The sequence below is a fragment of the Anabas testudineus genome, chromosome 10 (genome assembly GCF_900324465.2).
Source record: "Anabas testudineus chromosome 10, fAnaTes1.2, whole genome shotgun sequence".
Lineage (NCBI taxonomy): Eukaryota > Metazoa > Chordata > Actinopteri > Anabantiformes > Anabantidae > Anabas > Anabas testudineus.
The window spans coordinates 23,153,495-23,295,741 of NC_046619.1; the positions used below are offsets into that span (position 1 = coordinate 23,153,495).

General features: G+C 43.0%; 10 protein-coding genes across 14 annotated transcripts in view; 5 read left to right on the forward strand and 5 right to left on the reverse strand.

Moving 5' to 3' along the window:
* ndufa2 (NADH:ubiquinone oxidoreductase subunit A2) overlaps positions 1-1,821 on the reverse strand; it is a 2,309-nt gene extending 488 nt beyond the window's left edge. Inside the window, exons 1-2 of the mRNA XM_026358537.1 lie at positions 1,673-1,821; positions 663-769 (exon numbers count right to left, since the gene is read on the reverse strand). Coding sequence (XP_026214322.1) covers positions 663-769; positions 1,673-1,776 — 211 coding nt within the window. The 5' untranslated portion in view covers positions 1,777-1,821. The remainder of the gene's footprint in view (positions 1-662; positions 770-1,672) is intronic.
* Positions 1,822-2,779: 958 nt separating this feature from the next.
* On the reverse strand, positions 2,780-4,113 carry LOC113161042 (complement C1q-like protein 4). Its single transcript, XM_026358536.1, has 3 exons — positions 3,905-4,113; positions 3,429-3,458; positions 2,780-3,278 (listed from the first exon to the last, which is right to left on the reverse strand). Exons 1-3 carry the CDS (start codon positions 4,104-4,106, stop codon positions 2,995-2,997), a joined length of 516 nt encoding a protein of 171 aa, XP_026214321.1. The 5' UTR covers positions 4,107-4,113; the 3' UTR covers positions 2,780-2,994.
* A 4,609-nt stretch (positions 4,114-8,722) lies between these two features.
* On the reverse strand, positions 8,723-36,494 carry LOC113161031 (A disintegrin and metalloproteinase with thrombospondin motifs 2-like). Its single transcript, XM_026358520.1, has 25 exons — positions 36,379-36,494; positions 28,591-29,000; positions 25,942-26,131; positions 23,884-23,996; positions 23,721-23,804; positions 22,258-22,341; positions 21,090-21,243; positions 19,931-20,036; positions 19,328-19,471; positions 19,039-19,171; positions 16,215-16,328; positions 14,907-15,052; positions 14,746-14,835; positions 14,108-14,190; positions 13,563-13,696; positions 13,230-13,353; positions 12,975-13,055; positions 12,643-12,806; positions 12,401-12,560; positions 12,183-12,315; positions 11,881-12,091; positions 11,404-11,533; positions 11,230-11,301; positions 10,922-11,093; positions 8,723-9,936 (listed from the first exon to the last, which is right to left on the reverse strand). The coding sequence occupies exons 1-25, from the start codon at positions 36,464-36,466 to the stop codon at positions 9,126-9,128; spliced, it is 4,131 nt and encodes a 1,376-aa protein (XP_026214305.1). The 5' UTR covers positions 36,467-36,494; the 3' UTR covers positions 8,723-9,125.
* Positions 36,495-39,997: 3,503 nt separating this feature from the next.
* On the reverse strand, positions 39,998-44,845 carry LOC113161044 (GTPase IMAP family member 6-like). The gene is given in 3 exon segments (XM_026358538.1): positions 39,998-40,939; positions 41,639-42,295; positions 44,776-44,845. Coding segments are annotated over 3 exon segments (1,425 nt in total). The 5' UTR covers positions 44,795-44,845; the 3' UTR covers positions 39,998-40,190.
* Positions 44,846-46,872: 2,027 nt separating this feature from the next.
* LOC113161040 lies at positions 46,873-58,563 on the forward strand. The gene is made up of 5 exons (XM_026358532.1): positions 46,873-46,972; positions 57,155-57,523; positions 57,867-58,082; positions 58,166-58,255; positions 58,330-58,563. The coding sequence occupies exons 1-5, from the start codon at positions 46,912-46,914 to the stop codon at positions 58,401-58,403; spliced, it is 810 nt and encodes a 269-aa protein (XP_026214317.1). The 5' UTR covers positions 46,873-46,911; the 3' UTR covers positions 58,404-58,563.
* A 429-nt stretch (positions 58,564-58,992) lies between these two features.
* LOC113161041 lies at positions 58,993-75,813 on the forward strand. 2 transcript variants are annotated; one of them, XM_026358534.2, is made up of 6 exons: positions 58,993-59,588; positions 60,417-60,526; positions 64,607-64,912; positions 75,353-75,469; positions 75,540-75,647; positions 75,714-75,813. In XM_026358534.2, exons 2-6 carry the CDS (start codon positions 60,430-60,432, stop codon positions 75,791-75,793), a joined length of 708 nt encoding a protein of 235 aa, XP_026214319.1. In that variant the 5' UTR covers positions 58,993-59,588; positions 60,417-60,429; the 3' UTR covers positions 75,794-75,813. The 2 variants fall into 2 exon arrangements, with proteins under 2 accessions (XP_026214319.1, XP_026214318.1); XM_026358533.2 differs by having other exon boundaries at positions 58,993-60,526.
* Positions 75,814-86,538: 10,725 nt separating this feature from the next.
* LOC113161032 (arf-GAP with Rho-GAP domain, ANK repeat and PH domain-containing protein 1) lies at positions 86,539-102,615 on the reverse strand. Of its 3 annotated transcripts, none has more exons than XM_026358524.1 (27): positions 102,302-102,615; positions 101,538-101,681; positions 101,378-101,463; positions 100,622-100,680; positions 98,692-99,129; positions 98,038-98,133; positions 97,756-97,945; positions 95,467-95,571; positions 95,064-95,168; positions 94,588-94,648; positions 94,360-94,480; positions 93,524-93,788; positions 93,167-93,366; positions 92,920-93,005; positions 92,640-92,822; positions 91,591-91,659; positions 91,368-91,467; positions 91,179-91,235; positions 90,885-91,011; positions 90,634-90,733; positions 90,302-90,503; positions 89,204-89,249; positions 88,578-88,792; positions 87,750-87,953; positions 87,309-87,414; positions 87,055-87,196; positions 86,539-86,893 (listed from the first exon to the last, which is right to left on the reverse strand). In XM_026358524.1, the coding sequence occupies exons 3-27, from the start codon at positions 101,461-101,463 to the stop codon at positions 86,840-86,842; spliced, it is 3,417 nt and encodes a 1,138-aa protein (XP_026214309.1). In that variant the 5' UTR covers positions 101,538-101,681; positions 102,302-102,615; the 3' UTR covers positions 86,539-86,839. The 3 variants fall into 3 exon arrangements, with proteins under 3 accessions (XP_026214309.1, XP_026214306.1, XP_026214307.1); XM_026358521.1 differs by having other exon boundaries at positions 102,224-102,615; XM_026358522.1 differs by having other exon boundaries at positions 102,179-102,615.
* Positions 102,616-104,664: 2,049 nt separating this feature from the next.
* Positions 104,665-111,140, forward strand: LOC113161038 (GTPase IMAP family member 9-like). Of its 2 annotated transcripts, XM_026358531.2 has the most exons (4): positions 104,665-104,844; positions 109,539-109,625; positions 109,970-110,767; positions 110,799-111,140. In XM_026358531.2, the coding sequence occupies exons 1-3, from the start codon at positions 104,820-104,822 to the stop codon at positions 110,737-110,739; spliced, it is 882 nt and encodes a 293-aa protein (XP_026214316.1). In that variant the 5' UTR covers positions 104,665-104,819; the 3' UTR covers positions 110,740-110,767; positions 110,799-111,140. The 2 variants fall into 2 exon arrangements, with proteins under 2 accessions (XP_026214316.1, XP_026214315.1); XM_026358530.2 differs by having other exon boundaries at positions 109,970-111,140.
* A 5,518-nt stretch (positions 111,141-116,658) lies between these two features.
* On the forward strand, positions 116,659-137,297 carry LOC113161033 (platelet-derived growth factor receptor beta-like). Its single transcript, XM_026358525.1, is given in 27 exon segments — positions 116,659-116,763; positions 124,504-124,569; positions 124,640-124,734; positions 124,841-125,036; positions 125,120-125,380; positions 125,491-125,621; positions 125,725-125,806; positions 125,933-126,007; positions 126,107-126,290; positions 126,366-126,481; positions 126,560-126,671; positions 126,796-126,898; positions 126,981-127,089; positions 127,886-127,980; positions 128,173-128,305; positions 128,671-128,775; positions 128,970-129,074; positions 129,151-129,253; positions 129,337-129,458; positions 129,911-130,026; positions 130,109-130,231; positions 130,901-131,012; positions 131,292-131,391; positions 132,597-132,702; positions 132,929-133,034; positions 133,277-133,403; positions 136,827-137,297. Coding segments are annotated over 26 exon segments (3,120 nt in total). The 5' UTR covers positions 116,659-116,763; positions 124,504-124,514; the 3' UTR covers positions 136,975-137,297.
* Positions 137,298-141,939: 4,642 nt separating this feature from the next.
* csf1rb (colony stimulating factor 1 receptor, b) overlaps positions 141,940-142,247 on the forward strand; it is a 20,248-nt gene continuing 19,940 nt past the window's right edge. The window contains exon 1 of the mRNA XM_026358527.1: positions 141,940-141,996. Coding sequence (XP_026214312.1) covers positions 141,942-141,996 — 55 coding nt within the window. The 5' untranslated portion in view covers positions 141,940-141,941. The remainder of the gene's footprint in view (positions 141,997-142,247) is intronic.

The following is a 142,247-nucleotide window of genomic DNA, read 5'->3' on the forward strand; positions in this document are numbered from 1 at the left end:
ATGTTTTCAATTAGAACCATAAAAAACTTGATGACATGAGACAAAACCTGCGGTGAAATGAAATCAACGTATGTAAATGATACGATTTTATATCTACGAGACGAAGCTGCAGAATAGAAATAATTTCTGAATATTAAAAGTAATGAAGTGCAGAGTATTTTTGCTTTTGTCAGAGGCACAAAAGAGAAGAGAATAATTTTAAATTACAAATCCATACATATATATCTCTATATAGAATCCTATGGCAACGAGCAGTGTTCAGACTGCTAACTCGGTTGTGCACCATCTGTTACTGTGGTGTTCTAAATAGGTTGAAGAGTGAACCAGCTTTACGCCCCCACAGTTAATGTCAGAATAAAAAACAAAAGTAGTGATGTTGGTTTGTGTTTAGGCAGCAAGCAGCTCTGACTTTGACCACCTCTAGTTGTCCTCCCTGCTGCCAGGTTGACTTTGTAAGGACTGAGCTGTAACTTCAGTATCAGGCTCAGACTATTTTCTCCTCCCTGAGCTGAAAACCTTTCATAATAAACTTTACCACACTTTAACACTACTCTCACTTGTTCCTGTATCACCTTTGCTAAAAGAAGAATTTCCACAATCAAATCTAATTGGATAACCCACTGAGGTGTCTTCCAGGTAAAACCAGTTAGAGTCAGACTCACCATATCGGGCCCAGAGCCGGGCCTGGACTCCAGAACACTCTCTGATGAGGATGGGGAAGTCTGGATTGGACTTCTTTAGAGTGACGTAGTGCTGCTCCACAAAGTCTCTGTAACATCAAGTGTGACAGGCAGTAGAGGTCAGAGTTCACATCATCAGGGTGATTGAAGGTTTACAGTTAAAACACTGATTAAATACATCACATGTATTAAATACAGCTTGTCACAGATCATATGTAACTTACCCTGTCAGTGTTTTACAGTATGTTTAAATTTCATCTATAAAAACTACAAATTCATATGGTTTTTAACATCTGATTATCTGAAACTGCTTTATCACACAGTGATCACATTAAATGTGATAGTTATTAATTAAGATAAGATAAACCTTTTTAACCTATGAAGGGAAACTAAGGATTAAGAACATTCTCTGTAAAACTGCTTAAATATTAAGACTGAAATAATAAGTTATATAATAACTAGAAAGTTATTTGCACCTGTTCCCAGGTAGAAAGACAGCACCTCGTCTCTTCAAACTCAGTGTCCAGGTTTTAATGCTTTTAGCTAACACTTAGCTTAATCGTCTCACAGTTGTAGATAACGTTGCTCTCCCCTAATAAGTGTTCGGTTCGTCCGAGAACCGCATGTGTTGAAGAAACGTTTAAGCAACCAGCCGCTAACACTCCGGTCAGTCTGAAGCTAAGCTAACCAGCCGCTAACACTCCGGTCAGTCTGAAGCTAAGCTAACCAGCCGCTAACACTCCGGTCAGTCTGAAGCTAAGCTAACACTCCGGTCAGTCTGAAGCTAAGCTAACCAGCCGCTAACACTCCGGTCAGTCTGAAGCTAAGCTAACCAGCCGCTAACACTCCGGTCAGTCTGAAGCTAAGCTAACCAGCCGCTAACACTCCGGTCAGTCTGAAGCTAGTTAGCAGTGGTGATGCTCAACTAATTTTAATAATTAACAATTCTTCTGGACATACAGAGCCAACCATTCTCGACTCTTAGCGCTCACCTGGCCCCCTTGCTGGACGCGGAGGTCTGGCAGAGGTGTACGCGGATCTCACGGAGGTTTTTGCCCAAGCTAGAGCCGAGACTCCTCACTACGGCGGCCGCCATCTTAGCTGCTTGTTGCCCGTCAAGGACGAGACGTGGGCCAGTGACGCCCGCAGTTTATCCCGACAGGCTAACCTGTGTTATATTTGGCCCTGAGTGTGTCCTCATAGGTAGTGACCATTCTAGTTGGTAGATGTAGGAGCACTAAGCCCTAAATCACTTTTCTCTGTACTGCTGCACAGATTTGTTGCTATATGATATCCATACAGGGGATTTTCATATTATGCATAAAAAACACTTTTTGTTCAAATTTATTAGTTTGTGCTTTTAATGTACTCACCACAACAGTTTGGTATTTGCACAATGATTTTATCATTTTGTCTTGAATATGTATATGTATATAGTATATAGTATGAACACAATGGATTTGAAAATAAAACAATGAATGAACTGTTGATACCACTGAGCCCCATAAAATGGAGGAACTCTGCTAAAAATGGCTGTAGGTCTTAAATGGTAAATGGCCGTATTTTTGTGAGAGATGAGAGTCTAAACTTTCACATTACACCTTGATTTCTTTTAATCCACTGTAGTAAAAGTTCTGAAACTTCTGGACGTAACTGTACATGTGAATGTAGGCCTGTTATGTGTGTGTGGTGACGTGAACAGTCACCAGGGAAGCTAACAGCACATTTTTGGCAGTAATTTGATCTGAAATTACTTTTTCAGATTATTAAAAATATCCAGCAGCAGTTTCCCACTGTTCCCCTTCCTGTCTGTGCTTTTTATTTCTTACTACTATGTCTAAGATTTTAATCACAGCGCTACAACCATGATTCTTTAACTCAAACGACAGAATCATAAAAAATAATTACTTTAACTTCTGTAAAACAAAGAATGTAATTGTTAATTATTATGTTTATGAATATTTGTCATGCAGGATCTGATTTCTATATGTTGCAACAGATTTTTCAAGATTCAAGGTTCAAAAACTTTATTAATCCCAGAGGGAAATTGTTTTGCCTTTATACAGTTGCTCTTAATTCAGACAGAAAGAAAAGGAACCACAACCAGAAATAAAATGCATCAACACAAATACAGGACAACATCAATACAGAAAACTCAGTGTATACACAGAAAATGGATGAAAATTGATCAATGATAATAGTCCAGGGTGGAGTGATAACACGAATATGCCATAAATATTGGGAGAAATTGTAAAGATTGATGGCCACAGGTAGAAAGGACCTCTTGTATTTTTAAGATTATGAAAACATCTTATCACATGGGGAAAAGCAGGTGGCCACTGAAGGTGGTGTGGTGACTCTGATTGTCAAACAGTGTTGTGCTTTTCCACAGACGCAAGTACACAGACTCCCCGACCTCTAGAAACAGGTTGACCCCATTAGAAGAACTCCCAAAACCAAATGTATTTTGCTCATAGGCCATAAAAACACGGTCTGAGCTCTTCATCAGATCAACTCCTGTAGCATGTAAAGCGTTTGCGTACTGAGCTATGTGCCAGTCGAAGTGGTAAACTCCTCTGACCGGTGCAGTGAAAACACCTGTGGAACATTAGTTGATTAGTTACATCTGTCTTGCTAAAATGTCCCTGACAGTACCTGTGTTTGAGTTGTAGGCGTTTCCAATGTTTGTGACGACATGTTTGTAGACCAAAGGGGTGTCTGTGAGAAAGGGTCCAGTGGTTCCCTCACCTTCAGCCAACAGAGAAGCTGAGAAAGCCACTTGTTGGACAAAGAGAGACACAGCAGGGTAGTTACTTAAAACACAGTCAAAACTTCATGCTTCATCATAACTTCATGTTTACAGACACATCAGAACATTTTTGTGCAGAGTTGGGTTGTTGCTTTAACCTCTTAAGACCCAAGCTGTAATTTGATATGCATGTGTTATTTCTCTTTGCTATTTGGGCTTATTGGAACCTGATAAGTATAAAAACTAAGCATCATCTTTCCACAAACAGTTTCATCATATGCCTACAACAACAAATTATAAAACATTCAAAACCTTTTGCATTAAAAACTAGCAATGCTATTTGTGAAAGGCTGTGTAACAGTTGTGATCAGCTAGAACGCACAAGAACCTAAAATGTGATGTACACAGGTCCTAAGAGGTTAATTAAAAATCAAAGTGTCCCGCTGTTACTTCTCTCCCTGACTCGATACTTTACCTTGATTCTGTTTCGGTAAGGATGCTATCGCCACTTTCTGCTGAGCCAACAAGACGGTCAGCTCTCTCAGCACAGCATGGATGTCTTGCAGACTGGACTGTGCAGCAGGTTCCTTTCCTGTGTCTGTGGTAGTGGGACCCGTGGAGACAGAGCAGACCAGCAGCAGCAACAATGGGGGCATCACAGTGATCTTCATTCTCATTGTGGGACTTTACTGTTGATCAGTGTCCTCTGCAAATCTGCGCGGTCTTTATATACCACTGCAAAAAGAGGCGTGAAGATCATGGCTGTGGGTGTGTCTGACATGTGCAAATATTTTCAGTGGTAATAACTTATGCAATCCTCTCTCCATATACTGAAAATCAGTTTCTCTGATATCCTTCATGCTCTTCTGAGTAGGTGTATGAAATTTCATTTGTGTCAGTAACTGAACAGTGAATAAGCTGAAAGTGATTCAAATCCTCACAGAGGTAAAACTACTAGCTAACTGATAACTGCTCTACTATGTGACAGCTGTGATTCACACACACCAACACACACTGTGTGGTCTGGATCTGGACAGTTCACCTTCATGTGGAGGAAAAGAATTCCAAGTTTCTCCAGCAGGATAATGTCAGACTGCTGTCTGCAAGCTGAAGCTGAGAAGAAGCTGGTTGATCAAAGTAAATCTAGTACAGAATGAGTTCAGAGTCAGTGATCCCAATCATATCTCAAAGTCCTTGAAGGACTGGTTGCAGAAGAAGTACTAGAAGATTGTAGATCGGCCATCACAGTCAACTGAGTTGAACTCTGAACGCTGGAGTCTATCGTCCCTGAGGAATCTCGGCCCATTCCTCAGGGCCAGAGGCTGATGTCTGGTTAACAGGTCAGAGCAGCAGAAGGGTTCTCTACAAAGTACTGAAGAGGCTTGTCATGAAGGGTTGGATGGTTTAGAGACCGCAGTAGTCATTAAAAGTTGCATTTTGTGCAGTATTTGGGGAAACCACTTTAACATTGGTTGTGTTTAACTATTTATATTGTTCTTGTTTGTTTTGCGATGGGGGCTGAATAACGTGACTCCATAAGAAGTAAATTGGTTACAGTTAAAGTTATAATCACAAGAAGTTGGCCACAAGTTGTAGATGTGAAGACGACAATGTACTTGGTCTTTAGAACAAGTTTCTAATCGGGAAGTGTGCTTAATTTTTTGCTCTTACTTTTAGTTTCTTTTTTCAGCTGAAACTTGAGTTTCTCTTTATTCTTCTAAGTGTGTAACAAACAAGCATCAAAGTTTGGTTGAACACTGCAGACTGGTTCTTTATTGTTCTGTGAAGAAAGCTGGAAACGTGTGTGTCTGCACACAAACTGTTTTTAAAGTAGTCAGCTGTTTCCAGTGATCCGACAAAACCTGCACACATTCAAACATGACTCATCCGATCTGAATTCAGTTTGATGTTGAACAGACGAGCAGCTGGTTCCCATCACACTGACAGAGACTGAAACCACAAATATGACTGAGTCACAGTTTTTTTGCTGAAAAATAAAGTTGAAATAAATCCGAGGTCAGACCAAGTTTTATTGCCATGTTTCGAAAATACAACTGATACAGTTCATTCTGAATGTTTTGAATTGAAATAGTCTAATGCTTCGTCAAGACACAGTGTGACAGCCACACAACCACCTTTACTTCAGGTCATACGAAGCATCGGGTCTCCAAATACCTGGATGACAATAGGTGGTTGAAAAGATCACAGGTGCAGCATTTTACTTTTTTTCAGTGTTCAGTGTAAATAACAAAAACTGCTTACATGGGTATTATCTTGTCTAAATGATTTATTCAATTCAATTTTATTTATATTGCGCTAAATCACAACAGAAGTCCTCTTAAGGCACTTTACAGTGTTTAAGGTTTAAGACCTTATAGAATATAACTAGGGTGGAAAAAGTCGTGCCTGGTTCCAGTGAATAAGACGCCACGTCCCAGAGTCCTCAATGACTTCAGACTAGTGGCTCTGACATCACACATCATGAAGGCTTTTGAGAGGCTGATCCTGGAGTCCCTCCGACCTCTGGTTAAACCCTCACTTGACCCCCTCCAGTTTGCTTACCAACCCCATATTGGAGTGGATGATGCCATCATACACCTTCTCCATCGCACCTACACCCACCTGGACCTGCCTGGAGGCTTAGTGAGGATCATGTTTTTTGATTTCTCCAGTGCATTCAACACCATCCATCCTGCACTGCTGGGAGAGAAATTAAAAAACATGCAAGTCAACACTCCCCTGATTTCCTGGATCATGGACTACCTCACTAACCGCCCACAGTACATCTGCCTGCAGAACTGTGTGTCTGACACTGTGATCTGTAGCACAGGTGCTCCACAGGGGACAGTTCTGTCTCCATTCCTCTTCACCCTGTACACCTCAGACTTCAGGTACAACTCAGAGTCCTGTCATCTTCAGAAGTTCTCTGATGACTCTGCAGTTGTAGGATGTATTAAGGGTGGAGATGTCACGGAGTACTGTGGAGTGGTGGACAGTTTTGTTGACTGGTGTGGACTCAACCATCTGCAACTGAACATCAACAAAACAAAGGAGCTGGTGATGGACTTCAGGAAATCTGGGAGTCCTGTCATCCCACTCTCTATACAGGGGGAGGAGGTGGAGGTCGTGTCCGAGTACAAATACCTGGGAGTGTACTTGGACAACAAACTGGACTGGACCAAAAACTCATCAGCACTGTACAGAAAGGCTCAGAGCCGGATGTACTTCCTGAGGAGACTCAGGTCCTTCAACGTCTGCAGCACCATGCTGCGGATGTTCTATGAGTCTGTGGTGGCCAGTGTCATCTTTTATGCTGTGGTCTGCTGGGGCGGCAACATGAAGGTGGCAGACACTAACAGACTAAATAAGCTAATTAGGAGGGCTGGCTCTGTTCTGGGGGTGGAGCTGGACCCTCTACACGTTGTAGCTGAGAGGAGGATGCTGTCCAAACTCCTCTCAATCTTGGACAACCCCTCCCACCCACTGCATAGTGTGTTTGTTGGACAGAGGAGCACGTTCAGCCAAAGATTTATTAACATTAAATGTTCCACAGAGCGCCACAGGAGATCCTTTCTACCTGTGGCCATCAATCTGTACAATTCCTCCCCCATCTGTAAGGGGTGGGGGAAGTGATACTGTCATAAACTTGCTGTGAATATACTGACCCAACTTCATTTATCTATTTACGTATTCTGTATATATATATTGAGTTTTTCCGGTATTGATGTTATTGTGTATTTATGTTTGTGTATTTATGTTGGTGTTGGATCTTTCCTGGTTGTGGTTCCTTTCTTTCTGTCTGTTTTGAGAACAATGGTAATGAGGCAAAACAATTTCCCTCTGGGATCAATAAAGTTTTTTGAATCCTGAATCTTGAATCTTGAATCAATTCAATTTTATTTATATTGCGCTAAATCACAACAGAAGTCCTCTTAAGGCACTTTACAGTGTTTAAGGTTTAAGACCTTATAGAATATAACTGTATATAGAATTATATAGAAAACCCAACAACCCCACTGAGCAACACCAGGAGAAGAGGAAGAAACCTCCAGCAGAACCAGGCTCAGGGTGGGTGGACATCTGCCTCGGTTGGGGTGAGTGGAAAGAGAAGAGAGAAAAGAACAGCAGGCGACAAAAAACAACAACAAGAAGCAAAAACACTGGACAGGTTGGTAGGACCAGTAACTGGACTCTGGAGATCTAAAGCTCCAAGGAGGAGGATACCTGCAGAGGAGAACAGAGAGAGGGAGACAGAGAGGAGGAAACACAACTACAGGAGAGAGAAGACACAAAGTTAATGACATGCAATGGTAGAATTTGAATGGATAGAGGAGAAAGGAGAGAGGAGAGGAGCTCAGTGTATCAGTAGAGTTCCCCCAGTAGACTAACCTATAGCAGCAGAACTAAGAGATGGTTCAGAGTCACCTGATCCATCTCTAACTATAAGCTTTATAAAAAAGGAAAGTTTTAAGTCTAGTCTTAAATGTGGAGAGGGTATCTGCCTCCAGAACCTGAACTGTGAGCTGGTTCCATAGGAGAGGGGCTTGATAGCTAAAGGTTCTGCCTCCCATTCTACATTTGGAAACTCTAGGAACCACAAGTAAACTTGCAGTATGAGAACGTAGAGTTGTGCTGGAAAATTATGGAACTATGAGTTCTTTAAGATAAGATGGAGCCTGATTATTAAGGGATTTATAAGTGAGGAGAACAATTTTGAATTCAATTCTGGATTTTACAGGGAGCCAGTGGAGAGAAGCTAACGTAGGAGAAATATGATCTCTCTTACTAATTCCAGTCAGAACTCTGGCTGCAGCATTTTGGATTAACTGGAGGCTTTTTAAGGAGTTATTAGGACAAACTATTAATAATGAATTACAATAGTAAGTAACAAAAAATATTTCTCAGTGTTACTTGAGGCCAATACTAAGTCATCTAAGGCAAATTATAAAATTTATGATAATGTGATAATAATTCTGATCACGCATTAAGATTAATGTGAACATGTTTGTTAGATGATCAAATACTCTCAAAGATAACTGGTTGGACTCAGGTAAGCATCATAACCCACAATGCACAGAGCTGTGGTTCGAAAAGCAGCTGCACATCCTAGCGTACTATTGGGAGAAACACATGAACCCTGAAAGCACCTTTATAGAAACATCTGAGGCGCCAACACATTAATGTTCTGGAAACAAACAACTTGTGTATTTGAGTTAGTTTCATGAATCTGACCCAGTTTCAGGAGCTCTCACTGAAAAATAGCAAAGATTTAGAACAACATGAAATTCACAGCAGAAAACTGAGAAAGGACCTGGACATTCAGCTGAATAGAGTGGTTGAATTAGAGGGTGTAATACGTTTCCTGGACTCTAAAGAACCAAGGTTTGTGTTTAAGGGGTATCAAATCACAGCTGGATGAGACTTTGCTTTATTTAGAATCAGGGTTATTTGTTACAACTTTCATGAATATTAATCAGACATCTCCAAGAAGGCAGAAAGCTAACTTCATGATACCTTATTTTTTACTTTACATCTTGACTGTAAACATTCGGAAGCATGAAACATGAAATCTTCAGCAGCTGTTTCTGTAGTCGGTCGAGTCTGCAGTCTGTTTCTCATTAAGAGTTCTTAAACATTAGCAGAAAGTGAGCAAGCTGTACATGCAAAGCTGTGATGAAACTCAATGTTAAGAGTTTTTATAATCTGCTTTGTTTCCGGTCAGTCCTGTCCTTTCTGCTCCTGCTGGATCTTCTAAGAAGATCCTGTCGTCGCTTCTCGTTCAGCAGCTCTTGGATACGTTTGTTTTGTGTTCGCTCTCGCATTGGCGGCATTCGGGGTACAAAGTAGTTCTGCTGTCCTCTGGTGGTATCGGCGTCCAGTCCCACAATCCCGTACAGGACCTCGTCCACGGAGTTGTTCTCCTTCTTCGGGAGCGGGATGAAGGAGGGTGAAGGTGTGGGTAGAGGATCATTTTCTGTCAAACTGATTTTGGTTTGAAGGCTCCACCCTCTTGATGATGTGGTAGTGATGATGTCATTAGGATCAGCTGATGCTGTTGTAGGGGATTCTGGGATGGCAGATGTCCAGACTGGAGTTTCAATGTCAACAGATACCAAAGGTACTGTTGCAGGAGGCTTTGTGGTAGTGGTAGTTTTCTTCTTAAATAAATGTGGTGGTGCAGTTTTTCTTGGACGCCTTGTAGGAGTAGTAATAGTAGTAGTAATAGTAGTAGTAATAGTAGTAGTGATAGTGGTTGTGGTAGATGGAGCAATATCATGAGTCTCAGAGGAAGCTGAAGGATCCTCGTAGGATGAGTAGTCATCGTAATCTGTGTACTCCACATAGACAAACTCTTGGCTGCTCCTGCTTGTTGGGGGCGGAGTCACTGTGAAGCTGGGAGGCGGTGAGCTGATGATGTCATTGACGATGTCACTGATAACATAGCTGCTGTCCAACCAGGTGGAGGTAGATGCTAACGTAAATGGCTCCATAGTCAAACTCCAGGAACTAAGACAAGAATAAACAAGAAAGATCAGTATCAGCAGATCAGAACAGTTCAAGACTCTAAAAGGTAGAAAAATATAAAACAATGTTAATAACTGAATGAACTGTGAGACAAAAACTATGAACTGACGCTGATATGTCTTGTTGGACAGTCAATGAAGATACCACACATAGACACAAATAGAGATAGACGTGGTTGTTTGTTGTTTATTTGTGTCTTTCAGTCTGGTAGTATTAACACTAGTTCACGGTTTCTGTCTTCAAGCATACATGCAAGACATCAATTTTAACAGCTGCTCAACTCTGCAACTTTGTGTGTACCATCCACTTGCAGCCCAGAAACACAATGACATCCATGCACCACACAAGTGAGCTAGATCCTTGTTCTAAGCTCTGTAGTTTCTAGGTCGCCATGATGCATAATAATGACAAAAACTTTATTGATTCCGTTGTTATTGGACAGCTGCCAGACGATACGTGCCAGCGCCACTGCAGGGTTTCAGGGTATCATCGGCGTGCCATATGTATAGAATGAGTCTGTGTACACAGACCTAGTTAAATGAATAAAAGGCAAACAGAAGTATAACTCAGCCTTAAATGATGAAGTCAGTGCTGAAGTGCCGCACAGTAACATTTAAAAAAAAAACACTAGTCTAATGTTTCAGTTAGCCTAGCTTAGCCCAAAGAATAGAACGAGGGGACACTGCTAGCCTAGCTTCAGCAACAAAATAATCCACCCTCCAAAAACACACAATGTGATGTTGATGTGCATGTGAAATGGAGCTGCATTTCCTCTAATTTCCACTAGATGTAATAATTTTTTTCTCCCCTCATAAATGTGCTAAAAGATGTTTTGCTTTCCTCAGCTACAAAAGGAAAAACAGCTGCTTATGTGTGAATCCTAAAATGAAACTCGGGAGATTCACCTGAAGTAGTGCTACAAATGCAGAATTCACTCAGGGTAGGATTTTATTCAATCGGCTCTGACCTGCTACTGTTGGTTGGTGACATCGTGCTGCTGAAGTTGCTCAAGTTGGAGTTGCTAAAGTTTCCTTTGCTGCAGGACTTGCAGCACATCTGCCTGTATCCGGCGATGGAGCAGTACCGACTCAACACCTCCATCCGACAAAACACAGATCGATCACCACGGCAACGCTGCCCTGGAGACAAAGCAGGAGCAGCAATGAACTATCAGTCAGCATTGCAACTGTCAACAGTGGGGGAACAAAACCAACAGTGGGGAATTGAAGAGGAGAAAGAAAAGTAAAGAAAAAAGAGGAGACAGCTGTGTTTTACTGGAGGAGTTCTTTATAGCTGGAAGGTCTGGGTTGGACCTGGACAGCCACTGGACGATGTTCTTCTGGTCACCTGCAGGGTAGACACAGTCAGCTACACACAAATCACAACTGCCAGCAATGCTTATTCCCTGCCAGTAAATAAATGCTGAGCAGGTTATTGGCTGATGCCTACTGCCACAGGGTGGGGCCTGGCAGGTGCGGGTTGTCAAGGGTCGAAGCTCGCTGCAGTTTCCAGATAAAAGTCCAGGGCTTGAACATGCAACCTGACGCTCCTGAGTCCCGTTTCCACATGAGACTGAACACTGTCAACAAAAAGATATCAATCACACTTATCAGTAAATTATTTACCAAGGCTGTGGTCAAGTCCATCTTTTTTTGAGTAAAGACAGGTCCAAGCCCAAGCTAGCTGAGTCTGAGTCAAATACCAGACAGTCTAAGACAGTCCTGATATTGACAAAACCTGATGCTTTGTTATTCTATTAGTAGGTCCTAACTAGCTAAGACATAGGGTTTGAGGATCCTAACAAAGCATACACGTACATACGTTTAACTGTTTCCTGTTAATAGAAACTCATCAGTGTAATGTCTATTGCCAAGCCACTGAAACACTTCCCCATGAAGAAAAAAGGTCAGATTTAAGTTTTTGTACCGGAGTCCAGGGTCCAGCCCGCCAGGCAGCAGGACAGGGCACACGGTTGCAGGGCCGCTTCCCCTCTGGTCGGTCATCGCCACAGAGCTTGCTGTGCACCGAGCGCTGCTGCTGTTGCCTGCTGGACTCCTGGTGGCAGCTCACCCAGCGACGCTGCCACCCAGTCTGACCACAGGTGGTGGTGCAGTCCCCCCAGTCCCCGGTCACCCAGCTGAACAGAGAGAAACAGGACGTGACGTGATTGGACACAAGGTGCTCCATGTTACCGCGTTTGTCAGCAGTATGTTACCGTGCTGACTGACCGTGGCGAGGTGCAGGCATCGCTGTTGCAGTTGCGGCTGATGGGTCTTGGTTTTTTGATGTTGGAGCAGAACATCCTGTGAACTATTTTTCCATCAGCCTTCCTCCTGCAGCCAAATCTGGTGTACTGTTTCCCTGGCAACCAGAGATCACTGTTAATACTTGTTACCCAGGTAACCAGAAAAACAGACAACAGTCAACCAGCTGCAGAGGAGTTTACCTCCTCCACATGCTTTGGAGCAGTGTGACCACTTCTTCAACGCCCACTCATAGAAGAGGGCCTCCTCCTGCACCATGTTGGACTCCAGCAAGGACCTGAGACGGTCCTGGATGATGTACTTATATGACACTGTTACCTTGGAGTCACCATGAGGACGTACCTGATGGACAGAAACACAAGAAAAAGGTGGCTTTGGTTCAGCTTCAAACCAGATGTGAAACATGTGAACTCGCTGGACTTACCATGAGCAGGACGCTGTACTTCAGTGGTCCTGTGGTCTGGATAAACTCCTGCTCCTCATTGTTGCTGTACTCCCACAACACGCCTTTCTCTATGAGCACTCTGGATTCTGGGAGTTCAACTTCATCATTGAGGAAGATCTGACCTGTGTCCTGGTTCTTCATCGCTGTAGCAGGAAAGAAAATAAGGTCCTCTACAAAATGTTGACCTGGAGTCCTTCTTGGAACTTCACCTCCATTTTAATAATACTTATTATATTTTCCCGGCACAAGAATTCCAACATGCCTGGACTGTGTGTACATAAATAGCAAAGAAAAATCTTGAATCTTCTTACCCAGGACGTGAGGAGTCCCTTTCAACTCTTGGATCAGCAGGTGTCTGGCTCCTTTGGGAATCTCCAGGATCTTCAGGTAACCTAAGCCAGAGCAACAATTATCAATCAGTAACAGCAGCGTTAAAAAAATGCATCACCATCACTTTCTTTCTCCACATGAGCTTCTCTCTGTTCTTAAAGTCTGAAAGAGGAGATGGGAACATGTTTCAGCTGGACTATAGACACAAGGAAACAGAAGTTCTGTTTTATCCTGACCATGTTTCTTGGTGCTTCTGGTGAAGTTTCCTTTGATGATCTTACAGCTGGAGTTGTCTCCCCCACAGACTCCACATCGATCATCCTCCTGGTCTGAAGCAATCTGTCCATCACAGCCTACATGCTGCACGGGGAGAAAAACGTACTGAGGACTTCTTGCTTATGTATTTGTTCCATGTCTGTGTGTCGGTAAGTTTTAAATAATTCTGTTGTTGCATCAGGTTCGAAGCTCTGACTCTCACCCACAGAGTGGTCCGCTCAACTATTCCAAAAAAAGGAAAATTAACAAGACATTTGTAGAAAACACATGAGAAAGTGAAACTAAATAAAGACCTCACACTCTCCCCGGACGCAGATGCTAAAGGGGTCGCTGTATGAACATGGTGTCCCATCATTCACTATTCTGTTCATGGAGACCACTGCCCCCGTCTCTTTGGACCGACAGAACAGACGACAGCGCTCATCGGCTGCAGACACACAGACAACATGAGACAGTCTTGAGTTTTGAAAATAACTATGGACATTTTCAGGTGAGTCTTTACATTTTATTGTGAACTTTTCCTTTAAAATTTAGGGAGGAGCAGTACGAGTTTAAAGCGACAGACGCCCAAATACTTTCAGAGTTCAAAAGGTTAAAGGGAGTCAAGTTTTCTTGCTAAACCAGATTCCTGACTGATGAGTTTAACTCGTGTAGCAGTGAAACACAACAGAGAGGAGACTTTGATCTGATGTGTAGGTTCAGCAGCCAGAAGTGTGCTTGAAACGTTTGTGTGTGTAATGAATGTTTATGTATATCATATGCATAATATGTATTTATGTGTATGTGTAATGTATATTTATGGTCAGGGTGTTAGTGTGTGTGCAGAGTGTGTATTTACGGTCGGGGTGTTGGTAGGGCAGCCAGTGATGTTTCAGTCCTTCATGTTCAAAAATTGGATTCCAAACTTTACACTGATCCTCCCTGAAACAGAAATAATAGAAACTGTGTTATGTAACACACAGCCCAACATAGAAGAATAGAGCTGAGTAGGGGACAGTAGAGTCAAGTCGTTTTATCGCTCAGCAGTGCAGCTGCCAAAGCTGTTTTCAGTCTCTGCTTATATGCAGGGAATAAAAGAAGAGACAGATTCATAAGAGCTGGGTGGAGTGAAGCACAACAGAGTCCAGACAATTCGAATAAAGTGTACGTAAGTAGTCCGAGTACGAGGAGTAGAGAAACACTAATGAACACTAATGTCTATATCTGGAAGTTGAGTCATGGCAACGATTCAACTTCCAGATAACTTCTCGTGGACGACTGAGAATCTTCACCAACTAATGTCTATATGCAGTGGGCCACTGTGGTCCAGGATCCAGCTCCTGTAATACACCCATGATTCAAATAAAATGAGTCAAGTCCAGTTCAGTGGAGAATGTTAGTCAAGCCAAAGACAAAGACAGTCTGGTGGAATCCAGTAGAGTAAATTAAAACAAAAGAGAAAGAGATGAGGGAAAAAGACCCAGTAGATCTCCTGACCTGAAGTCGGTCAGTGGTGGGCACTCCTCTTGGCTACACAGCTGGAACTCGTAGCTGTTTCCAAAGCAGGTACGCCCCCCGTTGGCTGGACTGAGAACAACAACCGGTTAGTTTCTCTGATTGGTGCACATGAGCTATAACAGCTTTAACAGCTCACTTACGGTGGGTTGTCGCAGTGTCTTGTCCGAAACCTGACGCCTCCTCCGCAGGTCCTGGAGCAGCTGCCATACAAACTCCATGTTCCCCAACTGCCATCTTGTCTCAGGAGGTCAGGGGTCAACTTCATGCAGTAACCTTTAAAACAGTGCTGTGATGAGAAACAATTAGTTTAATAATGGGCTAAGGACATGGTTAGACTATTTTAGCATAAAGATCTGAAAACCTGCTAATTCAAGTCCGAAGGCCATTAATAAAGCTACAAGAGCCAGTTCCGCCCACAGAGTCAAGACCTTAACCCCACGGAGACCTGTGAGATGTGCTGGAGAAGACTTTATGCAGCTGTCTGATCCCATCATCAATATCTTGGGGAGAAATGAATAGTAATGATAAATACTTTATTGATCCCCTTGGGGAAATTGTGATTGAACAGCTGCCATGACAGTACATGTCGGCGCTACTATGGGGTTTCAGTGTCTTATTCAAGAGCACCTCAGCAGGTAGCTGGGAGGAACCGGGAATCGTACCACTCACCCTTGAGGTGCCGCCCCTAAATTAATCCTCTGGACAGAAAAAAATGTTGTGATGTTAAGTTTATGAAAGCTTGCCTCAGTGAATGATGCTAAAATAAACAAAAAGTCATCCAAGAGATAGTTTGTGACCTTTGTTTGGCTGACAGTGTAATTCCAGCCACTTCTTCAATAAGAAAATACTCTGAACACTGAACAGCCCTGACTGTTCCTCAGCAACAAAATACTGTAGACATAGACGTGCTGGTAGGTGGATTTTTTAAAACTTTAAGTAGGTAGATGTTTTTCTGTTTCCATAATGTTTTAGTTAAGAAACCAAAGAAGTGTGTCAAAAAACATTGACAGTCAAATGAATAGTTGATGTCATGAAAACAACATAAAATATGGTCATTGTGACACTGTTTCAGACACAACAAGCCCAAGTTTGACGTTAAAACTGTTGCTAATGTGTAGGTCTATGCGTTATTAAGATTAAGTTGACCTACAGAAGTGTGTGACAGCTCCCAAAATAGTAGTAATAGTAGAATCAAATAGTAATATGCAACATAACTAACTTAGTAACACTGCCTTGGAAAAACTGCCTTGAATTGTTTACTTCCTGTGGCTAACTCAGTATAGTTGTGACAAACTCAGTGATTTTTACTGTGGATGTAGTTAGTTATTGCTCTTTACAGATTAAAATCTCATTTTTAAACTAACCATGACCACAATAAACAATCTAACTTTCTTACATCTGTGGATGACTGAACACATTAACCAACGATGAGATAACTGTGCCCTCACCTTCCCTGGGCCACACTTTGTCCCATCGAGCGGTGGGCCTTTCTTGGTCTTACAGAAGAACGGGTTTTCATAGCTGCTGCACCACAGCTGTTTACAGGGCTCATGGGTTGTATACTGATGACAAACATACAAAGACATCAGAATGAAAGCAGGCAGGAGAAACACTAATGCTCATATATCAGAATTCAACATTTCACCAAAGACCAGTGTGGGAAAACATGTTTTAATAAAGCCTTGAGGTTTTAAATCTGAGCCAAAGGGAAGATAATCAGAACAAAAGTGAAAGTAGCTGCAAACATTCAACAAGACAACAGAGGCTATCAGAGGAAACCAGCTTAATCATGTAGAAATGTTGAAAACATGTAGCTGCTGCATCAGGTTCAAAGTCCTGACTCTTACCTACACAGTGGTCAACTCAACAGCACCAGTACCTGAACTCCCTCATCCAGGTCTCTTCTATCTCTCATCCAGGTCTACAATCCCTCATCCTGGTCTACAATCTCTCTCTCTCACTGCACTTTGCCAGTGAGAGAGAGTGAGCTTTTGATCCCCTCACCCCTCAGCAGCCTCAGTTTCAACTTTAAAAAACTGCTCAAAACAGAACTCTTATAAAACTTTCTCTGCACTTATATCCTTAAAAAATCTTGCACTAATATCCTATGAATCAATACTAGATAGTGTCGCTCCTCTGAAAAAGAAGCTAGTGAATCAGAGGAAGCTAGACCCATGGTACAATTCACAAATCTGTAGCTTAAAGCAGAAATCACGTAAGCTGGACAGTAGGTGGTGGTCCACCAATTTAAATGAAAATTGCCACAATATCCAATCTGCCCTTTATCTCTAAAATTCTTGAAAAGGTAGTTTCTAAACAATTATATGACCACCTGCGCAGTAATAACTTGTATGAAGATTTCCAGTCAGGATTTAGAGTACATCATAGCACAGAAACAGCACTGGTAAAGGTTACTAATGATCTTCTACTAGCATCAGACAATGGACTACTCTCTATACTCGTCATGTTAGATCTTAGTGCTGCATTCAACACTATAAATCACAACATTTTATTACACAGACTGGAACATGTCATTGGGATCAAAGGAACAGCACTAGAGTGGTTTAAATCATATCTATCAGATAGATTCCAGTTTGTACATGTTAATGATGAGTCTTCCATGCACAGCAAAGTTAGCTATGGAGTTCCACAGGGTTCTGTGCTTGGACCAATTCTTTTCACTTTATATATGTCCCCTTTAGGCAATATTATTAGGAAACACTCTATAAACTTCCACTGTTATGCAGATGATACCCAGCTATACTTATCTATGAAACCAGGAGAAACTAATCTAAATCAAACTTCAAGCTGCTTAAAAGACATAAAGGCCTGGATGTCCTCCAATTTCCTTTTCCTAAATCCAGACAAGACAGAGGTTATTTTATTTGGACCTAAAAATCTCAGACACTATGTCTAATCATGTTCTCACCCTTGATGACTTAGTATTGGCCTCAACTAACACCCTGTCCCAAAGTGATGCTGAAAAACTAGTCCATGCATTTGTTACTTCCAGACTGGACTATTGTAATTCATTATTAATAGGATGTCCCAATAACTAATTAAAAAGCCTCCATTTAATCCAAAATGCTGCAGCCAGAGTTCTGACTGGAATTAGCAAGAGAGATCATATTTCTCCTATGTTAGCTTCTCTCCATTGGCTCCCTGTAAAATCCAGAATTGAATTTAAAATTATTCTCCTCACTTATAAATCACTTAATAATCAGGCTCCATCTTATCTTAAAGACCTCATAGACCTCCTAGAGTTTCCAAATGTAGAATGGGAGGCAGAGCCTTTAGCTATCAAGCCCCTCTCCTGTGGAACCAGCTCCCAGTTCAGGTTCGGGAGGCAGACACCGTCTCTACATTTAGGACTACACTTAAAACTTTCCTTTTTTATAAAGCTTATAGTTAGAGATGGATCAGGTTACTCTGAGCCATCTCTTAGTTCTGCTGCTGTAGGTTAGTCTGCTGGGGGACCTCTACTGATACACTGAGCTCCTCTCCTCTCTCCTTTCTCCTGTATCAATGCAAATGCCACCATTGCATATCATTAACTTTGTGTCTTCTCTCTCCTGTAGTTGTGTTTCCTCCTCTCTCTCTCCCTCTCTCTCTGTACTTTTCTGCAGGTATCCTCTGCCTGGAGCTGTACATCTCCAGAATCCAGTTGAGCTGCCCAATGTTCTTGCTGCTTGTTGTTGTCTTATTGTCTGCTGTTCTTTTCTCTCTTCTCTTTCCACTCACCCCAACCGGTCGAGGCAGATGGCCGCCCACTATAAGCCTGGTTCTGCTGGAGGTTTCTTCCTCCAAAGGGAGTTTTTCCTCTCCACTGCTGCCTAGAGCTTGATCAAATGGGATTGTTGGGTTTTCTGTATCATTTTTTTTTTTTGTATAATTATTCTCTGTAAGATCTTAAACCTTTCACTGTAAAGTGCCTTGAGATAACTTCTGTTGTGAATTGTCGCTATACAAATAAAACTGAATGGAACTGAACTGAAACTGAAACAGCTCTTTCTAGAGCACTTTACTTTAAAGTTCTTTCTTGGCTTAGATATGTGCTGTTTAATTAGTGTCTGCCAAATTACCAAATGGAAATGGAAGCCCCCCTAAGCAGAGAGAGAAAGCTGCTGATAAATTTTAGCTCATGTGTTTGTGTTATCAGTGTCCCAGAGACGATTTCTGTGAAATCGCTTTGGTAAATTAAGGGAAATTAGGTAAAGGACAGTTTCAGATTTTTTGCAGTGTCATTATCTGCAAAGCGACAAAAAGACATACTGCTGTACAGAGACTGTATCCTGCTCCAAAATCAAAGCGACACTGTTGGTCCATTGAGTACAGAAATCCCGGCAAAGGAGGCAGAGCTGGCCAGTTGTGGTTGAAAGGGTCATCACGAAGGCAGTCATAGGAACTGAAGAGACAGACAGAGATTTTGTTGACGTGTGTTGGGTTCAAGTTCAAGTAGTAGAGCATATATATATATTTTTTTTACTGCAGGGTTAACTGTCTACAGTGAGTTCTGTAAAGTACACTAGTAATATTAGAGTATACTGTATGTAGTACTCACTGCAGGTACTTGTGGAGCTCCCTCCAGCTGCACCGGGACCAGTGGTACCTATGGAAGGTGGCCTGAACTCGTGGAGACATAATGCTGCCCAGTGGCACATCATCTTCACAGTTATTTGCCTCACCATCATGCTCCATCCCTAACCTGAAGACAGAGAGAGACAGAGAAAAGACTCAGATGGAGACACAGACAGAGACAGACAGATTGACAAAGGACACGGACAGGATCATAAGGTTCTAACTCAGGAGTGCTGAATCTTTGAAAACCTCCATACTGTATATAACAGTGTGGGAGGACACCTGGGAGTCGTTACTGTTGGTACACAGACATCTGGAGCACAGTGATGCTAGTATGTCCACATCTGGGAGTTATTATGGGCTGTATGTGGACACCCAGGAGACACTACTATCTATTTATCATCTGTACGTATCTGCTGTTATAGTTTTTATGTGAACAAGAATATGTGGACGTGACCATAATGATGTTAATGTTAGCTTTTTTAAATATGCATCTTATAAAAACATGAACCTGTTTCTGATTACTGCACCATGTCTTTTTATCTGTTTTAGCATTTCTTTGAAATGTATGTATTTGTTGTCTCACACATGTCCTGTTTCATGTGCAGCTACGAAGGCAGAGGAAAACCCATCCTCAAAGACGAGGACACAACTCCGATGTAACTGGCACATCCCAGTAACTGGAGCATAACCTGCAGACACAGAGGTCGAAAGGTCAGTGGCCATCAGGGTCGAGGTGAGCAGCAGTAGCAGTGAAGCTAGTATTAGTGGAATTAGTAGAGCCAGTAGTAGTACCCTGCATGCTGAAGAATCCAACAGCTGTGTGGTGGTTCACAAGTTGTGGTACTTGTAGTGTTTGTTGGGGTTTTAGCATTAGTACTCAGTGTGGGCTGACCTCCTACCTAGGACAGTAGGTAGTGAAAGGAGTAGTAGTAGTAGTATACTACTCACATATAAATCACTTAATAATCAGGCTCCATCTTATTTTAAAAACCTATTAGTTCCATATTTTCCCAGCAGAACTCTACGTTCTCAGACTGCAGGTTTACTTGTGCCTAATTGTTTGTTGCCTGCTGTTCTTTTCTCTCTCCTCTTTTCACTCAGTCCAACCATCCTGAGCCTGGTTCTGCTGGAGTTTTTCTTCTCCACTGTCTCCTAGTGTTGCTTAGTGGGGTTGTTGGGTTTTCTGTATAATTCTGTATACAGGTATATTTGTGAGGTCTTAAACCTTAAACACTGTAAAGTGCCTTGAGATGACTTCTGTTGGGATTTAGATCCATATAAGTAAAGTGAAATTAACTGAACAATATTAGAAGCGTTGAAGTTAAACAGCAGGATCAGTTCCTAAGTAATAACTAAATGAAAACAATAAATAGGTGTAATAGATGAAAAGATTGCACTATTCCATTAGATATAGGTCTATATTGTCCTGAAAAACAGTCACCTTATTGCACAAGAGCAACATTCAGTTCTTGCTGGAGTTAAGTGCATTTATAGGCCTTGGAAAAAAGAAGTTTTTCAGTCTATTGGTCCATTCTTTGATTGCTCTGTAACACCTACCGGATAACAGTGGTTCAAACAGGTGGTTCTGTGCATGCTGTTAGGAACAAACTTCCAGTGGATGGCGTGGTGGTGGTAGTATTAGTAGTATTACAGGTAGCATTACCAGTGTACATCTGCCCAGCGTCTGGTCAGGTAGATGGTGTTAGTGGTAGTATTATTAATACCAGTACTAGCAGTAGTACCCTGCATGCCGTTGGAGCCGAACTCCTGCCTGGTCAGGTAGATGGTGTGGTCGTGCTGCTCAGCGTGACTCTGCTCCCTCTGTTGGAGATACGACCAGCCGCAAACATTCTCCAAACTCTTTTGGGGGTTCCACACAGAGATCATCTCCTGGGACTGATGGAGGGAAAATAATGGTATTTAACTGTTCTTGGCTTTCTTTAAATTACGTGCAGGATAATTGAGTGTGCATTTAAATTGGAATTTTTATTCTAAATATTCGATTGGGTGTTACTGCAGGGCTCATGCTCCGCTGCACATTTGCTTTGTATTTCTGGAAATATATGGAATGTTGGGACTTGTGTTTCATTAAGCATACAAGAGAACCATAGAGTCTCTATCAATCTGACAGTCTTTAAAACCTGACACAATAAATCCCAATCTTTTTAATAACACACAGAGAGGTAAGGAGGTATCAGTCCAAGTAGACTGGAAAACAGCAAAGATCATAGAGGTCATTACAATAATTCAATTTAATTCAGCTCAGCTTTATCTGTAAAGCGCAGAAATTATATTAAGGCACTTTACAGTGTTAAAGGTTTAAGACCTTACAAATATACCTGTATACAGAATTATACAGAAAATCCAACAACCCCACTGAGCAGCACCAGGAGACAGTGGAGAGGAAAAACTCCCTTTAACGGAAGAAACCTCCAGCAGAACCGGGCTCAGGGTGGGCGGCCATCTGCCTCGACCGGTTGGGGTGAGTGGAAAGAGGAGAGAGAAACAATACAGTAATACAATACAATACAATACAATACAATACAATACAATACAATACAATACAATACGATACAATAACAACAGTACCATCTTTTTTTAGTCTAGATTTAGACTAGCTCAGGTGGTAGAGCAGTCATCTACAAACCCTAGGGGGAGTGGTTCGATTCCTGGTTTCTCCTGGCTACCTGCTGAGGTGCCCTTGGACAAGACACTGAAACCCCGTAGTGTAGTGCTGACATACTGTCTAGCAGCTGTCCAACCACAATTTCCCCAAGGGGATCAATAAAGAATTCATTATTATTAAAATTAAACCTTCAGTGGCTGTGATTCCCAACCTGTCAGTCAAAACATTTTAGTTTTTTTGATGTACAGAACCTGTAGCTTTGAGTCAGAGTCACAGTTCAGTACCTTTGCAGGAGACAACATGACAATTCTGACCAGAACTATGTTGATGTTGGCACCCAGAGAAGGATCCTGATAGATCTCATTAACCTGGAACAGACAGAGACAGAGAGGGTTGAAAAACAAATCAGTTAATCAAATAACATTAAATCAGATTTTTTGGAAACTTAACAATCTCCGCTCAAGATTCTAGATTTCTTTTCTTAGAAATCTCAAATAAAATTCACAGTAGTTGAGGGGCTTCCTGTTCTGGAAGAGTCACCATGGCATGGTTAACCAGTTCCAGGTATTGAACAAGCCTAAAACTGTTCATTGGCTGATACAGAACAGAGAAAAACAACACCAACTGGGTCAGGGTCCGGCAGGAACCATGACAGATACAGCAGGGAAGCTCAAAGGTGAGTCCTGGCCTGGCTGATCCTAAAACAAAAACAGGGGCTCACGACAGATGGTCTTACCCTCGAGTAAAGACAGGATCAGGAGTGCACTGGGATTCCAGTTAAGCTGCAACTCAAGGTGGGAGATCAGGTGGAATGGACCTTGAACCCCACAGTATCTGACTCTCACATTAGCAGCCGTTATTGGGCTGCTGTGATCAGCAGTCCATAACAACCACTGTGTTTGAACATGAGATAGTTCATAAGCACACCTGCTGCTGAACCACCTGTTATCAGATCTGCGGCTGTAAGAGAGGATGGAGCTGCAAGCTGAGCAACAACTGCCGCTGAGTTCAGTTTGCCAGAATAGCTTCAAACAAACAAGGTCGTAGGCTGAACTCATTTTCCTGTTGGTGGCCAACAAAGCTGGACAAAGATCAACCAGTTGTTTAATCAGTCCCACATCCTCAAGCCATAAGTGAACCAAACAAAATGGCAGTGGTCTGTGAAAACAGAACAGCTTCAACCTCCACACTGCTCAGTAGAAATGTTAATGAATGATGTGTTTTCCTGCAACTTCAGAACTTTTAAATCAGTGACTCACATGGTGAAGTAAAATGATTTACTTTGGATTGTTGGACAAAATCTTAAGGTTGTCAAAAGCTGCAAGTGGTTGTAAAGACACAGAGAAGATAGAAACCAAAGCTGTTGCTGATGTTAATTGGGTCACGTCCTGTTCTGCTAATGTGGTCACCCCACAGAGTAATTTCTAGACTTCTTTTGCTCCCAGGCTATTAGTGTCCTCAGTACCAGAAAGCTATGAAACACTAAGAAATAATAAAAGGAGGCTGTCAGACCAGATTCCACACTGGTATTCTAATAATCAACCATCTTATTTCTCGAAGGAAAACTGGAGAGGTCATGGTAGTTGGATCATCTGGTCAATATGATCTCTGTTAGTTAGGAGGTGGTTAGTCTGCTCTGAGTTTACCTTTCAGCTGCACCAGCATCACTTAAAACCACATTGACCACTACTCGTTACTGACACGTCATCTATATTCATCATGAATGAAGAACTCTGTTTTCACCTACTATGTTCATCAGAGTCAGAAGATATTTCTGAATGTGGTCTCGTCCGTGGAAAAGAAGAACGGAATAATCCACCGCTAATAAAACCTGGAGGAGGAGAGAAGAGTTGACAAAGTTCTGTAGAGTTCAACAGTTCATCAACCACTACGATCAAAAGTTCACCCACCTCAATGTTAAACAGTTCAGCCTCCTCAATGTAACGCCTTCGCCGAGCTGAACCTAATCCTGATCCTGACCAGAACATATTCTGGTTCAAGTTCTGAGAACCTAGAAGAGGACCTGGTGACAAACAGAGCAGTCATGAGAGTAATTTCACAGACAATGTAAATGTCTGACATGAAGTTCCCACGTCACCGATGTTCCGATTAGTTTTTATTGTCAGTGAATGACCTTATCTGAACTGACCGGGAACTCCGGGACTGTCAGGAAACTCAGGTCAGCCTGATAACTCCTCTAAGGACACAGACAGGCAGAGGTTTGCTTCTGTATGTCTCTTAAATCATTTAGTGAACAGAAAACAGAGTGACTGTTGAGGTCAACGTTTTTTTTACATTGAACAGACCTGAGATCGTCTGCACAAGTAGATGTGCTGTGAGATGTCTTTGAATTAGTCGGTGAAGGAAACAACTCAGATATGACTTGTTGACGTCCCTTATTACTAACCCAAACCCTCAGCAGACACATTAACTGTAAAATTTTCTCCAAATGGAAATAAAATGAACGGAAGCTTCAGCTTTGATCTAAAACTTCTTCTGTTACCGTGTTTGATCAGAGTTGACCAAACCTCACTATGACCAAAGATTAATGTTGTGTGAGGTTCCTGTCGCACTGACCAGAGCAGGCAGACGCTGTTTAAACACGGAGGTCGGTGAACTCGTAAATCTCCTCGATTCAAACACGCTACCAAATAAAGCCCAAGTTCAGTTTCTCTTCTTCTCAGACTGATTTTCCTGACGTGGTCGTTTGGAACGTCCTATAACCTCTGTCTAACAATAGTCTGTTTCTGTTGCAGGGCTGTACTTCATTCATTTATATACTGTATAGTTTTCCTGATGTATCATGGACAGAACCCCAAACATGTTGTGGAAATAAATATCCACACTGTGCTGTGGAATTACTAAACCATTTCATTCCCACTCACGCTGTCGTAATGTTTATAGACAATCTGGGGAAGGAATGTGGAAAAAAGCCTGATGCTCTGCAGCAGAACTTAACTCCTACAGCTTTTCTGTATTTTCATCACACGGTCACAAGAGACCGAGACTCCGAGCAAAGTCTCTCTCAGTTGTCCAGAAAAAAATCCCAAGTTGAAGTTGATTGGCTGTAGCTGAATTTTTTACTGTCTCTACTCCCTGATGGGAGTCCCGACTCCTGGCAGTGCAAAGGTTAAATTCTTTATCTGCACATTACATCAGAGCTTTAACAGCTGACAAAAGTGAGTCAACAACATGTTCTCCACAGGAATTCAGCATTCGAGCCCCTTTTTCTTCAACAACTGACAGACGTGCATTATGTCATTATCACTAATTGTTCAGTATCCGACACATGACGCCCGGCTACTCCAGATGTTTCCAACCACATGTGTTTGTGTAGTTCTGGAAATGACAGTGATCAGAAACAGACTCTGAGCTCGCGCTGTGCGGCCGGAGGTTCAGGCTGAGTTGATCTGAGGTGAAATCTAATTCTCTGCTGATGTTTTGAGGAGTCAGAGCCTGAGAGGACGTACGAGTCAGGAGCTAAACTATCTGTCAACCCTCAGTCCAAACCTCCAAAACCTCCAAAAATCTGAGGCTCGGAAACCCGGACTGCCACGTCGCAGCTGGCTCGGTGTGTGTGCTGTAAAGCTCCCGGCAGCTCTGCCAAGTTTCCTGGAACAATTTCCCTGTTTTCACTTTGATTCTTTCCTTGTGCAGAAACGACACAGACGATCTTCTGCAGGACGTTTAACACAACACACTAAAGCAGAAGCGTTAACTCCTCTCAGTGTGTGACTGAGACACTGAACTACACATTTAGAACATACAGCTTCTTATTTCATGATGATTCTCAGCTTTTGACAACTCAGGATAACTCGGCTATGACACTGCAGTTACCTTTTTTGGCTGGGAACTAATTATGTCACAGTTTCCAAACTGCATCACTTCAGCTTCAGTCAGTACGTTTTCCTGAGAGTCACAAACCTGAGAACTGGACTTTTGCTCGTGTCTGTCTGTGTTTGTCTCACCTCGGAGGAAGTCGTCAGCAGTTTGATTGACAGCCTCAGTTTGATTTGCAGCCCGTTGTTTCTTAATGACGGCTGACGAGCGATAAACGATGTGCTGTCTTCCTCCTTCCTCCTCTTCCTCCCCTCCTGGCCTTCGTGGATCCAGAGGCTCGATGAAAATCTCGTCCTGACTGGTCCGGATCATCCCTGCCTGGGACACACAGATTTAGTAAATCTGCTGTTAAATCTCTGTTCGTGTCTACAGAGGCGAGGACTCAGAGAGCAGTAAGGGTTTGACAGTCGACCTTTAATGTGGCCTCACACACACCATGGTCACGGTTCACATGTAGACAACGTTCTGAACGCTTCACAAACTTTCAGCACCACTGTAGAAGTGACAGGTGACATGTTGATGTCACTCGTCTCGTGGAAGCAGTGAACACGTCACGTTTAGTGAATCCTGACGTCCAGGTGCACACACGTCTCCTCTCGTCTTTTCACTGCTTTCTGGAAGGACTGATCAGGGTCCCAGTGTAAGGGGGCAGAGAATCCACAGGTAGGAACATGAAAGAACATGAAGCATGAAGCCGTGCTGACTGTCAGTCAGTGTAGGGGAGACCGTTCGTCTGGCTGCTGACAGACGGATGTTGTCCTGAGGACAGAGACAGAGTGGATCGAACTGTGCTTCTCGTACGGTCGACACATCACATCTGTGTCTCTGTGCTGAGCTGACTCAGCAGCATTAAAGTGTGACTCAGGTGATTCTAGTGTCGTGTCCACCTTTCACTTTCTTCCTCCTCGTCTCATCTTTCCTGCACATCTGGATCACATCAACCGACTCTACGTTTTATAGAGTTTGGGTTCTGTCTCTGCAGGACTCAGGTCTTCACACAAGCTTCTGCTTGTTTCTGCTCAGGTTGCTGCTGCATTCAAGTGCACGCTCTGAGACCCTGTAATTCCAGCTGCTTTGCTAAAGTGCAGATTTTAGGATAATTATTGATTTTGCGATGATGGTTGTTGATCACACAGAGATCTGATCTGTTATTACCAGTTTTTTCTCTCTGCAGCACATGTGTGAAGTTACTGCATCTGTGTCCCTCAGCAGCTGCAGCTTCATCACAGACGATGATTATAATGTTTTCTGATGTATTTATATTTTGATCGATCAGAACCTTTGGTTTTTTCTTGCATCTTCCTCCAGCTGTTCTGTCGTTCACTCTTGGTTTTTGGCTTTTTAAATGATTGTCCCCGGTGGAACAAGCCTCAGCTGGATGTCAGTGCTACCTGGTTTTACTGGACAGAGCAAAGATTTATTGACGCTGAAGAGTAGAGTAAAGAACTGAATCAAGCATCCAGGTTCCTCCAGGTTCAGGGAAGAAGCAGCAGCACAAACAGGCACCTGGCTGCCTCTCACCATCCGAGACCCAACTGTCTGACGGATTACTATCCCAACAGTAAAACGTCGACCAACATACGTTACCTTAAAAACTCCCATATCTCATCCCATCTTCTAAAGACCAGTCCAACATCAGCAGCAGGTCTCTAAGGTCTCATCAGGTCTGTTGGTTTTTCCTACCAAACGACTCTAACTGCAGCTCTGAATGGATTCTGTATGTGCACGTAGCCCCCCGTCCCCACACTCCTGCTGCTTCTCGTCTTTGTTGGGTCTGTAATGATGTTTATTGTCCACAGTGAATCCCTGCGACTTGGTGAATACTTATAAGTGCGTACAGAGCAGGAAATCGCTCCTAGATGACAAATCACAGTATTATCCACAGCTGCAGATTTGAAAGACGGGTCCTTTAGTGGGCCGACACGCCTCGGCTCCTCGTGTGATGTACTTACGGCCTCCTTTACAGACACAGGCTCAGTGTGAAACATAAAACTGTTTGTTCTGTTACCTTAGTTTTACCGATAAACAAAACTTATTTCACTGTTTTAATGTCCTCTGTCTGAAAGTACAACACAAGTGGTAAGTAACGAAGTACATTTGCTCAAGTACAATTCTCAAGGTATTTGTACTTGGATGTACTGGAGTACTTCCATTTCATGTTACTTTTACTCCACTACATTTATTTAACTATGACTTTTTGCAGGATTAATTCTTATAAAATTATTATTTTATGTTAATAAAATGTCCTGTCGTTAAAATCAGCTCCACTTTTACTTTACTGCTGTTTCTGTTGGTAACAACATGTTTTTGTCTGGATCTTCACTGTTTGTTCTCTAAGTAACATTTGAGGTAGTACTTTAGTACTTTTACATTAGTAGAAAAATTAAGTGGTACTTGAATTACAGTGTAGTGTTTTTCTGGGCAGGTCCGTGCACTTTTACTGAGTACTGGGTTTGTGTATACTCAGACCGTCATAACGTCTGCTGTTTCTGTTTGAGACCAGATTCTCACATCCTGACCTCTGTGGACAGAATCCGCACCTCTGATCCGCCTCCCGTCCAAACAGCTGCAGCTCACTGTCCGTCAGGTCCTGGTTCTGTCTTTCGGTCTCACACACTGGTCCCAGCCCTGATGAGTTCTCTTTAAACCAACAGGTTGACTAACAAACCACCTTTGTTAGAATTCACATCATTCACAGATTAAAAAGTAACTAAGTAGATTTACTCAAGTAACCTCAGCTGTGCCGAAACACCAGGACGACTTCAGGTGACACCTACCAGCCCGTCACAGTTGCTGATGGCGACAGACGTGTCCTCCATGTTGGACACCTGTCCCGTGTAAAAGCAGTTGGTGTCTCCTATTGGCTGAGAGTGAAGGTGCCCCTCCTCCTCCCACTCCATGGTGGCCGTGGGTGCCACAAGCCGAGAGTTGGGACGCAGCCGCAGGTGTAGCTCCTGACCGAACACAGTCACGTTGTAGAAAAGCTCCGCCTCCTCAAACATATAGTCCCACCCAGTTCGACTGTGATTTGCAGACACATCAGTGGGCGTATCCTCTGGTTGGTGGGCGTGTCTTTTGCTGCGGTGCAGGTGGTGGGAGGAGACTGAGACTGACAGGAAACGGCCCTCTGAGTCCGTCCTGATTGGACGAACTAGTCCGAACTCGGACAGAACCTGATGGAGCGCATCTGAGAGAGGAAGGAAAAAAAGATTCGTCACAGCTCAACACTTTATGAAGACAGTTTGACATGTTGGTGAAGCGGTTAGCTTAGCTAAAAGACAAAGGTCAAAGGTCAAACGTCCACTATGAAATATGATCTGAATCCTTCACATTCCTCCAACACCAGAGACACAGAAACTAAGATTTATGGGAAAAACCATGGACAGAACAGGAGGAAAACCGCAGAACATTCCCATTCAGAATATAACTGGGAACACTGGGAGACCGTCAGCTGATCTTGACCTTCACTGCAGAGGCCTGTTGGGCTAAACAACCACGACAGAAGAAGAAGTAAGAGCAGCAAGAGTAACAATGGTACTACTACGTGTAGAAACAGCTGTAATACTTCAATGGAGGCAGTAGTATTGTAGTAGTCTGTGTTTTAGAACTAGAAATGTAAAGAGTAGTATTTATTATACTATTTCAAACAGAAGTATGCAGTTGTAGTAAAAATAATGGTAGGTTAGTAGCAGTAATAGTAGGCCTACTACTGTACTGTTAATGCAGTAGCAATAACAAAAGTATAGCAGTAGCAGAAACTACTATCTCGTAGTATCAGTAGTAATGTCCAAGAGATAGTATTAACCCTCGAGGCACCTTTAAAATTAACCTACACTTTTTACCTTCGGGACCCCAAACGGGCCCTCTCATAAAAGTGAAATAAAAATGCGATATATCAATATTTTTTTTCACTTTCACCACATCAGATCTCTTCAACAGCTTCAGACCTATCCATATATATAAAGGTTTTTATTATTTTTATATGTTTTTTAGGTTTTTATGCCCTTTTTGTCATGAGAACCCCCGATTTTTCAACAGGCAAAAACGCAAAACATGCAGTATTTACCAAAAATAAGATACAAAGTGAAATATTCCAAATGAGGGTATTAGAGCCTTGACTAAGTGAATATTTGATAACAACTTTGATTTTGATGCATTATTATTTTTGGAGCAATATGAGTTTATTCAAAAAACTTACACCTTTTAACTTCGGGACCCGAAACGGGCCCTCTCATAAAAGTGAAATAAAAATGTGATATATCAATATTTTTTTTCACTTTCACCACATCAGATCTCTTCAACAGCTTCAGACCTATCCATATATATAAGGTTTTTATGATTTTTATATGTTCTTTTAGGTGTTTATGCCCTTTTTATCATGAGAACCCCCGATTTTTCAACAGGCAAAAACACAAAACATGCAGTATTTACTAAAAATAAGATGCAAAGTGAAATATTCGAAATGAGGTTATTAGAGCCTTGACTAAGACAATATTTGATAACAACTTTGATTTTGATGCATTATTATTTTTAGAGCAATATGAGTTTATTCAAAAAACTTACACCTTTTAACTTCGGGACCCCAAACGGGCCCTCTCATAAAAGTGAAATAAAAATGTTATGTATCAATATTTTTTTTCACTTTCACCACATCAGATCTCTTCAACAGCTTCAGACCTATCCATATATATAAAGTTTTTTATTATTTTTATATGTTTTTTAGGTTTTTATGCCCTTTTTGTAATGAGAACCCCCGATTTTTCACACCTTTTAACTTCGGGACCCCAAACGGGCCCTCTCATAAAAGTGAAATAAAAATGTGATATATCAATATTTTTTTTCACTTTCACCACATCAGATCTCTTCAACAGCTTCAGACCTATCCATATATATAGGGTTTTTATGATTTTTTATATGTTCTTTTAGGTTTTTATGCCCTTTTTGTCATGAGAACCCCCAATTTTTCAAAAGGCAAAAACACAAAACATGCAGTATTTACCAAAAATAAGATGCAAAGTGAAATATTCAGGATGAGGGTACTAGAGCCTTGACTATGTCAATAATTGATAACAACTTTGATTTTGATGCATTATTATTTTTGCAGCAATAAGAGTTTATGTACAAAATTTAGACCTTTTATCTCCGGGTCCAAAATGGGCACTCTCATAAAACTGAAATAAAAGTGTTATTTAGAAATATTTTTTTTTCAGTTTTACCACATTAGATCTCTTCAACAGCTTCAGACTTATCCATATATATAAGGTTTTTATCAGTTTTATATGTTTTTTTTAGTGTTATCCCCTTTTTGTCATAAGCACAGGAGAGAAAAACTCCTATGCAATATTTACCAATTTGTTATTTTCTGTCAAAAGATGTTTTGTTTTGTCATGTGTGTCTGTGTGTTTGCAATGCATGTTGATGCATAAACCACAGATCCCTGTGAGGTGAATTTAGCATGCATGCATTCCACGTTTGGTGCACTGGTTCCACACCCTTCTGCACTGTGGGCACAACACACACTGCTTCTGCTTTCTTGAGGTCCCTGGCTGTAGCTTCTCCTCCTCCTCTTCTTTCTCCACATGACCATGGTCCTGGCACCAGGCTTGTCAGACCAGTCTGTCTGCAGACAGTCCTCTGTGCAAATGCCTCCTCTTTGCCATGGCCGGGGCAATGAGAGCTCTGTCAACCGACTCTAAGAAGAGATGCCAGCTGCAGCACTTCATGCTGTTCCAGCATGGGTCCACAGAAGTGAGCAGGACATAGGCATTGTAACATGACATGTCCATCATGTCATATTCCTAGATATACTTGAAACCTGCACGCATATGAGGTCTGCATGCAGGCAGACAACATCTTCAGCCCATAATATCTTCAGACAACCTCTTCAACCCATAATTTCCAGGTTTGGAGGGCACATACTCTCAAATGCAGTCTCAGGGCCGCTGATCCTGACAAATGCAAAGTATAAGTCCATCCTGGGGTCAAGATGGGAGGGGGAAAGAATGTCAGGGGCTCTTCATGTGTGGCAGACCAAAGGATTTCCCCTTTTTTTGATCTCTATTGAGATATTACCACTTTCTCTTCCTCCTCCCCAGAGTTGAAGGTCACCTAGTTGCCTAGCAGGAGTTCCACCTCTCATCTCTCCTGACTCTCGGTTGACTTTTCACTGCTGGAACTTGCTCCTCACTCTCCTCAGAGGACTGCAAGTCTGCAGCAGGGACCTCGCCTAGTTTCATTCTTCCCCTGATGGCTGTCTTCAGGACATATGACCAGCCAGACAAGGCTGCAAACTATTCTCCCTGCATGTTTATGCAGGTGCATGTCTGTGTTTACTACACATCCAATAGGAGAGACGAGGCTCTCTCTTGATAAAGTAACGACAAAGCCCAATTGGCCTTTGATGACACACACACACACACACACACACAAACACACACACACACACACACACAAAATGTATTCTCAATCACTTTCACTCTGTTTTATAAACTGAGCCCATTGGGCCTTTGATGACTGAAATTTCACATGCGGACACAGTAACTCTCTCTCACACACACACACACACTCACACACACACACATAAAAAATAAATTTTCACCCACATTCACACTACTCTTTTACATCAGTCCCACACACCAAGACCATTTTTGTGGTGCTCAGATTTCTTATTGCCATGCATTTTGGTAACGTAAGAGAACCAGTCCTCGATCGAAACCTTATGTGATAAAACCCTGCTGACCCTGGTGGTTTTGGGGGGATCATGAACCGTAAAACCTTTTTTCCCTGTATTTTGAAGGTAGAGGCTTAGATTTATTTGGTATTAATGGGAAAAGAATGATAATAGGTCAGGATTACAGTATATCAAAAATATGTCGTTATAATGGAAGTCAATGGGACCAAAACGGGTCCCGAGGGTAAAGAGTGTATGCATTTTGCATATCTCCTATTCTATACACCTTGTAATAGAGGGGAATTGGAATTTTAAAATTTAGAATAAAAGAAAAATCCTGGGGAAATTTCATACAGATAGCCTTTGAATTGACTGAGATATTGAAAAATGAAAAACCAAAATCAGCAGAATGTACACGTTTGGTACCCCAAGGTGCCTCGAGGGTTAAATAGAGATAGTAATGGCGTTACCATTAGTAGTATTAATAGATTTAGTAGCAACAATAATTGTATTGACAGTAGCTATAGTTGTACTATATAGAAAAGAAAATACTCCAATTTTACTAGTACTATACTAGTAGTTACTACTTAGTAGTAGTAGTACTAGGGCTGCTGCAGCAGTAGTAGTAGTAGCAGCAGCAGTAGTGTGTCTCACCTGTGTGATGTAACAGTTGCAGTACTATTAGTTAATGTTTGAATAGTACCACTAGCAGTAACAATAGTATTTCTCAGAGCACCATTAGTATGAGAAGCAGTAGCAGCAGTAGAAGTAGTACCACCAAAAACAAACAACAACTGAAAGAGGCTGCAGTGAAAGCCTGGAGGAAGAAGAATGGAAAGGTTTGGTTCTGTCAGTGGGTCACAGGCCTGATGCATTGTTGTTATTAACCATTGTTCATTTATAGGATTCTATGGAGCCTGTAGACCATATGTGTCAAACTCACGGCCCGCGGGCCACATCCGGCCCGGCGTGTAATTATATCCGGCCCGTGAGATCATTTCTATATTATTATTATTAATGGTCCGGCGATGTGAAGCGCTGGTAACAAAATAAACTACAGATCCCATTATGCAGCGCTTCAGCTGCCTTGCCGAACACATTCCACGTTAATCAAGTCTAGTTTATGATGCTGCAAGTTATTATGAAGCTGGTCCTCACGATGCCAAGTAATGTTGAACCATATCGTTACAACGGTGTTCACAAATACTCACTTTGCTGATAAACTGAGTTCTCACGGAGCTTTAGTGACTTTGACGAACAAGAAAAGAATTTTACCGTCTATGTGGAAACTTCACCTGTGCAGATTCAGATGGAGCTGATTGAGCTGCAGTGTAATGACTGAAGGTAAAGTAGGACACTGCAGGACCCGCACAGTTTATTCACTCCATTCCCTCAGAAATGTCCCAGCTCCGTCCACATGAGGCTCGAACCTTGTTTATGTTTGGTAGCACAAATCTTAGTGAGAAGCTGTTCTCAGTGATGAAGACTAACAAAACAGCACACAGGAGTCGTCTCACTGGTGAGAACCTACAGTCCATCCTGAGAATCTCCACAACACAGAACCTCACAACAAATATAAAAGAACTTGTTGACAAAAACAGATGTAGCTCTGATAAAATGACATAAGAGCAAAGACTGAATGATTTGATTTGTTATTGCTGAAAAGCACAAATTTTATTTATATTTCCAGGTTTTGTTATGCAGCATGTTCATATTTTGAATTTGTATAAATTTGACAGGATATATTTTAAGTTTTAAGTTTTTTTTTAAATATAAAATGACATAAGAGTAAAGAAATTTGAATGTTTGTTCTTTTAACGTTTACTTTATTTCTAACGTGTATAATTTAGACAGGATATATTTTTATAGAGAGCAAAATAGTATAAGTTATTTAAGGTTTATGTTAAAAAAAGTTAAGTTTTAAAAGTTTTAGTGTGTTCAATAAATGTTTATCCTGTTCGGCCCGCGAACAGTGTGTTATGGATTTTGGCCCCCTGTGCAATTGAGTTTGACACCCCTGCTGTAGACACACCGAGTATGACAAGTGCACTTCCTCCTTTCTTCACATTTTGCCGTTTAGTCTGATCCTCCGTTCAGAATCCTTCACCTTTCTGACATCAGGAAGGATTCACATCACACAGCCCCGCCTCAGACTCGGTCCAGTCACCGCCTGAGACAAGCTCGGAGACAAAGATATGATCCAACCCACAGCAAAGTCTTTTCGATTCACTGTCAGAGCCAGACAGGAGGGACCTTTGGGTTAGTTTTATTGTAAAAGGACTGGTGCCAAGGGTTTTGTGTGTCTGGGAAAACCACTTCACCTCCAAAGCTGAGGTTGAAGTAGGATCAATTCCGACAGTCCGTGATCCACTAGCTGCTCCTCCAACAGTACATGTTTGATATATTGTAGTAACTGGTGAATTATCATGCTAACTGTAAATGTCTGCAAACCATGACACGTTGCACAACAACCAACGAAAGAGCTGCCTCTGGCTTTTCATTTGCTGTATGTAGGTAGTTCCACACTCGGTGGTTGTGTCTCTTCCAAACATCCGGTGTGTATTTTATATTTCACAGCTACGTGGTGGACAGTTCTAAACATGTGTTACTATTACTATAACAGCTGAAGAACACTAAAATCCTTCAATTTAATGTGGAAATCTGGTAGATATAGTTTGTGTTGTTTATTGTATTAGGTCCGAACTAACTCATTATTATAATATAGCTGCCCAACACAATATATTACATTTCTGGAAATTTAAGCATCTTCTTTGCATCATTCATTGAGTTTTTCCATGTATTACATTAATTCAAGCTATGTAGCAGCTGTTTGCAACAGCTAATCCTTTAGTTTAAAATGACGTAATTAAAATTGCACACTAACAGCTAATACATATATAGGTAAGTAAATATGAAATTACATGTTTTGGTCCATTCGAAATGTGACCACCAGGTCTGAATCTGGATCAAAAAGATGTGGTTGTACCCACCATTGTCATTTCCAATTTTTGTTACCAGGACAACAAGAAGGACGCTGTAACTCTGCTCCATCATATTTTCACTTCCTCATAGAGGCGTGGGAACCACTTCTCATTTGCATACCAAGCCACACACCACAAAAACAGCGTGTTCTTTTCAGACTTTTAGGTTTTTTAGCATGATAATGTACAGATACCTTCTTGAGACATCCAGGATAATAGGGGACCTTTAATTTTTAATATGCTTTGAGTTGATCTGTTCCAATACTTTTGCTCGCATTAGAAATGGGTGGACTCTAACCAAAGGTGCTATCTTCTAAGTTGTGAATCAGATCCAGACATAAACACCTGGAATTAAAAGCTGAAATCTTTCATCTCATATTCATCTTTTGATGTCAAACCCAAGTGTTTTCAGTCTACAGCTAAATAAAGTACCTGGTCTCAGTGTTCCGATACTTTTGCAATGAATCAATTTACTTTAAATACACATGTATTAAGAGTACAGTTGCAGCTCTGCTCCTCAGAGAGAAACTGTCCAACCACATGTTTAGTGACTCTGTGATCAGACTAACCCTAACCCAGAGTAACAGGAGTACTAGTAATAGCATTTGTAACAACGAGAGTAAAAGTAGTTCAGGCAGTACTACTAATAGAAGCATCGTTAGCAGTTGCATCTGTGTCTCTCTGTGTCACCAGTATTAATCTTAACAGTAGCTGTAGTAGCAGTACACATACTAACAGTAGAAGTAGCAGTAGAACGGACAGTAGTAGCAGTAGTATCGTTGCAGGAGCAGCAGTGTGCCCCAGCTGTGCTCATTAACAGTAGCTGCAGTAGTAGTTGTGTGTCTACTAAGTAGAAGTAGTAGTACTGAGAGTATTAGCAGCAGTATGAGTATGAGATTATCAGGGTGTCTCACCTGTGTTGTCATTGATGTAAACTGAGTGGAAACAGTTGATCTGCAGCAGAAACAAAATAATCAGTGATCCACAACAACACAACTCCATGGTTAGAGAGAGAGACAGGTAGAGAGAGAGAAACAGGTAGAGAGAGACAAGCAGAGAGACCCAGAGACAGAGTAACTGAGGTCTGCTGCTCACACTGAACTATGAGAACTGACTCTCCTCTGCTCTGTCTCAGTGTCTCCTCCCTCAGTCTGTCTGTCCCTCCTCCCCCTCACTGCTACTTTCATCTGTCTCTGTCTGCACCGACAGTACACTGGCTGTGACACTGCATACATAATACTTTGTTCTGCAGTAACAGCAGTAAAGTAGCCATTATATTGCTTGTGTACTCTCTCCTGCAGTACTACAGGTGTATTTTTTGTATTTACAGGTGATTCCAGGTGAACAGTCCTGGGTTTTCAGCTCAGCAGCTACAAAATGTCCTCACAAAGATGGTCTACAACCCTGAACCGGTCCTCACAATGTACCTACAAAAACACACACGTACTCTCAGCTGTTGTCCACTAGGTGGAGCCTGCGAGCTGTTAGTCTTTTGCTCTCTTCTAAACCTGTCAGTGTGACACACCTGTACCGTCGAAGCAGTAGCAGTATGTAGAAATATATGCAGTACTCAGTGGGAAGTAATCAAATACATGAAAGTACATGCATCACAACTCTAAACTACATTTGGATAAACTATCCTTATAGATAAGCTTCTCCAACTTTGGCAGTAGTACCAGTTGTATTAACAGTACTAGTGGTGCGAATGTCTCTACGTGTCAGACCTCTGATAGACCAATGACCTGTCCAGGTGAACCCTGCTTCTGTGCCAGAGAGAGCTGCGATTTGTTCCAGAGTTTAAAGGGATGAAAAGTAGAAATGGCATTTCTGACATAACTACTCATCTCAACTTGAGTTTGACACCCCTGCTCTAAATTGTCCGTAGGTGTGTATCAGCCCTGAGATTGACTGCTGACCTGTCCAGGTGAACCCTAGATCTCTCCCAATGACAGCTGGAAGGACTTCCTGGTTTCCCCAGGATACAACCTTTAACAGTTTCTCCTGTCAATGGCGTTGACCTCCTTTTTGTAGTTGCTAGTGGGGTCTCTTCGTTCTTCGAAAAAGATTGGAGTTTGTATTGGGACTCACAGTCAACACTGTCTGCGTTTTTTCTTATATATATAAACACACTGTGCTCTGTGTGTTTAGACTTTAATACTCAGAGGTGCAGACGCCCTCTCCACATTTAAGACTAGACTTAAAACTTTCCTTTTTTATAAAGCTTATAGTTAGAGATGGATCAGGTGACTCTGAACCATCTCTTAGTTCTGCTGCTATAGGTTAGTCTGCTGGGGGACCTCTACTGATACACTGAGCTCCTCTCCTCTCTCCTTTCTCCTCTATCCATTCAAATTCTACCATTTCATGTCATTAACTTTGTGTCTTCTCTCTCTTTTAGTTGTGTTTCCTCCTCTCTGTCTTCCTCTCTCTGTACTTTTCTGCGGGTATCCTCGGCCTGGAGCTGTACATCTCCAGAATCCAGTTCATCTGCCCAATGTTCTTGCTGCTTGTTGTTGTTTTAGTTGCCTGCTGTTCTTTTCTCTCTTCTCTTTCCACTCACCCCAACCGGTTGAGGCAGATGGCCGCCCACCCTGAGCCTGGTTCTGCTGGAGGTTTCTTCCTCTAAAGGGAGTTTTTCCTCTCCACTGTTGCCTAAAGCTTGCTCAAATGGGATTGTTGGGTTTTCTATATGATTTTTTGTAGAAATATTTTCTGTAAGGTCTAAATCCTTAAACACTGTAAAGTGTCTTGAGATAACTTCTGTTGTAAATTGGCGCTATACAAATAAAACTGAATTGAATTGAATTGAATTGAATTGTTTATGACAAACATTTTTTTACATCACACTTATTATTCAGTGTTTGTATTTTTGTACTTATCAATCCAGATTATGATTATAATAATTTGTAGAATGATTAATTAGCTCAAACGACTACCTACAGTCAGTCAACAGGTCACTAGGTGTCCAGTAAAGTGTCAGATGGTCTCATGTATCCTCATATATCTGTCCTTCAAACATCGAACATCGAAGTAGCTTTGGGACGTTGTTCAGGATAAGAACAACTTCTGGGACGATCAAGGATTAAGGAACAACCAATAAAGCGACTGAACATAAGTTTATATGTATAAGTTTATGTCTTTCAAGACCACAATAATTGAAGGATTGTACTCACCAAGAAGAACATGTAACATATTTCCAGGTCATCTTGTCGTCTACAGGCGGTTGATCTGTGAACTCTCTTAATTTTCATTTCATCTGTATATTGGGCTGTTGTTCCTCCTACAGCAGGTGTTGTATGGTGTTACTTCCTTTTACTGACTCAAAGGAGTCTCAGCAGAAAAATATATTCGGAAGTATGTTTTCTACATTTCTATACTTATTCTGGTCCAACATTTTACCTCATCACTGACAATATTACTGAATAAAATCTGTTCATTCATTGACTTTTTGATTTTCTCCAGCTCAGGTTCTTTCACTATTGCTGTGATTTTTACAAAATAAATGTGCACTTGACTGATGGTGAGATTAACACAGTGGGAGATGACAGTAATAAAACTAGAGAGAGAAAGAGAGCGGAAGAAGAAGGAGAAGAAGAGGGGTCCCAGAGGTTCCATACTGGGAATACTGGAGAACCCTACAAGTCACTAGGTGGCTCCATTCCCCAGCTGCAGTAAGTGAACTTTAGAAGGGGCTATGACTCTATGATGTGTGATAGGATTAAAATTATTTGAATATATCAGTGTTTTCTGTTACGATTCCTCCCTCTGCCCCTCTCTGTTATGTTTGTTCTGTCTCACTCTCCTGCCACACACCCATATATGGACTTCCTCTTCCCCCACTCTCCACACTCTGGACTAATTACGGACTCAATTCACCTGTTACTCCCTCTGTTTTAAAAGCACCCCTCAGTCCGGTGCTGGTTTGTTGCTCTTTGACTTTCACGCTCATTCATGACACTTATTCATTCATGCTGCACAGTACTCCTCCACAATCTGGTCAGTCAGTTAGTCTGTTTGTTTGTCGGTTTGATTTGTTCGGTCTGCGTTCATGCAGTGTTTTTCAGTTGATACTTTGTCCTGTTAGTTTTGTATGTTTTGTTCCTGTTTGCCTGCCTTGCGCAGTGATTTTGGTTTGTCACTTTGTACATTTAGTTTGTTGGTTTCATGTCCACATTAGTGCGTGGTTTTTTGTTGGTACTTTGTATGTTGTAGTTAGGGTTATGGTTTGAGTTTTGCCTGTGTTTCCACAGTGTTTTATTTGATACTTTGTTAGTGTTTGTTAGTTCCCTGTGTCCCCTGCCCTTTTTGTCAATAAATATATCTTTTTTGGTCTTACTCGTTGGTCCCGTCAGTCAGTTCGTAACAGTTTTCAGCAGGAGACTCTGGTCAGTATGTTAATTAATAAATCTGACACAATGATCAATGTCAGAGTCACACTCTTCTAATACTGTAGTATTCTCCAGAGACTGTAATAAATGGTAAAATTAAAATAGAAAACACAGGACGCTTTACAAAACTACTTAGTAAACAAACCACAGGACTCCAGATGTTCAGGTTTTATTAAAGGAACAATTAAACAGTAAATCAGAGTCATGACATCTGTAGTTAAAAATCTGAAACAGGTTTAAACCTCCATGTGTCCTCAATTGGTGACAACAGAAGGTCTGTTCCTGCAGACAATAACTACTCCTTTCTTTTCACATCAAGATGAATTTAATCATCACATTTATCTTTTTCCATCTACTTGTTTTCCACCTCTCCCTCCACTGTTCTCTGATTCACTTAGTCTGAACATGATGTAGCCAAAGCTCATGAACAACAGAACATAGGAAATCCTCCTGAAATTTCTGCGTATCAGACTCCAGACTGACCTCAGTGACCAATAAGATCTGATTCTTCTGATCTGATAAAACCTTTGTCCTCCCTCTGACACTGACTCTATTTTCTACAGCAGCTCTCTGACCTGATCTTTGTTTCCCAGATCTCTGTTGTTGAACACCTGGTACTGGCTGCTACACTTCCTCAGCAGCTCCTGCAGGTTCTGGTCCTCTCTGACCAACTCATCCATGTCGGTGTCTCCCAGTCGGTCTCCGTAGGTGAAAAGCACCACGGTGTGTTCAGAGACGTCAGGACTCAACATCTTCTGCAGAGTCTCCAGCGCTTTCTGTTCCTGTTCGGTGAATCGTCCGAGCTGGATGGTGAGGAGAAAGACGTGAGGACCTGGAGAGCACAGATCTACGGCTTCTTCCAGCTCTGACTTTACCTGCTCCTCAGACAGACGGTTGCTGAAGAGTCCGGGGGTGTCCACCACAGAGACTCTCCGACCCAGAACATCAGCTTCTCTCTTCACGGTGCTCAGAGTCAGAGCTGTGAAACTTAACTCACAGTTAAACAGCTTCTTTCCCAGGATGGTGTTTCCTGCTGAACTCTTTCCTGTTCTCTCCTGACCCACCAGCACGACTCTGAGCTCAGGGCCTGAAAACAACACAGGTCATTAGGACCAGGACAATCTGTGAAAGTGTTTTACAGCTTTAAATAAAGGTGTTGTGCAATAACAGTCTTGACACAGCAGCTCATCAGTCGTGTGTGTTTTTATTAGCATGTTGAAGTCAGATCAGTGACAAACAGCAAACTGTTTCCTTCTATCCAACAAGAAGCTTAATTCTAAGTGTTCAGGATTCAGCTGATCCACAGCAGAGAGTCTGAACTCTTCTACATCTTTACATCACACGTTACAAAAAATCATCATCATCAAATCATCAACAATCAATAATGATGAGTCACGTTAAGATGCTGCTGAACATGATGATTCAGCTGAAAAGTTGGAAACACAAACAAACTGATTTTAGCTGGAGATACGTGTTAATGAGTTTTTTATAGGTGACCTTAGCTGCAGCTGATTGATGTTTAAGGATGAATTTCACTGTATTATGCAAGCTTTCTCTTTCACTGCCACTGCCACTGCTGCTGCTGCACCTCCCACCAAAGCTCCTGTTGCGCCTCCCACTACAGCTCCTACTGGGCCCACCGAACTTCCAACAGCTCCTCCAATTTCTGCTCCAGCACCAGCTCCAGCACCAGCTCCGGCAACAGCTGTTGCAACAACTAGAAGCACATTCGTGATAAATGAGTTGTCTCTCTCCGCTTGTCTTCGTGCTTCTTTGACCTCCATACCCGGATATTTTTTCTGAAGTCGGTCCATTTCTTCTTTTATGGCACGCTCTGCTTCCCGGAACATCTCACTGCTGTAGTATCTTCCGCCATTTTTCTGAACCATCTTGTTCTGCAGCAGCTCTCCGACTTGAGTGGTATTCTCATCTGTGTTGTCAAAAATGTGATATCCTCCACGACACAGGCGAATGAAGTTACGGAGATCAGAGTTTTCACTAATCAACTTATCAAAGGACACTCCTTCCCTTTTCAGCAGGTCTCCAAAGGTAAACAAGACCATAGTGTAACATGCAGCGTGTTCTCCAAACAGCCTCTGAATGAGTTTCACTGTTTCTTGTTCTTCCTCTGTGAATCTGGTCGGTTGTATCCCAACCAGGAACACATGAGGACCAGGAGCAGCAAAGGAAATGCATTTAGCAATTTCCTTCAAGACTTTCTCTTGTTCTTTCTCTCCTTTTCTCCTGGTGTCAAACAGACCTGGAGTATCAACAACAGCCAGCGTCATACCCCCAAACGTTCCGGTTTTCTTCTCGCACTCAGACGTCACTGATGAAAGAGAAATCTTAGATTCAAAAGCTCTTGTCCCTAAGATGGTGTTTCCTGCTGCACTCTTCCCAACTCCAGTTTTTCCAACCAGAACGATCCTGAGCTCCGGTTCCTCTGTTGGAGAATTTAGAGACATAGGTAAGGCCGTGAAGGACAAACACTACATTTAAATATTAATTTTTATTATTTCAGACATCTTTATACCAGTGGTTACATTACTAAAATCACAAGCTGGTAACACAGAGCTGAGTTGTTCAGCAGCAGCAAGTGACTCTGAACACAACCTTGGTCTTCAGATCTTTGGTCCTGCTATAAAGACCAGAGAGTCCTGCTGGAGGACGGAGGCTGGAGGCTGCTCCAGTACATATATGTGTTGAGATACTTCAGTACTCTAATATGCACAGTAATACACCATGGCAGAGAAAGTTGGTTTGTTTGAGGTTTGGTGTATTATATGCATGTTGTCCACTGCTGTATTGTTCCCTGATGGCAGTAAAGGTCTGTGAGTGTGGGGGGGGTTGGGATCCTTCATCATGGGTGTAAAGGTCCTGCACAGAGCAGGTCAGACCTACTGATGCTGCTCTCTCTTATTTAAACTACACTATTGTTTAGACTGGGGACAGATGGTGTTACTATAGGATTCAGAGTCAGGTTTCTGTCCTCACAGACACATAAGGCTCCAAAGTAGATGAGGTCCTGAATCAATAAGTTCTACACAGACATTAGAAGAAGGAGAGAAGGGTTTCTAAAGGTTCCTGGTGATGTTTAATGAGGTTCTGCTACACGAGTTCGTCTTCACACAGTGAACCGTCAATGTTTGACCCAGTCAGACTGAGACCGAGGCCACGATCGAGGTTCTGTGTGAGAGGATCTGTTGAAGACCAACAGTAAAAAGAGAGGCTGACATTTATTGCGCTATTCCAACATGGGTACAATGCGGAAGTGAAGCGAACGCACTGCTACCGTGGGCGAGTCTTTCCCCCTCGATTTCACATGGTCTCAGCATCAGTTACACTTCTAAGGGACAAGGCTACGGTGTCATTTAACAACAACAGATCTCTTTGTAGTTAGTTCATATATAAACTTACTTGGTCGGCAGCTTTCAGATGAAGACTTGGTATCGATCCCTCTTTCAGGAGAAGGTTTGAGGCTTGTCCTGTGTTATACTGTCCCATCTTGAAGGTTTTCACACGTAAATAACTGAGCCCTTAATTCGACTGACTGTGGCAGTAGATGCAGAGAGTTTCATTCTTCAGCATCACTTGTTCTGTGCTGCAGTAAATGTAAATCATACATCGTACTAGTGCTAGTTTATGAAGCTTCCCCCACTTCAGGAGAAGATGTTTGGGGGTGCAAGGGGGAGAAGCTGTGCCTACAAACCCCAATGTGACGTATTGCTGTGAGTTCCACGGTGTATGCTCAGAAACGAGTAACAAGGGATTTTTACACCTGATGCTCTGTTTCTGTAAAGAGATGAAAACCTGTGTCAGCAGGTTCTCAGGACCTTTTGCAACTGTAGGAGCTTTCGGGGCGGCTGTGTGTGTCCTTGGGCAAGAAACTGAACCCCAAGCTGGCCCCAGTGAGTCCCGTCAACTGCAGCTTGCAGAGCAAATGAGACGCCGTGTAAAAGCGCTGCGAGTACCAGTTGGGTAGAACATTTAACATTTGACCTCAGCACAGCAGAAGGTTGTGTGTCACATGATTTTACTTATGAGAATTAATTTGTGATAACATTAGTTACTACACATTAAATCATGATGTACACATGCACCGTGAAGAACTTATTTTAGAACATTAACCAAATGGTTTTGTCTTAAATCTAATCTACCTCATATTAACATTAGATAAGTCTTCATCTCATGCTCTGATCCAGTGGTTTCGTTCAAGCTTAAACCCCATCTCACATATTTTAAATGCAAAACAAAGACCAGTCTCTGGGCTCTTCAGTGTCCTGGATCAGGCTTTGTGCACTAAGGTCCATTGTTAGCGGAGGAAGTTCTGCAGAACCATTAAAAGTATTTCATTTCCTTTGATATACTGTTTTACTGTTTTATTTTGGCCTATTTAACGTTTTTATTTAACGATTTCTGACAGTTCACGATAACTCCACTGCTGCAGCATCTGTCACGTTTCTGTATGAGGAAATTCCCCAAGAGGAACTTACATTAAGGGATGAATTTAACTCTGTGAGAGGTCACAGATGTTCCTGTTACTAATGCTGAGGATGCTTAACTAAGGGCTGAATCAGATTTTCTGTCTTTCTTGTAACAGTTTAGATGCTACAATCAAAGCACTGAGGAACAGTGTCAACCTCTGCAACTGGTGTCTATGTAGGATATAAGCAGGTTTGAGACTCAACATGTTTGTAGATCAGAGGGGAGAAAACACTTTACAAAAAGACATAAAGTACATTCACAACGTAGAAATAAAAAATGAAGTAGGAAGCAGACACAGAGCAGTGAGCTCAGTGGAAGCTATGCCCACTACAATAGCAGGGATTTGATCTTTATCACATTTACCAACGTTAATGTGCAATTAAAGCTACAACAGTGAATTGTTTTTCAAATCTATTGTTAAGTTGTAAATGTACTTACGAAGTGGAATATATTCCATCTTTGTCTTTTCAACAGCTCCTTATTTCACTGTGAAGTCAGCTAGTGAATAGTTTCATTTTCATTTCAGGTTTATATAACAGTCAGTTATATAACTGACTGTTAAATCTGTGACATCAGAAAAGAAGGAAGAACCATCTGTTTATCTAGTTTATCTCATATATTCAAGTTAATACATCACATTTACCCACATGTGACGTAACACAAGCTGAAAAATACCTCAAAATCAAAATCCACTAACGACAGAATCCTGCTGAACATACACAGTTTCAGTTTAAGCAAATCCCATGAGGGTCCCATGTGCAATCCCCCAGAAGAAAGAACTGGTAACATCAGTAACAAGGAAATAACAGGAGTCTAATGGACACTAAGAAAATTTTAGCTTGAAGTTCACACAGTCCTTTGTTGTCAGTGAAAAAACTGCTTTGTACCTATGCAGAGCATCACACAGCATCATCACAGCTGCAGCATCCCAAGGGATCTTCACCAATTATTTAAATTTATTAAACTATGATTATTTCGAACTGGATCGACAGCGAGACCAGGAGAAAACCGGAAGGAGACAGAGAAACAAAACCAAGTGACCAGGGACGGGGCCGAAATCGTGATAAAAAGTTGCTGCTCTGCCAGCCACGTGGACCAGGCCTCGACCCCCTCCTCTCTTTGTAGAAATAAAACCTTTACATTCCAAGGGTAGGTCTTGCCTAAGGACCTCTACTGGAGGTAGGCCACGGCTGGGATTCAAACCCCAGTCTCCCATAGGGAAGGCAGTGACCCCACCACTACACTAACCACCAGCTGCAAACAGCAAATAACACACCTTGAGGGACCCAATGCAGACGGCCCCCCCAAAAAAAATCACCTAACAGAACGACCAGCAGTCTCTTGACCCTCTTTGTTGCCTCCCTGTCTCCTGACCTGAATGCCTTCTTTTTCTTATTCAGGATGGCTTTGGTGTCTTGAGTGAGCCAGGGCTTGTTGTTGGGAAAGGAGAGATCATTACAGGGAAAGATACTGCTTTGATTTAAAATCAAGAAAACTAAAACTGAAACCAACACAAGGTTCCCTGTAGACGTCTGAACAAGTCACTTTTCCCCGTGTTTCTTCCTTGATCCAAATAAAGGATATTGGTAGAGATGCAGGTAAATTACTAAAGGAGATGAACTCAGCAGCTCAGATGGATCAGATGTCATGTTGCTGCTTTAATCATTCATCCATAAAATCACGTGTTCACTCTCTTTAGGTGTTTTATAACCAAATATTAGCCCTGTTTCAGAAAAGCTGGGACACTGTGTAAAACACCAATACAATGTATTTTTAAATCACTGACTGTAAATAGTCCAAAGAGTTTTAGATGTAGACTGAGACCACAGAACAGTTCCCACTCAGTTCTGCTTAAAAGAGCTCAGATCCGGAGAAGACTTTAGCGTTTCTGGATCAGTTTTTTGTTTGCTTGTCTCTTTTCGTGGTCGAGTGATGAACTATGTTCACTGACTGTGGTTTTCAGAGGTCTTCAAGAGCCCGTGAAGTCATTTCCACTACAGAATTTAATGCAGTGGCTCCTAAAGGCCCAAAGACCACTACTATTCAGTTCTGGTTCACTACCGAGATTGATTCTCTTTACTGAAGAGAAACGGTGATGTTCAGTGAACTGTTGTTATCAACCTTGTTACGTACCACCAGGAGTTTTTTTTTTTAATTAATTAATTATTATTTATTTGATGGAACCTGAAAGTTTGTGATGAGTCTAAACAACTCCCATTTCTAATGAGATCGCAGCCAGGGCCAAGAAGTCCTGTTACTGAACCACTGCTGCAGTTCACCATCAGGTAGTAAACTGATGAATTCTGCTTGTCAGTGACAGGAAAAGAGACGATGTGAAAGATCAGATCTGGGAGCAGGATGAGGGAACCACCTGATCGTTAGTCTAAAGTAAAGTGAGGAAACTGTCGGTGGTGAAGTGCTGCAGCTCAGTGAGTCAAAGAACCAACTGCGACAGAACAAAAAAAGTTTCCTATGAACAAACTGTCTGTGGTTTGATGGGGGAGGGGGGTGCTGGTGGCTCAGGGTTCATAAATTCTGGTTTTCTACTTCTCTCTGCTTCAGTCTTTCAACACCATGTTCACGTTTCTCTGTCTGTTTATTCTTTTTCCAGGTGAAGTTGACGTCGCTCACACAGGTAAGAACACCTGGTTTATCTGATGCTGGTTCTGGATTAGACTCTGAGGATCACGTTCACAGTTACTGCTGTTCTGTATTTAAAGTTCCCAATGACTTTTTCTTCTGTCTGCAAATTAAAAACTGAACAAACAGACCTTAAACACTGTAACGAGCCTTGAGATGACTTCTGATGTGATTTGTCACTTTACAAATCAAATAGAAAAATTGAACAGTAAAACAGTAAAGTTCAGTTTTTATGTATCTGATAAGGTTCAAAAAGTTGGTACAAGACTTAAAAGTACCAAAAGTAAAAGTACTCGTTATACTATAATGATTGATGTATTCATGTGTAAACATCAGCTGATTTGAACCTTTTTTATGTCCTGACACCTGCTTCATACTTGGACATTTATTCATTTATCACATGCTTTTATCCAAAGAGACTTACAAAGGAGGTACAAGGAGAAAGAGTTGAAAGTAAAGTGCTACAGGAAGAACTGCCTCTGTTTGTAAGATTGAAGTTTATTTTTTTTTTAGGTCATTAGATTTAGTTGAAGTGAAAAAAGGAAAACATGAATATTACTTACTGTAAATTGTACTAGCCGGTAATTGTAGTACTTAGGTACAGCACATGTGTAAATATACTTCACTATTTGTTTCTCGTTTTTCAGTTTATACTGAATATAGTTATAGTTCATTAAATTACTGGTTTAAAACTAAGTTTACACAGTTCACACTTATTTAGTTACTGTCATAAAACAACCTGAAGACGCTGTCACTAGAGAATCGTGGTCGATTTAATTTGACTTTAATTGAATTGTATTTTTATTGACTTCTCCTTCAAAGTGACTCAGTCAGTAAAACGAGTTTTTCAGCTGTGAGCAGAATAAATAAACCTGGATCTGCAAGGTCCAGTTTCTGGTGGATCAGTATCCTGCTGGAGATTATTAAAAGACACAGGATGGAACATCTGCCTGTCACTGAATCTGTCAGAGTCCAGTGAACCGTACATGAACATTTCTGTCATTTACACTGTAAAACATCCAATAATAATATTTCATGATCTCTTTTCAGAGTAGAAACTGTGAAAACCACGGTAGAGATTAGTGAATTCAGTTCCATCCTCTAAACACTGACAAAATGGCTCCACCAGCTGCTGTTCTTCTCTTCCTTACTCTTAGTGATGAGTAACTGTCAACAACAACAACAACAACAACAACAACAACAACAACCTCTGTCTTTGACGGAGAGTTAATATGTCTTTTTGTATTGAGCCTGTTTCCAGGTCAGCAGGGAAACTGGATGAAGTTCTGATGATTCACGGTGTAGAAATGCTTGATGCTTGAAGAGCATCCCAGACAGAACAGAGAAATAACTGCAGATGCTGCTGTCTGGTTACAAAGCAGATGTGTTTATTAGTTTAACTAGTCAGTGAGTGAGTGTGAGAAAGCAGCTCAGGGTCTGAACCACAGCACAAGGCAAAGACCAAACCACAGCCTCCATCTGCTCTAATTCTGAGTCAAGCATGAACACATGTGAAACCTATGTGCTTCAAAAAAGACAACAGAAAACCTGTACACAGAAGTACAGAGTTGTGTTGGTGTACAGTCCAGGTGATTTTACCCACAACTCTTCATGTCAGTTTTGATTTCTAACATGACTTCAGCTGGATCCTCTGACCCTCCCTAATCATGATGACACCTGATGGTGGGGAGAGCTACTGAACAACTAAAGCTAACAGTGTTGTTATGGTCATAGGTAGATTTTAAAACTTTGTCTAATCGCCCTGTTAAAGTACCAGCAGCAGTTTTCTACCGTTACTTGACATCTCCTGTCCTGTGGGAAAATGCCAGAACACAGAATCTGGGGAGAAGTTTTCATAGTTGTAAATTCTGAACATAGTTACTTAATATTTCAGAGAGACTTGAAGTGAGATCCTGAAGATAAAGGCTTTGGTTCTGCACATGCACGCACACTACGTCCCCATTGAGCGACATGCCCACTGAGCACGTCCAGACACGTTGTCTAACCCTAACCACAGACCTGCTCCGGATGGCTCGGGTTCTGTATTGTTACAGTGCTAAAGTGAAACAACAGCTGCATGTGACTATTTTTATTCCTGTTGGTGAAACTAACATGAGATAAGGCCCACCACTGCTGCCTGCACCGCAGTTATACATTCAGTGGCCACTCTATTAGGAACACGTGCACAATAAGAAGACACGCTGCTCTGAAGGGAAAATTCACCCGTAAAACTGACATTTAAAAGGTAAGAAAACCAACAGAACTCATCTAGAATAAGTCTAAAATATAGTAAAAAGAAATACAGAGGAGATTAATAGCGTAATCATAATAATAATGTAACCGTGTCCAAATCGGTCGCCGTTTAGCTAAAGTGCTATCATTTTAACGCATATTTTTGTGTGCACGCCTTTACAATTACAGTAGAGACTGTGTCGTAAAAGCTCGTTTTCAGTATGTGCCGTGTTTATCACTTGATGTAAGTTACTAATAATAATTCACTTCTTAATAATGGTTAAAACCCAGAATTTACAATTATATAATCATCCTCACCAGCAAACACAAGAAGCTGATCAATTGTTGCAGCGTGGCTAAAGACCAATGAAAAGCACACAGACACCATATAAGTTATTACATTTAGAATTACCAAGCAGAATTATTTATAAATAAATTTGATTAAATGTCCTGCTTCATCCAGCTCCTCCTCCTCCAAGCTAACACAAATGGTGCCAAACATCTGTCTCCTGTCTTCTAAAGAAGACATTTAAGTGAGGTAACTGGCTAATTATTGTGGGCTCGAATGCAAAGTCTTCATTATGTTTCCAACGGGTGGATGAGGAGGAGGAGCTGGGCAAAGGATGGGTGGACAAGACGCTCTCTTCCCCCCACACAGATCTCACCTACATTTTTCCTTCCACTGCTTTCTGTTGTTTTCTGTCTTCTGATTCTTGCCCTCACTCTCCCTGACGTTCTGTCTATTTAGCAGGGTACATGAAACAAAATGTTAAAATGTTAAAGTTGTGTGTCAGGTAAAGACACTTTATAAACTTGAAATGTAATTTTAAGTTTATAGTTATAATAATCTCTTATAATAAAAGTTATAATCTCTCACTCACACACACTTTCAGAACTTAATTTAGACACGCTTAACAATAACTACTAAATATATTTGGCTAACAGTACGTTCTGATTAGGTATTTGTCATGATTCAGTGATCAAAAAAAAAATAAAATGTCTGAATGTTGATTCTGTAAAACCTTTCTCGCATCTACAACTTTTCTCCAGTCATAATCTTTATCTGCTTACCGTTCCTTCAAAGCCAGTTTATGTCAAACTATCTTAAGCTTTCATTGACTACACAGAATTGCTAAAAAAATGCGTGTGTATGAGTGTTGGGGATCCGGTTATTGTACAAATAACAGCCTGCAAAAGAGCGAGACAAAGCGTCACCCAAGACCAATTTAAGACTAAATAAGAAACAAAAAGGTTTAATAAATTAAACACCCGGTCCAAATACAGGGGAAAAATGCTGCTCTAAGGCAGGTAAAATACTACCAATACTACAAGTAGCAACGAAAACCAAAAACACAAACAAACTCACTAAAGAGACAAAGTAACAAACAAAGATTAAAGAACCAAACCAGACAAAAAACTAGACACTAGACAGACAAAGTAACAACAGACAGTCACTGCTAAGGCAGGCAACCTACTTACTGACTAAACAAAACAAGGCCAACAAACAAAACGCAAAGTCCAGAGGGAAGAAAACAACAAACAAACCGGGAGTGGAGGTGTGTGATCCAGTCAACAAACTCACAAAATGCAGAGTCCAAAGTGTAACAAACCAGCACCAAACAAAAGACTGAGGGGAGCTTATAAAGGGACGGGGACAAACAGGTGAAATGAATCAGTCAATAATAAGTCTGGTGAGTGGAGGAAGCAGAAGTCCATATACGGGCAAACAGGAAGTGGCAGGAGAACAGGGTGAGAGCAGGTGACAAACAAAAACAAAACCAACAGAACGGGACCAAAGGGAGATCAGAGCAAATACAATACAAATAAGCAGCAGACAGGCAGAGGAAACAAAACGGAAAACGCTCACTGCTGAAGGCAGGAGGAAATAACTAGGAAAGGAAATCAAAAAGCGCTCACTACAAAAAGGTAGGAGGAAAAAACGCTCACTATCTAGGAGGGAATAATAAATAGTAAGAAAACAAAATGCTCACTATAATCGTAGGAGGTATAGACAAACTAAGAAAGAAAACCTAACTGACTAACTAAAGAACAGACTAGACTAACTCAAACCTTATGAACCACGAGACTAACTAACGCACAGGAAAAACGAGATAGAGGTCGGGGAAACGAATGAACTGGGAACAACCGGAAACATGCGGAGACACACTAGCAACAAACAATAAACGTGATGATGAGCAGGTGTGTTGACCGGTGCCGGCTGAGGAATGAGGAACCAAGAGGGACCAGAGACAGACTGAGGTGGTGGTGGAAGACACAAAGTTAATGACATGAAATGGTGGAATTTGAATGGATAGAGGAGAAAGGAGAGAGGAGAGGAGCTCAGTGTTAACTCATGACAATCAGACATAGCTTTTGAGTTGTGGTTCAACAGAATCATTTTAAAAGACAAACTAATGCAACTGGCCTGGACAATAATGATGGTTCCCTTAACTTAATATTTTGTTGCACAACCTTTTGAACAATCAAACGAGTACCGCAGCTAAATATTAACATTTCTCACCAATGTTGGACCATATTCCTCAAAATCACACACGTTCTCTAGGTAGGAGTTTCATTTCATTCACTTCATTCTATGTTTTCACATCCATTAGTCCGCAGTAGGTGTGAAAATACATCTCCTCATTCCACACGTAATCACATTTTTTTAAAGCATCATTTAAATCAGTAGCTTAGTTTGGATCTTTCAGCTGTTTAGGATTGGTCCTGTGAGTGACCTTCAGCCATCACTCAGTAAAAGGATCCATAACATCTCCAAAGTGACAACTTCTGTTCACATTTCTGCAGGTGCATCAACAGCGGTAACTGTAGGAATGAGTCATGATTATTAGCCGATGTCAGCAAAGAGTCAGAAACGATCTGATCTGTGAACTTTTTACAGGCCATCCTCATGTTGAGCTCTATGCTGCATCTTAGAACTTTGAGTTCTAAGTAAAAGTCAGATCTGTTTGCTGTAGAAATCTTTCAACAAATTTCATCACTGTCATTATATCCTTTGCAAAACTACAGAAACTGCAGTTTTCTCTGTGCAGACATCTTAACAGAGAGAGCTGTAGACTGAATGTGACCAGGTAGTGTGTGTCATTATACTGAGGTGTTGATGTATTAGTCAGTGTCTGCTGGCCGTGCTCGTGGGAATCATGTAGTATAACAGTGTTTTAACTTCAAAATAAATAAGAGGGGTCTGGCTGGAGATGTCCATTCTGAGGATATTTCTGCTGCAGGGTTTCTTTCAGTACAGGAAAGTAATTAGTTACTATTACTTACTTGTAGTAAGTAATAGTACATATAGGCAGAGAGACTTTCAAGATTCAAGATTCAAGATTCAAAAAACTTTATTGATCCCAGAGGGAAATTGTTTTGCCTCATTACCATTGTTCTCAAAACAGACAGAAAGAAAAGGAACCACAACCAGGAAAGATCCAACACCAACATAAATACACAAACATAAATACACAATACCATCAATACCGAAAAACTCAATATATATACAGAATATGTAAATAGATAAATGAAATTGGGTCAATATATGCACAGCAAGGTTATGACAGTATCACTTCCCCCACACCTTACAGAGGGGAGAGGAATTGTACAGATTGATTGCCACAGGTAGAAAAGATCTCCTGTGGCGCTCTGTGGAACATTTAATGTTAATAAATCTTTGGCTGAACGTGCTCCTCTGTCCAACCAACACACTATGCAGTGGGTGGGAGGGGTTGTCCAAGATTGAGAGGAGTTTGGACAGCATCCTCCTTTCAGCAACAACATGTAGAGGGTCCAGCTCCACCCCCAGAACAGAGCCAGCCCTCCTAATCAGTTTGTTTAGTCTGTTAGTGTCTGCCACCTTCATGTTGCTGCCCCAGCAGACCACAGCATAAAAGATGACACTGGCCACTACAGACTCATAAAACATCCGCAGCATGGTGCTGCAGACGTTGAAGGACCTGAGTCTCCTCAGGAAGTACATCCGGCTCTGAGCCTTTCTGTACAATGCTGATGAGTTTTTGGTCCAGTCCAGTTTGTTGTCCAAGTACCTCCAGGTATTGTACTCGGACACGACCTCCACCTCCTCCCCCTGTATAGAGAGAGGGATGACAGGACTCCCAGATTTCCTGAAGTCCATCACCAGCTCCTTTGTTTTGTTGATGTTCAATTGCAGATGGTTGAGTCCACACCAGTCCACAAAACTGTCCACCACTCCACGGTACTCTGTGACATCTCCACCCTTAATACATCCTACAACTGCAGAGTCATCAGAGAACTTCTGAAGATGACAGGACTCTGAGTTGTACCTGAAGTCTGAGGTATACAGGGTGAAGAGGAATGGAGACAGAACTGTCCCCTGCGGAGCACCTGTGCTACAGACCACAGTGTCAGACACACAGTTCTGCAGGCGGACGTACTGTGGCCGGTTGGTGAGGTAGTCCATGATCCAGGAAATCAGGGGAGTGTTGACTTGCATGTTTTTTAATTTCTCTCCCAGCAGTGCAGGCCGGATGGTGTTGAATGCACTGGAGAAATCAAAAACATGATCCTCACTAAGCCCCCAGGCTTGTCCAGGTGGGTGTAGGTGCGATGGAGAAGGTGTATGATGGCGTCATCCACTCCAATATGGGGTTGGTAAGCAAACTGGAGGGGGTCAAGTGAGGGTTTGACCAGAGGTCGGAGGGACTCCAGGATCAGCCTCTCAAAAGCCTTCATGATGTGTGATGTCAGAGCCACAGGTCTGTAGTCATTGAGAACTCTGGGACGTGGCGTCTTATTCACTGGAACAAGGCACGACTTTTTCCACCCTAGAGGAACTCTAGGTGCAGGCTGAGGTTGAAGATGTGTTGGAGAACAACACATAGCTGAGGAGCACAGGCTTTCAGCACCCTTGGGCTGACTCCATCAGGACCTGCAGCCTTTGTGGGATGAAGCCTGTTCAGCTCTCTTCTCACCTGCTCAGCTGAGATTGTTAGGGTGGTAGCTGAGTCGTGTGGGGGAGGGACTGAGGAGCAGTTGGTGAACTGAAGTGGGCTCTGTGGATCAGCCTGGAATCGATTGAAGAAATTATTAAATTCATTGGCTCGGTCAACAGTCCCCACATTCTCCTGGCTGCTGGACTTGTAGCCAGTGATGGTCCTCATACCCCTCCAAACCTCCCTGGTGTTGTTCTGTTGAAGGCGTTGTTCCAGTTCTTTCCTGTAAACCTCCTTCCCCTCCCTGATCCTGACAGACAGCAGTCTCTGGACCCTCTTTGCTGCCTCCCTGTCTCCTGATCTAAATGCCTTCTTTTTGTCATTCAGGATGACTTTAATGTCCTTAGTGACCCAGGGCTTATTGTTTGGGGAGCAGCAAATGGTTTTTGTAGGTACCTGGGTGTCCACACAGAAATTGATGTAGTCAGAGATGCAGTCCGTCAGTCCATCGATGTCCTCACCATGAGGTTCACAGAGAGTCTTCCAGTCTGTCTCTTCAAAGCATCCCTGCAGGGCAAGGTGTGCCCCCTCTGTCCACCTCCTTACAGTTTTAATGGTGGGAGGCTGCCTGTGAACCAAAGGTGTGTATTGTGGGAGGAGATGTACCAGGTTGTGATCCGACTTTCCCAGAGGGGGGAGGGCAGTGGAGCTGTAGGCATCTTTAACATTAGCATACATCAGGTCCAATGTCCTCTCCCCCCTGGTGGGACAGCTCACAAACTGGGTAAAGGTAGGAAGTGTCTTATTGAGGGTGGCGTGATTAAAGTCTCCAGAGATCATAAAGAAGGCGTCAGGGTGTCTGGTCTGCAGGTTGGAGGTGACCGTCTGAATGACGTCACACGCAGCAGCGGCGTTAGCGGATGGAGGAACGTAAGCGGCAGCACTGTTCATCGTTCTCGTTTATTCTCCTTCACACAACGCTCTTACACATAATGCTCTGTTGTCCTCTGACACACCCTGGTGATCTCTTAGTGTAACAACACAACATAACACAGGTCTCTGTGTCCTTTCAAAGACAAAAACAAAAACACACATTGTCATATCAATTGACGTCCATTCATCTCCTGGACACTGACTCTAATCTAAACCTCATGAGAGTTTCCACTGTGGAATCTACTTTGTGACATTATGGGGACTTCCTGTGTGTCTTTCAAGGGAAGTTTTTCCCCCACACACCACTGAAAGTCTCTGTTTCCTCCCTAGTGAATGACAGCTTAAAGGCAGAGACAGTCCACTTAAGATGGAGACCATATTGGTTCTGGTCTGGGTACTGATGGTGATGATGGTGATAATGAAGAAGAGGAGTGAGTTAATTTAGGAAAAAACTGCTTCATCTGTCATTTCCACAAACCATCATACAAAATACACAGCAGCTTGTTTACTGCTCTGACTGGAAGAATTCAATTGAGTTTATTCATATAGTGCCAAGTCATAACAGAATTATGCCAAGGCACATCACAAAATTGTAACCTGAACCTTCAGAATCTTATAAATTCATAGAAATAATCCAACAATTCCACTTGGGCAGCAATAGACAACAGTGGAGAGGAAAAGCTCCCTGTAACAGAAGAAACCGCCAGTAGAACCAGGCTCTGGGGTTGGCGGCCATCTGCCTCAACCGGTTGGGGTGAGTGGACAGTAGAGAGACAAGAGGATGGTAGACAATAACAAGGAACACAAAGGACACAATCAGGGAGAACACAAGCGGCTTCCTGGTGCATCCAGCTAGTGGGACCTGGAACATTCAGCCTCCTCCCATGATGAGGACCTAGAAGAAGGATAGAAGGTACAAAGGAGAGAGGAAGGGAGAAAGAGAGAGAGAGGCACATACTATGTTGGGAGAGAGAATTAGATGAAACGGCTATTGTCTGGATTAAAGCTGTGATCTCGTCGGCAAGACTATATGAGCTACATTGAAATACTGAGTTTATCAGTTCATTAAGACTGAAACCAACCCACCAATCAAGTACTGGTACACGTACGAATCCCAGCCACTAACTGAATGTTAGGAGGAATAAATATGTTAATTTTCAATTTAAAAAACCTCTACATAGTGGGACTGTCTGATGTCAGCAGGTAGATTATTCCAAAGTAGTGGGGCACGGTAGGGAAAGGTCCTGCAGCCTGCTGACTTGTTTTGAACTCTGGGGACAGACTAGAGCCCTGCATTCAGAGAGCGAAGGGGGTAGTGGGTTATAAGGGAAAAGGAGGTCAGACAGGTATGAAGGAGCACTTCCATTCCAGGTTGTATATGTCATCTTAAAATCTGATCTGACTGTGATAGGGAGCCAGTGAAAGGAAGTTAAGGCTGGTGTAATGTGGTCAAATGTCCTGGATTTAGTTAAAATACAAGCAGCAGCATTTTGGACTATTAGAAGACCTTTATTTCTAGATTGGGACAATCCTGAAAACAGAACACTACAAAAATCAAGTCTGGAGGACACAAAGGCATAAATTAGAGGGGTGATCAGCCTTCACAGGGACGTAGAGCAGAGTATCATTCACATAACGGTGGAAATTAATTCAATGATTTTGTATAATTTGAGAGAAAAAAGAGAGGATCAAGAACCAATCCCTGCGGTACTCCATATTTCACATTGGTACATGGTGACGTGGTGTTGCTGTAAGAAACAAATTGTGTCAATCTAGGAGTATACAATGATCTATGGTGTCAAAAGCCGCACTGAGGTCCAGGAAAAGAATCAATTTTATTTCATTGAGCTCTTTATCTCTCTCTCTGTATTTATGTATCTGATCCACTGATCTACACCAATCAGCCACAACATGTAAACCCTCAGTGTGAGGGGAGGTAGTGACAGACTGACCTCTGGACACATGTTGATGAAATCAAAAACATTCTTCCAGTTAGTCAGCTCGTGTTGCTGACCTGTTACCTGGTAGACAGGTGAGCTAACCACAGCTCTCTCCTCCCACATGATATGTTTCTGTGTGAACTTTGACCCCAGTGGCCAATGCAGAGAACAAAACAGTGTCTGCATCCTGCGGCGAGACTGTGGAGCTGCCTTCAGGCCTGCAGACAGAGGAGATGGCGCTCAGATGGGACGACATCAGGTGGTTTCATCACCAACTGGGGAACAGGACAATTTGTCCGAGCAGAGACTGTGAGCAGCTCAGGAGGACGAGACGGGAAATCAGGCTGCTGTCACTGAAGAAAAACGTGACGACATGTGTCCACGGACGCTGTATGCTGCTAAATAACGGTTCACTGAGATTCAGCATAGTTCAGGCTGAAGACTCAGGAAAGTACACGCTGGAGGTGTTTTATGAAAACGGGACAGCACGGACAAAGAAGGACTTTGAGCTCCAGGTGGAGGGTGAGTCCATGAGTCCAGAGACACAAACCAACACAACCCAGAATTAACATGAAGTCCCTCTGCTCCAGTTTTCTGTAAACATTCTTCATGTCATTCTTTTCTTTATTCTGCATGATCCAGTTTTAAAGAACCCTAAGAGTCTTATTTAAAACACAGTGACTTTAGACCCAGACCATGATTCTGAGCAGTGATGAGTGAGGTTATTTTATAATAAGCCTCAGAGAATGTGAGCAGTGATGCATTCATGTACTTCATGTTTTTTCTGACAAGTAAAGTAGAAGTATTTGTACTTATATACTTACTGCTTCTTAGAATAAAAAAACTGGCGTCTGTTGATTTGTAGGTTGTCAGACAGATGGTCAGACGACAGACGGTCAGACAACAGAGGGTCAGCAGCCAGATAGTCAGAGGACAACTAGTCAGCAGAAAGACAGTCAGGGAGACAATATATCGCTGTGGATCAGCTGCCTCCTCCTGTTTCTGCTGCTGTTCTTCATCATCATCATCATCATCATCTTCATCCTGAGAAGTAGGAGGATTCAGAAGAAGCACATAACAGGTAGAAACACCTGCACCTAGTTTCTTTAAAGCCACAGCAGATAGAACTGAACAAATCAGCTCAAATCTGTCGTCTGATTTCAGGTCTGAACGAGGAAGATGTTTATGTTTCGATGTACGGTCACCACGGCAACAAGAGGAATGATAAGAAGGAGGAAGAAGAGTCTCCCTATGGTACACAAACACTGACTGACAGAAACACATGCTAACTAATGCTAACTGATGCTAACTTCATCTACTCCCTACAGTTCCCTTCATTCCTGCTGTTTCCTTGGAAACACCAATCACAAAGCAGCACCCAGAGGCGGGAGAAGAAGTCTGAGTGTGACTCACCTGGAGAGACTCACCTGGAATTTAGGCATCCTGTGATTCATTGTGGATCAAAGTTTCAATGTTTGGATTTAGCAAACAACAGACACACACAAACAAACACATACACAGAGACACACAGACACACTCAGAGACACACACACAAACACACAGAAAAACACACACACACACAGACACACACACAAACACAAACACACACAGAGACACACAGACAAACACAAACACACAAACACACACAGACACACACACAAACACACACAGATACACACACACAAACACACAGTTCAGAGTCAGCCTTTCCTCCTGTGGTCAAGCAAGCTACAGAGTAAATGGAGAGAGGGAGCAGCCGTCACTGCAGCTGGGTTCACATCTGATTCAAAAAGATTCAAAAAACTTTATTAATCCCAGAGGGAAATTGTTTTGCCTCATTACAGTTGTTCTCAACACAGACAGAAAGAAAAGGAACCAGAACCAGGAAAGATCCAACACCAACATAAATACACAATAACATCAATACAGAAAACTTAATATATACACAGAAAATGTAAGATGGATGAAAATAGGTCAATTATATATAATTATAGTCCAGGGTGGAGTGATAACATAAATATGACATAAATATTGATTCTGATCATGTCAGTTCCCCCACCCCTTACACAGGGGGGATGAGCTTTACAGTTCGATGGTCTCAGAAAGAAGGGACCTCCTGTGGTTCTCTTTAGAGAACTTAATGTTGATCAGTCTCTGGCTGAACGTGCTCCTCTGTCCAGCAGCACACTGTGCAGTGGGTGGGAGGGATTGTCCAGGATTGAGAGGAGTTTGGACAGCATCCTCCTCTCAGCTACGACATGTCCACCTGGTTTTCAATGTTGTTTTTTTTTTTGGTTTGCTCATCTCTGACTTGCATACGCGTGGTTTTAGTTTGATACGCAAAGTTTAATAAAGCAGGTTTAAAAATGACTGTGTCTCAGTCTTTGACTCTTTATTTGTCTCATATGCACAAACTGAAACCGTCTGTGGTCCTGACAAAGGCTAAGCGAGTTTCTTATCTCGTTTCCTACTTCTCTCTTTCTGTGTTTCAGTTTGTGTCGATATCATTTACATGTCTCTTTGTGTCTCTGATCTCCGCTGGATCTAAGTTTGATCTTTATTTTTCCAGTCGACGTCACTCAGACAGGTAGGAACAAACACACATACACACATTTATATCTGGATCTTTATCTCAGTCTGTTCTGGATCATCTGATATCTGGCTCTGGTGAATCTGTCCGGACAAAAAACGAATCCCTGTGCAGATCAGGTTCAGGAAGAACTGGTTGCAGCTGAAGGCTGGAGTCCTGAATTCCGGACAGTTGGACCTTGTGTGGAAACAGAAGTTTGTCAAAGTGTAACGAGGAAACAGGCTCTGGAAGTGAAAGAGGAGGCTCTCAGTAAAACCTTTAAGATTTAATGACGTAGATGATGACATGAAGGTACAGAGAACAGAATAAACCGTCCAAAGGATATTTGGATTTTAGATTAAAGATCCAACAGAGTCCTGATAACCTGGTTCCAGAAGCTGGTTTATGTCCAAATGAGGCTCCAGTTCTATAATCATGATAAACTTTAGATCCCCTTGAGGAAAATGTTGTTTGGACAGCTGCAGTAGATGACGACGCTACTGTGGGGTGTCACCGAGCTGTGTAGCCGAGAGGAACCTGAATTCAGACCAGTGAGTCTATAAACCAGTAAGGTTTATACTTTACTGGTTTATAGATGACTGGTCTATTAACTGAGCTAACTGCCGCCCCAGTTCATTAAAGCAGTTCGAGAACAATCTGCCAGGAAGTGAGTGAGAAGCTGAGCTGATAAATGTGAGTGTGAATCTAAAGACGGTTGAGGTCCAGTTCAGCAGCTGTGAGGTTCTGTGGTGGTGAGAGAACAAACAGGATGGAACAGGTCACACACACACAGACACACACAGACACACACTCTGACCACTGAAACTGTGTGTTTCCTCCTCCCAGTGAGTGACAGCTGATGGGGCGGAGCCAGCAGAGTCCACTTCAGACAGCTGCTATGTCGGTTCTGGTCCTGTTACTGACTATGATGACTCTGATGGTGATGAAGAGCGAAGGTCAGTTTGTTTGATCTGAGCCTGATTCCAGAACCGGATCTTATGTTTCCAGTCCGTCAGGTTTAAGGTTCTGCAGTAGCTCAAAGACAGAACCAGAACCAGAACATATATACATAGAATAACTGCAGATAGTGATAAACAGTGATGTTCTGTCTCAGTGAGGTGGTACTGAAGTTTGAAAACACAGTGTTCTGTGAGGTAAATAAACACTGTGTACTACACAGTCTCTGTGGTATAAATACACTTTGATCTTTACACTTTACAGTGTAAGGTTTAAGACCTTACAGAAAATATTTATACAAAAGAATTATAGAGAAAACCCAACAATCCCATTTGAGCAAGCTTTAGGCAACAGTGGAGAGGAAAAACTCCCTTTAGAGGAAGAAACCTCCAGCAGAACCAGGCTCATAGTGGGCGGCCATCTGCCTCGACCGGTTGGGGTGAGTGGAAAGAGAAGAGAGAAAAGAACAGCAGGCAATAAAGACATCAACAAGTATCAAGAACATTGGGCAGATGAACTGGATTCTGGAGATGTACAGCTCCAGGCAGAGGATACCTGCAGAAAAGTACAGAGAGAGGGAATATTGTATATTATTGAATATTTGAAGTAATCTAGCCATAGGGGTTGCAAGCCAGTGACTTCTGTGCCGGTCCCAAGCCCGGATAAATAGAGAGGGTTGCGTCAGGAAGGGCATCCGGCGTAAAAATTGCCAAAATAACCATGCGAATCATTCACAAAACTTTCATACCGGATCGGTCGAGGCCCGGGTTAACAACGACCGCCACCGATGCTGTTAACCTACAGGGTGCCGGTGGAAATTTGACTACTGTTGGTCGAAGAAAGAGGGGAGGCAGAAGGGTTCGTGGTCAGAGAGAGAAGGGAAAAGGCAGGAACATAGATTTGAGAATAGGGACTCTTAACGTTGGTACGATGACAGGGAAAGGCAGAGAGCTGGCAGACATGATGGAGAGAAGAAAGGTAGATGTTCTGTGTGTGCAGGAGACAAGGTGGAAGGGCAGCAAGGCACGTAGTATTGGAGGAGGATACAAACTGTTCTACCATGGTGTTGATAGGAAGAGAAACGGGGTAGGAGTGATCTTGAAGGGGGAGTTTGTGAACAATGTTCTAGAGGTGAAAAGAGTCTCAGACAGGGTGATGAGCATAAAGCTAGAAATTGAAGGGGTGATGATGAATGTAGTCAGTGGGTATGCGCCACAGGTTGGCTGTGAGTTAGAAGAGAAGGAGAGATTCTGGAGTGAGTTTGATGAGGTCATAGAGAGTATCCCCAGAGGAGAGAGAGTTGTTGTTGGAGCAGACTTCAATGGGCATGTTGGTGAGGGCAACAGAGGTGATGAGGAGGTGATGGGCAGGTTTGGTGTGAAGGAAAGGAATCTGGAAGGACAGATGGTGGTGGACTTTGCTAAGAGGATGGAAATGGCTGTAGTCAACACTTACTTCCAGAAGCGAGAGGAACATAGAGTGACATACAGAAGTGGAGGTAGGAATACGCAGGTGGACTACATCCTATGTAGACGAGGTCATTTGAGAGAGGTTAGTGACTGCAAAGTGAGGGTAGGAGAGAGTGTAGCCAGACAGCACCGCATGGTGGTGTGTAAGATGACTCTGGAGGTCAGGAAGAAGAAAAGAGGGAAGTCAGAGAAGAAGACCAAGTGGTGGAAGCTAAAGAATGAAGAAACTTGTGAGGAATTCAGGCAGAAGTTGAGACAGGTTCTGGGTGGTCAGGATGAGCTTCCAGATGACTGGGAAACCACAGCAGAAGTTATCAGGGAAACAGGTAGGAAGGTGCTAGGTGTGTCATCTGGAAAGAGGAAAGAAGGTAAAGACACTTGGTGGTGGAATGAGGAAGTACAGGAATGCGTCCAGAGGAAGAAGTTAGCTAGAAGGAAGTGGGATGTAGAAAGGACTGAGGAAAGTAGACAGGAGTACAAGGAAGCGCAGCGTAGAGTGAAGAGGGAGGTGGCAAAGGCCAAACAGAAAGCTTACGATGAGCTGTATGACAGGTTAGACACAAAGGAAGGAGAGAAGGACTTGTACAGGCTAGCCAGACAGAGATAGAGATGGGAAGGATGTGCAACAGGTAAGGGTGATTAAGGACAGAGATGGAAAGGTACTAACAACCCAGGAGAGTGTGCAGAAAAGATGGAAGGAGTATTTTGAGGATCTGATGAATGAGGAAAATGACAGGGAAAGAAGAGAGGAAGATGTTGATGTTGTGGAGCAGGAAATAGAAGAGATTGGAAAGGATGAGGTTAGGAAGGCTCTGAAAAGGATGAAGAGTGGAAAGGCTGTTGGTCCTGATGACGTACCTGTGGAGGTGTGGAAGTGCTTAGGAGAGGCAGCAGTGGAGTTTCTAACCAGTTTGTTCAATAGGATTCTAGAGAGTGAGAAGATGCCTGAGGAATGGAGGAGAAGTGTTCTGGTTCCGATCTTTAAGAACAAGGGTGACACGCAGAACTGCAGCAACTACAGAGGAATAAAGTTGATGAGCCACACAATGAAGCTGTGGGAAAGAGTAGTGGAAGCCAGGCTTAGGAAGAAGGTGGAGATTTGTGAGCAGCAGTATGGTTTCATGCCCCGTAAGAGCACCACTGATGCCATTTTTGCTTTGAGAATGTTGATGGAAAAGTACAGAGATGGTCAGAAGGAGCTGCATTGTGTCTTTGTAGATTTAGAGAAGGCGTATGACAGGGTGCCGAGGGAGGAGCTGTGGTACTGTATGAGGTCGTCGGGAGTGGCAGAGAAGTACGTCAGACTAGTTCAGGACATGTATGAGAGAAGTATGACGGTGGTGAGATGTGCTGTAGGTCAGACAGAGGAGTTCAAGGTGGAGGTGGGACTACACCAAGGATCAGCTTTGAGTCCCTTCTTGTTTGCTATGCTGATGGACAGGCTGACAGATGATGTCAGACAGGAATCACCCTGGACAATGATGTTTGCGGATGACATTGTGATTTGCAGTGAGAGTAGAGAGCAGGTAGAGGAACAGCTGGAGAGGTGGAGGTTTGCTCTGGAAAGAAGAGGCATGAAGGTCAGTCGTAGTAAGACAGAATACATGTGTCTGAACGAGAGGGATCCAGGTAGAAGCGTTAGGTTACAGGGGGCTGAGGTGAAGAAGGTGCAGGAGTTTAAGTACTTGGGGTCAACAGTTCAGTGTGATGGAGAGTGTGGAAAAGAGGTGAAGTGCAGGCAGGTTGGAGCGGGTGGAGGAAAGTGTCAGGAGTGTTGTGTGACAGAAGAGTGTCAGCAAGACTCAAAGGAAAGGTGTACAAGACAGTGGTGAGACCAGCTCTGCTCTATGGGTTAGAAACGGTAGCAGGGAGACAGAGACAAGAGGCTGAGATGGAGGTAGCAGAGATGAAGATGTTGAGGTTCTCCTTAGGAGTGACCAGGTTAGACAGAATAAGGAACGAGTACATCAGAGGGACGGCTCACGTTGCCTGTGTTAGCGACAAAGTCAGAGAGGCCAGACTGAGATGGTCTGGACATGTTCAGAGGAGGGATAGTGAGTATATTGGTAGAAGGATGTTGGAGATGGAGCTGCCAGGCAGGAGGGCAAGAGCACGACCAAAGAGGAGATATATGGACGTATTAACAGAGGACATGAGGTTGGCTAGTGTTAGGGTAGAAGATGCTCATGATAGAGTTAGGTGGAAAAGGATGATTCGCTGTGGCAACCCCTGATGGGAAAAGCCGAAAGAGAAGAAGATTGAATATTTGAAGTAAACCTGCCAATGTGTGATAACATTAGATCATATTATGGGATAGAAAGTATAAAAGTACAGCATGAAATAGACTGCAGTAAAGCATGTAGTACAGTTTAATACACAGACTGCAGTACGGCATGTAGTCCAATTTAATACACAGACTGCAGTACGACATGTAGTACAGTAAAATACGTACTCTGTGTTTAATATGTTTAATATGTACTCTGTGTCATACAGTGTACTACACAGAGTACTGTTTATGGTACTGGTGCCGTGTCAACTGACATGTTGATGTTTCGGATTCTTCCAAACTTGTTTCTGAACCTCCTCTCTCTCTGTGACCTTTGACCCCAGCTGCCTTGGCCCAGATCGTCACAGTCTCTGAAAATAGCGCCGAGACCATCCTGAATCCCCTGGGCCTGCAGATGGGGACAAAGGAGCATGAGTGGGACGTCAGGTGGAATCACAATAAACAGTTGTTGTCCCTGAAGACAAACAACACCAAGTGTCACCATGGGCGCTGTGAGCTGCTGAGAAACGGATCGCTGAGATTCAGCAGGGTCCAGACCGAAGACGCTGGAAACTACAGCATGGAGGTGTTTTTTGAAAACGGGACTCGACTGATTAGGAGAGACTTCGTGCTCCGGGTGCAGGCTGCAGGTGAGTAAAAAGACACCGTACTGCTGATACTGCAGTAATAACTACTGTACCTACTGATACTACAGTAATACCTACTGTATGTACTGATACTGCAGTAATACCTACTTTATCTACTACTACTGATACTGCAGTACTAACTACTGTATATTCTACTACTGATACTGCAGTAATACCTACTGTATCTTCTACTACTGATACTGCAATAATACTTTCTGAGGAAGCTCAGGTCCTTTAATGTGTGCAACAAGATGCTGCAGATCTTCTACCAGTCTGTTGTAGCCAGTGTGATATTCTTTGCTGTCGTCTGCTGGGGCAGCAGCATCAGAGCCAGCGACACTAAGAAACTGAATAAGCTGATCAGGAAAGCTGGCTCTGTGCTGAGGGCTTCTCTGGAACCTTTAGAGCAGGTGGTGGAGAGGAGGATGCTGCACAAACTGCTGAGCATCATGGAGAACAGCTCACATCCTCTCCACAGCACACTTGTCAAACAGTGGAGCAGATTTAGCCAGAGACTTCTCCAGCTCCGCTGTGACAAGAAACGGTTCAGGAAGTCATTTGTGCCAACAGCCATCAGCCTGTACAATGACTCCCTGACAGAGAGTCAGTGTCCACGCTGATGGTTTAACAATGTGTAACTAAGTCACTTTACATTCAAGTCCTACAGTGTTTTTTGTTGGTATTACTGTCTATTCTCTGTGTTATTCTTGTACTGTGTCTCGTGTATTGTTGTGTAGACCATGTTACTCAATGTTCAAATGTTTTTGTGTGTAATGGCTGCTGCAACACCAAAATTTCCCCTTGGGGATCAATAAAGTATCTATCTATCTATCTATCTATCTATCTATCTATCTATCTATCTAATACTGCAGTACTAACTACTCTATCTACTACTACTGATACTGCAGTAATAGCTACTGTATCTACTACAAACACACACACACACACATATATATATATATATATATATATATATATATATAAAATCCCACCACTCGCCCTTTCTTGGAGTGATCTTATTCCTACAAGCTTGGGTCCTCTACTAGAGGCCTGGGAACTTGAGGGTCCTGCACAGAACCACACATTTCTCCTTATCAATAGAGGCAAATAAGAACAACCCCAGGTTTCTTATCAGCACTGTAGCCATGCTGACAAAGAAACTAAACTAAACTAAAAAACTATTAGAGAAAAAATTGATCAGATCCTCCCTGCATAGGGCATGGATAGTACAACTACTCTAGATTCATCTGTACGACCACGCTCGTACTTAGACTGCTTCCTCCCCATAGATCTTTGAATATCTGAAATAAATATATCTGAAATAATTTCAGCAATTAATTCCTCTAAACCATCAATATGTCTCTTAGACCCCATCCCGACTAGACTCCTCAAAGATGTTTTACCTTTGATCAGCACGTCCAAACTAGATCAGATTAATCTATCTTTACAAACAGGCTACGTACCACACGCTTTTAAGGTTGTTGTAGTCAAGCCCCTACTCAAAAAGCCTACTCTGGACTCAGGGGTCTTAGTGAATTATAGATCAATACCTAATCTGCCCTTTATCTCTAAAATCCTTGAAAAGGTAGTTTCTGAGCAAATATATGACCACCTTTGCAGTAATAACTTGTATGAAGATTTCCAGTCAGGATTTAGAGTACATCATAGCACAGAAACAACACTGGTAAAGGTCACTAATGTTCTTCTATTAGCCTCAGACAATGGGCTACTCTTTATACTCTATTGGATAGATTTCAGTTTGTACATGTTAATGATGAGTCTTCCATGCACAGCAAAGTCAGCTATGGAGTTCCACAGGGATCTGTGCTTGGACCAATTCCTTTCACTTTATATATGTCCCCTTTAGGCAATATTATTAGGAAACACTCTATAAATTTCCATTGTTATGCAGATGATACCCAGCTATACTTTATCTATGAAACCAGGAGAAACTAATCAATTAGTCAAACTTCAAGCAAGCTTAAAAGACATAAAGGCCTGGATGTCCTCCAATTTCCTTCTCCTAAAACCAGACAAGACAGAGGTTATTTTGTTTGGGCCTAAAAATCTCAGAGACACTATGTCTAATCACGTTCTCACCCTTGATGACTTAGTATTGGCCTCAAGTAATACTGTAAGAAATCTCGGAGTTATCTTTGACCAGGATATCTCCTTCACTTCATACATCAAAGAAATCTCTAGAAATCTCTAGAACTGCCTTTTTTCACCTGGGAAACATTGTTTGACAAGCACCAAACTAGGACAGGAGATCTACTGAATAAGTAAGGGTTGTTTGAAATTTGTTTGTTAGTTTCAGAGGTAGCAGAGCTTGTGTCATTTCTCTCTAGTCTGCTGATTTAGCCTGTTTGTCAGTCTGTTTCAATAAGTATTAAGAACTGTAGTTAGAGAGTTTTGGTCTATTGTTGGTGGTAGTTTCAGCTTAGTAATCACCGAGCATTCACACCTTTGACCTAACAAAGGCACACAAATTAGATTGGTTTCTACCAGGGGGCGGTTTCAGCCGTAGCCCATTGCGACCGTATTTAAAGCACCTGTCTTGCTGGAGCGTCAGAGGAAGCGTCAGCCCTCTTTGTGTGAAGACCGATTTGGGTAAAGACCTGCGAGTCTACCTGTGCGAGTCCACCGAGCAAGGACACCGCAAGACGCAAGGTTACCAACTTCATTTGCACTTCTTTCTCTTACTCTTCACTTTAACCCTTTCCGCTTCGGAAAGCCTTTCTGTCCCCTTTCTTTCAATGTGTTTTCAGCAGATTCCCGTCCTCCTCGGCAGACGCAGGACATGGCGTTCTCCGAGAGGACGATGCATTTCCCACCTGCGGCCCCTCACCCAGAGCACCTCGCCGCCGGCCTCTTTTTCTCTTGGCCTGTGGAACTGTCAGTCGGCGGTGAACAAGGCGGACTTCATTCCAGCTTTTGCTACAACCTCAGCTGTTCAGCTGCTTGCACTTACGGAGACCTGGATTATTCCGCAAAACACGGCCACCCCAGCCGCACTCTCCACCGGCTTTGCTTTTTCTCACACTCCTCGCCCATCACGCCGGGGGGGGGGGGGGGGGGGGGGACTGGTCTCCTAGTAGCCGATACCTGGAAGTTCTTCACCATGGCACCCTTTAGTAATCTGTCTTCTTTAGAATATCATGCCGTTAGGATTACAGCACCGATCACAGCCCACATCATTGTGATCTACCGACCGCTGGGCCAGCTGGGGGACTTTTGTGACGAGCTGGATATGCTATTGTCTCAATTCCCTGAAGATGGCACTCCTCTCATCGTCTTAGGTGATCTCAACATCCACCTGGACAAACCACAGACATCTGACGTGCTCGCTCTTCTGAACACGTTTGACCTTGGACTAGTCTCCACTCCTCCAACTCACAAAGCTGGCAACAACCTGGACCTTGTTCTGATCCGAAATTGCACTGTAGATGACATCTCTGTCACTCCACTCATTCAGCTCACAGTCTTCATCTCTAGACCATCTCATTCTTCCACTGCATTGGAAACATTCCGCCGCAACCTCAGATCTCTCAACCCAGAGCAGCTTTCTTCCCTGGTTTCTGCAGCGCTGCCCTCATCGCAGGTTGTACCGCAGGGCTCAGTCCTTGGTCCTCTTCTTTTTTCAATCTATACTTCTTCTCTAGGCTCTATCATCCATTCTCATGTCTTTTCTTATCACTGCTATGCAGATGACACACAGCTCTTCCTGTCTTTTCCGCCGGATGACTCAACTGTCTCATCTCGCATCTCTGCCTGTCTCTCTGACATCTCTGCCTGGATGAGAAAAAGACACCTTCAACTCAACATACCCAAAACTGAACTTCTAGTCTTCCCTGCCAGACCTTCAACTCAACACAACATCAGCATTAACATTGGATCTGCGGTGATATCCCCTACTAAGTCAGCCAGAAACCTGGGGGTCATCATTGATGACCAGCTGACCTTCACAGATCACATCGCCACAGTCGCTAGGTCGTGTAGATATGCCCTCCACAATATCAGAAAGATCAGACCCTATCTGACGGAATACACGACCCAACTCATTGTACAGGCGTTGATCTTATCTCGCCTGGATTACTGCAATGCACTACTGATGGGTTTACCGGCATCCACGACCAAACCCCTCCAGATGATCCAAAATGCGGCAGCACGCCTCATTTTCAATCAACCTAGAAGGTCTCATGTCACACCGCTCTTCAGATCTTTGCGCTGGCTTCCTGTGGCTGCAAGGATCAGGTTCAAAGCTCTGTCTCTTGCCTACAGAGTGGTTAACTCCACAGCTCCATCTTATCTCAATTCAATCGTTCAGGTCTACATCCCCTCCCGTCCACTGCGCTCAACCAGGGAACGTCATCTGGTGGTACCAGCACCACACAGTCGACACCAAGGAAAACTGTTCAGCTCAGTGATCCCAAGATGGTGGAATGAGCTGCCTATCTCTGCACGCTCAGCCACCTCACTTGCAATCTTTAAAAAACTGCTGAAAACAGAACTCTTCCGCATCTTCCTTTGCACTTAAAAAAAAAAAAAAAAAAAAAAAAAAATTCTACCCTTTCTTTCTAACATCTCTTGAAACAGAAACACTTTTTCGATAGCACTCTGCTTTGATGTTGGTTCTCCTTGACTTAGATTTTTGCTTGCCTTGTTCCTCACTTGTAAGTTGCTTTGGATAAAAGCGTCTGCTAAATGACTAAATGTAAAATGTAATGTAAAATGTTAAAATTAGGAGCACCCTGTCCCAAAGTGATGCTGAAAAACTAGTCCATGTGTAGCCGGCCTCTCCTGACTCTTAGTCTCTGGCCGAAAGTCTGCGTTGTGTTTTCTTTTATTGAGAACAGGACGACTGCTGCCTTGCCGACTGGTTTATTTTATCTGTGTAAAATAAAATAAAAACCGTACAGCAACTCCATAAACCGGTCTCTCACATACACACCCTACAAAAAAAAAAAACACAGAACCACCGCATGAAAGACCGACCACATGCTCCACAAACCTAGCTTGCGAACGGCTCCCCCTTGCTGTAGCAATTGTGTTGTACCTCATCAATCTCTAGTTGTGGTGTCAGGTGTTTCTTGTAGATATTAAGCATTTAATTTCAGTGCTGTACAGTCTTACAAAAATAAATATAAATAAATACTGACGCTTAGACAAGAATAATATCATTTGTTAACTTCGAAATACAAGTTTAAAACTATCGTTTATCAACAACATGTATTAACATATTTACAGGAGCACCCGCATAAATTTGCCTTACCTCAGCGAGGCTTGAAGCCGACTGAGGAAAGTAGCGCGACTTGACCGGAAATTACATTTCTAAAAGGTCAGAGGTCACAAAGAAAATAAAAATAAAAAAAATAAAAATAAATAAATAAAAATTCCCTCAAAATAAAAGTCACATAAACCATGCACATAATACAAAAATATAACAGAACAAAAACAATGGATGTCCCAATAACTCCTTAAAAAGCCTCCAGTTAATCCAAAATGCTGCAGCCAGAGTTCTGACTTGAATTAGCAAGAGAGAACATATTTCTCCAACGTTAGCTTCTCTCCATTGGCTTCCTGTAAAATCCAGAATTGTATTTAAAATTCTTCTCCTCACTTATAAATCACTTAATAATTAGGCTCCATCTTATCTTAAAGAACTCATAGTTCCATATCTTCCAAGCAGAACTCTTTAGCTATCAAGCCCCTCTCCTGTGGAACCAGCTCCCAGTTCAGGTTCTGGAGGCAGACATCCCTCTCTACATTTAAGACTAGACTTCAAACTTTCCTTTTTTATAAAGCTTATAGTTAGAGATGGATCAGGGGACTCTGAGCCATCTCTTAGTTCTGCTGCTATAGGTTAGTCTGCTGAGGGAACTCTACTGATACACTGAGCTCCTCTCCTCTCTCCTTTCTCCTCTATTCATTCATATTCTACCATTGCATGTCATTAACTTTGTGTCTTCTCTCTCCTGTAGTTGTGTTTCCTCCTCTCTGTGTCCCTCTCTACTTTTCGTCAGGTTTGCTCAGCCTGGAGTTGTACATATCCAGAATCCAGTTCACCTGCCCAATGTTCTTGCTGCTTGTTGTTGTTTTTGTTGCCTGCTGTTATTTTCTCTCTCCTCTTTCCACTCACCCCAACCGGTCGAGGCAGATGGCCGCCCACTATGAGCCTGGTTCTGCTGGAGGTTTCTTCCTCTAAAGGGAGTTTTTCCGCTCCACTATTGCCTAAAGCTTGCTCAAATGGGATTGTTGGATTTTTTATAATTCTTTGTATAATTATACTCTGTAAGGTCTTAAACCTTACACTGTAAAGTGCCTTGAGATAACTTCTGTTGTAAATTGGCGCTATACAAATAAAACTGAATTGAAATTGAATTGAACTTGGATCCCCCGTATGGCCCATATGGGATGCGCGTAGTGACTGGGGTTGGTTACACGCCACCACGAAGTCGGTCTTGGCCTCGGCGGACTTCGGAAGCTGTTTCTCGGACGTCTCAACTCAACGCTCGATAGTCCATCACTGGAACAAGTCTACCTGAGCCTGCAATAACTAACTGGACTCCATAATAACTTATAGACATTAACTCTTATACTGGACTGCCTGCTACCTAACACATAGTATGTGATCACCCATATGAGGATGGGTTCCCTGTTGAGTCTGGTTCCTCTCAAGGTTTCTTCCTGTTGCCTTCTCAGGGAGTTTTACCTTTACCGTTGCCCTCGGCTTGCTCATCAGGGACAATCTGTTTATTATGATTCTTACACATTCACTGTTCATGTAAACCTCCATAGTTTCTTTGCTTGTGTAAAGCTGCTTTGTGACAATGACAATTGTAAAAAGCGCTATACAAATAAAGTTGAATTGAATTGTTCTTCCCATTGAGCTGTCTTCTCAGGACTTGCCTTACCCTTTGGAGGTACTTAGTGGTTGCTGTTTTCCTTGCGCCCTTTTTGTGGTTACCATTTTCCTGTGGGATTCCAAGGTATTTGTAGCTATCCTCAACATCTGCTGTCTTGTCTTCTGGTAGTTCTATTTCCTCAGTTCTGACTACCTTTCCTCTCCTTGCTACCATCCGACCACACTTATCCGGTCCGAATGACATTCCGATGTCTTGGCTGTATATCCTTACAGTTTCTGGTGACTGCTTTGTTTACCAGTAGCTGGTGCTTTAATCCCCTGGTGTTACTACCAATTCCTTTCTGGGCACTGCTCATGTATTGATCCATGTGCCTTCTCATCTTGGCTGCTATGAAGCCTGACAGGAGCTTCCATGTTGTGCAGAGGCAGGTTTTTGGGCGGTAGTTGGATGGGACTGCTCCCTTCTGGGGGTCCTTCAGGATCAGGACTGTCCGGCCTTCCGTTAACCATTCAGGGTGGATTTCATCCACTAGTAGATTTTTCAATTGCGCTCATGGAGTGAGGTTAGCTTCTTTAGCCAGTAGGCATAGATCATGTCAGGACCTGGTGCTGTCCAGTTCTTCATACCCGAGATCCTCTCTTGGATGTCTGCCATTGTGATGGTTACTGGATCTTGTTGTTGTCTGCTTTCAAGTCCACCAGCCACTGGGCATTGCTGTTATGTGATGCCTCCTTCTCCCATATGCTTTTCCAGTATTCTTCAGTCTCCAGCCTTGGCTCAGTGGACAACCTCCTGTTTATTTTCCTGGTTTCAACTTCTCTAGTGTATCTCTTCAGCCGGGTAGCCAGGGCTGTGAGCCTTTGCTTGGCAGTCTTCAAGGCCTCAGGTATGGTCATGGTGTTGTAATTCTTAAGTACGTGGTTCTTCTTCATGATGCCTTTCTGCAATTATGGTAGTTGGTTAACCTCTCTCCGTGTTGCCTTGATCTTAGCCTCCAAGTATAGCCAAGTACCTCAAGGATCTCAAGGTATATCAGCTGATTGGTCTCAGTGAAGGTATAGTGTATGTAGTCTAGACTTTCAGAAGGTACTTCACTTATTCTTGGTAACTGGCCTTGGGGGCTCCAGGTGTTCATCTTAGCCATGATCTTCAATCTTAGGCCAGCAGCTCTTGCATTAAGCTCTTTTATTGGGGCTTGGGACCCAATCTCTGATTGTGGGGAGGACGATGGCAATATCTCCCTGCCTGGCTCCCCCTTGCTGTAGCAATTGTGTTGTACCTCATCAATCTCTAGTTGTGGTGTCAGGTGTTTCTTGTAGATATTAGAGCACTGTGCTACTAGTTGTTTCGGTGTTAGTCTAAGGGTTTCTAAGTATCCATAGTTCCCACATCATGCTACACATGTAGCCCTGTTCACTAGAGTTACTTATGTAGTAGCATTCCAATAGTTTCCTGTTCTCATCTCTTGTCAATAAATGTGTTATTCGTGTTTTATATATATATATACAGGGTCATTCAAGGGTCATTCAATAAATAAGGTGATTTTTTCAGTATTAGTAGTATTTTACAGTACTTCTAATACAGATAGAAGCTTACTTACTGGGAAGCTTACTTTTCTCTTCAAAGTCCTTGCAATGTCATCCACTGTCACCCTTCTGTCAGACTGAATGAGGTCATTGACTGATTTGATCAGGAGTCCTCACTTCTGTAGGCCTCCCAGGCCTGCCTTCATCCTCAACACTGTTTTGCCCTTCTTTAAGCAATTTAGCCCACTTGTAGACATTATATTTGGCTGAAACATGTGGCACCATACACAGTTGACATTCTCCTATGAATTTGAACGGGTTTGCACCCTTCCGCAACCAATAACTTGATAACTGACCGCTGTTCAATCCTGGAGCATGCTTCTTGGTCGGCCATCTTTGTTAATCGCCAAAACTCTCAAGGTTTTTTTTTAATCTGCAAAAGAAATTAAATCCACGTGAAAAAGAAGTAAAACAAAAAACAAAATATAAAAAAACATATATATATATATATATATATTAGATCAGGGGTGTCCAATACTGGTCCTCAAGAGCCACTGTCCGGCTTGTTTTGCAACCAGCCCTGCACTTCCAGGTTCTTATTGGTTGAACACACCTGATCCAGATAATCAGCAGTGGGTAGGGCAGAGATATAGTTGCAAGAAAAAGTATGTGAGGTTACATGGAGTATTGCATGAATTGGTCATAAAACGTGCTCTGATCTTCATCTAACTCACAACAATACAAAAACACAGTCTGCTGAAAATAATAGTACACAAACATTATATGTTTTCATGTTTTTATTGAACATAACATGTAAACATTCACAGTGCAGGGTGGAAAAAGTATGTGAAGCTTTGGACTTAATAACTGGTTGAACCTTCTTTGGCAGCAATAACCTCAACCTAACGTTTCCTGTAGTTGCAGATCAGACCTGCTCAACGATCTGGAGTAATTTTGGACCACTCCTCTTCACAAAACTGTTTCAGTGTAGCAATATTCTTGGGATGTCTGGTGTGAATGGCTCTTTTAAGGTCATGGCACAGCATTTCAATTGGGTTGAGGTCAGGACTCTGACTGGGCCACTCCAGAAGGTGTATTTTGTCCTGTTGAATCTATTCTTTTGTTGAATTACTTGCATGCTTTGGATCATTGTCCTGTTGCATCACCCATCCTCTGTGGAGCTTCAGTTGGTGACAGGTGGTCTTACGTTTTCCTGCAAAATGTCTTGATAAACTCTGGAATTAACTTTTCCATCAATGACAACAATCCGTCCAGGCCCTGAGGCAGCAAAGCAGCCCCAAACCATGATGCTCCCTCTGCCATGTTTTACAGTGGGGATGAGGTTTTGGTGTTGGTGTGCTGTGCCTTTTTTTCTCCACACATAGTGTTGTGTGTTTTTTCCAAACAACTCAATTTTGGTTTCATCTGTACACAGAATATTTTAGTAGTGCTGTGGAACATCCAGGTGCTCTTTTGCAAACTTCAAATGTGCTGCAATATTTTTTTTTGGACAGTAATGGCTTCCTCCATGGTGTCCTCCCATGTACTAAAAATGTTAGCATGTGCCAGAGATTTCTGTAAGTCTTTAGCTGACACTCTAGGATGCTTCTTTACCTCATTCAGCATTCTGCGCTGTGCTCTTGCAGTCATCTTTACAGGACGACCACGCCTAGGGAAAGTAGCAACAGTTCTGCAACAGTAAACCCAAAACTGGTGTGTGTTTTTAAAGGGCAGGACAGCTTTCAGCAACACATCCAATATCATCACACTGATTGGACTCAAGGTTGGCTCACTCCTGGCTCCAATTAGCTCTTGAAGAAGTCATTAGGCTAGGGGTTCACATACTTTTTCCACCCTGCACTGTGAATGTTTACATGTTCAATAAAATGACCAATTCATACAAAACTCCACTTAATCACATACTTTTTCTTGCAACTGTAGTAGGAAAACTAGCAGGATAGTAGCTCTCGAGGACCGGGATTGGACACCTCTTTATTATATTGACACCAAATCAGCAGCTGAGCATTAACAGTTCCTGTGTGTGTGAGCAGGTACCAGTGTGGGGGTGTCGATGTCTGTCTCCTGCCTCCTCCTGTTTCTGCTCCTGGTCATCATCATCATCATCTTCATGCTGAGGAGAAGGAGGATGAAGATGACAAATACGTCAGGTACAACAGCTAACATGCAGTAGATTTAAACCAATGAGAAGTCAGAGTGTAATAGGTCATTCTGTTTCAGGTCAAGTGGAGGAAAATGTTTACGTTAGGATGCACAGTTGCCACGGCAAAGAGGGGACCGATTATGATGATGAGACGAGGCAGGGCAAAGAGGAGGAGTCTGCTTACGGTAAACAAACACAGCAACACATGCTAACAGATGCTGACAGACGCTAACATGTTGTCCTCTCTGCAGTCTCCTGTCATCCGGCTGTTTCCACAAAAACACCAATCACAAAGAAGGCGTCAGCAGAAGGTGACGACATCTACGTGTGACGGCCAATCAGAGCTCATCTGGAGACTAAAACTTGTGTTTTTTATTTGTTTCCCCTTTATCAATTTATGTAACTTAATAAAAACCTCAGTGCCTGTGAATGAATCACAAAGTCTGACAATTCTTACACAGCTGAACTGGGTTTGTGGACCAGTTACTGAGGTGTGGGAGCCGCTTGCAGCAGCAGCAGCAACACGGAATGACACCCGATCACTTTTTACCTGAGGAGAAAGAACCTTCCCACAATCTAACTGAAGTCCCTTTTCTCTTTCTTTCCATTTCTGGACACTGATGAAACAGATAACAATCGACCTTTTCGGGAGCAGCAGTTGTTAGTGAAGATAAAAAAGCAGTTGAACGTCGGTTTGAACACCTGCAGAAGTAAAACAGGGAAATTCACCCATGTTGCACCTGTTGTCACCTCTCCACTGGCTCCCTGTTGGGTTTAGGATTGATTTTATGACCTGCAAAGCTCTATTTTTATCAAACTGCCTTTCTGCCTTCTGTGAGATACTTAATTTGGTTTCAGTTGTTTAGTTTATCTATTAATTTACTCATTTAATGTGTTTTATGCTTTTTCTCATTGTACAGCACATTGTACTTTGTTTGAACAGTGCTTAATAAATAAGGTTTATTGTGTTTTTCATGTATTATTATTCTAATTATTAATCATTGTCCTGATGCTCATACTTGGACCACCTCACTCTCCACTTGTCGGCACCCCAATTATGGATCAGTTTCACCTGTGTTCCCTTTCCTTTAAAAGCTCCCCTCAGTCCTCTGTTTGTGACACACGGATTGTACACAGTTGCTGTAGTTCGCAAAATATGGGCAGAAGAGACAGTAATAGAATTTTACTAAGAAGGTTGTATTTACAGATTTAGAAATGTCCTGACTACTGGTTCACATCCTCTTATCAAGAGGTTTGTCACAGCAGAGTCCTTTGTTTCCTTTTCCTTTTTTCTGGATCCGACTGTTGTGGTGTTGATGTCATATCAGTTCAAATTTTCAGGTCCAGGTGTTCTGGACTCAAAATGTTTCCCCTTTTCTCCTTAAGGACCACAAACTGTGAATGTTCTGTCATGTTCCTTACAACTGGCCCAACCCAAGTCTGAGAGTCACTGCATCTTTTCCTCAAGGTCCGGTTGAACGATCCAATCTGGTTTGTGCAGGGTCCAGCAGAGTTTCTGAGCATCAGAGAGACCTGGGTCTCTAAAGCGCGATACAGCTGTTTGACTTTCTCCACCTCCGGTCGAACATCACTCAGCTTCTTCTCGTACTTGACTCCACAGTTTTTAATTTTTTCCTCCATTTTCTGAGGTCCTGCTCTCTGATGATCCATCATCTACACCTTCTCCAGCAGGTCCAAGACCTAATCGTGATCATCATCTTAACAGTTTTTTAAAGACTTGGTACCTTGTTACCGCCTCCATCACTTGATCAAAGTCTGACTTGACTTTGTCTCCAAGGGTGAAGAGGATAATAGTGTATTTCCAGATCCAAGTGGGGCAGTAGCAGTTCAGGTTCCTCCAGTCCACATGTCAGCGTGCTCCTGTGTGTGTCTCTGCAGTTGTATGTGGCTCTTGTAGACTTGTAGATGACTTTTGTAGAGATGAAGGTGTGTTCAGACAGGATGTTGATCCATGCTTTTCCTCTTCCTCAGTTGTGTTCAGAGTTCAAATACAGACAAATATAAACGAAAGCAAAAAAAACAGTTTTAGCCAGAACCAGTTTTCAGTTTTTAGTTGCTATTGTTAACCGTTCCAGCCTCCAAGCCGTGGTCTGGAAGCACAGGGTGTTACAGTTCCTCTCTTCGTCCCTGTTCAGATGGTTTTGGTTTTCCAGTCTTCCAGCACATAACAGTTACATTTAGTCCTTTATCAGACGCTTTTATCCAAAGCGACTTACAAGTGAGGAACAAGGCAAGCAAACAAAATCTTAAGTCAAAGAGAAAAAACATCAAAGCAAAGTGCTATCAAAAAAGTGTTTCTGTTTCAAGAGATGTGATCTCAGATCAGATCAGAGCTGGTCTCCACCTGTGGTCGGAGAGTCTGTGTTTGACAACAGAGGGAGAGCAAGCAGACGACAAGTTAAATCCATTAGATGCAGCACTGCACCTCGGACGCGTTCAGTATGGATTTCGGAATAGAGTTTGTACAAAGTTATGTTGTCGGTGGGGCAGATCTAGACAGGATCAGATGGAAAAACTGCAGCCAGGGCTCAGGGACCAGTGAAGAGACATCTTCCTCAGTCTGAATGATTCCTGGTGCTGCAGAGTCCAGCTAAGAGGACAACGAGCTGCACAATCAAAAATGATCCAACTGCAGCAGCACAGCTCAAATTGATCAGAACTCGTCACCACTGTTCTGTTCTCATGTTCAAATCAGGTTCAGAGCTTGGCCCTCACTTCACAGCACCTTTCTTAACTGAACATTACCAAATCAATCAGAACAACGGTGTTGTCATGATTGGGCTGTCAGAACGGGACCTCACGCTCCCTCATCTCCCTCTGGACTCGCCACAGCCAGCTCCCTCTGCTTTGCAATCACGATATTGGACTCCCTGGGTCCCCTACATAATATCTCCTCAGGTTCTCCCCTGTCAATGTCGTCATTCCCCCTCTGTTCACTTCCTGTCTCTAGCCGTGCCTGCCTGTCTTTCCTTGTGCCCAACCTGTGCTCTGCTCACTCCTCCTCAGCCTGTCTTGCTCCCCCCTGGACTTGGTGTGATTTCTCTCTGGATTCCCTGGACTATGTTCCCCCCTCTGAACTCTGGACATTGTTACCTGTTCCAGTGAGTGTTTTCCTGCCATCGTGCAGTGGTTTTTGGTTTTGTACTTTGGAGTCTTGTTTTGTTACTTTGTTCCCAGTCACACTGATGGTTTTCTGTTGTTACTTTGTCCTCGTGTTTTCCCTGTTTTTGTATTTTTTTCAGTAATAAATCCTGTTTAAGTTAATTCCTGCCTCGTCCCCCTCCCTTAAAACTGTGACAGGTGTCGCGATTCCTGCTTGGTCCTGGCCCAGTTTCTTTAGTCTCTCTCTCTCTCTCTCTCTCTCTCTCTCTCTCTCTCTCTCTGTCTCTGTCTCTGTCTCTCTCTCTCTCTCTCTCTCTCTGTCTCTGTCTCTGTCTCTCTCTCTCTCTGTCTCTGTCTCTGTCTCTCTCTCTCTCTCTCTCTCTCTCTCTCTGTCTCTCTCTCTCTGTCTCTGTCTCTCTCTGTCTCTCTCTCTCTCTCTGTCTCTCTCTGTCTCTCTCTCTGTCTCTCTGTCTCTGTCTCTCTCTCTCTCAGACATTTCCTGCTTTGCCCATATAAGGATCGACCTGATCCACTTCACCTGTGTTTCACTCTGCGTTATGAGCTCCATTTAGCCCTCAGTTCGCTGCCAGATTGTGCCGGTTCACTCTCCAGCAATTGTTCTTCACGGATTCACCCAGCGCACCCAAGGCATGGCTTTAAGACAGAAAAGGGGATCCGGGGAGACCGATTAAGTGCAGGACAGTACAAGCAAAAACATTAAGGCACACAGAATCCCTTTAAGGGACAGTGCACCAGATGAGATAAGCAGCATGAGGGAAGTGATGTTTGCCCCACTAGGAGCGCAGAGTGCCGAAAGTGCAGGAAAAGAGGGCACTACGCTGTAATGTGCAGGACATCTGCTGTAAGAGAGGTGTGCACCAGGCCATATGAGCAAGAGACATTTTTCTCAGGGGCTGTAACAATACACGAATCCACCACACCCTGGCCTGTAACACTGAGTATCAACATTGTATCATTTAGCTCTAATTAGAAGGCTGGAAAATGTGTCAGATGCCAACAACAGCTCAGTTGGTCTTCTAAAAACAAACCCTGTTAAAATAAAACTTAAAGAAGGTGCAACAACCTATTCCATCATAATAGCATGACGAGTTTCAGTACCTGCTTCCCAAAGTGAAAGAGGAACTGAAGAGGATGGAAGAGTGTGGCGTGATCACAGAGATAACAGAACCTACTGACTGGTGTGCCCCAATGGTTCCTGTTCCAAGAAAAAATGATAAAGTGAGAATGTATGTGAGACTTAATCGTCTCAACGAAGCTGTAGAGCGGGAAAAATACATTCTCCCCACACTGGATGATATGCTTCTTAGGCTTTCTGGTTCAAGCATGTTTTCCCTACTAGATGCTGCAACAGGCTTTTGGCAAATTCCTCTAGACAAAGACGGCGCCAAATTAACCACATTTATAAAAGGGGAGATATTACCTTAATCGCCTTCCATTGGGGATCTCCAGTGCTCCAGAGATCTTCCAGAGAGAGATGAACAACCTTCTCAAAGACCATGAAGGTGTAGCAAGTCAAGTCAAGTCAAGTCAAGAAGCTTTATTGTCATTCCAACCACATATAGCTGAAGCAGTACATAGTGAAATGAGACAACGTTTCTCCAGAACCATGGTGCTACATAAAACGGCAACAAGACAAACATGGGGCTGAGGACTGCTAAGTTGTCCTAGCAAAACACATAAAGTGCATCCTGTGCAACCTAGTGCAAACAGTGCAAGAACACAAAGAAAAAGTGCAGACAGACGTCAGAAGACAGTGCAAAAACAGAACACAAAACACAAAACAGCAGCGACCAGTAGCGGAAATGAATACAATTTACAACTGAAGGATGGAAACATGTCGAATCTAGCGAGTGTGTGTGCTCAGTTCAGTTTGTTGTGTGTGTGTTGAGGAGCCTGATGGCTTGGGGGAAGAAACTGTTCAAAAGTCTGGTTGTGAGGGCCCGAATGCTCCGGAACCTCTTCCCTGATGGCAGAAGTGTGAAGATTGGGTGTGAGGGGTGGGTGGGGTCGTCCACAATGCAGGTAGCCTTGCGGATGCAGCGTGTGGTGTAAATGTCTGTGATGGAGGGGAGAGAGACTCCAATGATCTTTTCAGCTGTCCTCACTATCCGTTGTAGGGCCTTGCGATCCGAAACGGTGCAGTTCCCAAACCAGGCAGTGATGCAGCCGCTCAGGATGCTCTCAATGGTTCCCCTGTAAAATGTAGTCAAAATGGGGGCGGCAGATGGGCTTTCCTCAGCTTCCTCAGGAAGTAGAGACGCTGCTGGGCCTTTTTGCTGATGGAGCGGGTGTTGAGTGACCAGGTGAGGTTCTCCTCCAGATGGACACCAAGAAATTTGGTGCTCTTGACGATCTCCACTGACGCTCCATCGATGTTCAGTGGAGAGTGGTCACTCTTTGCTCTTCTAAAGTCAACAACCATCTCTTTAGTTTTCCCAACGTTCAGAGACAGGTTGTTGGCCTTGCACCAGGCTGAGAGCTGATGTACCTCCTCTCTGTACGCTGACTCGTCGTTCTTGCTGATGAGACCCACCACAGTCGTGTCATCAGCGAACTTGATGATCTGATTCGAGCTGTGCATCGCTACACAGTCGTGAGTCAGCAAAGTGAACAGCAGTGGACTGAGCACACAGCCCTGTGGGGCCCCAGTGCTCAGCATGGTGGTGCTGGAGATGCTGTTCCCGATCCGGACTGACTGGGGTCTCCCAGTCAGGAAGTCCAGGATCCAGTTGCAGAGGGAGGTGGTCAGACCCAGTCGGCTCAGCTTCCCAATCAGCTGCTGGGGAATGATGGTGTTGAATGCTGAGCTGAAGTCTATGAACAGCATTCGAACATATGAGTCTTTGTTGTCCAGATGGCTGAGAGCCAGGTGGAGAGTAGTGGTGATGGCATCGTCCGTGGAACGGTTTGGACGATACGCAAACTGCAGCGGGTCCAGTGAGGGTGGAAGCTGGGACTTGATGTGCCTCATGACCAGCCTCTCGAAGCACTTCATGATGATGGGTGTGAGTGCAACAGGGCGGTAGTCGTTGAGGCAGGAGACAGTAGACGTCTTCGGCACCGGCACGATGGTCGTTGACTTGAGGCATGTAGGAACAACGGCGCTGCTCAGGGAGATGTTGAAGATGTCAGTGAAGACATCCACGAGCTGATCTGCGCATTCCCTGAGGACCCTGCCAGGGACGTTGTCAGGACCAGCAGCCTTCCGTGGGTTGATTCTGCGTAGAGTCTTCCTCACGTCGGCTGTGGAGAGACAGAGCACCTGATCATTTGGGGGAAGGGTGGATTTCCTAGCTACCGTGTTATTCTTTACCTGTACCTCAAATCGGGCGTAGAAGTCGTTCAGCACATCTGGGAGGGAGGCATCGCTAACACAGACGGGTGGAGTTGTCTTGTAGTTAGTGATCGCCTGGATGCCCTGCCACATGCGCCGGCTGTCTCCGCTGTCCTCAAAGTGGCCGTGGATCCTCCTGGCGTGCGCGCGCTTCGCCTCTCTGATGGCTCGGGACAGTTCAGCCCTTGCTGTTCTTAAGGCCGTCATGTCTCCTGCTCTGAAGGCGGAGTCCCTTGACTTCAGCAGCGCACGCACCCTAGCAGTCATCCACGGTTTCTGGTTGGAGCGTGTAGTGACGGTCTTGGAGATGGTCACATCATCAACACACTTGCTGATGTAGCTGGTCACTGATGATGTGTACTCCTCCAAGTTGACGGAATCACCGGTGGTTGCAGCCTCCCTGAACATGTCCCAGTCGGTGCACTCAAAGCAGTCCTGAAGAGCAGAGATGGCTCCTGCTGGCCAGGTCTTTACCTGCTTCAGAACCGGTTGGGAGCGTCGGACAAGTGGTCTGTATGCTGGAATTAGCATAACAGAGATGTGGTCTGAGTATCCGAGGTGGGGGCGGGGCTCCGCTCGGTACGCGCCGGGGATGTTGCTGTAAACACGATCCAGCGCGTTCTCCCCCCTCGTAGCAAAGTCCACATGCTGATGGAGTTTAGGGAGCACCAACTTGAGATTTACATGGTTGAAATCTCCGGCAATGATGACCAGGCCGTCAGGTTGGGCGTTCTGCACGTCGCTGATAGCTCCATGTAGTTCACCCAACGCCTCTTTGGCATTAACGCCAGGAGGGATGTAAACTCCAAAGATGAAAACAGTGGTGAATTCCCTCGGTAAATAAAAAGGTCTGCACCGAACAGTCACAAACTCCACAAGTGGTGAACAGTAGCTGGAAACCAGTACAGAGTCCTTACACCAGTCAGTGTTAATAAAAACACACACACCACCGCCGCGACTCTTACCGCACAGAGCTGGGTTTCTGTCGGCTCGAAACGCGGTTAGGCCGTGTAGGTTGATGGCGGCGTCCGGGACACTGTCGCTGAGCCACGTCTCAGTGAAGACAAAGACGCAGCAGTCTCTGTACTCACGCCGCGTAGTTCGCTGTAGTCGGATGTAGTCCAGTTTATTGTCCAGGGAGCAGACATTAGATAAAAACATGGACGGTAAAGCCGGCCGGCTAGGGTTAGCACTTAGCCTAGCCCGGACACCCGCCCGTTTGCCGCGTTTCCGCTTCCTCGAGCACCGCTTCCGATGTGCCTTCGCCCGGCCACCGGCCTCAGGCAAGGCCGGAGACTGGGGGCCTGGTGTTCGTGGCCGAAGTCGTAACCCGAGGTCGCGGAGGTCGTCCTGCAGATCATCATGCAGCTTGGTCGGTGCATTATACCTGAGTCGAAGCAGCGTCTGGCGATCGTAAACCGGAACACAACTGTTGTTGGTGTTCATTATTGTGTTTGGTCGTGCTAAAAACGCGGAAAACCACGAAAAGCACCATTGTTGGTCTCCGGAGAGGCCGCTGCGAGCTACTGCCGCGCCGCCATCTTGGATCTCCTAGCAGCTTTTATGGATGACATAATCATCTATGGGAAAACTTCTGCTGAACACGACCAACGACTGAAGAAGGTACAACACACTTTGGAAAAAGCTGGGCTGAAACTGAGCAACGTAAAATGTAAACTGAGACAGAGACAGATCAAGTTCTTGGGGCACATTGTAGACGAGCATGGCATTAGACCAGACAGTGAGAAAATACAAGCCATACTCACCATCAAGCCACTGCAAAACACCACAGTGCTCTTGGTGTACTAGGTATGGTGCATTACTTACCTAACTTGGCAGATGTAACTCACCCACTTAACGACCTACTCAAAGCTGACAAAGCATGGGCGTGGGGGCAAGCACAGGAACAAGCATTCACCAGAGTCAAACAAATGCCTACAGAAGCACCAGTGCTATCCTCCAGGGACAATCTGATTATTATGATTCATACACATTCACTGTTCTTGTACTGTTCTTTGGTTGTGTAAAGCTGCTTTGTGACAATGTCAATTGTAAAAAGCGCTCTACAAATAAAATTTAATTGAATTCAATTGAATCCTCTTATGATGCCACAAAAAAGACAATCGTAAGTGCTGATGCAAGCAGCTGTGGACTGGGAGGAGTTCTCTTACAGGACCACGAGGGACAGCTACGCCCCGTCGCTTACTGCTCCCACACATTGTTTGATGCTGAAAAGAGATATGCCCAGATAGAGAAGGCGTGCCTTGCTGTAGTTTGGGCATGTGAGAAATTCTCCAAATACCTATACGGCCTGGACCACTTCACAGTCCACACGGACCACAAACCACTGGCACCACTCTTTAACGTCAAAGACATTGATGCTGTGCCACTACGTTGCCAACGACTACTACTCAGAATGATGAAATTCAACGCGAAAGCTGAGTATGTTCCTGGAAAACTGCTTGTTGTTGCAGATACTCTCTCAAGACACCCTAATACAGTTCTCCAGATGAATTCTCTCGAACTGTCAGATGATATAACAGCCTTGGAGGAAATAACAAAGGAGGCATGGCCAATGTCTAGGTGGTAGCTGGAAGAAGTGATACGAAGCACAAAGGATGACCCTGAACTTCAGATTGTGACGCACTTTGTGAAGAATTGCTGGCCAAGATACGCTACACAAGTGCCAACAAACATTAAATCCTACTATGTGGTAAGAGAGACTCTTTCAGTATATGACAATATGATTCTTTATGCAGACAGGATAGCCATTCCTACCCGACTCAGAAAAGAGATCGTGGAACGACTCCATGATGGTCACATGGGTATAGTGAAGTGTCACCAATGTGTTAAAATGAGTGTTTGGTGGCCAGGAATGAACAAAGACCTGCAAACCTGGATTGACAACTGCAAACACTGTAACACGATGACACCTTCCCAGCAGATGGAGCCACTTATCACAACTCCTCTACCAGACAGACCCTGGCAGAGAGTAGCTGCAGACACCTGTGAAGTGCACAAAAGACATTACCTTGTCGCAGTAGACTACTTCTCCAGGTACATAGAAATAGCTCACCTGTCAAGCACGATTGGAGCAACTGTGAGAGCTCACCTCAGCACCATCTTCTCAAGATGGGGTTGCCCAACCACTTTAGTCACAATAATGGACCACAGTTCTCAGTTCAACTGTCCAACAATTTGCCAAGGCCTATGATTCTGAGCATGTCACGACAAGCTCACATTTTCCCCAAGCCAACGGCGAAGCTGAAAGGGCTGTGAGGTCTGCAAAACACATCCTGAGACAAACCGACCCGATGATGGCTCTTCTAAGTTGTATAGCAACACGCATTCAAGCCACTGAATTTAGTCCGACACAGTTGATGTTAGGTCGCCAGATGCGCACCCCGATTCCAACGCTGGAGAAGAATCTCACACCTCAGTGGCCAGATATTACCTTTGTGAAAGCAGCCGACTAAAAAAGAAAAGCTGGTTACAAACGTTACTTTGACAAACGTCCTGCAAGCCAACAATTACCACCACTGACGAGAGGAGACTTGGCTTCCATTAAACTCGACAACCAGAAAGGATGGACTACGAGAGCAACTGTCCTGAGCCAGTGTTCTTCACCAAGATCCTACCTAGTGCGTACAGATGGTGGAGTACTTCAGAGCAACAGACGTCACCTGCGTCTGATCCAACCAACTCTTCCTCAGCTGGAGCTTGAGGGTGGAGAGGACAGAGATGGGACAGAGACTGTACAAGACAGAACTCACAACAATTCACTTACAACAACATACAACATACATTCACATACATAGCTACAACAGAACAGTGAAACAGCTGAAGAAAACAAGCCTGCCGCAGTGATGACATCACTGCGGCAGGCAGTGATGTCATCACTGAAAGACTTAGTCACCTGAAAGACTTAGTCACGTAACTAGTTCCAGACACTCATAGATCGCCAGTCAGGCAGATTAATCTTCTATGTAGGTAACTTGCGGACTACCTAGAAGCCCTAGTTTATAGTTATTTTGTTTATGCTGTTAATGAAAAGAAATACAACAAATGTTAGACTAAAATGTTAAATGGAAGAAAACTGTTTCCTTTGGAAAACGTGCACAGTTTGTTACTCAAAGAAAGGGAGGTGTAATGTCAGGAGTTCAGGAGGTACTGGTTAATGCAGTGGAGTGATTTGATGTCAGGTGTATGTGCATGTCAGTGTATGCGGAGGTATCCGTGCCTGTTAGTCCAGCAGCCACTGCAGTACCTGTGTGTTAGCAGCACTGTTAATAAAGTTCCTTGTTGCGATAAGCCAGGAGTGGTTATTATAACATTACAGTGACATGACGGAGAACTCCTGATGGGCCATCCATGGGTCCTGCTTTTCCTGCCTCTTCAGTGATCTGAACTGAACTGAACTTTGCTGCTTTTCAGTGAACAGATTCTATTCAATTCAATTCAGTTTTATTTGTATAGCGCCAAATTCACAACAGAAGATCAACATCACAAATCACTAACTGGGGGTTCCACACTCTGACCTCTAACTGGAGAAATAAATATTCTCTAAAAATCATTTAACAGGAGAAAAAAGGAAAAACTTCAGCAGTATCAACCCGAATGATTTTATTGGTTGGTTACATTTCTACAGAGATCTAGTATCTGGTGTGTGGAGTGTTCAGCTCAACACTAACAGAACCAGTGTTTCTTATTACAGATTCAATTTGTTTGTGTGACGAGGAACAAACTAATAACTAATTACAAATAACCAATTTTTACAGTTTCAGTAAAACAGGTTTTCAGTTAAATATGAAAGAAAGTGTTTGATCACAAGAAAAATGTTGTTAGATAAATGAAAAACCAAAAACCCACGTCCAAGAAAAGTTTGTTGAGACATCATCTTCACAGAGCAGTGACCTGTTCTTCCTCCGCCTGTTGCTCGTCTTTCCCCGGAGTCTGCACATAAACACACTTTCATCAGGCGTTTAGAACACACACACACAGACCAACAACACAACGCCTCAGTTGGTGCAGTTCGTGATCACATTGGTGCAGGTGTGACATTCAATTTCCAGCTGTAACATACGTGTTAGATGTTTAGTACAGCGACTGTTTACCAGGAACAGCAGCGTGTGGTGGATGATGAACTCTCTGTTGAGTCTGAGCAGATCCTGGGTCACGGTCTGGAACAGAGTCGGGACCAAAATCACAGCCAGATTGTGAGCGGACATCTTGTTCACCTGAGAGTACACCTGGACCCTGGGAGAGATAGGGGAGGGGGTTGGGGGTGTGGGTATGAATTTCTGCAGCAGAAACCTTGAACCCAAATGTTGTGTGTGTGTGTGTCTGCGTGTGCGCGCGTGTGTGTTACATGTAGAAGTGTCCGAACAGAGCGCTCAGTGTGGCTCGGTTGTCGTCAGGAAGTTGCCGTAGTAACTGCTGGTACGCTTTAAACCTGGAGTGTTCACCTGAAATTGCTGAGAAACACAAGGTACTGTTAGTACAGGTGTAGTAGTAGTACTACTGCTACTACTACAGCTCCTCTGACTGCTGTATTTAAGTCAGGACTCACTGAAGACGACACTGAAACCTAGAGACAGTTACAGATGGTTCCTGAGTCTAAGTGAAGAGACTAAAACCAACAAAGAAGACTGGACAGAGTCTGGACAACGTGGATCGTTGGGTTTAGTCTCTTGTGGAATTTACTGAGGAAACTACAGCATTCATCATTTAAGCAGCAGTAGTAGTAGTGGTAGTTGTAGTAGTAGAAGCAGTAGTATGCGTAGTAGTACTACAGCTATTTCGTACTGACCTGCAGCCTTCAGCCACTGCTGTTCATTGGGTATCAAACTCGCCTGACGTCGCACATATTGTTTGAGGGAGGAGCAAGCATCCAGCACTCCCTGTTCGTCACTCTCCAAGGGAGCGGTGCTTGGTGATGTCATCAGAGCCTGCACCAATCGGTTGACTTTGGTGGCGAGGCCACAGCGGCGATAAATACCCTCCACCTGCAGACCTGCAGGACAGAAACCACGTAGGTACTAGATCAGGTCTGAGAATATCCAGCATGTTCAGCAAGTTGTCAGCATTACCAACAGTTAATTCAATAGACAGAGGACAGTAAAATTCACCAAGCACTATAGATTTCATTCAGAGCCTCTTTAACTATTAAATGTTATTTATAATTAATATATAGTTATTTCCTGTAACTAACTGGCCTTTACAGTTCATTTTGGTATAAGCTTCACATTGGTTATGCTGACAATGTTCTTTATAGCTGTTCCAGATGTTCTCACACCACCAGGTTTGAAATGTTTTATCTTTTCTTTAATCACTGACTTCATACTAGCTGTCGTAGAAGTTTTCTGTTGGCAACAGAATTCAATTTACAGGTAGAACAGTGAAAGAACGATTTTGACGGGGGAATGTTGGTGAGTTACATCTACGGCTTAGTGTTTAGAGATTTGTCTGATAATATTGGAAGAAACACTAAAATACTGAGAAGCCCTTCTATTTGTGGGTGTTTGTATTTTGAAACGTGACATTTTTATTTATAGAATAATATTAAGTTACAGAGAATAAAAGAACAGAGGCTGTTTGAATTTCTCTTAGTTATATATACAGTTTTATCTGTTCTGACCGTGGGCTGTGATGTGGGAGATGCAGCGTTCGATGGCCGGTGGTACCGAACCTCTGGATGCCAGGTTGATGACCGGGTACAGAGACTGACGAGACGGGCGCTGGCTGGGTGGAGGAGGACGCTGTGGAGCTGAGCTCTGATTGGCCAGCGCTTTTTGCAGGTGCTTGTACCAGGACTGACAGCTGTGCTGCTCCTGGAAACGCAGTGACACGCTCCTGAAAAGAGGACAAGATCCAATCCAAAGTAATGAGGTCAACCAATCAGAACACAAGACACATCAAACCCTAAGATCTCGTGTTGCTTTGTCTTGTCTCAAGTTTATTAATTAACACTTTTGTTATGAGGTGATCAATTTAAAGGGTTCATGTGTTTGAGGGTGCTTTCACACCTACAGGCTTTAGTTGGATTAAATCGGACTCAAGTTCGTTTTCCCTCATGATGCGGTTCTATTTGTCTGGTGTGAACACGGTAATCGCACTCGAGTTTGCACCAAAACAACCGCACCGAGACCCTCGAAATGAGGTGGTCTTGATCCGAATCACTTAGCGAACTCTGGTGCAGTCCTTACAAACTGAGTCGGACTAAAGCGAACAAATTAAGGTGTGAAAACACCCTAAGTTTCATACCTGTCTCCAGTTACCATGGTGATGAGGTTTTCTGATGAATCCATTTCTAAAAGACAAAGTAAATTCAGAGTTCATTTAAATGTAATCACACATTTCAGATGGATTTAAGTTAATTCATAGTAAAAAGAAATCTTCCTGCATGTTTCTGTCAAGTTCTAAAGTCCAGATTCTAGAGGAGCTGGAGCTGGTCCTTGTTTTCTAACTTTCTTACTTTAATTTCAGAAACATTTTTCACAGCAGTAAAAAGGTCAGATCATCAGGACCAACAGTTGGATATAGTCGAGTGTCATCTGCATAGAAACAAACATCACATACAAAAGCTGAACTGAGACTCGATGGACTCCACCTGGAATCTCCACATGGACCTGATGACCTCAAAGAGCAATTTAATGCTCTCAAAAAATCAAGGTGAGTCACATTAACATTAACATTACTAATAGGTGGAATAAGGAAGTAAAGTTTCAGGTGTGGGGAAGTAGAAAATTCAATAAAACTTTATTTGTTGTTTATATTGATCCACCGTTTGCCCTATGGGATGCGTTTGGAGACTGGAGTTGGTCACACACTACTATGAAGTCGGTCTTGGCCTCGGCGGACGTCGGAAGCTGTTTCTCGGAGGTCTCGACTCAACGCTCGATAGTCCAGGAATGGAACAAGTCTTCCTGCAATAACTAACTGGACTCTGGACTCTTAATTTAAAGACATTAACTGTTATACTGGACTGCCTGCTGCCTACACAGCATGTGATCACCCATATGAGGATGGGTTCCTTGTTGAGTCTGGTTACTCTCAAGGTTTCTTCCTGTTGCCTTCTCAGGGAGTTTTTTCTTTGCCACCGTCGCCCTTCGGCTTGCTCATCAGGGACAATCTGATTATTATTATTCATACACATTCACTGTTCATGTAAACTTCTATAGTTACTTTGGTTGTGTAAAGCTGCTTTGTGACAATAACAATTGTTAAAAGCTCTATACAAATAAAATTGAATTGAACCGTACAAAATATAACTGTTGTTATATGTACAGAAAACCCAACAACCCCACTGAGCATCACCAGGAGACAACAGAGGGGGCAGGGGGGGGTGGAAGCCGGTGTTACCGTGGTGACTGAGCTCGCTCAGCTCCATCCTCAGAGTCTGTTGCGGTTGTCTGTGGATGGGGTGAACACTCACACCTTCCTCCCAGAGTAACAACCAGGCGTCCGAGTGATTCGAGTCTCCGGCCACTTCAACCACACACACTTTACTGACAGCTGAAGCTCCGATCACCTCTGCGTAGCACACACCCCCTGGGAGAATCACCTGCACACAAAGGCACAGGTAATGTTGATAAATACACTGGTTATACTGAGATTGGAATTCAGCTGATAACTGTGGTTAAACTGATAAATTTCAGTCTGAACCCTGAACTCGGGTTGGTTAACAGGTTTACCTTCAGTATATGAACCAGGTGAGTCAACAGACCGTCCTTATCATCAGCAGCACAATTTAACTGATCGCTCAGTGTCACCATCTCAAACTGATGAGCTGGCCTGAAAACACACAAACACGTAGAGTTTACTCTGACAACTGTTGTCAGTGTTTCAATCCACCTGAACATCACATTAGTAAAGGTACACGGTCATGCGCGTACAGTAGCGAACAGAAACAGTAGTGGTAGTAATATCAGTAGTATTTACTTACCCATCTTTGAGGAAGACTGACAGAACTTCTCTCAGGTCGAGGACGTCACAGGCTGCTGAATCATTTTCTAACGAGAAGAGGAATCGATCATCCTCCAGTTTACCGTGAAGCTCCTCGTCTTCCTCACCTGAACACACACACACTTTGTTTTGTATTCACTTCACAACCAGTGGTGGTTGAGGTGTTGGACAGACTGACGTGTCAGGAATGATGAGTGCTAACAGTGAGTAAAGACCCGTTTATAGTCTCTGGAATTAAACCTGGTCTTCTTTACATTCACACAAGTGGTCTTACCTGAGGGAGCAGAGTCAGGTCTCCTATTGGCTGACGGGTGCAGGTGGGGTGGGACCTCTAAATAAAAAAAATATAAATGAGCAACAAGATTCCAGATGTTCAGGTTCATGGTCGAGTGACAATCCAAAGTGAATTTTAGAGGTTTGAGATGTTAAACAAAGTTGTGACATAAATACAGGTATAAGTTACCCAAGTACTCGTTGAGTCGAAGCAGCTCGGTCTGCAGAGCCTGACCCGCCCTCTCAGCTAGCAGGATGGGGGAGAGGCTCTGAAGATCTGACTGGCACACCTGCACACAGGTACCACGACTCAGATACAGACTGTAGTAAAATCAACTTAAGAGGCGTAACCCTAACCCTAACTACACGTGATTAGAGTTGCACACGTTATCGTGTTTACAAAGTGTAAAAACCTTTGCTCCCGAGCAGATCAGAGACATCGTTTCTCCTACGTCGTTCGTACAGACCACCTCACGCAGCCTCTGCAACACAGCATCATCATAATCATCCTCACATACCTGCACATACCTGTAACGGATCTATTGTCAGTACGTCTACTTTACATAAGGACACACTAAAGCTTATGGATAAATGATTTGTGGATTTTGTTAGAAAGACGTTCACCAAGTGAAAAAGTCTGATCCATGGTCAGAGACAAATAATAAACTTATCTTATATTTACTTCATTTGGCAGACGCTTTTATCCAAAGCAACTTACAACCCTACAAGGGTAGGCAGGGTAACTGTAAGGAGGTCTTGCCCAAGGACCCAAAATGGAGATAGGCCACAACTGGGATTTGAACCCCAGTCTCCCACATGGAAAGTGATGATCTTACCACTACACTAACCAGCATGAAGAAAAGCTGAATATTATTTTTCTATACGTACACACAGATAAATAATTAAGACAAATCAACATTAAAATCTCACTAAAACTGTTCTTTTTCTTTGTTTTCTATCAAAAACCTTACATATGTGAACTGTAACTACCATTTCTTTTGTTATTTTTATTGCAGTTGCATTTGTGTTGTTTTATTTTATTATTAATTCTACCATTAATTTGTAGGTTTTATCTTCTTTTTAACTGCACAAGCTTTTGTAGATCTGGTTGAGTCAACTGGTCTAAACTATATTTATCTTTTCATTTTATACATTATTTTAGTATTTACTGAGTTCGTGCAGGTAAAAAATATTTGTATTCTATGTATGTCAGCATATATTTTAGTCATCCATTTATAAAAAATTGACATTTTTAAACAAAGCATTGATGTAAAAAATCTACTTGTGTATCAATAGCATTGTTCAATCATGGTCCCTAATAGTTTTAATATCTTCAGAACTAAATATGGTTTATACAACATGCACTGTACATACAAGTGATCATTATCACAGGAACCACTGCAACATGTGACAGTCATGGTGGTTTAATGTTCTACTGTAAGTGAAGAGAAATGAGTCAGACCTGGTCCATGAGGGACTCATATGATGTCAGAGGGTGGACTCGTCTGTACCACCCCCTGCTGTATTTATCCTGAATGAACTTTGACCTCTTCTCGTCAGGGGACTCAGGGCGCAGCTGCTCTGTTGCCGGCACAGCTGGAGCCCAGACCTGATTGGCCAGCAGGTTACCATAGGTAACAAACAGCTGGGAGAGGATTAAAGGATAAAAGGGTTAAAGATGAAGGTGAAAGACAATAAACCTTTGATTACCCCCTCACCTATACGGTTGGTTCAGTCCTCACCTGCATGAGAGGTTCAGTCCAGATCTTGTTGTCCATCTTCAGACTACGGACCTTTGACAGATTGCTGCTCAGACCTCGATGGTGACCTGAGAAGAGTCTCAACTTAGTCATCACAGCATGACAGAGAAGAAAAATAGGTGATACATGAAGGTAATTCCTAGGAGACAGGACTGCACACAGGACATTAACACAGGGGTTAGCTTCCCTTAGCTTGTGTTAGTCTCTTTAGCCTCCATTAACATTGTACCTGCACAGGCCTGACAGATGACCAGCAGCAGGTTGACCGACGCCCACTCAGGATTGGCTGCTCCGCAGTCACCACACACCTTGTTGGAGGGATTTTCCCAAAGGCGCAGCGCCACCTGGCTGGAGGACAGGGCACTGCGGATAGACGAGGACAGGGTGTCCAACCAGAGGGACAGATCCTTTGAAGAATCAACAGACAAGCTGTGTCCAGGGGGAAGGGTTGTCGAGAAGAAAAATGGGAAGAAAAAAAGACAATGGAGGAAAAAATTTAAGCAAAGAACTAAATACAAACTTTAGGACAATATCAGTTTGCAAACAAACTACAACAGATAGTAAGACAGAGAAACACAAGTAATACCTGAAGGTCTTGAATGGTGTGATGAGGGTAAACGAGTGTTTTCCCAAAGGTTTGACTGTGGCTACATTCAGAGGGACAGAAAAGGAGGCGATGCCCAGCTGGAAACCCTCCTTGTTGGGATAAATCCAGAGGTCATGACCCCAGACAGCAGCATAGCAGCGGCTCCGTGTGTCTTTCATGGTGAATTGTCCGTGGAGTTCTGGAGGAGTTGGGCTTGGCTGACCTCGAGATGCCAGCAGAGACGTGACCCAACCTTCATGCACCTCTGAGACACAAAACCACATGATAACAGAACTGTCTGTACATCACATAGTTTCAGATAGTCAGCGGGTACAGCTTGCTGTTCTCTGGCTTCTACACAAGTCTTACCCCTGCAAGTCTCACAGCTCTTCCAAACTCAGGGGGTTTTATGAAAACCAAGAAAGAAGAAATATTTTAGTGATCCTACCATCACTGCACTGGCTACTATTGCTTATCAAACGGTGTATAGAAGCTACTATAACTGATTTCTTTTAGTGCCCTGATTCTTGGTGCTGATTCTGACCCAGATCAACCCATACTGGAATTCTTAAGAATTGAGCCAAAACTGGCAAACACTGACTGATCAGAACTGGTCTTCAGTTTGGAACCACCCTGATTCATCTGAATACCAAGGAACCAAACTTGTTTACTGTAGTATCCATTGAAGGTCTGTAAAGAGTCTCAGTCATCCAGGTCATGGTTATTCTACATTTGCCTTTAGTGGCAACTAGACTTGTTTCAAGTTTTTGAGGTCTTTTTTGAAGTTGTTTCACCTTCCATAAAGTAGACTATAGTATTCTGTGCAGTATTCTTACCATCATTGTGAGCCATGAAGTCATAATGTTTCTTCCTGAAGTAAACAGAAAATCTTCTTTTGTCTTGTTTTTTCACGTTGGTGATACTGGAGACGTGGAACAACACCTCACTGAACTGGTCCTGTAGAACAACACACACCCATAACTGTGCTGACAGACAGAAGAGGACAGCAGGGACAGAGAGACAGACAGACAGAGAGAGAGACGGGTAATGACACATTAACTCACTGTGCGTTTTTTCCACAGTGACATCAGCTGTCCGTCAAACGTTGCCCATAAAACGTTGTGTCTGTAGGAGAGAAAACACATCATCTGTCAAACTATCACACCAACTAGTGTGATCCTGTTAATCTGGTTCATGGCCCTGAAACCAAAAGCTGCTGAGCCCCTTACCAGAAGCAAAACTTCCCTAATCTGTGAACTTTGAACTTTTTTCAGTTTTCTTTTCCTGGAATATCAGCTGGTTGCAGACTCCCAGTGTGGTCATTTGACTAAATAAGTTACATCCGTGTAAAGTGTGAAACGACTTTGTCACACAGAATAATCAAGATATGAATGGAACAGGATTCACTTCAATGTTATGAACATTACTCTGCTTTAGAAATACACATACCACAAACCGTACACACAGAGTACCACATCTTACACTGATCCACCAGGTTTTATGTCAGTATAAGTTAACACAGCTGAATGATGGTTCTTACCTGAAGCCCTTCCAGACATCCAGCCAGCTGGACCGGACCACAGCGCTCTGTGGAGCTGAGCTTCCACTGCCACCTTTCTTCCTCGATACTCGAATGGTGGCTGCCCTGAAGAACAAACACACTTTAACAAACTAAAGGCCTTCCTTATTACACAAAGCATCAAATTTATCCTGAGGACCAAGTTCTTAAACTCAAACTCCCCAAAACAAGACAAAGCAATTTTTCACACCAATTCAGTTCAATTCAATTTTATTTGTATAGCTCCAAATCACAACAGAAATCATCTCGAGACACTCGAGACACTTTACAGTGTTTAAGGTTTAAGACCTTGTAGAATATAACTGTATACAGAATTATATTGAAAACTAAACATGACTATGGTTTCATATGTGTTTGTGTTTACCTGGGGATCTTCTGTCTCACAGACTTTCCTGATTGGCCAGCTGAACGAGGAGGGGGTGGGGCTGGACGGGCCGGCACGATACGTCCTGAAGGATTTACTGAGATGCTGTGAAATAAACACACAACAGCACTCTGTTATAACCAGGTAGGGACTCTTGGGTTTAAACCTGGACTGCCTCCATCAGCTAAACCCCCTCTACTGAGAAGCTGGGATTTGGCTGCACCCTGGCACAGGTGCTCCACAGGGGACAATACTGTCTCCATTCCTCTTCACCCTGTATACCTCAGACTTCAGGTACAACTCAGAGTTCTGTCATCTTCAGAAGTTCTCTGATGACTCTGCAGTTTGATGTATTCAGGGTGGAGCTCTGTTCTGGGGGTGGAGCTGGACCCTCTACATGTTGTAGCTGAGAGGAGGATGCTGTCCAAACTCCTGTCAATCCTGGATAATCCCTCCCACCCACTGCACAGTGTGTGCAGTGTGGTGTGTGGACAGAGGAGCACGTTTATCCAAAGACTGTAATTGATTGATCGGGTCGGATTATGCACCGGGCTTCTGGGGATATTTCTTTCTAACGAGACTCTTCTTCATGTGCTTTGTGCTTCACTCTACAACACTCTGCAACTCTACATAGAAAGTAACGACAGAAAATCACTGCAAAAGGGAGGCAAACTCACAACCAGGGGGAAGAAAGTCCAGAAAACTAAGGGCAAGGTCCAGGGTGTAACAAAGTGGTGAATCTGTGTAACAGTCCATATGATTCCTTGTGCAGACAATTCATGTGCAAGGATCTATGTGCAACAATCTGGCGACAAACTGAGGAATATGGGGAGTTATAAAGGAAAGGAGAACACAGTCCAAACAAAACTAACTGAATGGGGATTCCTCCTCCTCCGATGCTACACCTGGATCACCTGTGTGAGGCCGCACCCATTACCTCACCATCAAAGAGGGAGATGTGAATAAACTGTTTAAACGGCTGGACCCCAGCAAAGCCACGGGCCTGGACTCAGAGAAAAAATCCATGAAGATTTTGAACTATTACTGTGTTAAAAAACAGTAAAAGTGTTAAAATGCAAAGTGCATAAATGCTGTAGCCACACACTGTTGATTTTATACTTATACTATTATTTGACTTAAGTTGTAATAAGTTTATCAGTTAGCTACAGTTTAGGCTTAATCTGCTAGTTGGAGATCAATTGGTTTAGTCTTCTCTCACATACTTCCTCATTCCTTTCCTCATTCTAGTAAACATTGTTGAGAAAACACTGGGCATCATTGCTGTGATCCCCCCATTTTCAGGTATGTTGCTAAACCTTGACACCACTGAAGTGACTGTAGTGAGTTTTTTTTTACATGTTTAAAGTGCTAGGAGAATGTTTGAAGTAGTAGACAGTGAAGATGATAGTGGACTTAAGGAAGAACCCAGCCCCCCTCACACCAATCATCCTCTGTGACACTCTGGTGACCTCTGTCGAGCCATTCCGCTTCCTGGGAACCACCATCACCCAGGAGCTCAAGTGGGAGCAGAACATCACTCACCAAGACGTTCAGCAGAGGCTGAACTTCTTGTGGCAGCTGAAAAAGTTCCACCGCTCCTGTGTGTTACAAGGACATACTGCAATGTGATCCACTCCACTTAGAAGGAGATTGGCTGCAGCTTCCTATCGCTCCAGAACTTTTACGTTTTCAGGACCTATAGATGTGCAGCCAGAATCGCAGCCAACCCCTCTCACCCTAGACATGGACTCTTCCAGTCCATGCCTTCTAGCAAGGGGCTCCGGCCTATCAGGATCTCACACCACAAAAACAGTTTCTTCCCCACTGCAGTCAGCCTGCTGCCCCAGTGCCGCAATTCCACCCAGGTGACCTGACCTCTGGACCTGACGTCAAGACAGATTTCTAGTGCCTAGTACCTGGTAATTAACTGTTTCTGATTCTGATTTAAATTAAAGGTGTTTGTCCTGAACTGATTGTTTATGGCACAAACTGGTGATAATCACAGATTATCTACCCTGGTCTCATATCCATGTGCTCAGAAGACAGATCTGGAGGGATCCTGAAACCTAAATCATCTCAACCAGCTCCTTTCAACAAAAGGGACCAGCAGCTGAACCCTCTTCTGAACTCACTCCCTTAAGCTCTGGCTGGTCATCCTACAGAGGAAGGTCACTCTGACTCTCCAGTCCTGACTCCCATCACAGCTGCTTCACACTCAGTTGCAAACCACAATCAAGCAAATGAACCATACATTATAGTAATGAAAGTAGTTTCTGTAGTACTATATACCTGTTAGTACTCATAGATGGTGTAGAAACAGGGTCTCCTTCCACTGGTCCCTCAGGTCCAGAGGGGGCGGAATTAACTCCTGTATCTTCATCTTCATTGGATGATTCAGTGTCAGCTTCTTCTGGACTCGTCCAACAAGACAACACGGTGGCATACGGTCTTTCCTCTATGATGGTTTGAGAACTTAAAACTAGAACCAGAAAAAAGACAAGATTAGACCGATTGTAAGGTGAAGACCAGGACCCAGACAAAAACCTGGACTGAAAAAGTGGAGGCTTATACCTTGTTTGGGCTCTGGTTCTCCCTCTATCAGAGGTAATGTAACTCCTGCTGTGGGGTCTAAAGTTGACATCACCAGCTGTGACAACGCCCCAACATCTGGACACATGTTAATACAAAGACACAAGCTGAGCAGCCAATCAGGAGGGAGAATGTCTGAGAGGTGTGACCTGTTTAAATCCTCTAAAACAGTTAAGAACTGATCTGACAGCTTCTTTATGAACTAACAATCACCACTTTAAACAACCTTGGGCTGGTGGTCTCTCCTTCTCCTAACTGGTTATTATGGCTTATTGTGTAAAACTGGATTCACATGGTTTTGGCCTGTACATACTGAACTTACTTAACTTTTTCTTTTGTTTCCTTCTCAAACCTGCCTCCTTATTGATGCACAACTTGTCTGCAGCCCACAGTTAATGATTGATTTCTCTGTTAGGGGGGGTCAATGAAGACCCATCACTTAGTGTTTGATCAGTTAATCTAACTAAATGTTGGGTAAAGGTCACATAAGCATAAAATAATAAAGCTGCTGAAACTATTCTGACTGAACCCAGCGGACTTATGGAGATGTTTTACCTTCATCATTTCTAACCCCCCACTGTAAACTATGTGACAGGTAAACTAATCAGACAAATGACTAATAATTGATCCATGTACCTGTGTCCCCAGGAACTCTGATCCTGGGCGGGGAAGGGGGTTGGAGTAGGGAGGGTGGGTGTTGTGGGGCTGATGGAGCAGTGCTAACAGCAGGGGTAGCCACACTGCTAATAATTCCTGCTAAACTAGCCAATGAGCAAACAATGCTGTCTAAGCTAGCAGCATCTGGTACAGGTGAGTTGGAGGGGGTGGAGTTTAACATAGCTGGAGATGAATTAGCCAGAGTGTTAGCAGTTCCTGTTAAGCTAGGTATGTGGGGGGCAATGCTGTAAGCCATGTTGTCAATGGAGGGGGGGGCAGTGGGGGCCAAGTGGGTGGGGGCGGGAGCAGAACCTCCAATGGTGGTGGCAACTTCAGCCAATGATGGGATGTTGGTGGCGATGATGCCAGCAACAGCTGCCAGAGTGGGGTCTACGACACCCCCAGGATCACCTTCACCTGAGGGAGGGGTCACATTGACATAATTACCAGACATCAGCTGATATGCTGAGACACCTGTCAAATAAATAATCTATTTCCTCTGGCTCATACTATCCTCTACTATTGCATACTTTCACAATAAAAGTCCTGTTATAGTGAGTCTAAAGAGGTCTGTAGATGTTTTTACATGTGAACTCTGGACAGTGTCTGGACACACAACAGGAGACAATCCGTGTCAGACAAGTTCTCACTGGGGGAAATAGTCAGTTTGGTTTCAGTGAGCTCCCAGACATCAAAATCTGAAGAGTTCATAATAATTCACCTCTGTTTATCTGTTGTTCAGTGTCTATTATTTTTTTTATTTCACCAGATTTAATTTCTAAACACTGTTGTACATGTCACTGTGCATTTAGAGACACTGATCGATGCGCCCCATACATGTGCACTGTGTATATCTGCACACATTTTGAAATTAAGCATTATGTTATGTTTTTTATTTATATGAGCACTTCAATTTCAGGTTTCCATTTTATTTCTGAAAACAACTTCAGACTGGATATTTTCACAATAAACTATCATTATCACTGAGTTTCATCTACGTTCAGATTGATGGGATCCTTTTATGGTCCAACAGGAGGCATTGAGAGATGAGCTGAGCTCAGAAAGTCACAGCTAAAAGTGATTCTGATCAGTTAGTAGCAGAGTTTACATTCAATTCAAATTGTGAAGAATTTTAGATAAGTTTAGAAAAACAGAGTCCTGGAACTGTTCACACAACTTAGAACAGGACGTGTTGAACGTGTAAAAGAGAATTACGAAGAGGGAAATGCTTCAGATTCCTGTCGTGCACAGCTGAAGGTTGCGTGTTAACTGTAAGAACCCGTGATGTCTTTACAGTCATCACAGATTAAATCATCACAGACAAACCGGTTCCACATAATCACCAGTTTCTAACATGCTGCAACAAACTGGTTCAACTGTTCCCAGTGAAAACATGCTGCAGCATGTCGGCATCGAGAATAAACAGCGCCAATCAGACCTCAGACCTCCAGCTAGACTTAGTCCTGGATTCTAAATGTGGACTCTCTGATCTCTTAGTTCAAACATCATCAATAAAAATGAGAGAGACTGTTCAGAACCTGCGGTTCTTGTTTTTCTCACAGCTCAGGATCCTCCAGCTCTGACTAACATAACATAAGTGAGCAGCAGCTCTAGCACAACTCGACATTTGATCCTGTTTCTTCTGCTTCTCTCAGCGACAGGCGAGCAGTTTAAATCTTTCAAACAACAGAAATAGAATGAGGAAAACCAGACCCGCTCACTGACACTCTCCAGTACATCAGGTGTTGATGACATCAGCAGTGACAGGTGGAATAACCCTGTTGATGTCACAGTGACACTTTCACCTGACTCCGTGTGGACAGGTATTAGTCATGTTCACCTGTTCACACACCAACAAACATAGACTCCTTTAAATCAGTGACTTTAGCATCGTGTCAGTGTGTGTTACCTGTGCTCAGGTGAACTCCATTGGCACAAGCTGTCTGTAGATTTTCACCAACCTCGTCTCTGAAACACAAACATAGGTTTAAAGGACTGTTCTGTAGATTTACACCGTCTCATAATCATACGTCTGTGCAGTTGGGTCCAAAAGTCAAAACCACATCAGGAAAACCTGAGATAATCTGAAATCCACCTGGAACTAGTCTGAAGGTTTGAGATGTGATGTAAATATCTGAAGTGAAGATGATCAGTGCTTTTGTAGAGGTCTCACAGGAGGACTCTACAGTCTGACAGAACCGTTTAGTTTTTGTTCACTAAACTCGGTTTCAGTGGTGAAACTGTTTTTCTGACTCTCACTGAACAGACTTCGATTTTCTGATGGTTCTGATCCAGCTTTAGAAAAAACAAATCCAGTTTCCACCAACCCTGTGAGAGTCTCGCTGTGCCCATTTAAAATCCTTCAGTCCAACTGTGATGTGACTCAAAGCTCCTTTCTGCTCAGAATCACAATTTGACTTAGTCCTGATGGTTCTGCTGAAAACTAGAGACATGTTCCAGTCATGTTCATACCAGGTTCATTTATTGAACAAGTCTCTGATCGAATCCACCTGAACCTGAGCTTCGCTGGATCAGAATCAGGTCTGAGCCGTGTGCAGAGAAGTTAATAATGATCCTCAGTCTGGTTCTGACTTTTGGACCCGAACCTTTATTTTACTTTCTGCAGAATTAAGAGTTTTTTTCCTGGATTTAAAGGTGATCTCACCTGTCCAACGAGAAGGTGGAGCCCAGACTGTCCCTTATGTAACGGGCTCGAGGTTTCGGGACGGGAGGAGTCGGAGGAGCAGACATCTGACGGACAGGAGAAGACAGTTAGTGGATCACACAGGAAGTATCACTGTCTCCTAGCAACTGAGCGAACATACCTGACTGAAGGTAGAAAAAACTGAAACCAGGTCAACAGGACAGATGTCCCACAGTCTGTCTGACCTCAACTGGAGCCTTTATGTCCTGTCAGACCAGAGGAACAGCCAATCACTGCACTCAGCTGCAGCGACCAATCAGCTGCTCTGAAATAATTAAATCACAGAAACTGAGGTTAAACGTAATAATTGATCAATCTGATCTAATCTATTGATTCATCAGGTTACTGATCAAAGTGATTACTCATCAATCTGGTTATTGATCAAAGTAAGTATTGATCAGTGTGAATAGAAAGTGACATGTAATTAGTGGCAGAAAAAGTACTGAGTTGTACTGCAGTAAAAGTATCATTACCACAGCGAAGAAACGTTACAGTAAAAGTACTGCAATCAAAACTACTATTTTATACCTAAAGCAAGTATAAAAACATCAGTTAGTTTCCACCACTGGCCCAGATCATGGAATTCAAGTCAGAAGCAGGATTCATGAGCTCAGTGTGAAAGTTTAAAACATCAGCAGGAAAAAGGGTTGATGGCAAAAGACAAAAGTAAAGGAAGAAGGAGACGGAGAAGGAGAGGGAGAAGGAGAGGGAGAAGGAGACAGAGAAGGAGACGGAGCTGGATCAGCAGATCATGAGTCTCACATAAGCTTGAAGTCTCAGGAGCCACAAAAACAGGTGAAGACAAACCTCGGGCTCAGCTCGGTGTCAGCGTGACACTCTGGGCGGCTGCAGGTCGTCTCTCTGTCAGTTTACCTGGGAACTCACCTGTGGACACTTTTTTCTTAACGTGTTGATCTTCCTGCACTCACAAACTCCTCCCTGTTAAATCTGCTTGCTGCTCGGCGCTCTGTCTGCTCAGGTGTGGTAGCGCTCCTATTTGTGTAAGGAAACCTAGAACCAGAATCTGTTAATCAGTCAGGTCGGCAGCAGACCAACAAAGTGTCTTGTGTTAGTTTGTCAGTGCAACAGAGAGAGATAAGAACACAAAGACTAAAGTAGAGAATGATCAGAAACAGGCTGAACGGACCCTGGGATCAGAATTTACCAGACAGTTCTGATGGTGCACTGAAAAGAATCGGATCTGAACTCCGCGGTTCAGTTGTTTTAACTGTTTTTACAGTGAATCTGACCGGTTCAACCTGCTGCAGGAATGTAGAGGGCGTGGCCATGTGTGTGTGTAGATGAACTTTAACCCCCACCTAAATCAGTCCTCCCGGTTTCAGTCTCTCTCTCACAGGAAGGAAACCACGAGTCCTGCAGCAGGATTCGATTGTTTCAAGTGGACTGTTTTAAAGAGTGTTTGGTTAGAAATGTGCTGCTGTGTCATTTCCCCAGTGACACAGTGACATCTGTTATTAAGATGTTTTCACGCTCACTTACTGTGATTTACACTTTATAGTGAGTTTTAAACTCTAAACCAGAAATGTTTTCCAGTGAATGGGTCTGTAATCAGATCAGAACTCTGACGGCCTCTAGTTTACTCTTCTGTTTCTTCTCCGACGCTCAAAGGGCGACGAGTTTTGGGTTTTGGAAGTTTTAAACTCAGTCTTTAGTTTTAGTTTGTGTCGACTCTGACAAAGTGACTGGATGAAGGTGGGACTGTGGGCCTTCACACCGACACACTGCCCCTCATCATCAGACTGACCAGAAAGGACAAAACAGACCTGGTCCCTGAGTCCTTTCTGTAACCTGACCTGGGAATCAAACCACCGACCCTGTGAGTTTGGCTAAACCCACTGTTCCAGCAGAAAAATATGTTTTCACTGTGTGTCAGGAATCTGACGAAGCTGCTGCAGCCACAGTTTGATTCTTTCTGATTCAACAAAAAACTCCATATTTTATTCTCTTTTTTTTTCTTTTATTGACCCAGGACTCAGGGACCAGGTCTGGTTCTTCCACTGATGTAACTGTGGCTCAGCTGCAGTCTTATGACGAGTGGCAGTGTGTTGGATTGCAGGCCCTAACCTCACATTTTCTCTGTGACTCTGTGGAAACTCTTGTTTGCTCCCACCTCAGATTTTTGTACTCAGTTTTTTTCTGGTTCTGGTTCTTTGTCTAACCTGCGACCAGCTGTAAAAAGGACAAGCTATTTCCCTTTGAGGATTAAAAAGGTTTTTGAATCTTGAACGTGAAAACGAAGCTGCAGTTCCTCTGACAACTACCAGATGTCAGTGTAAGAACAGTTTCAGATTATTTCAGATTTGTCAAATATCCAGAACATCAGTGAAATAAAAAAAAATTATATAAACTAATCAGGTTCTACCTGGTCGAAGAACATGGTGCTGGATCAGTCTATGTGCTGGATTCATGAGTCAGTTTAATTTAAATTAAAAGTTAATGATTCAACAACTTTAGGGAGTCGAGTTCAATCCACCAACAAATAAAGTACTTTATTAGTACTTAATCCTACAAATCTGTATACAGTTTAAAGTATAGAGTACATACCTGGATACAGTATGACGTACTTATACACACAGTACATATGTATTTGTATGATGTACTTTTATATGTAGTACATGTATACAGTATAAAGTAGTTTATGGTGTGTAATGGTATTCCTGTTCCAGGAGTGTAAGGGTCAGTTTGAAGTCAGTGCACAGGTGAGTCTCAGGTGTTCAGAACAGCAGCACGTTGTGTTAGAAGAATCTGGATTTCTTCCAGAACTTCATACTTTATTTTGAAATACTCAGCCACATCCTGTCTGTCCTTCCTTTATCTTATTGCCTTTACTCTACTCAGCCTGACTGATTTCACCTGTGCCTCCCTCTATTGAAGCAGTACCTGCCTGTCTCTCTTCCATACAGGTGGTTGTATCAGGAAATACTTCTTGACTCCTGCCTGAACCCTTTCCTCTAAACTTTAAGTTTAGAGGAAAGGGAAGCCCCTGTCTTCTGTCTGTGTTTCTGTTGTGAACCTCTGATGTTTTCTTGGATACTCTAAATTCTGGACCTGGATTGTCTGTTACTGCACTACTGATAAAGAATCAAAGTGAAAAGACAGATAGAAACAAATATTATGATCATAAATAAAACTAATAGTTCGACTCAGCTCGTTTGTCCAGCTTCTACCTGTCTCTCTCCTGCTGTCAGCCACGCCCACCTGAAGTTTACACTCAGCTTCCTGCTACCAAACAAACCAGATCTGGAACCTGCCCCTGTCAGAGAAAAACACAAACCTAGTTTCTGGCTTGAAGAACAGAAGGAGGAGAGATATAAAGATCATACATTTTTTAAATGAAATTGTTCTTCAACCGTGACAAGAAAACACATCTGTAAAATCCATTATGTCTGACGGTCCAGCTCTGAGCGGTGAGTTCATTCAGTCTTGATCTCTAAATGTTACTCACACAACGCTAACCTGAACTGAACACTAACCTGAACTGAAAGCTAACATTAAATGAAAGCTAACATGAACTGAAAGCAAACATGAACTAAGAGCTAACATGAACTGTAATCTAACATAAACTGAACGCTAATCTGAACTGAACGCTAACATGAACGGAAAGCTAACTTGAACGAAAAGCCAACCTGGACTGAACGCTAAACTGGACTGAAAGCCAACCTGGACTGAACGCTAACCTGAACGCTAACATGAACTGAACACTAACATGACCAGACTGTCCCCCGTTTGTCTGTCTCTTTATTGGTGAAACTGCATTTGGGGAGCGTCCAGTTCAGCATGAATGCTGATGATGATCCAGTTGAGATAGTTTTGCTGCGTGAATGTCATCGTTTAAAGTCATGATGGGAAAACTTGTCCTTGTTGCAACAGCTGAATTCTTCCATTTGCATTATGAATACATAGGTTAATAAATCCTCAAAAAGGTTCAGAAGATTCAAAAAGCTTTATTAATCCCAGAGGGAAATTGTTTTCCTCATTACAGTTGTTCTCAACACAGACAGAAAGAAAGGAACCGCAACCAGGAAAGGTCCAACACCAACATAAATACACATAACCAATAACATCAATACAGAAAAACTCAATATATATATATATATATATATATATATATATATATATATATGTATATGTATGTATGTATATATATATATATATATATATATATATATATATATATATATATATATATATATATATATATACACACAGAATATATGTAAGATAGATGAATGAAATTGGGTCAATATTTATAGCCTATTGTGGCTTGACAGCAAGTATACGACACAACAGTCACTTCCCCCACCCCTTACAGAGGGGGGAGGAATTGTACAGATTGATGGTCACAGGTAGAAAGGACCCCCTGTGGTTCTCTGTGGAGCATTTAATGTTAATAAGTCTTTGGCTGAACGTGCTCATCTGTTCAGCCAACACACTGTGCAGTGGGTGGGAGGGATTGTCCAGGATTGAGAGGAGTTTGGACAGCATCCTCCTCTCAGCTACAACATGTAGAGGGTCCAGCTCCACCCCCAGAACAGAGCCAGCCCTCCTAATCAGTTTGTTTAGTCTGTTAGTGTCTGCCACCTTCATGTTGCTGTTCCAGCAGACCACAGCATAGAAGATGACACTGGAACCACAGACTCATAAAACATCCTCCGCATGGTGCTGCAGATGTTGAAGGACCTGAGTCTCCTCAGAAAGTACATCCGGCTCTGCGCCTTTTTGTACAGTGCTGATAAGTTCTTAGTCCAGTTCAGTTTGTTGTCCAAGTACATTCCCAGGTATTTGTACTCAGATACAACCTCCACCTCCTCCCCCTGTATAGAGAGAGGGATGACAGGACTCCCAGATTTCCTGAATTCCATCACCAGCTCCTTTGTTTTATTGATGTTCAGTTGAAGATAGTTTAGTCCACACCAGTCCACAAAACTCTCCACCACTCCACGGTACTCTGTGACATCTCCACCTTTAATACATCCTACAACTGCAGAGAACATCTGAAGATGACAGAACTCTGAGTTGTACCTGAAGCCTGAGGTGTACAGGTTGAAGAGGAATGGAGACAGAACTGTCCCCTGTGGAGCACCTGTGCTACAGACCACAGTGTCAGACACACAGTTCTGCAGGCGGACGTACTGTGGGCGGTTGGTGAGGTAGAAGGTAGAAGTACGTTTTCTTCAAATCCCCTAAGGTCACATTTCACATACAACAAAAAAAATTGTTTTTGACTTCATGTCCATTCCTTGTGAGTGGAATGTTATAGATAATTCAATTGAATTCAGTTCAATTAAATTTTATTTCTATAGCGCCAAATCACAACAGAAGTAATCTCAAGACACTTTACAGTGTTTAACACCATACAGAATATAACTGTATAAAACATTATATAGAAAGACCTAACAATCCTATTTGAGCAAGCTTTAGGCTATAGTGGAGAGGGAAAACTCCCTTTAGAGGAAGAAACCTCCAGCAAAACCAGGCACAGGGTGGGCGGCCATCTGCCTTGACCGGTTGGGGTGAGTGGAAAGAGAAGAGAGAAAAGAACAGCAGGCAATAAAGACAACAACAAGCAGCATAAACACTGAAAAGGCTGGTAGGACCAGTATCTGGACTCTGGAGATATACAGCTCCAAGGAGGAGGATACCTGCAGAGGAGAACAGAGAGAGGGAGACAGAGAGGAGGAAACACAACTACAGGAGAGAGAAGACACAAAGTTAAGGACATGAAATGGTAGAATTTGAATGGATAGAGGAGAAAGGTGAGAGGAGAGGAGCTCAGTGTATCAGTAGAGTTCCCCCAGCAGAATAACCTATAGCAGCAGAACTAAGAGATGGCTCAGAGTCACCTGATCCATCTCTAACTATAAGCTTTATAAAAAAGGAAAGTTTGAAGTCTAGTCTTAAATGTAGAGAGGGTGTCTGCCTCCAGAACCTGAACTGGGAGCTGGTTCCACAGGAGAAGGGCTTGATAGCTAAAGGCTCTGCCTCCCATTCTACATTTGGAAACTCTAGGAACCACAAGTAAACCTGCAGCCTGAGAACGTTCTGCTGGGAAAACATGGAGCTATGAGGTCTTTAAGATAAGATGGAGCCTGATTATTAAGTGATTTATATGTAAGGAGAAGAATTTTAAATTCAATTCTGGATTTTACAGGGAGCCAATGGAGAGAAGCTAACGTTGGAGAAATATGATCTCTCTTACTAAGCCCAGTCAGAACTGCAGCATTTTGGATTAACTGGAGGCTTTTTAATGATTTATTGGGACAAACTATTAATAATGAATTACAATAGTCCAGTCTGGAAGCAACAAATGCATGGACTAGTTTTTCAGCATCACTTTGGGACAGGATGATCCTAATTTTAATAATATTCCTCATCTGCATAGCAATGGAATTTTATAAAGTGCATATATAGAGTAAAAAGAATCTAAAATCTGATAGATACGATTTAATCTAGTGTAGTTCTTTTATCCCAATGACACGCTCCAGTCTGTGTAATAAAATGTTGTGATCTATAGTGTCGAATGCAGCACTTAGATCTAACAAGACGAGTTTAGAGAGTAGACCATGGTCTGATGCTAATAGAAGATCATTAGTAACCTTTACCAGTGCTGTTTCTGTACTATGATGTACTCTAAATCCTGACTGGAAATCTTCATACAAGTTATTACTGCGCAGGTGGTCATATAATTGCTTAGAAACTACCTTTTCAAGAATTTTAGAGATAAAGGGCAGATTGGATATTGGTCTATAATTCACTAAAACCCCGGAGTCCACCCCGGAGTAGGCTTTTTGAGTAGGGGTTTGACTACAAAGCCGGCTGGTTAGTGTTACAATTCCTCCCTCTGCCCATGTCTGTGGGTTTCGTTTCGTTTTGTTTTGTTCTGTCTCACCCTCCTGCCACACCCATATATGGACTTCCTCCACTCTCCACTGACCGGACTGATTACTGACTCATTTCACCTGTGCATCCCTCTGTTTTATAAGCTCCTCTCAGTGCTCTGGGTTTTGCTGGTTTGTTGCCCATTCATGGTGTTCGTTACTTCATTTGTGCCGTATCCTCCATGAATCTGGTCAGTCTGTTTTTTTGTTCGTGTGTTAGTCCATCAGGCACCTCTCTGTTTTTATTTGCACGTTTGAATTGTTTGGTCTGCGATTATGCAGCATTTTTAAGTTGATACTTTGTCCTGTTAGCCCTGTATGTTTTGTTCTCGTTTTCCTGCCTTTGGCAGTGATTTTTGTTTGTTACTTTATACATCTAGTTTGTCTGTTGGTTTCTTGTCCGTATTAGTGCGTGGTTTTTTGTTGTTACACTGTCTTGTTTGCTTTGTATGTTTGTTCTTGTTTTCCTGCCTTCCGCAGTGATTTTTGTTGTCACTTTGTATGTCAGGTTATGGTCTTGTTTGTATTTTGCCACCGTGTTTTCGGGTCTCTTTAAGTTGTTACTTTCAGTGTTTGTTCGCTCCCCGTGTCCCTGCCCTTTTTGTTAATAAATAACCTTTCGTTTGTACTCATTCCCCCTCGTCCGTTTTGTTAGTTTGTAAAAGGTTAGTGTAGTAGTAACATCACCGCCTCCCCTGTGGGAAACCGGGGTTCAAATCCCAGCTGTGGCCTACCACCAGTAGGGGTCCTTAGGCAAGACCTCCTCACGCTTACCCTGTCTACCCTTGTACCCTACTTGTCAGTCACTTTGGATAAAAGCGTCTGCTAAATGTAAAAAGCCTGTGGTACGTAGCCTATTTGTAAAGATAGATTTATCTGATCTAGTATGGATGTGCTGGTCCTGGCTACAGTGCTGAAAAGAAACCTAGGGTTGTTCTTATTTGCTTCTATTAATAAGTAAAAACACTTGGTTCTAGCTTTACGTAGGGTGTTTTTATATATTATTAAACCAGGCAAGGTTAATCTTAATTTGACTTTTATTCAGCAGATGTAGTCGAAATCTGCCATCTGAAGCTACAGGAAAACTCAGCTGGCTACACTTGAGTTACACATGATGATTTAATCAGACGCTAAGTACAAAAATGATTAGAACAGCTGATTGTTAAATGGCTGTTTTGCCACAAAATGTTAAAGAAATATGATTTCTGATTCTGCTTCTAAAGATTCAATTCAAGATGAGACACAACCACAAGATTCCAGGCCAGAGACGGAGGGAGAGACTGACGAACACCTGGACACACCTGAAACAGGTAGATATCTGGGTGTTAAGGTCAGAGTTCATGTCAGTAACAGTACCATTGAGAGAAAGGCAGACAGGAACCGTATGGAGGGAGGATAACTAAAATTCACAGTTTACAGATTGGTTTGTGGTTTGTTTAATGACTGACACCTGACATCATCAGTGATCAGGGTCGGGGGCAGGGGGCAGGGGGATTAGTTCTTCATCCTGCATCAAGTGTGCTGCTGTTTTCTGGTCAGGCATGAAAAACTATTGACTGTTCTGAGCGACAGACTCAGAGAAATCACAACTCTTTATTCTGTGACAGTGATTTTAGAGTTTTGTCAGTAATTTGTGTGGGAAATTCTCCAACAGATTCCGAGGAACCAGGGCTCAGGATTGTCCTGGTTGGAAAGGTTGGAGCTGGGAAGAGTGCAGCAGGAAACACCATCTTAGGGAGAAAAGCTTTTGAATCTATGATGTGCACGTCATCAGTGACAAGTGAGTGTCAGAAAGAAACAACCGAGTTTGAAGGTGAAATAGTGTCTGTGGTCGATACTCCAGGTCTGTTTGACACCAGCAGAGAAGAAGAAGAAGTAAAGACGGAGATCGCTAGATCCGTCTCACTCTGTGCTCCTGGTCCTCATGTGATCCTGGTCGTTCTGCTGCCGTACAGATTCACTAAAGAAGAACAAGAAACAGTGGAAATCATCCAGGAGATGTTCGATGAGGCAGGACGCTACATGATGGTCTTGTTCACTCATGGCGACGATTTAAAGGAAGAAGAAGTTTGCGTAGAAGAAATAATTAGTGAAAATTCAGATCTCAGTGACTTCATCAGTCAGTGTCATGGAGGATATCACGTCTTTGACAACAGAGACCAAGATCCAGCTCAAGTCAGCGATCTGCTGGACAAGATCCACAGAATGGTTCAGAGAAACGGAGGAAGCTGCTTCACCAATGAAATGTTTGAAGCGGCTGAAAGAGCCATAAGAGACAAGATGAGACACCTGCAGAGAGAAAATCCAAATATGGAACCTAAAGAAGTGAGGCGACAGGCGGAGAGACACAACGTGTTTACACGGAAAGGTGGAGCAGGAGCTGTAGCTAAGTTAGCCAGACAGATAAAATGTATTATACTGTGATGGCATAGGTCAAAGGTCAAACCTGAAACTAAAAGTTTCTCCTGATGAGATTTTAAAAAAATTTCTCTTCAAAGTTCAGACTAAATCCTCGTAAAGATAAAAATGATTCACAAAGTATCTTAGACCTTAAAAGAGCTCCTAAGGTGAAAACTGTTCGGAGTAGGGAGGAGGACTTTTAATCAGAGACCAAAATGGTGGAAGGACAGAAAATATTGTCCAAACACTGAATGACAGTGAGAACACACAGTGTGGACCATGTAGGGATCATGTTTGTGGTCCATCTCATTAGAGATGTGCTCACATCACACAACACCGACACAGTAAAACATGAGAAAAACATGAACCAGAGCAGCAGTGATGACCTGTCTCTGTTAGAACCTTCTATCAGCAGTGCTGACCTGTCTCTGTTAGAACCTTCTATCAGCAGTGATGACCTGTCTCTGTTAGAACCTTCTATCAGCAGTGATCAGACAAACTACTGCAGAACTCAGACCAACATGTTCCTCATTTATTTCTCTGGACGTTCAGACCACACAGAGCAGACTTCACCAACGGTACTGAGAGAACTGATGAGACGCAAACTGCATCAACACAGCATGAGAAAATGAAGTTTATGATAACAGAACATCAGAGTGGACTACATGTGAATCCGTGTGCTACTCAAACACTCACTGATCAGAATGAGCTTAGAACATGTTCTGGGAGGAGAATTCTGTACATCCAGCTGCATTAAAACTTAAACCATCAGTACGATCATTGTCATTTTTATCTTTTTTGTGATAAGTGAAGAGTCAGGAAACAAAGATCCTCATCATAAAATATTAATATAATACTCTGACTGGGGGCTAGCTGCTACAGGAACCTCCATCATGGTGACTAAACTGTAGTTCACACAGGAGTTAATGACACCCAATTACGCCAATAAGAGGTCGCTAAAATTAACGTTAAATCGGTGTGTAACTTTGCTAAAACGATGTCAGACTCCGTAGTTTTCTCTGGGCCCCTTCCCAATCTGACCAGTGACGACATGTTTAGCCGCATGTCGTCATTTAACTGCTGGCTGTCTAAGTGGTGTCCCGCTAACAACGTGGGCTACAGAGACATTCGGAAAACGTTAACCCTAACCCTAACCCTAAAACCTGGGCTGATTAGAAGAGATGGCATCCATCCCACTTTAGATGGTGCGTCTCAACTCTAGAAATATGGCAGAGTTTATTAGACGACCTAAGCCCTGACATCTCAGAGTGGAGCCCAGGACGCAGAGACGCAGTCTTACACACCTCTCTGCAGCTTCCTTACAGCCGTCATCCCCCAAAAACTACCATAACCTTATAGAGACAGTGTCTGCTCCCCGACTACCTAAATTATTTATATCAAAAACCAACAAGAAGAGTGACTCACAAGAACCTAATACAAATAAAGAACAAAATAACAAGACAACAATCAAATGTGGACTGTTATATATCAGATCTCTCTCGTCTAAATCCCTGTTAGTAAATGATTTGATAACTGACCATCAAATAGACTTATTCTGTCTTACTGAAACCTGGCTGCAGCAGGATGAATATGTCTCTCTGAATGAGTCGACCCCCTCAAGTCATGTTAATTATCATGTTCCTAGAAGCACAGGTCGGGGTGGAGGAGTAGCAGCAATCTTCCACTCAAGTTTATTAATCAACCCCAGACCTAAACATAGTTTGAGTTCATTTGAGAACCTCACTCTTAGCCTCTCTGATCCTAACTGGAAAAATCAAAAACCAGTCCTGTTTTTATTGTGTACCGTCTTCCTGTCCCTTACTCTGAGTTTTTAACTGAATTCTCAGAGTTTCTATCTGATTTAGTTCTTAGTGAAGATAAAGTCAATATAGTGGGTGACTTTAATATCCATGTACATGTTGATGATAACTGCCTCAACACTGCATTTAATTCACTATTAGACTCTAAATGTAAATAAACCCACTCACTGTTTTAATCACACCCTTAATCTTATTCTGACATACAGTGTGGAAATTGATCAGTTAATAGTTTTTCCCCAAAACTCTCTTTTATCTGACCATTTCTTAATTACATTTGAATTTACAGTACCAGACTTTACTAAACCTACAGATAAGATTCACTACAGTAGATGTTTATGTGAAAATGCTGTTGACAAATTTAAGGAACTGATTCCATCTTTTATTTCAGAGCCATGTACCAACACAGAGGAAGGCAGTTATTTCAATGTTACTCCAGCACAAGTGGACTATCTTGTTAATAGTACGGGTGCTTCACTTGGAACAATACTTGATACTGTTGCTCCTCTGAAAAAGAAACTAGTGAGTCAGAGGAAGTTAGTTCCATGGTACAATTCACAAATCCGTAGCTTAAAGCAGAAATCACGTAAGTTGGAAAGGAGGTGGCGTTCCACCAATTTAGATTAATATTGCCTAGCCTGGAAAGATAGTTTAATAATATATAAAAAAGCCCTGCGTAAAGCTAGAACTTCATATTATTCCTCATTAATAGAGGCAAATAAGAACAACCCCAGATTTCTTTTCAGCACTGTAGCCAGGCTGACAAAGAGTCATAGCTCGGTTGAGCCTAGTATTCTGTCAACTCTCAGCAGCAATGATTTTATGAATTTCTTTATAAATAAAATTGATCAGATCCTCCCTGCATATAGCAAGGATTGTACAACAACTCTAGATTCATTTGTAAGACCACGCTCATACTTAGACTGCTTCTTCCCCATAGATCATTTTGAATTAATTTCAGTAATTAATTCCTCTAAACCATCAACATGTCTCTTAGATCCCATCCCGACTAGACTCCTCAAGGATGTCTTACCTTTCATCAGCACGTCCATATTAGATCAGATCAATCTATCTTTACAAATAGGCTACATAGCACAGGCTTTTAAGGTTGCTGTAGTCAAGCCCCTGCTCAAAAAGCCTACTCTGGACTCAGGGGTCTTAGTGAATTATAGACCAATATCCAATCTGCCCTTTATCTCTAAAATTCTTGAAAAGGTAGTTTCTAAGCAATTGTATGACCACCTGTGCAGTGCACCTCTCTCCTTTCTCCTCTATCCATTTAAATTCTACCATTTCCTGTCATTAACTTTGTGTCTTCTCTCTCCTGTAGTTGTGTTTCCTCCTCTCTGTCTCCCTCTCTCTGTACTTTTCTGCAGGTATCCTCGGCCTGGAGCTGTACATCTCCAGAATCCAGTTGACCTGCCCAATGTTCTTGCTGCTTTTTGTTGTTTTTGTTGCCGGCTGTTCTTTTCTCTCTTCTTTTTCCACTCACCCCAACCGGTCGAGGCAGATGGCCGCCCACTATGAGCCTGGTTCTGCTGGAGGTTACTTCCTCTAAAGGGAGTTTTTCCTCTCCACTGTTGCCTAAAGCTTGCTCAAATGGGATTGTTGGGTTTTCTGTATCATTTTTTTTGTATAATTATACTCTGTAAGGTCTTAAACCTTACACTGTAAAGTGCCTTGAGATAATTTCTGTTGTGAATTGGCGCTATACAAATAAAACTGACTTGAATTGAATTGAATTGAACTTGGCGGCCAGCAGGCTCTGGCATCGCCTGGCCTGTGTGGACCCCCCTGTTGATCTTCTTAAACAGGTTCAGTCCATCATTGTGAATTTTTTCTGGAACCAGCTTCACTGGGTGCCACAGTGTGTTTTGTTTTTATCCAAAGATCAAGGTGGTCAAGGTCTGATCCACTTGCCCAGCAGAGTGTCCGCTTTCAGACTTCAGTTTGTCCAAAGGTTTCTCTCTGGACCAGAGGATGTGGTCTTGAGACCTGTGGCCTCTGCCGTTCTACGAACGGCTGATGCGCTTCACCTTGACTCTGCATTGTTTTTAATGGACTCCACTGGTTTTGATGTTTCGGTTTTACCTGTGTTTTATCATTGTGTTTTCCGATCCTGGAGGCTGTTTAGGTGGAGGAGGCTGGAGCCTTCAGTCTCCCTGTAGTGGCTCCTGGCGGAGCCCCTGATACACAGGGCCCGGTTGGACGTACACGACGGCTCCACTCCGGGTCTGAGTCCTGCTCTGCTCTCTTCAGGACTGTCAACACTGAAACAACTGGTTCACGTGGCTGGTCCTGTCCTGGAAAATGCACCGGCCGTGGCCTCGGCCTTGGGTCTCAGATCAGCCAGGGTTTTGGAGAGGATTTTGAAGCTGGTCCTAAATAGGCTGTCTGCTGCTGAGCAGCAGATGCTGCAGGATTACTGCAGTGGCGTGGACAGTCTGGATGTTTTTGGTTTTACTTTGGACTTTAGAGACTTGACCAGGTGCTTTGACCTCTACACCATCACGGGGAAGACTCTGTATGCTTGCTGTGTCGTTGAGTTGAATAAAACCCAGCTGGGGAGCAGGGAGGACACAGTGTGGAGGAGGAAGCTGTCTCGAGGAGTCGGTCTGCAACCTGTATGGAGGGTCCTCTACAAGCCCCCCCGAACAAGAGAACTGGAGATCTTCAGTGGAGGATCTTACACGGGGCGATCGCTGTGAATTCATTAACCAGCAAGATCAATCCGGAGGTTTCCTGCGCCTGTGTGCACTGTGGTCTACTGGAGACTGTTTTCCACTGTTGTATGGACTGTGACCGGCTGCGTGAGCTGTTTGAGCTGTTGACTGCGATCTTTGAAGGTTTTAGTGAAACTTGGACCATGACTGTTTTCATCTTTATAAGTTCATGGACAACCTGTCTGATTTTGTGCAGCAGTGGTACGACGGTGTCTCCCCTGCTCTGTGGTGGAGGGCGACCTTGTGTTTAATGCTGTTCTTTAGGGATTAGTTTATTTTCACCAGAGGCTGAACCCTCTATTTATTGATGTGTTTATTTATCTCTGTTCTTATTTATTTTGTTGTTTGATGTTATGTTTATGATGTTTTGGTCTGTGACACGTTTTGTTTGTTGGTTTATTTACTCTGAACATTTGGTGAATAAAGGCTTTTGCAAATTCAATTCTCTCTCTCACTGTCTCTCTCTCACTCTCTCTCTGTCTCTCTCTCTCTCTCTCTCTGCCTGCCTGTCTGTCTGTCTGTCTCTCTCTGTCTCTCTCTCTCTCTCTCTCTCTCTCTCTGTCTCTCTCTCTCTCTCTCTCTCTCTCTCTCTCTCTCTCTCTCTCTGCCTGCCTGTCTGTCTGTCTGTCTCTCTCTCTCTCTGTCTCTCTCTCTCTCACTGTCTCTCTCTCTCACTGTCTCTCTCTCTCACTGTCTCTCTCTCTCACTCTCTCTCTCACTCTGTCTCTCACTCTCTCTCTCTGGCTTTCTCTCTTTTTTTTCCCCTCAGTGCTGCAGACTCTCTCTCTCCCACTGCCTGTCTGTGTCTCTCTCCCTGTCTCCCGCCCTCACCCCTCCTCTCCCACTGTGAGCCAGTCTGTTGGTTTCCATTCGTCGTTTGTCTGGAATGAAGTGAGACTGAAGACCAGTAGAAACGACAGAAGGAGAAAAACAGAGGAAACAGGAGAAGAATCAGGTCTGAACAAACTAAACTTTTCTTCATTTCACATTTTATTTCAGTAAACTCATAAAATTCTGTCAATATAGTAAACTATCAGTACTGCTACTGCTACAATACTGTACACACTGTGTAGTTCAGTCTGTTACTTCAGTAAAAGTACAGCAGCATGACCAATTACATGTATGTGAAGTAAAAGTACTGCAGTAGTAGTAGTAGTGCTTCAGCAGCATTTCACTTTTGGAGCTGATCCCGAAAAAGCTAGTAATTTACTATAGTACTTTATAGTAGTACTTAAGTATAATAATAATGGTCTACCAGTCAGAATACTTCAGGTCTAAAGTACTACTACAAAATACCACTACAAGGTACTTGTTTCCAGAAGAATATTCATGAACAGGTGAAGAACAGTTTCTGTCATAACTTAAATTCTATAAAAACATGTTTTCATTGTTTCTGTCTGAAGGTCAAAGATCACTGACATCAGTTTCTGACTGACAGCTGTCAGTCAGATGGTGTGAACCAATCAGGAAGCAGAGGGTAGACTTCAACATGGAGGAGTGACACTCAGGCGAGTATGTGTGATTCAGTGTTTCAGCAGCAGCACCTCCAGATCTCATGGATCTTTGCGCCTGTTTGTTCACTCGGACTTTTGGTCTGTTGAGTTTTGTATTTGGGTGCAGTCACAGACACACAAGTTCTTCTCTGTCTGCTGTTTGATTTATGACACTACGAGCTGCAGAAGGTTTAGTCCACTCCTGTGATCTAGTTCTGCAGTGAAGCCGTCATAACAACAGCATAATTAACAAGGTTTCTGGTCTGAACCTGCAGGCTGACCTCAGAATTCAAAATTAGGTCAAGGTGTGGATTGTGATAGTCTTGTCCTGGTTCTGATGGAGCAGAACCAGAGACCACATTGGAGTTACCTGAAGAGGCAGAGAGCAAGACCTGCAGAGTCCAGCATGATCCCTCTCACCCTGTCCCTGGCCTTTTGTGGCCACTTTGTGAATGCTGGATCCTGTCGGCCTGTGATGCCCACACAGCGCTCCAGCCTCTAGTGTGCAACTGACCACAATCCAGACCTGATTCTAACCTGAGTCCTAAAAACCAAGCCTGAACCCTCAAAAAACATGTCCTCACAGTGTTAGTATAAAAGTCAAATTGTTTGGTCCTCACTCGTCCACAGACTCAGAGTTAGCACCAAATACAGTCGGTCTCTTATTTCCTGAATGAAGACAGAAACAGTTTGTCATTTTTCTGTTTGCTGAGCTCCGATTGGCGGCTGTCAGCTTCCTGTTCAGCTTAAATATGAAAGAGGAGAGAAAAACACACTGATGGTGATTTTTACTTCTTAGATTTTTAGCAGCACAGTTATTGAACCCCAGTCTCCCACATGGAGGGCAGTGATGTTACCACTACACTGGTGGATTCAGCTCAGTCAGACAGAGCTGCAGAGCTGTGATTGGCTGAAAACTGCACTGACGACGGTCTGTGTTTTCAGTTTGCTCCTCACTGCTCACAGGAAATACTTGGTTTATTTTCTTCTTCTGTGGTCGACACACATTCCTCCTTCACACACATGTGCAGTGAGGCCTCGAATTGGCAGAGATCCTCGGGGAAACATTCTGATTAGATGAGTGGACCCTGAGAGGAGAAGGAAAATCTCCCTGTGAAACACAAACACACAGTTAAACACAGTAACAAAAAGTAACACACAGTAATACACAGAGTAATACACAGTAATACAAAGAGTAAAACACTGTAATACACAGTAATACACAGAGTAACACACAGTAATACACAGAGTAACACAAAGTAATACACAGTAATACACAGTAACACAAAGTAATACACAGTAATAAACAGTAATACACAGTAACACAAAGTAATACACAGTAATAAACAGTAATACACAGAATAACACACAGTAATACACAGAGTAACACAAAGTAATACACAGAGTAACACAAAGTAATACACAGTAACACACAGTAATACACAGAGTAACACACAGTAATACACAGTAATAAACAGTAATACACAGAGTAACACACAGTAATACACAGTAACAAAAAGTAATACACAGTAACACACAGAGTAAAAACAGTAATACACAGTAACACAAGGTAATACACAGTAATAAACAGTAATACACAGAGTAACACACAGTAATACACAGTAACACATAGTAATACACCGAGTAACACACAGTAATACACAGAGTAACACAAAGTAATACACAGTAACATACAGTAATACACAGAGTAACACACAGTAATACACAGTAATAAACAGTAATACACAGAGTAACACACAGTAATACACAGAGTAACACAAAGTAATACACAGTAACATACAGTAATACACAGAGTAACACATAGTAATACACAGTAATAAACAGTAATACACAGAGTAACACACAGTAATACACACAGTAATACACAGAGTAACACAAAGTAATACACAGTAATAAACAGTAATACACAGTAACACAAAGTAATACACAGCAATAAACAGTAATACACAGAATAACACACAGTAATACACAGAGTAACACAAAGTAATGAACAGTAATACACAGTAAAACACATAGTAACACACAGTAACACATAGTAATACACAGAGTAACACACAGTAATACACAGAGTAACACAAAGTAATACACAGTAATAAACAGTAATACACAGTAACACAAAGTAACACACAGTAATACACAGAGTAACACAAAGTAATACACAGTAATACACAGAGTAACACACAGTAATACACAGAGTAACACAAAGTAATACACAGTAATAAACAGTAATACACAGAATAACACACAGTAATACACAGAGTAACAGAAAGTAATACACAGTAATACACAGAGTAACACAAAGTAATAAACAGTAATACACAGTAAAACACATAGTAACACACAGTAATACACAGTAACACACAGTAATACACAGAGTAACACACAGTAATACACAGAGTAACACAAAGTAATACACAGTAATAAACAGTAATACACAGTAACACAAAGTAATACACAGTAATACACAGAAATAAACAGTAATACCCAGAGTAACACACAGTAACACACAGTAATACACAGAGTAACCCAAAGTAATACACAGAGTAACACAAAGTAACACACAGTAAAGCACATAGTAACACACAGTAATACACAGTAACACATAGTAATACACAGTAGTAAACAGTGATACACAGTAATAAACAGTAATACACAGAGTAACACACAGTAATACACAGAAATACACAGAGTAACACACAGTAATATACAGAGTAACACAAAGTAATACACAGTAATAAACAGTAATACACAAAGTAAGACTGAGTAATACACAGTAATACACGGACTAACACAAAATAATACACAGTAATAAACAGTAATACACAGAGTAACACACAGTAATACACAGAGTAACACACAGTAATACACAGAGTAACACACAGTAATACACAGAGTAACACACAGTAATACACAGTAATAAACAGTAATACACAGAGTAAGACTGAGTAATACACAGTAATACACAGAGTAACACACAGTTATACACAGAGTAACACAAAGTAATACACAGTAATAAATAGTAATACACAGCAACACAAAGTAATACACAGTAATAATCAGTAATACACAGAGTAACACACAGTAATACACAGAGTAACACAAAGTAATACACAGCAACACAAAGTAATACACAGTAATAAACAGTAATACACAGAGTAACACACAGTAACACACAGTAATACACAGAGTAACACACAGTAATACACAGTAATAAACAGTAATACACAGAGTAAGACTGAGTAATACACAGTAATACACAGAGTAACACACAGTAATACACAGAGTAACACAAAATCTTCTTCTTCTCTTTCGGCTTTTCCCATCAGGGGTCGCCACAGCGAATCATCCTTTTCCACCTAAATCTATCATGAACATCTTCTACCCTAACACTAGGCAACCTCATGTCCTCTGTTAAGACATCCATATATCTCCTCCTTGGTCGTCCTCTTGTCCCTCCTGCCTGGCAGCTCCATCTCCAACATCCTTCTACCAATATACTCACTATCCCTCCTCTGAACATGTCCAAACCATCTCAGTCTGGCCTCTCTGACTTTGTCGCTAACACAGGCAACGTGAGCCGTCCCTCTGATGTACTCGTTCCTTATTCTGTCTAACCTGGTCACTCCTAAGGAGAACCTCAACATCTTCATCTCTGCTACCTCCATCTCAGCCTCTTGTCTCTTTCTCACTGCTACCGTTTCTAACCCATAGAGCAGAGCTGGTCTCACCACTGTCTTGTACACCTTTCCTTTGAGTCTTGCTGACACTCTTTTGTCACACAACACTCCTGACACTTTCCTCCACCCGCTCCAACCTGCCTGCACTCTCCTCTTCACCTCTTTTCCACACTCTCCATCACACTGAACTGTTGACTCTAAGTACTTAAACTCCTGCACCTTCTTCACCTCAGCCCCCTGTAACCTAACATTTCTACCTTGATCCCTCTCGTTCAGACATGTATTCTATCTTACTACGACTGACCTTCATGCCTCTTCTTTCCAGAGCAAACCTCCACCTTTCCAGCTGTTCCTCCACCTGCTCTCTACTCTCACTGCAAATCACAATGTCATCCGCAAACATCATTGTCCAGGGAGATTCCTGTCTGACCTCATCTGTCAGCCTGTCCATCAACATAGCAAACAAGAAGGGACTCAAAGCTGATCCTTGGTGTAGTCCCACCTCCACCTTGAACTCCTCTGTCTGACCTACAGCACATCTCACCACCGTCATACTTCTCTCATACATGTCCTGGACTACTCTGACGTACTTCTCTGCCACTCCCGACGACCTCATACAGTACCACAGCTCCTCCCTCGGCACCCTGTCATACGCCTTCTCTAAATCTACAAAGACACAATGCAGCTCCTTCTGACCATCTCTGTACTTTTCCATCAACATTCTCAAAGCAAAAATGGCATCAGTGGTGCTCTTACGGGGCATGAAACCATACTGCTGCTCACAAATCTCCACCTTCTTCCTAAGCCTGGCTTCCACTACTCTTTCCCACAGCTTCATTGTGTGGCTCATCAACTTTATTCCTCTATAGTTGCTGCAGTTCTGCGTGTCACCCTTGTTCTTAAAGATCGGAACCAGAACGCTTCTCCTCCATTCCTCAGGCATCTTCTCACTCTCTAGAATCCTATTGAACAAACTGGTTAGAAACTCCACTGCTGCTTCTCCTAAGCACTTCCACACCTCCACAGGTACGTCATCAGGACCAACAGCCTTTCCACTCTTCATCCTTTTCAGAGCCTTCCTAACCTCATCCTTTCCAATCTCTTCTATTTCCTGCTCCACAACATCCACATCTTCCTCCTTCTTCCTGTCATTTTCCTCATTCATCAGCTCCTCAAAATACTCCTTCCATCTTTTCTGCACACTCTCCTGGGTTGTTAGCACCTTTCCATCTCTGTCCTTAATCACCCTTACCTGTTGCACATCCTTCCCATCTCTATCTCTCTGTCTGGCTAGCCTGTACAAGTCCTTCTCTCCTTCCTTTGTATCTAACCTGTCATACAGCTCATCGTAAGCTTTCTGTTTGGCCTTTGCCACCTCCCTCTTCACTCTGCGCTGTGCTTCCTTGTACTCCTGTCTACTTTCCTCAGTCCTTTCTACATCCCACTTCCTTCTAGCTAACCTCTTCCTCTGGATGCATTCCTGTACTTCCTCATTCCACCACCAAGTGTCTTTACCTTCTTTCCTCTTTCCAGATGACACACCTAGCACCTTCCTACCTGTTTCCCTGATAACTTCTGCTGTGGTTTCCCAGTCATCTGGAAGCTCATCCTGACCACCAAGAACCTGTCTCAACGTCTGTCTGAATTCCTCACAAGTTTCTTCATTCTTTAACTTCCACCACTTGGTCTTCTTTTCTGTCTTCCCTCTCTTCTTCTTCCTGACCTCCAGAGTCATCTTACACACCACCATGCGGTGCTGTCTGGCTACACTCTCTCCTACCACCACTTTGCAGTCACTAACCTCTCTCAAATGACCTCGTCTACATAGGATGTAGTCCACCTGTGTACTCCTACCTCCACTTCTGTATGTCACTCTATGTTCCTCTCTCTTCTGGAAGTAGGTGTTGACTACAGCCATTTCCATCCTCTTAGCAAAGTCCACCACCATCTGTCCTTCCAGATTCCTTTCCTTCACACCAAACCTGCCCATCACCTCCTCATCACCTCTGTTGCCCTCACCAACATGCCCATTGAAGTCTGCTCCAACAACAACTCTCTCTCCTCTGGGGATACTCTCTATGACCTCATCAAACTCACTCCAGAATCTCTCCTTCTCTTCTAACTCACAGCCAACCTGTGGCGCATACCCACTGTCTACATTCACCATCACCCCTTCAATTTCTAGCTTTATGCTCATCACCCTGTCTGAGACTCTTTTCACCTCTAGAACACTGTTTACAAACTCCCCCTTCAGGATCACTCCTACCCTGTTTCTCTTCCTGTCCACACCATGGTAGAACAGTTTGTATCCTCCTCCAATGCTACGTGCCTTGCTGCCCTTCCACCTTGTCTCCTGCACACACAGTACATCTACCTTCCTTCTCTCCATCATGTCTGCCAGCTCTCTGCCTTTCCCTGTCATTGTGCCAACGTTAAGAGTCCCTATTCTCAGATCTATGTCCCTGCCTTTCCCCTTCTCTCTCTGCCCACGAACCCTTCTGCCTCCCCTCTTTCTTCGACCAACAGTAGTCAAATTTCCACCGACACCCTGTAGGTTAACAGCATCAGTGGCGGTCGTTGTTAACCCGGGCCTCGACCGATCCGGTATGAAAGTCTTACACAGAGTAACACAAAATAATACACAGTAATAAATAGTAATACACAGCAACACAAAGTAATACACAGTAATAAACAGTAATACACAGAGTAACACACAGTAATACACAGAGTAACACAAAGTAATACACAGTAACACACAGTAAAACACAGAGTAACCAAAGTAATACACAGAGTAACACAAAGTAATACACAGAGTAACACACAGTAAAACACATAGTAACACACAGTAATACACAAAGTAATACACAGTAATACAGAGCTTCTTCCCACAGGCGATACAGACTCTCAACCAGCACACCACATAGTACTGACCCACTTTACACACTCATGCTTCTTGCACTCTCTCTGGACATTCGGGACAATCATCGACCCTAGTGGTCACTGCACACCTTTCACATTACTATTTATTCTATTATGCACAAGTCACTTTAAGTATGAACACTTTACAGCATACTTGCACACCCCCTGGACATTTCTATTTCTATTTATACTACACTCCTACCAACACAAAATTACAAATTCTATATTTTTCTACATTGTTCACCTAGGTAAACCCAGGTTGTATTATTTTCTTATATTTTTCTTATATTGTACATTGTACTGTACAGATATTTTATTCTTGTACAGATATTTTATTCTTGTACAGATATTTTGTTCTTAGTCAAATCTACTTCTACTTGTACAGATATTTTATTGTTTCATTCTTATTTTAAGTTACATCTACTTCTACTTCTTTATTATATTTATTTCCTATAAACAGTCTTTAATAGTCTTTAATTTTTTAAAGTCATGGGCAGTCGCCTAAGCATTTCACTACATATCGTACTGTGTATGACTGTGTATGTGACAAATAAAATTTGAATTTGAATATGTAGAGTAACACAAAGTAATACACAGTGACACACAGTGACACACAGTAACCCAAAGTAATACACAGTGACACACAGTAACACAAAGTAATACACAGTAATACACAGTGACACAAAGTAATACACAGTAATACACAGAGTAGCAGAAAGTAATAAACAGTAGTACACACAGTAACACAAAGTAATACACAATGACACAAAGTGACACACAGTAACACAAAGCAATACACACAGTAGCATAAAGTAACACACAGTAATACACTGTAACACAAAGTAATATCGAGTAATACACTGTAATGCACAGTGACACACAGTAACACAAAGTAACACACAGAAATATACAGTAATAAACAGTAACACACAGTGACACAAAGTAATACACATTAATACACAGTGACACACAGTAATACACAGTAACACAAAGTAATACACAGTAATAAACTGTAACACACAGTGACCCACAGTAACACAAAGTAATACACAGTGACACAAAGTAATACACAGTCTTCTACCGTCTCTTCTGTTTTGTCAGACTTTTATTTTGAAATTTATTCTTCTCTGTTTGTCAGGATCTGCAGTTATGATGGCGTCTCTCAGAGGGCAGAAAGGAATGAACGTGCTGCAACTCCTGTTAGGTACGTCACAACAAATCAAACATCAGTAAAGGTTGGACCCTTACCTGTCTCCTCGCCTGTCTGTCTGCAGGTGTGTTTCTCGTTCTTCTTGAGGGAAGAGTCTGTCTGGAGCTGCTGCCACCAGCCTCAAAAGTTCTACTGAACTCAATGTCCAACTTCACTGTGGTCAGTAACACCTCACCTGTCTCTCTGTTCACCTCACCTGTCTCTGTTACATTATCTGTGTCCTTGGGTGTGTTTGGAGTGGAGTCAGACCTGTCTGTCTTCTCAGGTGTGTTCAGGGTGGAGTAATGTGACATGGCGTTTACCTCAGGATTCTCATCTGGATGAGGTTGTTGTGGAGAATCTGGAGTCCAGAAGCACGCTGCATCTCTTTAACATCACCTGGAGGAATTCTGGCAGATATACCTGTGAGGAGTCCTCATCCTATCAGAGCAGAGACATTGATGTCTTCATACCTGGGGAAGGTGAGATCATGTTTGTCTTTTTTTTTTATCTGAATTCGTCCTGCCCTGTAATACTTGTGTCACATGTGTCTGTCCCACCTCAGGTCCAGATCAATGGTTTGTCCCAATGGGTCCAGGTGTGGTGATGAAGGAGGCAGAGGAAGGTACCATTCCCTGCGTTGTGTCCGACCCCCTGCTCAATGTCTCACTCTACGAGCGACCTGGCAGGACCGCGATTACTGGGACAACGTACGACCCGGGTCATGGCTTCACGGGTCGTCTAAACGACACATCATACGTATGCTTGGCCACACGTGGAGACGAGGAGAGAGAGTCCCAGGTGTACTATGTCTTCAGCATCATAGGTGAGATTAGGGATACAGTGTAAACTTGATCTGACACAGTTGACACATTTGGGTAGATTAAGAGATTGTGTCTGTCTACCTGTCGCCCTCTCTACTTGTCTGTCTCTCAGTCCCAAAGGAGATGGAGGTGGACCTGACGGTGTCAGGCACTGTGTTGAAGCAGGGGGAGGTTCTCACTGTAAACTGCACCGTCAAAGACACTGAGATAGTTTTCTTCACCTGGGACTTCCCCCGCAAACAGGTACCCGTCTGTCTACCTGACTTTCTGTCTGAATGCCCATCTCTACCTGTCTGTCTAAATTATTGTGTAACTATGGGGTGTTAATCAGGATCTTTCTCTTCAGGAAATTGAGCCACTGACAGACATTCTGCCCAATCGGATCCGTTCCTTCATTAACATCTCCACAGTAACAGTGTCAGACTCTGGTAGGTTCTTGCAGCTGACTGACAGACAGCACTGAGGGCACGCAAGATAAACCATAACAGCAAATTACTTCTAGTGACTTGCCTGTGTTACCATGGTAATGCGATGAGGTTGTGTGTTTCCTCTAGGTTTGTACACGTGTACAGTGCAAGAGAAAACACAGGGTCAAACTGTAATGAAAAACATCACAGTAAAAGTACTCGGTCAGTACACACATGGACAAAAATTGAACAAACATTTGAACAAACGCACACACAGATGAACACACACTGACACAGGTGAATGTTTGTGTTTCTGCGCAGATCGAGGCTATGTCTACCTGTGGCCCTCAGGTGAGACCAACGTGTCCACGCTCCTCCATCACACAGTGGAGTTCAGCGTGGAGGTTGATGCTCACCCTGCCCCCACCATCATCTGGACCAGAGACAACCAGACCATTGCCACGGAAACCACCTCCATCAGCACCACACACCTGACGGGTAGCAGGTAGGTTACAGGAGAAAAATTAAAAAGTAAGAGTAGTGAGTTACCGTCTGATCGTTGTGGTTCGATGTCGTGCAGATTTTTCAACACACTGACGCTGGTTCGAGTCCATTTGGACCAGACAGGAAGTTACACGGTGACTGTGTCCAACGAAGATGATGCTGCAGAGGTCGTCTTCAACCTGGAGATCAAAGGTCAGAGAAAGGATGACTGTTTATCTGTATGTTTACCTGATTGTTTACCTGTGTGTGGGTGTGTTTGTGTTTGTGTAGTGCCCCCCAGGATCACGTTCCTGTCGGAGGTTGGTAGTACATCAGTGCTGTGTGTCAGCGAGGGAGCTCCACCCCCTGATGTCACCTGGTACACCTGTAACAATTCACACAGGTAAACTTTATTCCATTGCAGTGCCACCCCCCGACCTCCCACCCCCAAACCTAAACATGATCCTCACTTAACACTTAAACAAGAAGGTTTCGTGTTACCATAGCGAACGTGCGGTCTCCTGCAGGTGCAGTAATTTGACGGGCAGATGGAGGAGCCTATCGGCAGCATCCGAGGGCGTGACTCTGCAGGAGAACATCACTGAGGAGGAGGACAGAGGGGTCACCCAGGTAACCATGATGTAATCAAAGTGACATAATCAGAGGGATAGGATATAATGATAACTAACAAGTGTCTGTCTCACCTGTTCAGGTACGCAGTTTGTTGACTCTACAGGCTCTCAGCTCTCTGTGAGCTGTTCGCTGTGAAGCCAAAAACTCTGTAGGACGACGATTCAGAGACCTCAGAGTAGTATCCGACTGTACGTAAGAGTACTGAAGTACTACTGCAGTAATACTGACCTCCGAGTATTGTCCAACTGTGCGTAAGAGTACTGAAGTACTACTGCAGTAATACTGACCTCCGAGTATTGTCCAACTGTGCGTAACAGTACTTCAGTACAACTGTAGTAGTAAGAGTACAAATGCTGACCTCAGAGTAGTGTCCAACTGTGGGTAACAGTACTGCAGGAGTACTGTAGTAATGATGACCTCTGAGATGTGTCCAACTGTACTTAACAGTACTGCAGTACTACTGTAGTAGTAATAGTACTGAAGTACTACTGCAGTACGTCTGTAGTAGTAACAGTACTGAAGTACTTCTGCAGTAATGCTGACCTTCGAGTATTGTCCAACTGTAGATAAGAATACTGCAGTACTACTGTAGTAGTAATAGTACTGAAGTACTACTGCAGTACGTCTGTAGTAGTAACAGTACTGAAGTACTTCTGCAGTAATGCTGACCTTCGAGTATTGTCTAACTGTAGATAAGAGTACTGCAGTACTACTGTAGTAGTAACAATACTAAAGTACTACTGCAGTAATGCTGACCTTTGAGTATTGTCCAACTGTAGATAAGAGTACTGCAGTACTACTGTAGTAGTAACAATACTAAAGTACTACTGCAGTAATGCTGGCCTCTGAGTATTGTCCAACTGTATGTAACAATATCACACTACTTTAGTTCCACCGGCCTCTACTGGCCTTAATTATTAATGTGTGTTTAACTTGTAGTACTATACTACTATACAACACTACTGTCTCTCTCTGTGTCTCCAGCTCTTCTGTCTCAAGTCGCAGTATTAGCTGCAGTTCTGGTTCTGGTCATCCTCGCTGTGATCTTCCTCATCATCCTCATCATCCTCTGGAGAAAAGTCAGAGTTCAATGTAGTAGCAACATAAACTGTTTTAGAAATGCAGTAGTCAGCAGGAGCTCAGTAGTAATACAGTAGTAGTAGTAGTAGTAGTATTCTTTATATTCTGGTTTCCATGACATAATGAGATTCTACTTTGAAACAATTTGGGTCTTTTATTTTGGTGATCTGTTGCGTCTTCCTGTTTGTTAGAAACCTCATTATGAAGTTCGTTGGAAGGTGATCGAGTCTGTGAGTCCTGACGGACAGCAGTATATGTACCTCGACCCCACTCACCTGCCCTACAACTCCACCTGGGAAATACTACGAGACAACATAGTACTAGGTAGTACCAACAGACAACATAATACTAAAAATATAAAAATATAAAAAATACTAAAAAGATTATGTAGTACTAAGTAATACACTTAAATAATGCAGCAGGTGGTACAGCAAGATTGTATAATAGTATCTATTAGTCCAAGATTGAGCAGTACTTAGAGTACTCCTAAAACAATCGAGTTTAGAATTATCCTAACTTAATCCTAATTTAGAATTAAGATTTATTTCAACCTTTCAAAATAAAAGCCCTCAGCGTGCATTATGACACAATGATAAAGACGTCAAACATTCAGTGTGACATTTAAACAGATGTCTGAGTCTGTCAGCACCTGTCTCACCCTACCTGATAATCTGTCTGCCTGTCTCCAGGTCAGGTATTGGGTTCAGGTGCATTTGGTCGTGTCGTCGAGGCAATCGTCTCTGACCTTATTTACCCTCATTCTGCAACTAAAGTGGCTGTAAAGATGGTAAAACGTATGTACCTGTCTCACTGTCCCTCTCTTTCTGTCTGTAGCACAGAGAGTTTTGATCCCACATTTAAAAAGTATCTCATGTTTCCACTGAGTGAATCATTGAGACTTCAGGCTCCATAATTGTCACAGATTTAGGAAACTGCAGCAGCATTTAAATCACAGGAAAAACAAACCTCTGTGTTTCTGTGTGGTCAGCGAGCAGCGGTGCGGGTCCGTCTCTCATATCGGAGCTGAAGGTTCTGGTTCACCTCGGTCCTCACCTGAACATCGTCAACCTGCTGGGAGCCTGCACCAGAGGAGGTCTATACTTTAATCCTTCTTTAATCTGACAATAATCCTGACTCCATACGAACACCGATCCTGTCTATGTGTCCAGGTCCTGTCTGCCTGATCACTGAGTTCTGTTGTCATGGAGACCTGGTGAATTACCTGCAGAGGAACAAACACACCTTTCTTCAGAGTGACACAAACACCAAGAGGTCAGCGCACTCAGATGTGTTTCATGTGAAATGTCACGTCCTCTCTCTCTTTCTGTGTTGACTGAGTGTCTCTCGCCCTGCAGCGACAGTGATGGAGGCTATATGGACATGAATAAAGAAGACAGAGTTCAGTACGTCGCCATGCAGCAACTCAGCTACGCAGACATTGAACCCGCCGTGTACGAGGCGTCGTACACTCCAGCAGGTGATGATGGAGGAGTAACATCTGTGTCGTGGGTTAGATCACTGTCCCCGTGTCCAATAGACCCCATTCAATACTCCATTAATAGGAGCCAGTTTTCACAATTACAAGACACAAAATGTTTTAAAAGAACCAGACTGACTACAAGGACAGGAAAACTTGCGTGAGACACTAAGGCTACCTGTTTTTACGTCCTTATACTCACCTGGAGTTTTCTGAACACCTGTTTTTCTTGACTTGGCCACCATCTTGCCTGCCTGAGCTCACTTTACATTTTCTTGTAGCATTCACGCGCAGACTTGTGTATTCTCTGTGAGCCACTGGGTCCATCAGTCCTTCACAGTGTTCCTTATTATTTGTTAATCAAACTGTTTCTAACTCAGCACTTTTTGCTTTTTTCACTTATTATCACTGCGATCAGGAAGAATGTGACAGGTCCTGTGTTTCTCTTTCAGACCAGCAGGAGGCGTCCTCTCTCCTCCTAAGTGACTCTCCACAGCTCAGCCTCAATGACCTCCTCAGCTTCTCCTACCAGATCTCTCAGGCCATGGACTTCCTTTCCTCCAGAAATGTAAGACGAGACAAGACATGTCATGGTGTGTGTTGACATGTTGGACCATGTTTCCATCATGAGCCTTGTTGCGTGTCCTCAGTGTGTCCACAGAGACCTGGCAGCGCGAAATGTCCTAGTCTGTGAGGGGAAGCTGGTGAAGGTCTGTGACTTTGGTCTGGCCCGAGACCTGACAAAGGACCTGGACTACGTCGCCAGAGGAAATGTCAGTTGCACAGAACTCAAATCACAAAACGGTTAAAATAACTGTGATAATCAGCCGTGTTAACGATGGTGTTTCTTGCTGTAATTGTTGCTGCTGCTCCTGCTGGACATGAACCGACCTCCTCAGTTTTAGTTTTGTTTGTCAATGTGATGGACAAACAAATCCAAGTCCAATGCTTTGATTGTAATCAGCACATTAAATGGCCATGATCAGTTACTGTCAGCAGCAGACGTGAGTTAATGAGCCCTGACCATGAGCTGGACTGTTGGTTTTATGGTTTGGGTTAAAACAGACACTAAAACATCTGTTTGAAACAAATAGCTGACAACCCTTGACTCTCAACGTGACTTGCTCCTTATAAATAATGTTTTAGCCATAAATATGTCTGGAGAGAAAAGTACGGGTAATATTCACCTTTTGCCTGACTGGAACGTGGATCTTGGCAAGTTCCAGTGTTTTTTTGTTTCTGAACCTCTCATCAGAAGGTGAACTGCACGTGAAATGCATATGTTTTCCGCCTCCTGACAACTGGTCTTGGAGTGTTGATTTAATTATGTATCATATCTAATAGAAACGGGAAGAGAAGCGTTGATGTCCAATGTGAGCAGAAAGCATCAGACCTAAACAAACTGAAAAACCTAAATTAAAACTGATATTTCTGGTTTCCAGAGTTTTCTGCCCCTGAAGTGGATGGCTCCAGAAAGCATCTTCCAGAACATCTACAGCTCTCAAAGCGACGTGTGGTCCTACGGAGTCCTTCTGTGGGAGATATTCTCTCTGGGTAGACCAGTATAAACCACTAAGTATATGTGCACACACGTCATAATTCACAGGCTCCTGAGTGGCTGATTGACATGAAGCAGGAAGTTGTGGTCCAGTTTTGGAGTTCAATCTAAAAACTGGTTGTTTCACCTTCATGAAGCATCTGATCACAGCTCGTTACAATTATCACTTTTCACATAATGATGAAAACATGAACCTTGTCTCCTGCTGCTGTCTGATAAACCTGCAGCAGTCTGACCAGTCTGATCAGTCTATAACTGTGTGTATTTTGTCGCAGGTGAGAGCCCGTACCCTGACCTCCCCATGACCCAGGAATTTTACTCTGCCCTGAAGAGAGGATACAGGATGAACCGGCCTGAACACTCTCCAGACAACATGTATGACAGTAACAACACGCTCCAGACAACATGTATGACAGTAACAACACACTCCAGACAACATGTATGATAGTAACAACACCACATGTATGACAGTAACAACACGCTCCACACGACATGCATGACAATAACAACATGCTCCACACAACAAGTACAGTGGTGTGAAAAAGAGTTTGCCCCTTTACTGATTTCTTATATTTTTGCATGTTCGTCACACTTTAATGTGTCTGATCATCAAACTAATTTAATTAGTCAAAGATAACACAAGTAAAAACATCATGCAGTTTTTAAATGAAGATTTCTATTATTACACAACATGTATGACTGTAACAACACACTTCAAGTCAAGTCAAGTCAAGTCAAGTCAAGTCAAGTCAAGAAGCTTTATTGTCATTCCAACCACATATAGCTGAAGCAGTACATAGTGAAATGAGACAACGTTTCTCCAGAACCATGGTGCTACATAAAACGGCAACAAGACAAACATGGGGCTGAGGACTGCTAAGTTGTCCTAGCAAAACACATAAAGTGCATCCTGTGCAACCTAGTGCAAACAGTGCAAGAACACAAAGAAAAAGTGCAGACAGACGTCAGAAGACAGTGCAAAAACAGAACACAAAACACAAAACAGCAGCGACCAGTAGCGGAAATGAATAAAATTTACAACTGAAAGATGGAAACATGTCAAATCTAGCGAGTGTGTGTGCTCCGTTCAGTTTGTTGTGTGTATGTTTAGGAGCCTGATGGCTTGGGGGAAGAAACTGTTCAAAAGTCTTCACACAACATGTATGATAATAACAACACAACATGTATGACAGTAACAACACGCTCCACACATGTATGATAATAACAACACAACACAACGTGTATGACAGCAACAACACGCTCCAGACAACATGTATGACAGTAGCAACATGCTCCACACAACATGTATGACAGTAACAACACGCTCCAGACAACATGTATGACAGTAACAACACACACCACACAACATGCATGATAATAACAACACAACATGTATGACAGTAACAACACGCTCCAGACAACATGTACGACAGTAGCAACATGCTCCACACAACACCACATGTACAGTGGTGTGAAAAAGAGTTTGCCCCTTTACTGATTTCTTATATTTTTGCATGTTCGTCACACTTTAACATGTATGATAGTAACAACATATGATAAATACGTTTCTCTGTCTCCAGTTACGACCTGATGAGACGCTGCTGGGAGCAGGAGCCTCAGTCCAGACCTTCATTCTGTTCGCTGCTCATCTCTGTTGGAAACTTTTTAAGTGACAAATTCAAACAGGTAAATAACAACATAATCATGTGAATGTGAAAGGTACGGAGGCCCTTGAGGGTCGTGGGGACGATGTATGTGTGTGTTACCTCTCTCACAGGTCTCTTCTATGTAATGAAACCAATTTTACAGTTTTGTCTACAGCTCAACATCAAAGATTTATTCAGCTTCAGTTCACTGACAAACTGACTTAGTCACATTTTATTGGTCACTACATGTTGTTGTTTTGCATTAGCGTTACCAGCAGTTGACTGATAACTTCCTGAAAGGAGAAAATCCGGCTGTGGTTCGATCCAGACTGAGTTCATCTAGAGTGGCTGAAGATCACAACAACGCAACCGGTAACACACAGAACCACAACATCAATGTTATCAAATCCTCTAAATTCAGATTTTCTGCTACCACCAAGCTTTTAACCAGGTATCACCATGGTAACAGATGGTGAACCCAACCACCGACCAGCCCACCAACAAAACAGATCTTTCTAATATGATCAATAATATTCTGTTTCACCGTGTTTTCCTTATCAGACTCTAAAAACTAACTGTAGTTATTATAGAACTCACCCTTCCTGTCTTTACAGAAAGCTCCGTCTCTCACCTGTCAGAAGTGAAGTCAGTGGAGGCAGGCCCCTCTCATGGCACATACATCATTCCCATCGCTGACGTCACCATAGAAACTGGCAGTGGCACTGCGCCGGACGCAGACAGGTACAATATGCTGCAGGACAAACATTTCCACCTCATTAGAGAGTGTGAGGAGTTTCTCTGTCGGTAATGATACAGAAAGAAAAACCAGCAGAATCCCCTGAGCACAGAGAGACCATAAACCAGACAGTCTGGAGGACTCCTTTACCCAAACCCAGTTCTGACAGTCTGTCAGGAGGTGCAGGTGTAAGTTATTGATGCAGTAAGATCTCATTTCAAGACCCGTCTTAATTTAACCAGTTAAGAAACTCTGGCCCACATGATGGATGCACTTCTATAGTCACTTCTATCACCAGCATCATTTCTTAATGGTTTCAGAAGACCTGTGTCTGTGGATCAGGAGGATGAAGATATGGAAATACCTGAAACATAATAGCAGTGTTCCTATGTATATTCTGGACTAGACCACCTGTTAAAACCAGTTTACCTTCAGGTAACATTCAGGTTTATGAAACTGATCCTAACTAAACTAAATCATTGATTCATTAAAATGTCCATCCAGTGAGGAGCAGAGTCCGTTGTGGTTGGTCCTTAAACCATCCATCCATCCATTCTCATCCGCTTATCCGGGGCCGGGTCGCGGGGGGAGCAGCCTAGACACCTCCTCCAGCTCTTCCGGGGGGACACCGAGGCGTTCCCAGGCCAGCCGAGAGACATAGTCCCTCCAACGTGTCCTGGGTCTTCCCCGGGGCCTCCTCCCGGTGGGACAGGACCGGAAAACCTCCCCTACGAGGCGTCCCGGGGGCATCCGAAACAGATGCCCAAGCCACCTCAACTGGCCCCTCTCGATGCAGAGGAGCAGCGGCTCTACTCCGAGCTCCTCCCGGGTGACTGAGCTCCTCACCCTATCTCTAAGGGTGCGCCCAGCCACTCTGCGGAGGAAACTCATTTCGGCCGCTTGTATCCGCGACCTTCTTTCGGTCATGACCCAAAGCTCATGACCATAGGTGAGGGTAGGAACGTAGACTGACCGGTAAATCGAGAGCTTTGCCTTTCGGCTCAGCTCCTTTTTCACCACGACGGACCGGTACACCGACCGCATTACTGCTGCCGATGCACCAATCCGTCTGTCAATCTCACGCTCCCTATTTCCCTCACTCGTGAACAAGACCCCAAGATAGTTAAACTCCTCCACTTGAGGGAGGATCTCCCCCCCAACCTGGAGGGTGCAAGCCACCTTTTTCCGGTTGAGAACCATGGCCTCGGACTTGGAGGTGCTGATTCTCATCCCAGCCCCTTCACACTCTGCTGCAAACCGCCCCAGTGCCTGCTGGAGGTCCCGGTCTGATAAGGCCAACAGGACAACATCATCTGCAAAAAGCAGAGATGAAATCCTGTGATTCCCAAACCGGATTCCCTCCGACCCCTGGCTGCGCCTAGAAATCCTGTCCATAAAGGTAATGAACAGGATCGGTGACAAAGGGCAGCCCTGTCGGAGTCCAACATGCACCGGGAACAAGTCTGACTTACTACCGGCAATGCGAACCAAGCTCCTACTCCGGTCATACAAGGACCGAATGGCCCTTAACAAAGGGTCCCGAATCCCGTATTCCCGGAGTACCCCCCACAGGATGCCACGAGGGACACGGTCGAACGCCTTCTCCAAGTCCACAAAACACATGTAGACTGGATGGGCGAACTCCCATGAACCCTCGAGCACCCTAGCAAGAGTATGGACCTGGTCCAGTGTTCCACGGCCAGGACGAAAACCGCATTGTTCCTCCTGGATCCGAGGTTCGACTAGCGGCCTAACTCTCCTCTCCAGCACTCTGGAATAGACTTTCCCAGGGAGGCTGAGGAGTGTGATCCCCCTATAGTTGGAACACACCCTCCGGTCCCCCTTTTTAAAAAGAGGAACCACCACCCCGGTCTGCCAGTCCAGAGGTACTGTCCCCGATCTCCACGCGATGCTGCAAAGGCGTGTCAACCAAGACAGCCCTACAACATCCAGAGACTTAAGGTACTCGGGGCGAATTTCATCCACCCCTGGTGCCTTGCCACCGAGGAGCTTACTGACTACCTCGGTGACCAGGGAAATGGATGAATCAACCTCAGAGTCCCCAGCCTCTGCTTCCTCAACAGAAGGCGTGACGACGGGGTTGAGGAGATCCTCAAAGTATTCCTTCCACCATCCTACAACGTCCCCAGTCGAAGTCAGCAACTCCCCACCTCCACTGTAAACAGTATTGGCAGGAAACTGCTTTCCCCTTCTGAGGCGCCGGACGGTTTGCCAGAATTTCCTTGAGGCAGACCGATAGTCCTCCTCCATGGCCTCGCCGAACTTTTCCCAGGTCCGAGTTTTTGCCTCTGCTAACCCTAACCCTAACCCTCCGCATTGACAATGGAGGTGGAAAACATAGTCCACTCGGACTCAATGTCTCCAGACTCCCTCGGAACCTGATTATAGCTCTCCCGGAGGTGGGAGTTGAAGACCTCTCTGACAGAGGGTTCCACCAGACGTTCCCAACAGACCCTCACAATACATTTGGGTCTGCCAGGTCTATCCAGCTCCCTCCTCCGCCATCGGATCCAACTCACCACCAGGTGGTGATCAGTTGACAGCTCAGCCCCTCTCTTCACCCGAGTGTCCAAGACATATGGTCGGAGGTCAGATGACACAACCACAAAGTCGATCATAGACCTCCGACCTAGGGTGTCCTGGTGCCACGTGCACTGATGGACACCCTTATGCTTGAACATGGTGTTCGTTATGGACAAACTGTGACTAGCACAGAAGTCCAATAACAAAACACCACTCGGGTTCAGATCAGGGAGGCCGTTCCTCCCAATCACGCCCCTCCAGGTATCACTGTCATTGCCCACGTGGGCGTTGAAATCCCCCTGTAGGACGACAGAGTCCCCAGTCGGAGCACCTTCCAGTACCCCTTCCAGAGACCCTATGAAAGCTGGGTACTCTACACCGCTATTTGGCCCGTAGGCACAAACAACGGTGAGAGACCTCTCCCCTACCCAAAGGCACAGGGAAACAACTCTCTCGTCCACCGGGGAAAACTCCAACACATGGCAGCTGAGCTGGGGGGCTATAAGCAAGCCCACCCCTGCCCGCCGCCTCTCACCATGGGCAACTCCAGAGTAGAAGAGAGTCCAACCTCTCTCAAGGAGTTGTGTTCCAGAGCCCAGACTATGTGTGGAAGTGAGCCCGACTATCTCTAGCCGGTACCGCTCAACCTCCAGCACAAGTTCAGGCTCCTTTCCACCCAGTGAGGTGACATTCCATGTCCCAATTGCCAGATTCTTTGTCCAGGGATTGGGTTGTCGAGGCACCTCCACACGGCTGCCACCCAATCCACACTGCACCGACCCCTTATGCGCCTTCCTGCGGGTGGTGGGCCTACGGGAAGGGGGTCCTTAAACCTCTTTTATAATTAACAAAGCGTTCATAATGATGCTCTGTTTCTCCTGCAGCCCTCATCTGACAGATTCGCAATCAGACTCCACCTGCCAGGCTCCACCAGGTGCTCAGGACATGACATCAATAGAGGAAGAACAGGGGGTTGAGGAGCCTCCTGCTTTGTCCTGCAGATGTGAGGAAGAGGAGGAGAGCTGCATGTGAAGGGGGCAGCTGCCTGACAGACAGAATGCAGGGTTTCCTCACAGGCACAGCAGAGAGTTTATTTAACCCAATAAAGACAGCATGCAGCACAGGTAACATTGGTTGATTTAACCCTCAGTACTGACTGTAAGCAGGTATTTTAAAATGTACACACTTATTTTGAAAGCAGAAAGCTGAGTGTACAGTAGGTCCTGGATCAGATGTTTAACTTTCATATCTTTCATTTTATCTCTATATTAGTCTCAAGTGTCTGTGTGTGTCTGTTTTTTGTTTTCTCAGGCACTTTCACACAAACCTGAAGCTTTTATTAAAACATATGAAGAAGATTCTCTGAGTTTGATTCTGGTCTTTAACCAACATGGTCTTGAGAACGTGTAACATTTCTCTGTTAAATAGAAGCAGCATTTGTCTGGAGACAGATCAACAAGTCCTCATGCAGCTAGTTTAAAGGTGATGTCGTGTTTCTCCTTCCTGTCGTGATGCCGGACAGAGGGAAGTTCAGAAATATGCTGAATGTCAGAAAAAGTTTTGTTCTTCCATCAGAATCTGTTTCCTCAGGAAAGAAGAATCTGTTCAAACTATGACTCATTAAAGGGCTGTTTCGCAATTTTTCTCTGAAGCTCAGAAACAATTAGTAGTGGTATCGTAAGGAAAAACCTTAAATACAACTAATTTAAGAAAGTTAAGTCACATCAGAGAAACTGGAACCAGGAAATGTTTGAATTAAACAGCTAATGATTGATCACTTATTTAGTTTTTGCCCAAAGTAGATGTTTATCTGAAAATGCTGTTGACACATTCAAGAAACTGATTCCATCTTTTATTTCAGAGCCATGTACCAACACAGAGGAGGGCAGTCCTCCTAACGTTACTCCATTAAAAAACGACTATCTTGTTGATAATACTGCAGCCTCACTCTGAACAATACTCGATAGTATTGCTCCTCTGAAGAAGCTAGTGAATCAGAGGAAGCTAGCTCCATGGTACAGTTCACAAATCTTTAGCTTAAAGAAGAGATCACGTAAGCTGGAAAGGAGGTGGCATTCCACAAATTTAGATGAATCTTGCCTGGAAAGATAGTTTAATAATATATTTTAAAAAGCCCTCCGTAAAGCTAGAACCTCATATTACTCCTCATCGATAGAGGCAAATAAGAACAAACCCAGGTTTCTTTTCAGCACTGTAGCCAGGCTGACAAAGAGTCATAGCTCTGTAGAGCCTAGCATCTCCTTAACTCAGTAGAAGTGACTTAATGAATTTCTTTACAAATAAAATCATAACTATTAGAGAAAAAAAATCTGATCCTCCCTGCAAACGGCATGGATGGTCTCGTACGTACATCTCTAGATTCATCTGTAAGACCACAGTCGTACTTAGACTGCTTCTTCCTCGTAGATCATTCTGAATGAATTTCAATAATTAATTAATCTAAATGTAGCATAGATCAGAATGGGCCAGTTCCAGTTCAAAAGATCTACAGTTTCAGCTCTGGGAGGATTTGGATTATGATTTGAAACACACACAGAAACAGAAGTAGAGTAGTGCATATAGGTGAATGTATTAATATTTACAATATTTACAAAAGCAATCAACTCCAACCAAATAATCAGTCCATAGGCTTATGGACTGAGTATTTGGCAGAACTGCCAGGGCAGAAGTCCATGGCACTGAGACTGGAAAAGCCTCAGGAGGAAATGCTAGGTGATTGGGAGAGCAGGCAACAGCGCCTCCTACCGCACTGACAGATGTGTGGCTGTCAGTTCTCCTGGTCTGGTTCTTCAGGCCCGAGGCCTAGTGGTAGCTTGCCATCTTATGGAACCCATAAGAGAAAATAAACCAGAGGAAAGGGTAGGAAAGATTCCTGGACAAGGATAAGAAGCCTGGCTTGTACAAAACAGGACCAACTATTAGTACTATTATTCAGTATACACATTCTATCAATATTATCAATAAATTCAGTTCTACATGTACATGATTTAAGGTTTAAATTATTGTCACAATAGACATAATTATTCAAACATACAATTGTCCAACCAGACAATTCTAAACAATCAATTCAAATCAAATCAACAATTAATCCATTATATTATAGTGTTACATAACTTAATACATATATGCAAGTGATTGGGGAGTGAAGCTAGTGCCCACGCTAAGCAAACAAAAACCCTAACCAAATCATACAAAAAGTTATGACGGTTGGAAGCCTACCTGCAGCAGCTCCAAACTTTCTTACTCCACGCACTAACAGTGAAGCGCCGCCATGTTTAAATAGCTGGTTCTTGCGAGATTTCAGACATAAAATGGGCTGAAAAATGCAGCGGCAGGGTTACATAAACCATCAACATGTTTCTTAGACCCCATCCTGACTAGACTCCTCAAAGCTGTCTTGCAGTTGACTAGCACGTTCCTATTAGATCAGCTCAATCTATCCTTACAAATAGGCTACGTACCACAGGCTTTTAAGGTTATTGTAGTCAAACCCCTACTCAAAAAGCCTACTCTGGACTCAGGGGTTTTAGCAAATTATAGACCAATATACAATCTGCCCTTTATCTCTACAATTCTTGAAAAGGTAGTTTCTAAACAATTATGTGACCACCTGCGCAGTAATAACTTGTATAAAGATTTCCAGTCAGGATTTAGAGTAGAGTATCATAGCACAGAAACAGCACTGGTAAAGGTCACTAATGATCTTCTACTAGCATCAGACAATGGACTACTCTCTATACTCGTCTTGTCAGATCTTAGTGCTGCATTCGACACTATAGATCACAACACTTTATTACACAGACTGGAACATGTCATTGGGAATCATATCTATCAGATAGATTTCAGTTTGTACATGTTAATGATGAATCTTCCATGCACAGCAAAGTTAACTACGGAGTTCCACAGGGTTCTGTGCTTGGACCAATACTTTTCACTCCATATATGACCCCCTTAGGCAATATTATTAGGAAACACAAATTTCCATTGCTATGCAGATGATACCCAGCTATACTTATTTATGAAACCAGGAGAAACTAATCAATTAATCAAACTTCAAGCTGCTTAAAAAGACATAAAGGCCTGGATGTCCTCCAATTTCCTTCTCCTAAATCCAGACAAGACAGAGGTTATTTTGTTTGGGCCTAAAAATCTCAGGGACACTATGTCTAATCATGTTCTCACCCTTAATGACTTAGTACTGGCCTCAAGTAATACTGTAAGAAATCTCAGAGTTATCTTTGATCAGGATATCTCCTTCACTTCATACATCAAAGAAATCTCTAGAACTGCCTTTTTTCACCTGGGAAACATTAAAGTTAAAATTAGGAGCATCCTGTCCCAAAGTGATGCTGAAAAACTAGTCCATGCATTTGTTACTTCCAGACTGGACTATTGTAATTCATTATTAATAGTTTAACTCATTAAAAAGCCTCCAGTTAATCCAAAATGCTGCAGCCAGAGTTCTGACTGGAATTAGCAAGAGAGATCATATTTCTCCTAAGTTAGCTTCTCTCCATTGGCTCCCTGTTAAATCCAGAATTGAATTCAAAATGCAGGTTTACTTGTTTCCAGATGTAGAATGGGAGGCAGAGCCTTTAGCTACCAAGCCCCTCTCCTGTGGAACCAGCTCCCAGTTCAGGTTCTGGAGGCAGACACCCTCTCTACATTTAAGACTAGACCTTTTTTTACAAAGCTTAAAGTTGGAGATGGATAAGGTGACTCTGAACCATCTCTTAGTTCTGCTGCTATAGGTTAGTCTGCTGGGGGACCTCTACTGATACACTGAGCTCCTCTCCTCTCTCCTTTCTCCTCTCCCCATTCAAATGCCACCATTTCATGTCATTAACTTTGTGTCTCCTCTCTCCTGTAGTTGTATTTCCTCCTCTCTGTCTCCCTCTCTCTGTTCTCCTCTGCAGGTATCCTCGGCCTAGAGCTGTATATCTCCAGAGTCCAGTTACTGGTCCAGTTACTGGTCCAGTTACTGGTCCTACCAACCTGTCAAGTGTTTTTGCTGCTTGTTGTTGTTTTTGTAGCCTGTTCTTTCCTCTCTCCTCTTTCCATGAGCCTGGTTCTGCTGGAGGTTTTTATCTCTAAAGGGAGTTTTTCCTCTCCACTGTTGCCTAAAGCTTGCTCAAATAGGATTGTTGGGTCTTTCTATATAATTCTGTTTACAGTTAAATTTATACAGTGTCTTACACTGTAAAGAGCCTTGAGATGACTTCTGTTGTGATTTGTCACTATACAAATAAAATAAAATAAAATAGAATAGAATTGAATTCAATTAATAAAGAATTTTCTGATTATTATTATCTTTTGCAAAATATGACAAAGTCGAGTAAAAGTAGAAATAAAAAGTAAATAAAATGTTTTTGTCTTTTAATTATGTTATGCAGAAGATATAGAACTAGTCAAACCATCTTCATCCCAGCAGCTCAGTTTCACTGGCAGTTTCCCAAAAAACACTCTTATTCTTGACCATGGTTCTTCCACTGAAGAGAAGAATTCAACCAATAGAACTGATGAAGTCTTTTCTAAAACCCAGGTTCAGATGTAAATATTCTGAAACTACATTAGTTAATGATGGTTCAATACGGTAACAAGGTTCATTGTTCTCTGGTTTCACTGAACACTGAGTTAAATACTAAATTAACTCATTTACTCAATTAACTTTTTCATAACTTTTATTTTTGAAACTTGATTTTCTACAACATGAAGGATGGAGGCACAAGTCCAAACTGGGTCCCTGTGAGTCTCTGAGCAGTGGACCAGTCTCACTGAAGTCCACCTCTGAAATGGTTTTATCAGAAGACCAAACAAGAGGGACCGAAACCTGGAACCTGATCTGAATCTGACGCCTTGTGGGGGAGGTGGAGGGTGGAGGCTGTGGGTGGAGGTTAGTCTGGATCTGAGAGGAAGTTTGTGTCAGATTCAGTTCAACTTCAGTCTGAACAACAACAGAGAGAGAGAGAGAGAGAGAGATGCTGGTCCATTCTCTGCTGCTGTTGATCATCCTCAGCTGCTGCTCTGCTCACGGTCAGAAAACTGCTCGAACTGCTTGTTAACTAATGTTTAATTAATGTTTAATCAGCCGTTAATAATGTGCTTAAATCTGATTGTTCAAAACCAATGATCAATGTGATCAACTTTATACACAGCAACAATGAAACAAAACTAAAAGTAGTTTTTGGTCTAATTATTTAGATATTAAAGCCTCGTTAATGGTCAATTATCTTTATTCACATGTGAAGGAAAAAACTAAACATGAATAAACAAGGAATAAATGC

Coding starts and splice junctions, on each gene's coding strand:
- LOC113161042 (XM_026358536.1), bottom strand. CDS start 4,106: ATGAGAATGAAGATCACTGTGATGCCCCCATTGTTGCTGCTGCTGGTC. Junction 3,459..3,904: donor CTTACCGAAACAGAATCAAG/GTAAAGTATCGA, acceptor TTGTCCAACAAG/TGGCTTTCTCAGCTTCTCTG. Junction 3,279..3,428: donor AGCTTCTCTGTTGGCTGAAG/GTGAGGGAACCA, acceptor AATGTTCCACAG/GTGTTTTCACTGCACCGGTC.
- LOC113161031 (XM_026358520.1), bottom strand. CDS start 36,466: ATGGAGTTGTGTTGTTGTGGATCACTGATTATTTTGTTTCTGCTGCAG. Junction 20,037..21,089: donor CGGCTCCAACGGCATGCAGG/GTACTACTGCTA, acceptor CTGTGTCTGCAG/GTTATGCTCCAGTTACTGGG. Junction 15,053..16,214: donor CAAAGTGTGGCCCAGGGAAG/GTGAGGGCACAG, acceptor TTCTCATCACAG/CACTGTTTTAAAGGTTACTG.
- LOC113161040 (XM_026358532.1), top strand. CDS start 46,912: ATGTTCACGTTTCTCTGTCTGTTTATTCTTTTTCCAGGTGAAGTTGAC. Junction 57,524..57,866: donor CTTTGAGCTCCAGGTGGAGG/GTGAGTCCATGA, acceptor GTTGATTTGTAG/GTTGTCAGACAGATGGTCAG. Junction 58,256..58,329: donor GGAAGAAGAGTCTCCCTATG/GTACACAAACAC, acceptor TACTCCCTACAG/TTCCCTTCATTCCTGCTGTT.
- LOC113161041 (XM_026358533.2), top strand. CDS start 60,430: ATGGGGCGGAGCCAGCAGAGTCCACTTCAGACAGCTGCTATGTCGGTT. Junction 60,527..64,606: donor GATGGTGATGAAGAGCGAAG/GTCAGTTTGTTT, acceptor CTTTGACCCCAG/CTGCCTTGGCCCAGATCGTC. Junction 64,913..75,352: donor GCTCCGGGTGCAGGCTGCAG/GTGAGTAAAAAG, acceptor GTGTGTGAGCAG/GTACCAGTGTGGGGGTGTCG.
- LOC113161032 (XM_026358524.1), bottom strand. CDS start 101,463: ATGTCTGCTCCTCCGACTCCTCCCGTCCCGAAACCTCGAGCCCGTTAC. Junction 94,649..95,063: donor GATGTCTGGAAGGGCTTCAG/GTAAGAACCATC, acceptor TCTCTCCTACAG/ACACAACGTTTTATGGGCAA. Junction 91,660..92,639: donor ATGAGTCCCTCATGGACCAG/GTCTGACTCATT, acceptor GCTGTGTTGCAG/AGGCTGCGTGAGGTGGTCTG.
- LOC113161038 (XM_026358530.2), top strand. CDS start 104,820: ATGTCTGACGGTCCAGCTCTGAGCG. Junction 104,845..109,538: donor TGACGGTCCAGCTCTGAGCG/GTGAGTTCATTC, acceptor CTGCTTCTAAAG/ATTCAATTCAAGATGAGACA. Junction 109,626..109,969: donor CCTGGACACACCTGAAACAG/GTAGATATCTGG, acceptor ATTCTCCAACAG/ATTCCGAGGAACCAGGGCTC.